The 101,585-nt window shown below is 38.5% G+C and overlaps 6 protein-coding genes across 7 annotated transcripts; 2 read left to right on the forward strand and 4 right to left on the reverse strand.

Annotated features, from left to right (window-relative positions):
- Positions 1 to 2,552: 2,552 nt before the first annotated feature.
- Positions 2,553 to 12,929, reverse strand: LOC117294033 (regulator of microtubule dynamics protein 3-like). Its single transcript, XM_033776549.1, has 8 exons — positions 12,553 to 12,929; positions 11,715 to 11,889; positions 9,794 to 9,905; positions 8,446 to 8,582; positions 7,468 to 7,545; positions 7,143 to 7,295; positions 6,072 to 6,152; positions 2,553 to 3,579 (listed from the first exon to the last, which is right to left on the reverse strand). Exons 1-8 carry the CDS (start codon positions 12,849 to 12,851, stop codon positions 3,529 to 3,531), a joined length of 1,086 nt encoding a protein of 361 aa, XP_033632440.1. The 5' UTR covers positions 12,852 to 12,929; the 3' UTR covers positions 2,553 to 3,528.
- Positions 12,930 to 13,071: 142 nt separating this feature from the next.
- Positions 13,072 to 19,263, forward strand: LOC117289112 (GTP cyclohydrolase 1 feedback regulatory protein-like). 2 transcript variants are annotated; one of them, XM_033770092.1, is made up of 3 exons: positions 13,072 to 13,276; positions 14,386 to 14,480; positions 18,989 to 19,263. In XM_033770092.1, the coding sequence occupies exons 1-3, from the start codon at positions 13,241 to 13,243 to the stop codon at positions 19,125 to 19,127; spliced, it is 270 nt and encodes an 89-aa protein (XP_033625983.1). In that variant the 5' UTR covers positions 13,072 to 13,240; the 3' UTR covers positions 19,128 to 19,263. The 2 variants fall into 2 exon arrangements, with proteins under 2 accessions (XP_033625983.1, XP_033625976.1); XM_033770085.1 differs by lacking the exon at positions 18,989 to 19,263 and adding an exon at positions 16,285 to 17,430.
- Positions 19,264 to 21,062: 1,799 nt separating this feature from the next.
- On the reverse strand, positions 21,063 to 39,468 carry LOC117289103 (dnaJ homolog subfamily C member 17-like). Its single transcript, XM_033770073.1, has 10 exons — positions 39,376 to 39,468; positions 37,055 to 37,124; positions 36,008 to 36,066; positions 30,743 to 30,830; positions 28,593 to 28,669; positions 27,840 to 27,939; positions 27,036 to 27,133; positions 25,732 to 25,812; positions 24,669 to 24,785; positions 21,063 to 23,893 (listed from the first exon to the last, which is right to left on the reverse strand). Exons 1-10 carry the CDS (start codon positions 39,451 to 39,453, stop codon positions 23,504 to 23,506), a joined length of 1,158 nt encoding a protein of 385 aa, XP_033625964.1. The 5' UTR covers positions 39,454 to 39,468; the 3' UTR covers positions 21,063 to 23,503.
- Positions 39,469 to 43,091: 3,623 nt separating this feature from the next.
- LOC117301782 (calcium-independent protein kinase C-like) lies at positions 43,092 to 49,177 on the reverse strand. The gene is made up of 7 exons (XM_033785819.1): positions 49,070 to 49,177; positions 48,278 to 48,409; positions 47,256 to 47,460; positions 46,954 to 46,985; positions 46,185 to 46,261; positions 44,295 to 44,403; positions 43,092 to 43,558 (listed from the first exon to the last, which is right to left on the reverse strand). Exons 2-7 carry the CDS (start codon positions 48,363 to 48,365, stop codon positions 43,476 to 43,478), a joined length of 594 nt encoding a protein of 197 aa, XP_033641710.1. The 5' UTR covers positions 48,366 to 48,409; positions 49,070 to 49,177; the 3' UTR covers positions 43,092 to 43,475.
- A 10,346-nt stretch (positions 49,178 to 59,523) lies between these two features.
- On the reverse strand, positions 59,524 to 77,514 carry LOC117301068 (L-asparaginase 1-like). The gene is made up of 12 exons (XM_033784952.1): positions 77,166 to 77,514; positions 75,230 to 75,353; positions 74,080 to 74,401; positions 72,184 to 72,310; positions 70,902 to 71,014; positions 69,634 to 69,819; positions 68,281 to 68,517; positions 65,841 to 65,936; positions 64,892 to 65,055; positions 62,384 to 62,470; positions 61,670 to 61,769; positions 59,524 to 59,986 (listed from the first exon to the last, which is right to left on the reverse strand). The coding sequence occupies exons 1-12, from the start codon at positions 77,365 to 77,367 to the stop codon at positions 59,828 to 59,830; spliced, it is 1,917 nt and encodes a 638-aa protein (XP_033640843.1). The 5' UTR covers positions 77,368 to 77,514; the 3' UTR covers positions 59,524 to 59,827.
- A 1,661-nt stretch (positions 77,515 to 79,175) lies between these two features.
- Positions 79,176 to 87,795, forward strand: LOC117300033. The gene is made up of 8 exons (XM_033783689.1): positions 79,176 to 79,306; positions 81,743 to 82,652; positions 83,161 to 83,471; positions 83,660 to 83,857; positions 84,866 to 84,924; positions 85,438 to 85,509; positions 85,922 to 86,044; positions 86,976 to 87,795. Exons 1-7 carry the CDS (start codon positions 79,282 to 79,284, stop codon positions 86,030 to 86,032), a joined length of 1,686 nt encoding a protein of 561 aa, XP_033639580.1. The 5' UTR covers positions 79,176 to 79,281; the 3' UTR covers positions 86,033 to 86,044; positions 86,976 to 87,795.
- The last annotated feature ends 13,790 nt before the right edge of the window (positions 87,796 to 101,585 follow it).

Genomic DNA, 101,585 nt, shown 5'->3' on the forward strand with positions numbered 1-101,585 from the left:
AAGAACTAGACGGAGATGAAAGAACTAGACGGAGATAAAAGAACTAGACGGAGATGAAAGAACTAGACGGAGATAAAAGAACTAGACGGAGATGAAAGAACTAGCAAAGATGAAAGAACTAGAAGGAGATGAAAGAACTAGCAAAGATGAAAGAACTAGAAGGAGATGAAAGAACTAGACGGAGATGAAAGAACTAGCAAAGATGAAAGAACTAGATGGAGATGAAAGAACTAGACGGAGATGAAAGAACTAGACGGAGATGAAAGAACTAGACGGAGATAAAAGAACTAGACGGAGATGAAAGAACTAGCAAAGATGAAAGAACTAGAAGGAGATGAAAGAACTAGCAAAGATGAAAGAACTAGCAAAGATGAAAGAACTAGAAGGAGATGAAAGAACTAGAAGGAGATGAAAGAACTAGAAGGAGATGAAAGAACTAGACGGAGATGAAAGAACTAGAAGGAGATGAAAGAACTAGCAAAGATGAAAGAACTAGACGGAGATGAAAGAACTAGACGGAGATGAAAGAACTAGACGGAGATGAAAGAACTAGACGGAGATGAAAGAACTAGAAGGAGATGAAAGAACTAGACGGAGATGAAAGAACTAGACGGAGATGAAAGAACTAGACGGAGATAAAAGAACTAGCAAAGATGAAAGAACTAGAAGGAGATGAAAGAACTAGATGGAGATGAAAGAACTAGAAGGAGATGAAAGAACTAGCAAAGATGAAAGAACTAGAAGGAGATGAAAGAACTAGCAAAGATGAAAGAACTAGAAGGAGATGAAAGAACTAGATGGAGATGAAAGAACTAGAAGGAGATGAAAGAACTAGAAGGAGATGAAAGAACTAGAAGGAGATGAAAGAACTAGCAAAGATGAAAGAACTAGAAGGAGATGAAAGAACTAGATGGAGATGAAAGAACTAGAAGGAGATGAAAGAACTAGCAAAGATGAAAGAACTAGACGGAGATGAAAGAACTAGCAAAGATGAAAGAACTAGCAAAGATGAAAGAACTAGAAGGAGATGAAAGAACTAGATGGAGATGAAAGAACTAGAAGGAGATGAAAGAACTAGAAGGAGATGAAAGAACTAGAAGGAGATGAAAGAACTAGCAAAGATGAAAGAACTAGCAAAGATGAAAGAACTAGAAGGAGATGAAAGAACTAGATGGAGATGAAAGAACTAGAAGGAGATGAAAGAACTAGAAGGAGATGAAAGAACTAGACAGAGATGAAAGAACTAGACGGAGATGAAAGAACTAGACAGAGATGAAAGAACTAGACGGAGATGGTTGCAGCTTAGGGTCCCAATACGATTAGAGTGATTAACAAAGGTTTCAAAGTAGCTTTGGGCTCCTTTTTCCAGTTGTAACTTATACCTGTTTCCATTACAGCAATGTGCAAAGTCTCAAACAAATTGTCAGTACACATTTCTGAATACAGAAAATACTGTTACTACCTAGAATGTAGTATGGGCTTGGTGGGCTTATCAATTTCAAATTCATAACAATTTATTTCAGTATGAAAAACTGAAATTTCACATGAATTACAATCATCGCTAGTGTTTACTCTTTGGTATTATCTCTTTTTATCATTACTGAAAGCAACAACATAATTTCATAGTACAAACAGAACACTTCACCCTTCAAAACCAAATTATTACAAAGCACCTGGCTTTGTAATTAGTAAAAAGTTAATCATCAATTATTTCATTGTATTGAAAATTGCATTTCCTAGATCTCAAACACTCTGAGAAAAAAAAAAAGGAATGTCGTTTTGGATTCCTTAATAAATCAAATTTTAATTTGAATTTAAAACAAAAGAAAGACAATGATTTGAGACCCTATGTGACTATGTAACATGTCACAATAAGCCAGTTGTGAGTCAGATTTTAAATACTTTCTTGTACAATGACTTGATTGGTCACAAGTGAACACTCATATTGGTTTCCCCACACAGACTATAAGACAATGTTGATACATCACAATAAGCCTTTTGGAGATATGGCGGACGCCATAGGAGTGTTGTTTGGTTTGGGTGTAAACACATTAACCCAAACCTTGAAGCATCGTTTCCGCCATATCAAAAAAAAGGCTTATGGAAGCATTGTTTCCGCCATATCTAAAAAAGGCTTATGGTGAAGGCAAAGCCTGGTACAATTGTGATTTATACATATTTAAAGCCATTGGACACTTTTGGTAAACAGTATTGTCCAAGGCCCTGTATCAAAACTTCTATATAAAATAACAAACCTGTGAAAATTTAGGCTCAATCGGTCATCGGAGTCGGGAGAAAATAATGGGAAAACCCACCCTTGTATCGGCACGTTTCGCAGTGTCATGACATGTGTTTAAAATAAATCCGTAATTCTCGATATCGAGAATTGATATTGTTTTACTGTTTTCTCAAAAAGTAAAGCATTTCATGGAATAATATTTCAAGAGAAGTCTTGCACCATTGCCTTCTGTAAACACTGTAAGTTATTTGTAAATCTGTGAACTTTTTGTTGTTGTTCTGTACCGAAAGGGTCCAATGGCTTTAAACAAAACTGTGGAAGGGTGCAACTTTGCAAAAGCTTGCCCCGAACCACTTGACATAGCAACTACATGTAGGCCTGGGTGCGAGTGTGCCTAGTGTTGAAAGAAAGTGTGACTTTTTATTGCAAAGTCCAGTCGCGAGTACCGCTTTATTTGTATCTAATGCACTTTTTCTCCTTCTTTCTTTTCAAGATTTCTTTTTTAATTTCTAGTCTTTATTTGTGCCTAGCGCACATTTAGTGGTTTGTCTGCTTTAAAATATTAGCTTTCCTTTGTACCTTTTTGACTTGAAGTACAAAATGTTGCCAACACTTCAGCCCTTAGCTGTCATGTGATGTTTTTAATGAATAAATCAACAATGAAAGAATTAGCTTTAAATCCTTCACTTGTTGCATGGTGATCATAATGGCTAAAGATATCAATTTTCACAGATTTACACATGAATTATTTGATGGTCATGGTGAAAAACTTCTCTCATGAAAATTTGCTTTAAAAAATGCTCTTGTGTTTGATAAATAATTAAAACAGTTGGTTTTGATCGAGGTATTGTGTTCACAACCTGATGTTTGATATTATTTTTAAAATGTAACAAAACAAAAAGCTATAATCTTGTGACTCCGAAGATCGATTGATCCACAGGTTTGTTATTGTATGCATATTTTGGGTCAAATGAAGTGCAACCTGTTCGTTAACAATAACCATTTGTGCCCACATGCTTTAACCACATCTCACCTTTGACCTGGTTGAATGTCCAGTTTCAAGTGACGATTAAAAAAAAAAAATAAAAAATAAAGGAGATATTTCTGCATGGCTATGACATCACTTCTAGTTCTTGCAGAGTCAAGAAGCCAATCCCAATCACTAATCAACACATCCATGACAAAGGCGTTTGGAATCTAAACAATCGTTTCGGACAAATTTACTAAGAATCAACTTCAAAATGGAAGAAACAACAGACCTGAAGGAAAGGCTTTCCATTGTCTCCTGTTTATGTATACTTCCTGAGGTACAGCTGAGCCTCTTCTTTTGATTTCAACTCCTGCAAAACAGATGAAGCAAGGAACTTTTCGGTAAACTTATTTCAGTACCAGTCAACTAAAACAGACAGTTTAAAATTAGATGCTGTGTTTTTGTTGTTGAGAAAGCAAAGGCCAAGTTTGAATTTTTAAAAGTAGCATCTTTTATTAAAATATCCAACTTTGTGACAATGGTAAAGAGCTGTTTTTAAAACCTGCAGGCCTACCAAAATTAGAGCTGGAAAAAAAGGAACATGTTGCCTTGAATCGGTTGAGTTGGTCTTTGAAAAAAGTTCCTTTTTTTATCTCTTACTTGTCTTCTTTCACAAAATTGTTTGGTTTCTTTATAAATAAGATATGATTTATCAATATCTTATTCATAAAATCTGTTCCACTGGACAATTTTTAAATTTACTTTAAGGCTAGTGACCCCTTCGATAACTTACCAGCTCGCCTTCTTTATTTTGAAACTTTTGGCCTTGGTGCCCTTTTATACTGGCCTTGGTGCCCTTCAAAATTTGGCTTGATCCAAGGCCAAAGTGGCCTTGCCCTAACAAAAATTCCAGGCCTGGTTATGGCATTGACAGCCGACCTAAAGAGCTAGAGCAGTTATGACAATGGTACTGGACCTAAAGAGCTAGAGCAGTTATGGCATTGGTACTAGACCTAAAGAGCTAGAGCAGTTATGACAATGGTACTAGACCTAAAGAGCTAGAGCAGTTATGACAATGGTACTAGACCTAAAGAGCTAGAGCAGTTATGACAATGGTACAAGACCTAAAGAGCTAGAGCAGATATGACAATGGTACTAGACCTAAAGAGCTAGAGCAGTTATGACAATGGTACTGGACCTAAAGAGCTAGAGCAGTTATGACAACGGTACTAGACCTAAAGAGCTAGAGCAGTTATGACAATGGTACTGGACCTAAAGAGCTAGAGCAGTTATGGCATTGGTACTAGACCTAAAGAGCTAGAGCAGTTATGGCAATGGTACTAGACCTAAAGAGCTAGAGCAGTTATGACAATGGTACTAGACCTAAAGAGCTAGAGCAGTTATGACAATGGTACTAGACCTAAAGAGCTAGAGCAGTTATGACAACGGTACTAGACCTAAAGAGCTAGAGCAGTTATGACAATGGTACTAGACCTTAAGAGCTAGAGCAGTTATGGCAATGGTACTAGACCTAAAGAGCTAGAGCAGTTAGTGCATTGGTACTAGACCTAAAGAGCTAGAGCAGTTATGACAATGGTACTAGACCTAAAGAGCTAGAGCAGTTATGGCAATGGTACTAGTCCTAAAAAGCTAGAGCAGTTATGACAATGGTACTAGACCTAAGAGCTAGAGCAGTTATGACAACGGTAATAGACCTAAAGAGCTAGAGCAGTTATGACAATGGTACTAGACCTTAAGAGCTAGAGCAATTATGGCAATGGTACTAGACCTAAAGAGCTAGAGCAGTTATGGCATTGGTACTAGACCTAAAGAGCTAGAGCAGTTATGACAATGGTACTAGACCTAAAGAGCTAGAGCAGTTATGACAATGGTACTAGACCTAAAGAGCTAGAGCAGTTATTACAATGGTACTAGCCTTAAAGAGCTAGAGCAGTTATGACAATGGTACTAGACCTAAAGAGCTAGAGCAGTTATGGCAATGGTACTAGACCTAAATAGCTAGAGCAGTTATGACAATGGTACTAGACCTAAAGAGCTAGAGCAGTTATGACAACGGTACTAGACCTAAAGAGCTAGAGCAGTTATGACAATGGTACTAGACCTTAAGAGCTAGAGCAGTTATGGCAATGGTACTAGACCTAAAGAGCTAGAGCAGTTAGTGCATTGGTACTAGACCTAAAGAGCTAGAGCAGTTATGACAATGGTACTAGACCTAAAGAGCTAGAGCAGTTATGGCAATGGTACTAGACCTAAAAAGCTAGAGCAGTTATGACAATGGTACTAGACCTAAGAGCTAGAGCAGTTATAACAACGGTACTCGACCTAAAGAGCTAGAGCAGTTATGACAATGGTACTAGACCTTAAGAGCTAGAGCAGTTATGGCAATGGTACTAGACCTAAAGAGCTAGAGCAGTTATGGCATTGGTACTAGACCTAAAGAGCTAGAGCAGTTATGACAATGGTACTAGACCTAAAGAGCTAGAGCAGTTATGACAATGGTACTAGCCCTAAAGAGCTAGAGCAGTTATGACAATGGTACTAGACCTAAAGAGCTAGAGTAGTTATGGCAATGGTACTAGACCTAAAAAGCTAGAGCAGTAATGACAATGGTACTAGACCTAAGAGCTAGAGCAGTTATGACAACGGTACTAGACCTAAAGAGCTAGAGCAGTTATGACAATGGTACTAGCCCTAAAGAGCTAGAGCAGTTATGACAATGGTACTAGACCTAAAGAGCTAGAGCAATTATGACAATGGTACTAGACCTAACGAGCTAGAGCAGTTATCACAATGGTACTAGACCTAAAGAGCTATAAAGCAGATTTGAAAATCAGTACTTACATCAGCCGAGCTCCCTGGAATGTTAAGCGTCTTCTGGAACCACTCCACTGCCTTCTTGGTGTCTCTCTTTTGGAGGTAACACTTAATGGTGAGACAAAATTAAATTCAATTGACTTTGTTAGCTCTAACAGATAATTGATTTTAGGCCTTCAAGTAAATGAAAGACACTAGACTTCTTCGGTAATTGTCATAGACCAGTCTTCTCACTTGGTGTATCTCAACATGTGCACAAAATAACAAACCTTTGAATAATTGAATTCATTTGGTCGCCAAAGCTGCGAGATAATAATGGAAGAAAAAACACTTGTCACACAAAGTTGTGTGCTTTCAGTTGCTTAAAATTGAGACCTGCAAATCAAATTCTGAGATCTCGAAAACCTATTCAAATATTTTAGTGAGAAATAACTTGTTTCTCAAAGACGAGAATAGTTTGTCAATAATTTGTATTTCTAGAAAACCAGTTTGCTCAAAAAAAAGAAAGAAAACAAAAAGAAGAGTTTTACTGTTGCCAGTGCGGTAATAATTTTCAGTCTAAAGAAAAAAGGAAAGCATCCTAGAGAGTTGAAAGGTCTCTCAGCAATGCATTATAATCTGTCTTTATAAGACCCTGGGAGTTATATGAAAGAAACAAGTCCTCAATAAAGGCATTAGGCACAATTCCAAGTAAAAAGTTAAAGGAACATTACAGAATTGGTTTTGCTAGCAAACAAGTTGCTGGCAGTGTACCCACTTTATGTAATCCATCATATACATAAACTGACAAACCTGAAGAAGTTCTAGAACGATCGGCCATCTGGGTCACGAGAGAATAGTGAAAAACTAAATATTTTGCATTGCATCGATGCCAAAACAAAAATGAATAAAACGCTCACTGAGCGATAAACTCCAAATGCAAAATATTATTATTTATTTCTCATAAAATATGAAACTTCAGACAGAAATATTTCAAGGGATGTTTTCTACTATCATCATTTGTCCTCCAAAACTGGTTGAAACAAAAGAAAGTTATAACTACAAAAAAAATTGATGAATCAAATTAAGTCCATTGTAGAACTTTGTTCCGCTACTCACCTTTCCAACGTAGAGTGCATTTGTACTGAAGAATTCTGGTTGCAGTTTTTCTGCTTTCAGGAAATTTTCCAGGGCTTCGTCTATCGTTCCAGATGGGGGCTCACCGTAGAGGGCCGAAGCAGCCTTGCGTAAAATCCAACTCAGCGTAGCAATCTGGTGTCAAACATTGTAAGAAAAATTTAAGAAAAATTGAAACGCTGTGACATCAAGATGTGAGAATTGCTAGAACAATTTTTTGATATTGATCAAAATAATATTAACATAAAGATAAAGCAACACCTAGGAAACTATTAGATGTTGTTTAATAACAGAAACCGAAATTTACCTCGTAGACGTATCTGCCGTAGTAGTTATAAAGATACGGGTCACTGGGCCGAAGTTCCAAGGCTTTCAACATATGCTCCTGTGTGAAAATAATGTTTACTATTGGTGATAATAATCAGGCATGCAACTGCCCGTTGAAAAAAAAAAAGGAAAATTTTCAAAGGCACAAGGCAATTGCGGAGCGAGGCAGCCGAAACGCCACGGGACATGATACCCACAATGGTAGCCTAGAAAATGTTGAGGTTTATTATGCTCTTAGGTGCATTTTTAGTATGTACTAGGCTTATTTTACATGATTGTAATTGTACACTGTTAAAAAAACGGAATTCCGCGGAAACGCGGAAGAGTTGCATGCCTGAATAATCCTAATTGGCACTTAATCACACCTGATGGCCCTCCCAGAGAGCGCTCAGTACTTTTCCTGCAAGGTATATGGAGCTACGCTTTGAAGTATGAGAACAATTCCTTTTGCAGCACCTTGTCATGGTTTACAAGGTGCTGTGACAGAATATGCTGCCAATCAAATCAGGAACACTGGAGCGAATCCCTTCTCTTTACGATAAGTACAGTGGGTTAATGAAATACATAACACAACACACAAGAACCATGTCTTTACTTCCCATCTGAAGGACGCAGATATAATGGTCAAGTGTCTAGCTTCAAGAAACAAGTGTCTTAACCACGACTCAATCTGCACCGTTTGATTTCCAAGTTAATGTGGCCCTCTACCAACTGAGCTTTTGGTAAAGAGCTATTTTGTCAAAACCTATGCTCAGGGTGCCAATAAGAAGTCCTGCAAAACTGTTAGCTGAAGTGTAGCCAGGGATCACGATACAACATGGGAATCAGCAGCCTGGGGATCACCTTAAGTGGGGTACAACTTTTTAATTTCAAATACCGAGTAAAATGGAACACTGAAAAGTGCTTTTATTAATCCGGTAATCTTGTTGTCACCACTAAGGAGTGAAACGAACATTACCTTGAAGCCATACCCTAGTTTAATCCTCTCTTGGTTTGAGACGTAGTCTGTTGCCAGTCCGATCAAGAGGCCGTACCACTTATGGGCATCGGCACTCTGATCCTCAATAGCGATAGCTTGAAATGCATAGTCTTTACCTAAAAGACAATTAGAAGTAGAGAAACAGCTTCAGCTAAAAGTGAAAATATCTTGATCAAAGTTTGCTTCTAGTGGTACCCCTGTTTGTGAAGTGGAGGGTTGGAAGAGCTATCCTATATAGGATTTGAGGCATTGCATGGTGAGGTATCAATATATATTTGGTTTGCGGTAACACCATGTGTGTATCTACTTGCCAGGTAGAGTTTGTTCTTAGAGAACTGTCTTGCTTTATTCTACTATCGCGGAGTAGATGTTCGGGGGTTCGGGAGACTTCTCAGTTCTGAAAAGAACTGTCCTGCTTTTTAACTATTACCCGGGGGGATGGTATAGAAATAGGCTGGGACTACTACTTTAGCTTATTGGATTGTGATAAACTGTACTGCCGGGGAGTCAGTTCGTAAAATTGGTCTCAACGTTTCGACTAGCTTGCTCTAGTCATCGTCAGGAGACTGAACTATCCTCCATCTACTAACGGATGAGCATCGGCCAAATAAAATAAAATAAAATGTATCCACCGAAGGACGTCTAAATGTAAATTATAATTAAGCTCGTCTGCAACAGATTTAATAAGTATGTGAGTGGCAATTCAAATGATACTACTAGCACAGCACAATCACCAAATTAATACAACACAAATCAAAAGGGCACACTCTAACTGGTGAATGTCAAAGGTCAAGACGGGTTGCCTACCACCACACACAAAAACAAGCTACCACCACACACAAATTTAAAAGGACAATGTCAATGAAATATCCCCCCTAAAAGTGCTACTTTTACCAAATAAAGTTACTTGTTAAAGGCAGTGGACACAACTGGTAACTAATCAAGATATTTATTAGCATACATGTAAAACCTAATTTGGTAACGTGTAATGGGGAGAGGTTGATTGTGAGAGGTTGATTGTGAGAAACGGCTCCCTCTGAAGTGACGAATTTGATTTTGAGACCTCAGATTTAGAAGTTGAGGTCTCAAAATCAAGCATCTGAAAGCACACAACGTTGTGTGACAATAATGTTTTTTCTTTCATTATTATCTCGCAACTTCGATGACGGATTGAGCTCAAATTTTCACAGTTTTTTTATTTTAAGCATATGTTGAGATTCAGCAAGTGAGAAGACTGGTCTCTTTGACAATTACCAATAGTGTCCAGTGTCTTTAAAAGCCACCGGGATGCTATATTATAACAACTGCATATTTATTATTATCTCACCCTCAAATACCAGCTTTTTCTTGGTGGCGTCATCTCCATTCTTAGTAGCAATATCTGAAGCCAGGAAGTGCGCTTTAGCAAGCCTCCACATGAAATGCACATTGCTTGAGTACTGTGAGATCAAAATGGAAAACAAAATCTGCCCATTAATAATTAAAAAAAACAAAAAAACAAAAAAACCAATGCACACAATCACTATCATAAAAACCTTCAGAATTTCAACCCTCATTCAACCCCATTAAAAGGTCTATGTACTATTTGTGGGACAAAAAACACAATTTTCACAGATTTACACTAAACTTACTCAGTTTGAAGATAATGATAGCAGAAAGCATCCCTGAAAACATTACTTGCTGAGGTGCTGTAGTTTTTGAGAAATGAGTAAAACAATGTCATGAAAATAATTTTCGTCTCACTGATCATGAGACGAACATTATTTTAGCATGTAAAAACGTATGTTGATGACATTGTTTTACTCATTTCCCAGAATCTGCAGCACCTCAGCATCTATATTTTAAGGTACGCTTTCTACCATCATTATCTTCAAACCCTGTAAGTTTAATGTAAATCTGTGGACATTGTGTTTTGTGTTACAAAAAGTACCCAAATCCTTGAAAAGAAAGAAACAAACCCTAAACAAAACCAACCCCATCAAAACAAAGACACAAACCATTAACAAAACCAACGAAGTGGTAGCAGCAGCTATGGCTAATGATGAGTTTCAAGAGCATCACTTCACACACACTTTTTGATTTTGTTTTGATGAAAGTCGCCAGACTCACAAGGCCTGAAGGCCACTTCAAGGTGTGGGCTACAATTATTTTTTTCCCAGAGGCTGTTGCCACTACTCCTAGGGCTGAAACAGGGTTGCCCCTTTTACAGTCCATACAGATGTAGGCTTGGGTATCATCAGTCTGAAGCCTGGCCAATAGAGCAGAAAGCACTACCTCCCCAATTTTACGTAGCAAGTGTCACGACCCCGGGTTCGAACCCACACTCTGCTGGTCACACACCAAAGCTTGAATCCGGTGTTCTTATAACCACTCGGCCATGACACACCACTTACCTTGCTTTACCTGCATATTATGTAGTGTACAGTCCATATGTGGGGGGGGGGGGGACACGACAGTCAGCAAAAACTAAAATAATCGTTTTGGGAGCTACACTAGAGTATGATTTTACCTCGATACAATAATCATGGCTATTGGTCACGTACCTTAGACCTAAGAACTATAACGTGCCAAGTGTAAAAACATTTCAACTGTACCAAATTGGATGCAATTGAAATGTTCAGGAAAAAAAGGTAAACAAAAATTGACCAAGGGTTTTTATGTTAATCCAAGCCCCACATTTGTGGCCAAGCTGAATCCTTGGCCATACGTCGGGACCCATTTTTTGTGAAGCTAACTAGTCTGCTTTTGCAGGTGCAGTCCCCTACGGGCGGGTTGGCACTTTAACCCAGATAAAAGCAAGTACATTTTAGAGCTTTGTGATCACATTAATTTGGTTTAAAATGGTTACTGCGCCTGCGAATAACAACTAATTAACTTCTCAAAAGATGGGTCCTAACGTGTGGCCAAGATAACACACGTCTGGCTTGTTCTGTATTCTGGTTGGCTGAAACACGGTCACGTGAGGTGAACTAATATTTCTTTTCTTATTTCACATTTAACACATTTAAGACCGAGGTGTGTTATAAAACACATATTGACTGGCATAATTCGGTAACTAGTACACGTCTATTCCCCTAGGCCTGTGAGTGACCAGAAGAGGGACGTATTTCCCTCGATCTTCTTCGGTCTTCTGGTCACTCAAAGTCCCTCAGCTCAGGGGAATAGACGTACACTAGTTACCTCTTTGCCAGTCAATATGTGTATAATAATCCCAGCTAGGTAAGGTTCTATCATAAAGCAATGTATACCTGTAACCTCTTTGCCAATAATTTCTCAAGGGCCGTTTCGTGTTCCTCTTCTGTACCCAGGAATAACTTGTCAATTTCCCTCAGGAATGCCAACAGCTCAAGGTCCGTTTCTCCTTCAAACTCTGTCGTCTCCTCTGCATCTTTGTAAAGTAGAGCGACGGGTGGAGTGGTAAACCTGAAGTAAAAAAGTAAAGGAATTAAATGGACGAAAATGAAGTATAAAAAAAGGCATTGGCCTGTTTTATTTTAAAGTACATGAGGCACAGTTGACCTTGGCTATTGACCCTAGCCTTGCAAGCAGCGAATGTGCCACGCCCACCATTTGGGAGTCAACTATAGTGATGCGATGGCAATAGCACACAGAGACATACATTGTAGACTTCGACTGAGAGAGGCAAGTTTGTGTGTGAGTGGCCGACTTTGTAGTTAGTTTTGCTGGGGGTGGGGGGGGGGGTGACTGGTTTCCATCAAACTAAAGTAGACTTAAGTTTAGTTTAGCTTTTAGGCCCAGCACCACTTCGCCTTTATTTTAAATATCAAACATGTTTAAACTTTAGGATAACTTTCCGCATGGCGCCACCACTCATTTCACTAATTTTTACAAAAAGGGATATATCAATCAGGTAAATTAGATACTATTACTATATTATTTTATTTCGAATGAAAAAGTGGTGGCGCCATACGGAAACTTTTCCAAACTTTATCTACAGTCTACACTACTTTAGTACATTTTAATACAGTTTTTATTAATATAAATATTAATATTATAATTTATTTTTTATTTTTAAAGCCCTGTTTTAAAATAACAAGTGCACAAGTTCCGAATTAAAAAGCTCACCCTTCATAAGCCTCTTCAAAGAAATCATCGTCTTCTTCTCCACTGCTTGCATGTATTGAGATAAACCCCGAGTTGACCCTCTTCAAGCTGGTAGCACCTCCCGACCCGACTGCTTCTCGAAACTCCCTCCATTCTTGCTGCAATCCCACAACGGACTCGGTCAACTTTTCCAATCTCAATTCTGTCGACGAAGCTGTTGGTCGACGCCATCGGCTGGACAGCACAGCGCCACAAACACCCACAAAAATTCCCACCCCCAAGGCAAAGAAATCCTTAACATGCAAGTTCTTAAACATCATAAAAAGCGTAAAATAAACATTTACAAAACACACGTTCACCCTCGGACCACGAACCACCAGCTGAACGATCCATCACGATCCAGCGATCCAGGCATAGGAGTAAATAGTCTGGCACTCTTCTTAGTGACCACTAAATTTATAATACGACAACACTGGCATTTAGACACTGGATATATTTTTCACCGCTGGCGGCGCCCTATCACTATTCACAAAAAACACTAGGAAACCCCTGGACGGACAACACCAACATCATCAGTGGAACTGAGCAGCTGGGTCCAGCTCTTTGATTGGAATTTCTATTTCTGCCTACTTCTAAGACACCGTTTCTAAGATCTCAACCGTTCTACCCATTTTCCGGCTATTCTACAGTACTACGGCTTGATGTCAAAATGCCCTACATATTTGTGAGCACGCAAATAAGACTCGTAAGTAAACCTCTTTTTGCAGCTGCTCAGTCAGTGCACTGCTTGCTTGCATACACCATCCATGGACATGGAGGTTCTACCTCCATGCTATACTAACTTTACTTTGGAAAAGTTTCCGTATGGCGCCACCACTTTTTCATTCGAAATAAAATAATTTAGTATCTAATTAACCTGATTGATATATCCCTTTTTGTAAAAATGAGTGAAAAAGTGGTGGCGCCATACGGAAAGTTATCCTTTACTTTTACTATAATAATAATAAGGGAATAAATGTGTGGTGAAGAGGTTTTCAACTAGATGTTTAAACCCGCCGAGGCCTGGTTCTTGATTTTACCGAGACGAAGTCGAGGTAAATAATCAAGAACCAGGCGATGAATTTAATTTAAACCACTAGATGAAAACCGATTCAACACACTTTGATTCCCATTCAGGAAAAGTTTCCGCATGGCGCCACCACTTTTTCATTCGATATGAAATAATATATCTTATTCGATATGAAATAATAAATCTTATTACCCTCAATGAGATATCCCTTTTTGTAAAAATAAGTGAAAAAGTGGTGGCGCCATACGGAAAGTTATCCCCCCATTCATAAGAATACCTTTTCGGTCAAAAAACATTGCTGTGCGCATCACGTGTATCGCGTGATGTGACACAACTGTTACAGCCAATGCTCTCAACCAATAGGTATGAAGAAACTGTCTTATAAGTGCAGGTGCAAGCTCGCGTGTCACGCCTATGTTTCAACACTTTTTACTGGTGAGAAAATAGAATTAGCTGTTGCAAACAACTAACCAACCAAATGGACCGAGGGTATAAATTAAAAAAATAGTTAATGGCCTGACGTTTCGACCCTAGCAGAGTCTTTCTCGAAGGCTAAATGACAACACAACAAACATGAACAGGTAAGGCTAAATGACAACACAACAAACATGAACAGGTAACTAACCTGTTCATGTTTGTTGTGTTGAAATAGCCTTGGAGAAAGGCTAAATGACAAAAATACCTCCATTGGAAAAACTTTTAATGTGATGGCAAGGAGCGAAAGGGTACACTTACTTGTTTTTTCACATCACATATTGAAAATAGTTTTTCTCTCTGATTCCCAGGAGTGTGGTCCTACAATATGTGGTGATGAGCATTCTGATCCAGAGCTAATGAACTACCTCGGAGCTAAACTCGTCAAGCAGATGGGAAATAATTTGTACGTAAAGTTCCATACACAACAGAAGTCCTTGGCACTTGCTGTAATAATTTTGTAGTTAGTCACAAGCATATGTCTGGAATTACACAGATGGCATGGCCTGGTATTGGCACTTGGTGCCCTGTTAATTGTTTCCCATAGACTTTCAGATTTCCTAATTGTCAAAATAATATGAAATTCCAGGCCTAGGCTTCCAGCAATTGCATTGTTTGGAATGCATTTAGCTCAAAAGGCTGTATTTAAAATATTCTTACCCAAACCCAACAAAGACAATGAAATAAATCCCTTATCCGCTTATTTAATTTCCCAAAGATTTATTGAGTCTCGTACACCTATCTCTTGCTCATTCATTTTCTGTTCACGGTTTAGACTGTCTCCTTTTTAATTTATTTTAATTTAACTTTTAACATTTCCTGTCAGCAAGTTCCTTTCTTTAACTGAACTTTCACCTCCGACCTTCTTGCCTACCTGCCTTACCTATCACAGCACACTAATCAAGTATTATTGTAAACATTCACCTCATGTCAGACATAAAGTGTAGAAGGCACACCAGCCAAGACTCTGAAATTATGACATTTTTATTGCAATTTGTGACAATTTTTTAAAAGAAAAATAGCTACGTTTACATCATCCCTTATTGACTTGAAACCGCAGGTGAAATAAGCTCTCTGAATAATTGTTCTAATAATTCATATTACGGAATGTCGGGATGCATTTTATACCTTCATTCTATAAACAAAACAGCCGTTCACACAAAATGGAAACTACTCACTGCAGTTATGGAAGGCACTGAACATTTACTTAAACAGGTAAATATACGAGACAAAAAGACTATTGTTTCTTTAGATGATTTCCTTTTTTTGAAATTTGTTGTTTGTAAATAACAATTTAAAACTTGGCAATCGTACTGAAAAGTGGCGCCATAAAAGAAGAATTAACTAAGTCAAAGTACTGTACATTTGGTTTATCGAACTGCTCGATTTCATCCTTTATAAAATTTAACAAATCTAAGTAATCTGTGAACATTTCATTTCAAAAGGTGCTAGTGTTTTTGAGATATCACTGAATATCTTGAGCAGCTACGTGTCTGTAATTGGAATAAACAATCTGAAAATCATTTCTGCAAGAAACTTTTCTTAAAATGCACATTTTTAAAATCCTTTTCTCTAAAGCCACATTTCTTAGGAGGAATCGTTCTCAAAATGTTATACATTATCAACAGCTGCACTGTTTTTTACCAGGTTCATTAATTTGTTTAGGAGTTAGCAAATGTATACCCTCACTTTTTACAGAAAACTCAGGCCTAATGAATAGTTTATATTTATTAGGCAGGTAGGCTGGTAGGTTGCTCAGAGGCAATTTTATGGAACTATTAAAAGCTTGGAATCCAAAATTTGAGCTTTAGCCTTGATAAGTTAATGAAAAAAACTGATGGCTTCATATAATTTTTTATTGAAGACCTGTACTTCCCTATTGCTATACAAATTTGTCAGGTAAGAATACATCCATGGTTTTAGTCAGGATTAAGTATAAGGGTGGTGTCAAAATTTGCAGGAAATTTCAAAACTGGGTGTCCAAATTAGTATCTGACAATACATTTTATGTAAATTACAGATGAAACAGGGTGTCCAAACTTGTAAAAGGGTGTCCAGTAGAGACACTCATGATTGGTGAATACACCCCTCAACAAATTCAAAAATTATGTATTATTTGAAGTGCAAGTTTCCAACAATGTCATTTCCGTATTTAATTTTTCTTTTCAAGAGTACTTACAGAAAAATTGTTTTTTACTTTGTCTTTTTAGCAAGGAGTATTGCACAGAGGAAATACCACGATTGGTCCTGAACAAACTAGAGAGGCGGGGCTACAGAGTGGTCAGCCAATCAGGGGCCGGTCAGACAATGATTTGGACCTTACGTAAGCCGGACACATCAGACAGTAACGCAATGAATGGACCAGGAAGTCTGGAAGAACAAATTTAGAAAATTATGCAGATTGTACTAGTACACCCAGGCCTGGAATTACACAAGAGGCCATGTACTCTGTTGCCCCATGTCTTGGCCTTGGTGCCCCCCTTGACAAGATTCCCATAGACTTCAAATGGAAAATTTGCAAAATGAAAATGGTCTTGCCCTATCAAAGATGAAATTCCAGCCTGTGCTTTGTCAATGGGAGAAAGACAGTTCAATTGAGTCTGCTGTTCAGGATTATGATTCAGTGACTTTTGCAGTTAATACATAAATGTGGGAAGTCCGTATTATTTGCATAAAATACCAGCAACAGAAAAAAGAGCAACTGAAGTCTTCAGCACATAGTTGTACAAAGGCCACCAACAAGGCTGAATAGGAAATTGTTCTTTTTGTGTGAGAAATTTCCCTTACTATTCCAATAAAATGGCCTCTATACATGGAATTGAAAAGGTCGTGGGTTTGAATCCCACCCGAGTAATATACCTGTGATTTTGTTCACAGAGCTTAGGAAAGTACTGAATATACAGTGCTAACATACATAGGTGTGTACGGGTAAAAACCAAAATTAATACAATGATGTTTATAGATACAAACAAGGGAACACAATTTAACACTGTTTGGCTTTGTGTCTGTGTTTATGTGTCGGTATAGAATTAGCATAATAGTCTGTGTGAATAAGTATCAATCTGTGTGTGTAGAATACTTCTTGAAGTCTGTTTTACAAAATGGTCTTCGCTTTCTGACAAATATCCAAAATGACACAATCATGATCTTGAGTTAAAATGCCTGAAAACTAAATAATGTGAAGTAATTTGTCTCCTGACAATGACCAGAGCTAACTAGTCGAAACATTGAGACCAATTTATGAACTCACTTCGCGGTGGTGCAGTTCATTACGATCCTTTAAGCTAAAGTTGCAAGGGTCGTGGGTTCGAATCCCACCCGAGTAACATGCCTGTGATAGTTTTTCACAGGACTCGGGGGGGGGGGGGGGGAAGTACTGAATCCCACCCGAGTAACATGCCTGTGATAGTTTTTCACAGGACTCGGGGGGGGGGGGGGGGGGGAAGTACTGAGTATACAGTGCTAACACACATCGGTGTATGGGTAAAAAAACAAAATTAATAAAGTAGTAGTCCTAGCCAATTTTCTATACCTTCCTCCCGGGTAGTAGTTAAAAAGCAGGACAGTTTTTTTTCAGAACTGAGAAGTCTCCCGAATTCGATAAATCTACTCCATGGTTACAGTAGAAAATAGAGAGAGAGTTTTTAAAGAACAAACTCTACCTGGCAATTAGATACACACATGGTGTTACCGCAAACCAAATAGTTTATCATTCCACAAAATCACTGAAAGTTCTTGAATTCTTTTAAACTGTACATAGATCATGCAGAATATAATTTTATTTGTACATGTGTTAGTTGGTGTTGGCAGGATTTGTTTGTAACTTTGACATTTGCAATTATACCCATGTCAATTATGAACAATGGGATTTTTGTCGGTGCAGTTTGTAGCACTAAGTGTATTTATAGTGTTTTAATGGTATTCAAAAATGTGTTTCTGCACTAGTAGTTTTCCAGTACTTTTATATAAGATGTATTTTCTAAAGAGTAACAATTTAATATTCAATAAATTAGTTCTGTGAGAATCAGAGTTTACAATGAGTTTCACTGACTGTTATTGCAGAATTGGTCTTACGTTTAGCAATCAGCATTGGTTGCTATAGACCTTTATCACGGTCTGGCCATCTTGATTTTACTCCATTCCAACTCATTGTAACCAAACTGAGGCTGGACCAAATAATAGTCTGGTGCCATTATGCACAATGAATATTAGCATTCATTACTGTTACTGGTAACATGGACCATGACCAAGATGGTGACAGCGTGATAAAGGTTTAAAGGGAGCCTATTGAGCAAATTTTTGTGCCTTCTGAAGTATAGTAGCAGAAACATTTGCAAAGGTGTAAGCGTATTTCACCGATTTGCAGCAAAATTAGGCGGCCATCTTGCACGTTCACCATGTATTTGTATTGTTACGTACATCTTTTTGTTGGTGTAGTAAGCACCGAAAGGTTAGCATGCCTGTTCGTGTGCTTGCTTGCGGTAAGCAGCACTATAAAATGGAAACTGTACTGTAAGTACAACATCAGCTGTTAAGCAGCTCTATGAAATTTGGCTTAGATGATATACCACTTGGTCCCCATTCAGAGGTTATACCTGTGGTTCCCAATCAGAAGATATACCAGCAGAGTGTGGGTTCGAGTCCCGGTCATGACACCTGTGTCCTTAAGCAAGACACTTAACCATTGCTTTGTCCTTCGGATGGGACGTAAAGCTGTAGGTCCTGTGTGTTGTTATAAAAACTGTCAACGCACGTGAAAGACCCCAGTACACACAGCAGAGAAGGGGATTGTCTCGTTTCCCTAGGTCATGTGACTATCTTCACTCATAATGGCTGCATTTTTTTTAGACAGGAAGAAGAAATGTACTTGCTTAACTTGGTCTACTTTTTGTTCATTTTCATTGTCACGAACAGCACAGAATGGAGAACAGAATATCTTCCAAGACTGGTTCTGGACTTGCTTGAGGAGAGGGGTTACAAGGTCATAGCCTCAACAGGAATGGGTCAAACTATGGTGTGGACGCTTCACATAAGCGCAGAAGAACCTTTTTGATACTTCAAAACAAGAGCTTTAGTTGCCTTAAACTTAAAAGTGCACAGATCGGTGCTAACATGATCGGCGGTGAGCGAACCTGTGGGGACCATATTGAACATGGTGGAATGTAAAAAAAAAATAATAAAATGCTTTAGCTAACAACAGCCAATCTCTCTCATACAAACATCTATGATTAGTGAACTGCAAAAATCAGTAAATTGTGCTTCAGTAACTAGCTTGTTACCGATTATTGTTTTAGCTTGCCAGGAATTATTCACAACCTTTTCATAGGCCTCTCTTAATATTCATGCATGATGTCATAATTCTTACCCAAAATGAGGCTATAGGCTCACGTCCGCCACCACAGTGGCTGCCCCTATAAGCTCGTTTTGGGTTAGAATTGTGACAAACACATGCTACAAGTCCTACAGTCTAGCCACTTTGACCACAGTGACACAGTCGCCAGAGCTGCCAACATTAGCATCTTGCAATCTGGGAGATATTGTACACCAATCAGGGAGACATTTAGAATGACATTCAATATAAAACTACAGGGAAAAGTTTTCATACTTGGGGAGATTGTCATTTTTTTTTTAATCAGAACATGGAAAGATTGGGGGTTTTTTTTCTGGGAACTTTCTGCAGTATCAGAGAGAGTTGGCAACTATGTGACGGCAATGCTGTGTTTTCCCATTGAATATCTTTGCAAACAATTTCAATTGTTTATTAATACCGTTGCCATTGGGTTTATATCTTGGTTTATCTTTTGAAGTTTGTTTGGAAATTCTTTCATTGAATTTTTTTTAAGCCCTATATTTCTTGTCACTTTTGTTTAAAATATTAATTTGAACTTTCGTTCAGTTTTATTTATCGGTGTTGATGTGATCATCACTCTGTTTAATTATTACAGATTTTCTTCTGGGTTTATCTTTTACTGTTTGCTCTTTGACTAAATGTGGCGGCCATTCTAACGAAAAAGAATGTTGACGCCTTTTTTCTAGGGACCATTTTAAAAGCTTACATGACTTGAAGAAGGGCTCCAAGGTCAAATTTTGTGACCTATAGAGGTTGTATGGGGGGAAAGGTCTCTTCTAAAATGGTGTTCATTACCCTGAAGTGTATTTTTTTTTTTTAAATCCCCAAAAGAGTTTGCTTCCTTGAACTGTGGCATCCCACAAGGCTCCGTTGGTGGGCCAATGTTATATATTTGAGCGAACTCTCAGGGATGTGATTGATCACCTTCACATTAGTTGTCATTGCTATGCTGATGATGTTCAAATCTATGTTTCTTTTGTTTCAAATCAACACTCAACAGAATGCTTCTAGTGCCATCCATAAACTAGAATTGAATAGTTGATGTCATACCGATGGATGGGCTCCCATTCACTCAAGTTAAACAACGTAAATCTGACAACGCAAATCTGAAATGATTTTTACTTGGTTCATAAATGTTTACATTGAAAAGGGTATCAAATAAAATGATATTTTAAACCATTTTTTAGTCAAGTTGGAGACTTGTAACTTTCTCCCTACTTTCATGAGGAAAAACTCTATTAGGACAATGAGCGCGACGGTATGCACATAATTTTTTCGAAGTGATGTCAAAGGTCACAAACATGTAGTTCAAAGCAATCTGACCCATGAGGTCACTAATAATCCAAATTTATGCAATATATGGCGAGTGCACACACCAAAGTGTAATGTTTTGGTTTAACTCAGAGGTCAGAGGGCACACCATTTATACCATAAAGCAACTCCATGTGTTGGACCATGAATCATCCAAAAAATGGAACCAACTCTAGGCTTTGTCTTGTCGTAAAATCGTAGGAACCTGATCACAATTCGTATTTTACATCAACAAAATGGAAGTCATTTGACTCTGTAAATATCTTCTTTTTTTTTTTAACTGCCACTTTTAGCAAATTTAAAGCCATTGGACCCTGGTATTGTCAAAAGGTCACGGGAGATAGACAAAGTCCGTTGTCAGCAGTAACAGACATGCGCAGCTGGAACTCCGAAGTGGCTTATTGCCATTAGAAACCAAGTTTAACAACATTTAATGACTGGACTTGGTTTAGTCTTTTTTTTATAGGCCCAAGGATAAGTGGCTTTAATTTTGAACTCTTCAGATACCTATACACTAAATTCACATAAAATATGTGTACTAAAGAAATTCATGCTCTGTTCACAGTAAGATGAGCACAGATTTGTTATTTAATATTACCCTGTCCGTATTAATGGCCTCAACGGGGAAATGTCAAACAGTTGTATTTTTCATCATCATTGTAGCCACTGCCGTTGCAGAAGTTTATTGGTTCGGACACGGCTTGTGACCAGGGTTCTCCCCAGGATATCAAAATTGCGTGGGTATTCTGGCCACAAATTATGGTAGTATGGCCAACGCAAGCTAAACTGAAACAAGGTCTTTGGATTTTGTTTACTTGGTGTTTATCTTGGTTTTAAATGCTCTTATGTGCATTTGTTTGTAAAGTCAAAATTTGTGCATGTCGGCATGCAATTCGAACAAAATATTTGCTTGATTGGTTGGTCAGTAATGGAGCAGGTTTTCAAATAAGTTTGTGGCAGCCCTATGGAAACATCTTGTGAATCGCTTTAGACATGAGAAAAGCTAGCGCAGAACAACTTTTGATCAGCGTACTCTTACCAAACTCTCAAGAGTAATGCTTAGCTAGTCAACCAGTGCTCAATTTCAGAGAGAGCTGCAACTCAACCTTTATCGCTAAGCAAAGTGTGATGTCATAGAACAAATCACCATGGCAATTATTGACAACTCATCATAATTCAAATCTTAGTGATTTGTGACATCAAGCTCAGAACTCCATAGTTATCCACAAACTTAACTTGTTTTTTCAACTTTTTGGGTGGTAAGTTTTGTTATCATTTTTAGTCCATTGAGTTTGTGCTCATTTTGTGTTAATTTTTCTACTCTAAATCGTTGAAATCTTCTGATATTTTTATTTTAAGAAGTTTCATAATAAATTTGATTATTTATTAATAAACAATGGTGCTCTTATTTGAATTTGTTGTTGTTTAAGCTTTAGGAAAGATGAAGTGAAATGAGGAAAGATTTAGGAAAATAATAAGAATAGTTTTTTATATACTGCTTCATACACCTGAAGGACGCCTCAAAGCACTTCCAACATTATTACCCATGGTCACTGGACCATTTAATTCATTCCTTAAACACTCTCAGCTCCCTGGGGAGTATACAGCCTAAGCTGTTAAATATGTAGCACACTAAGCTAAATCGATCACAAGAACCATCTCTGCCCTCACAGGTAGCCATTTAACCCCGAGTGGAGAAAAGCAATTATAGTTTCTTGCAAGTGTCTTGCTCAGGGACACAAGTGTCGCGACCGGAACTTGAACCCACACTATGCTGAACAGAAACACAAGAGCTTGAGTTTGGTTCTCATATCCGCTCGGCCACGACATCCCAAAGATGAATTGAATGAAGAAAAGTTGAATTGAATCAAGGAAAGGTTTAGGAAAGATGAATTGAATTGATGCAGCCATACCATTGGTGAACGCCACTTGAGCAGTGCAAACCTTTTCCCAGGCAATAGTGCCACCGTCCTTGGACAAGGCTAAGAATTGATAAGAAACTCCACTTTATGCCCTCCACGGCTGGTACTTCCTTAGTGAGACAAGATTACAAGCAAAAAGTTATCAGTATTGAAAATGAAGTGGCTGGAAAGGTTTTATCAAAAAGCCTAACATCTAAACTCATACATCAAGCCAGCTTCTTGTAGGAGTGCATGTTCCATAAACAAACACATCAAACATAATGAATACAAATCTCTTTCAATTCTTTTAGACTTTTTTTTATCTCCAAACAACATGGCCGTTCATCCAAGATAAAAATAAAAGCAATTAGGCATCGAGTACCAACTTCATATATGGCCGCAGCATTAGAAAACGGACACCAATCCTCAGAAATCTGTGAAACGATTAATGCTTGAATCCTTTCTCAGATTCAAATATTTTTGGGGTAACAAATTATCCAAACCTTTTTACTTCATGGGGAATCCTTTCACAAAACAGTTTATACTATTAATAGCTGCAGTGCTCACAAAGTAAGTTTTATAGTAATTAATTTAGGGAGTACTTGTCAATCTGTGACCCAACCTTGGGCCTGTATGCTTCGTTTTTGAAAGGGTAAGAGCACCAGGGCATTTTTCTCCTCTGTTAAGGGCACCTTATGAGGAAATTGTAAATTTTTACTGGAGCATTTCAAGGGCACCAAGGCCAAGACAATGACCAGGGGGCATGAAGGTAATCACCTTCAAAGCCTTCGTGGAGTACCAGGCCTGTAACCTTTAGAGCATAACCCACGCTTTAAGACACTATTTATTTCCCTCCCTATGGATTAGCTATGAGTCCTGAGCATCTTCTTTTGCCATCTGCTCTATAAGTCTCTGCCTTTCCTGGGCTTGCCTCATTCTCATCAACACTAAACTTTCATAGTCCTTCGCTTCACCTCCAGTTGATGAAGGTGTTTTAAAACTACCGTTGGATTGGCTCTTCTCCTTTCGTTCAGAGCTCATTGGAGAACAAACAGATGGTGACGATTCCTCAGAAAATGTTTTAGGAGTTGACTCTGAATCACAGGAGGTAGTGATGTTGCTCTCGGACCCATCTGGAGAAGTTCTTGCCTTGTCAGAGTTTGGTTTAACATTCGATGTCTTCTTTTGTTGCTGCGCATTTCTCATCTTCTCCAAGACTAAGGATTCAAAGTCTGATTCGGTGGCGCTTACAGATTGCTGAAAGAGAAAGATCAACAAAGGTTACTTTGGGCACATTCTAGGTGCGAAAGAACCGTCCCGAAACCACACGCACACAATCCAGTTACTCCAATAATCGGGAGATATTTAGAATTACATGTACATTCAACATAATAGGGACATTTTTTTCACAATCAGGGAGATTTAAAGGCACCGGACACTATTGGTAATTATTCAAATAATTGTTAGCATAAAAACTTACTTCTGGTAACAAGCAATGGAGAGCTGTTGATAGTATAACACACTGGGAGAAATGGCTCTCTCTGAAGTAACGTAGTTTTCGAGAAAGAAGGAATTTTCCACGTATTTGATTTCGAGACCTCAGAATTAGGTTTTGAGGTCTCGAAATCAAGCATCTGAAAGCACACAACTTCGTGTGACAAGGGTATTTTTTCTTCCATTATTATCTCACAACTTCAACGACCAATTGAGTTCAAATTTTCACAGGTTTGTTATTTAGTGCATTGAGATACACCAAGTGAGAAGACTGGTCTTTGACATTTACCAAAGGTGTCCAGTGTGTTTAAGTTAAGCATAGTTTCTGTTTTCATTTTGGTTTTTTTAATATTTACTGGAATATATATTTCCTAAAAGTAGAACATTTATATTGAGAATAAAGGATGTACATGGTTTAGCCTTTAACAGATATTTCATGCTATTTAATAACAATTCTGCAGATTTTTTCTGAACAAAAAAGTAGGAAATACGATAAAAATGGGAGGAACATCATGAATGGATTTAACAATGTCATTACCTGTGTTAACAAATCATCTGATCCTTGTGAAACTCTTGAGACAGTCGGCTGACCAGACAACCATGATAGCTGCAGTGGGTTACTGCTTAGCCCTATCTCATTCCTTACTGCAAGTTCCTACGAATGCACAAACAGTAATATTGAATTTATTTCAAAACAATGGCAAAGACCACAGTTTAAAACTGCGTGTATCAACAAAGTTGGTTTCCAAAAGTTAACAAGTGGATCAAATTGTACACACCCTACCCCGTTTGTAAGTTTGATATCACTGACTCACTGTAAGCTAAGTTAACTTTACACAAACTGGCACCACTGATTACCTAGACTTGTGAACAAGTCGTTAATGGTCTGCCGCGGTGAGATAGTTGAGTTGTGGCAGTGAGTCCTGAGAGCACTAAATCGCGGGGAGATTCGGAACGCTATCACCGCGACAGACATTTAACTACTGATTACCAGAAGCCCATGGGATTTGCATTGAGCTAATTTTTCCCTGACTTATACGAGAAAAGTTTAACAATTGGACTTGGCTTTTACATATGATCTTCAAAGAGTGTGGTCTTCTCGTAACTCATAGTTTCTGACATAAGAAATGAATTTCCTGGGGCTGTATACTTCCTAGGGAGCTTAGAAAGATTAACAATGAATGTTTTGGCCAAGTGACCAAGGCTCCAATTCACAGCACATTGATACGTTATTGTAAGAACTAGTAGTAATTACAAATATTATTATAGTAAACAGATTTATAGAAAAAAAATAACAACACACAAACAAATGGCAGCTTCGGTGTAAAAAAAACACAAAATGTGGGCATGCAGAACGAGTGTGATGCAATGAAGTACCAACAAGATAATGTTGAAGAAAACAAAAATGTCAAAAATGATGCAGCTGATATGATGTACTGTCTGTCTTCCAAATGATATACTTTTTTAAGGAATTTGAAATGTATTATGCTGCTTTTATCCACAAACATTGATCCATGAGATGACATTTTGTGTATTTGGAGGCACTTGAGGCAATATTTGGGTAGTATATCTTCTGGCCAACTGTAAAAGAATACACTTACTGCTGCTTTAGACGTTCCAAATTCTACAACGGCACTTCCATTCTTTCTGCTTGACACAAGGAGGTTGGCTATTGGGCCGTACTGAAAGGGAAAAATAAGAGGGAAACTTAGTGGAGATTGTGTCTTGCCAGTGGACAAACCTTGGTGGACTTTTGTTATTTATTTATTAATTAACTTATTTATTTAATTATTGATCAAACCAACAGCGAACGAACCACCGATTACAGGAAAGGATAATACAAAAAAATATCCATATCGCCTTTAAAATATGTATGTACTTAGTTAACAATAAAAATAGAAACATATTTGGAAAGAAAATTAAAGCAAACATTACAAATTAAAAAAGAAAATACAATTGGGAAAAGAAACAAATAAGCATATGTACTATCAAGACTGTAAAAATAAACTGTAAATATATACTAAAAGCATACATTAAATAATAAATCAACATTAAAAAAAACAAAGATAAATAAAGTTTAAAATTTCAAATAAAACTAAATTAACAAAACTGAAAGTGAAAATAACCAAGGCTATAAAGAAATAACAAACTGATTAACAATAAATAAAGTACAAAATATTAAATGGGCCAACTAAATGGGCACAATTTACGAACTGTGTATTATTACGCATCAGTGACAGACAAACCAGGTTCATTATCCAAATGCAAGAAAGACATTGTAATAATCTTTCAATGGAGGTCTTTTGAGACACAAGGTGGCAGCAGACTTACCAGGTAAACCTATTGTTCTCAGTAATGTGTGCATGCTCAGAACTATACCACGCAAACAATATAAATTTACGGTACCTAGTAAGTCTGCAGAACCTAGGGTTCCAAAGTCTCCTATTGGTAATGTTTTCACTTTTTCTGCACTTGTTTTCACTTGTTAAACCTTTAGCTCAGCTAATACAATAATATTTTGATGATTTTTGATAAATGTTTCAGCAAAACTAGACATTGTTTTTAATAGAACTCCTGCATGCAGTGTGTACTGATCATGTGGAGAAACACTTCCCTATAAGCAAATTACCTGTCTCTCTAAGCAAATTGCCTTTGAACACTTTTCCAACACATTTTCAAAAAGTTTAACTAACATTGTCCCATCCCTTAATTTAAAAAAGATTAACTTTTTGAGCTTATTGACTTTAACTTGTCATTTCGTAAAATAAACAACAAACAACAATCGCCAACTTTTAAGTTGTCAGATGAAGATTTTTTGCTCCCTCTGAAACAATTGGAGAAAGTTTTTACTAATGTTATATTTTGTAAACAAACGAACTCTGTCTCACACTGAACATCAACCTACCTTTTGGAAAGCTTTGTATAAGATGTCATAACTATAACCACCATTGGTCTCACCAGTTTTCTTGCTCTTCCATTTGATTTTAAGTCTTGGAGGATCATCTATTCAGACAGAAATATATGACAGAATGCTTATCTCTACAGGAACAAAACTCATTAATTGAAAACACAGTACAGTTAAGAAGGCTGATGTATTTGTAAGAAGTACTACAAAAAGAAACTTCTTCTTAATAAAGTTAACAGTAACTAGGAGCTTTATGAACTTTTACTTAAATTGCCATGTCTCAATATTAATAAAATTGTTAAGTTATAGATGGTTAGTTTTCTTTTAAATTTAATTTCTTGACTTGTCAGGTTATGAATAATTATTAAATTAAATTATTCAATAAATAAACTACATATTGAATATTGCTTATTTATCTATTTTCAAAACTCATGATTGTAAGTTATTATTTATATGTGTTCTTTTTGTAGAGGCCAGACCCTGTACAAGCCTAGGCTGTTATTAAGTTCTATAATTAGTTTTCCAGTACATTGTACATGTACAAATTGTATGGAAAATAAACCTGAAACCTGAAACCTGAAACCTAAATCCTCAATCCTTGAATCCAAGTCATCACAAAAGATCCCGCGTCAGACTCGAGTCTGAGTTTACTCAAGTCGGACTTAAGTCTGGGAGGGATTTGAACCAAGCTATGCTGCTGTATATCCAGGGATCATACCCAAATTATGATACATTTTGTTCCTCATAACATTTGAAGCTACAAGATGGACGCATTTTGGCAAGAGCATGGAAGCTGCTTTTTACCTCCATCCTGTGTTTGACTGTTCCCAGTCCTGAGTTGCTCCTTGAGTAGCCTCTGCTCCTCAGCCAGGACCCTAGAACCCTCTTCTTGTAACTTCTTGATCTGAAAAATAAAATAAAAGAGCCAGTTTTGTCTTAAAAATAATATGAATATTTACAATGCGCCGAACAATGTTTCAAACAGTATACTTGGTCTTTAGTATACTCAGTCATCAGTAGAACCATGTTGCACCCGGAAGTTTACAATGGGAGACTTTCTGGGACGATAGAGGGCAGCAGACTTACCGGGTAAATCCATTGTTCTCAGAATTATGCGCATGTTCAGAACTACGTAAACAATGGAAATTTACCCGGTATGTCTGCTGCCGCCTAGCGTTGGAAAGTCTCCTATTATTTCAAGTTTAATTTAATTCTCATTGAAATGTCCAATGTGGATATGCTCCTCTTTGTCTTCCAAATAGATATGAAAAGGCAGAGGCTGGCAAGATGACAGCAGACAAAGCCTCGAATGAACACACGGCATCCTCGGCAGTTGTGGTGGTGCCCTGTGCTTTTGCTGTGGTGCCCTCTGCAAAGTGCTGATACGAATGTTCCTTTTCCAACCAAAAGTGCCTCTTAAGGTAAAGCCTCAAGGGTAAGCGATCCAAGTGTAAAAGGGCCGTCAGGTTTTTTCTTCTTCCTGGAGTTGCCACCAGGGAATAGAATAGTGTGAAAAGGCTAGAGGTTATACATTAGGTTGCATTTTAACTGACTTACCACTCGTGCCAACTTCTGTGCTGCATCACTCTGGCTTACTGTTTCATCTCTGTATGCTGCTTCTCTAGCCTCAAGATCTGTCGAAAGAAGTACATGGCTTGAATCACATCATCTTGAAATTGACACCAATAATAACAACAATAAAGTCATTTTGATATTTTATTTTGCTGGTTGATATAGTTGTTACGTATCTGTTGTATATTGTCTTGTTATAATACTAACCTATGCTTAGTCCTATGTATCATTATAAGTTGCATCCCTCTGTATCCACTTCAGGTCACATAGAGTCTAATCTGTCATTAGTAAAATATCTGGACATACCTACTACAATCTTTGGCTTAACTGGTTTTGCCCCCATTCCCAAGTCTCCTCTTACTGTTCAATAGACCGATCCATTAAGCTCTGCCCCATTGCGTATTGACCAATCACAACGCAACGAAGGTCCGACAAATAAGGTCCGACATGTATGCGCGTATCTTGGCGCGCGCGGCAGAGTTGTGCAGAAAGGCATTGGAGAGCCCCACGTGTTCTTGCTCACACCTGCGTTGTGGGCGGAGCGGAGTCTACTGGATCGGTCTATTGTTAACGTTATTTTGATCCTCTGTTGGAATTAAATTTATGTGGCCCCTTATGTAAAATACCCCAAAGCACCTCACATTAAAAACTATAAAACCATGTCAATATATTATTTTAAAATTTACTTTATATTACAGATAGCAGCCAAGTAATTAAACACAAAATAAACTAAAACGCAAGAAGAAACTATATATAAAATGCCAAAACAAAGCATTGAAAAGGATGAATTTTCAAATAAAAGTAGAATTGCAAATGTTTACAATTGCTGAAATACAAGAAGTACACAAAAATAACCAAAACACAGACCAGAGACCAAACCGACAGACAATATCACCAAGTAAAAACTTTTAACAGATAATTTAAAACACTAGCATTTTAACAATGATATTTCATAACAATGTATTATTTCAGATTGTAATTGAACAAAATCACAGATTACAAACACTTCATATTCATAAATGTATATGGGTGAAAACCAAACAGAGCATTCTTTATGGGTAAAAACTAAAATATATTCTTTATCCCTGATGCAAATTTAACATCTATTAAATCGTTTGTAGTACCTGCTGCTAAAACATAGGATTCGAACTGCCTCTAGCCATCGGGCGATCTTGGTGGCCTAGTTTGTATGACACCGCTCTAGAGTTGCAAAGGTCGTGGGTTCGAATCCCAACTGAGTAATATGCCTGTGATTTTTTTTACAGAACTCTGGTAAGTACTGTGTATACAGTGCTTACACACATTGGTGTAACTGTACTATGGGTAATACCAAAAATATTAATATTCTTTATCCCCGATGCAAATTTAACTCTAATAAAACTTCATAAGCAAATTTAACACATTTAGTAAGGCAAGATTTTCAAAAAAGTTATAAATAGAAAGAAACTTATTTTGAGTAAAGGAAATAATGTGAGTAATGTGGTGGTATCAGTCAGAATATGAAAGGTCGTTACTGACAAAAGGGATTGATCCAATGCTATAAAGGCATGAATCAAGTTGAAATATAAACAGCATTAAAATAAAAACATAGAATTGTAAAATGTGTCAATATCCTGCAACGGAGTCAACACAACGCATACACACATACATTGTGTCTAAAGCTTGAATAAAATAATGAACAATAATACCACAAATAAATCAATTACATTGTTCAAAAGCATTTCTCATGATGAAAACTGATCATTCTGACAAGTCCTCAAAACATTATTGGAAGGAAAGTCCACACATTTTTTTTTGCAAAGATAACTTCTTAAAAAAAATTGCTTAAAAAAAAATTACATTTCCCAAGGGCTTTTGATTATCGTTGGAGCCCATTTGTGAGAACTGGGCTTGACTCACAGTGGAGATACATCACACTTACGAACGGGAACTTGAGAGAAGACTCAATGAAAATTGAATAGAATGTTAGCATGGGATGGTACCCAAGCCTATATGGACTGTAAAGGGGGTAACCCTGTTTCAGCCTCAGGAGTGGGTGGCAACTGCCCGTGGAAAAATAGTTGAGTTGTAGCCTACAACTTGAAGTGGCCTTCAGGCCTTGTGTGTCTAATGACTTGCAAATACTGTTTACTGACCTTCTTTGACTTTCCTTCGTTTACTCTCGAGAGCCCGGTTTCTCAACTCAGTTGCCTTCTTTGCCTTTAAAACTTTGTCATAGGCAGCCTGTGGAAAATGAGAAAAAAAACATGAGTTATTAAAATTAAGCCAAAAAATCAGGTCATTGAAGATAATCCTGAAACATTAACTCACTTTTATTCTGCCATTTCACAAAGAGCAATAATAATAATAATAATAATAATAATAATAATAATAATAATAAGTTAATAATAATAACAATAATAATAATAATAATAATAATAATAATAATAATAATAATAATAATAATAATAATAATAATAATAATAATAATAATAATAATAATAATAATAATAATAATAATAATAATAATAATAATAATAATAATAATAATAATAATAATAATAATAATAATAATAATAATAATAATAATAATAATAATAATAATAATATAATAATAATAATAATAATAATAATAATAATAATAATAATAATAATAATAATAATAATAATAATAATAATAATAATAATAATAATAATAATAATAATAATAATAATAATAATAATAATAATAATAATAATAATAATAATAATAATAATAATAATAATAATAATAATAATAATAATGACGACGAGACAAGGAACACTGCTTCAGATCGGCTCTCGATTCTATAGAAGATAAATATTGTTTCCCGCTGTTTGTTTTGCACCAAAAGTTAACTCCTTGTTGGTACTACTTGGTAGACACCGCAGGGTAAGTTTGAAGGCAACTAGTTAACACCTTGTTGCTATTTTGGGTGGAAAAAGGTTGGATTTTTTTCGTATTCGGAAAACTTTCTACAACGTAGACCGCACCGTGTGCATTGAATCAGTGAATGGACGCGCGCATCATCCGCGTCCTTTGGAACATCTTGATTACAACCAGTGTTAAGTCTTCGTAGGGTTGGATATTCTACAGCGTTGCTGTATGTAATTCTCCCTGAAACTATAAACTTTCTCACAATTTTGTGATGTTAATAATGAGTGCTATGGAGCATCAATTCAACGGTGAAAGAGTGACAAACTCCCAGAGAGGAAGTCCTTCACCCGATCTGGTTGGTATGCCTGAGCAGGTGCTACCAGATCGTATCCAAACTGCTCACAACGGGATTCGTGGTGGAACCAGGAGAAAATGGAGTAAGAACGATAACAAAATTGCGATGGACTGCTATATTAAGAGTGAACCGGACAAGAGAGGATACAGAAGGAGAATGATAAGCCTATGGCAAGATCAAGGAATGTTTGAGATTAGTGAGCAGCGTCTTGCAGACCAGATAAGTACTATCAAACGGAACCAGTGGTTAACCAATGTGGAAATTGAGGAGATGAGGAGGATAGTACAAGCTGAAAGTGATGGAACAGATATTGTTAACCACCAAATACCGGAGGAGGCGGCTGCTGCTAGCTCACAGAGTGAAGATGAGGTGAACCAGCCAGGGTTGCGAAATGGTCAGGATGATGATGGCATCGACGATGAGGAGGGCGTAGAGTTCACGGAGGAGGAAGTGCAGATTAAGGCTAGGCTTCAAGAGGTGATGGAAGCGGCGAAGGGGTCAAACGGGTGGAGTATTCCAGCTTTGCGCCGGGTCCCAAGGAAAAGGCTGACAGAAATGTCAGCCGTGGTAAGTAAAGTCCTTGGGTCGGTAAGTACGGATAATTTATCGGAAACTAACCGTCTTATTTTTGCAGGGGCAGTTGTAGTAGGGGAAAAGTTAGGGGTAGAGGTGTCTCAACAAGGGAACAGTACACCATGGTGGAAACGTCGGCTGGAGGGTCAAATTAAAGATTTGCGAAGAGATCTCAGTAGAATAGAACAAATGAATAAGGGTTTATTGAATAGTTCAGACTTAAGGAATACAATTATGACAAAGTACAACGTCAAACGTAAGGGTGTGAGTGTTGTAATAGAGGAGATTAAGCAAAGGGTTAAGGCTAAGGCTGCAAAAGTGAAGAGGTATGACGACAGGGTTAGACAATTTCACCAGAATAGATTATTTAACACCAATCAGCGTCAGTTGTTTAAGGAATTGGATGGGAAGGCTGACAGCACGCAAGCGGTTCCGAGACCAACAGAGGCAAAAACTTTCTGGGGTGGTATTTGGGACAAACCAGTGAAACACAACCGACAAGCGGAATGGCTAACAGATGTGAAAGATGAATTGAGAGGGGTACAACAGCAAGAAGGGTTCCAGATTGACGTGGACAAGGTTAAGAGACAGATAAAGAAGGTGCCAAATTGGAAAGCCCCGGGTATGGACCATGTGCATGGGTACTGGTTGAAGAACTTCCGTAGTTTGCATGAGCGAATGGCCCTACAATTGCAAGACTGTCTAGTACAGGGTAAGGTCCCATCTTGGATGACTGAGGCAAAAACAGTGCTGATCATGAAGGATGTCAAGAAAGGTAACATTGCCAGTAATTATAGACCAATCACGTGCTTACCTGTGATGTATAAACTCTTGACCAGTATGATTGCAGAAGACCTATATCGCCATATGGATGACCAGCAGTTGTTTCCGGAGGAGCAGAAAGGCTGTAAGAAGCGGTCCAGAGGTACGAAGGATCAACTTATCATCGATAAGGCTGTACTGAAGGACTGCAGGAGCAGAAAGACTAATTTGGCAATGGCGTGGATTGACTACAAGAAGGCGTATGACATGGTATCGCACACATGGATAATGGAATGTCTGGATATGGTTGGAGTGGCTGATGCAGTAAAACGTCTTTTAGGTGAGAGCATGAAGACGTGGCGAACAAATCTGACAGCCAACGATGATAATCTGGGCAAGGTATGCATAAGAAGAGGTATTTTCCAAGGTGACTCTCTGTCTCCGCTGCTGTTTGTTCTTGCGATGATGCCCCTGTCGATGATTCTAAGGAAGGTGAGTGCAGGTTATGTAATGAAGAAGGACGGATGTAAGATCAACCATCTGCTTTTTATGGACGATTTGAAGTTGTTTGCGAAGAATGAGGCCGAGATCGACTCTTTGGTGCAGACCGTCAGGATTTTCAGTGATGACATTGGGATGCAGTTCGGTCTGGAGAAATGTGCTTCAATGACCATGAAGAGGGGGAAGAGGGTACATTCCGATGGCATTGCTCTGCCAGATGGTGCACAGTTGAGGGCTTTGGGTGAGGAGGAGAGTTATCGGTATCTTGGTGTACTTGAATCGGACCATGTCCTTCACAAGGAATCAAAGGTAAGGCTGAAGGCAGAATACATCAGGCGTGTAAAGAAATGTTTGAAGTCTAAACTAAACGGGGGGAACATGATTAAGGCGATTAACACATGGGCCGTGTCTTTGATGAGGTACAGTGCGGGTATTGTCGAGTGGACTAAGGAAGATCTAGATGTCACTGACAGGAGGACAATAAAACTAATGACCATGCATGGCATGCTACACCCGCGGTCAAATGTTAGTAGACTCTATCTTCCGAGGTCAGAGGGCGGAAGGGGGTTGCTTAGCGTGGCGGACAGTGTTAACATCGAGTGCAGAAGCTTGCATTGTCATGTCAGGAGGACCGAGGAGAGCTTGTTGAAAGTTGCACAAAGGTACACGAGGGCAGACGAAGTTGGGCCGAAAGAGTACAAGAGGGAAAGGAAGGAGGAAAGACATCAAGATTGGAGGAACAAACCACTTCATGGCCGGTTCTTGAGGTGTACTGAGGAAGTGGCCAGCAGCAAGTCATGGAATTGGTTAAAGAGTGGAGAACTAAAGAAGGAAACAGAGGGCTTGATTACTGCGGCGCAAGACCAGTCTCTAAGGACAAATGTAATGAAGGCAAGGATAGAGAAAGCAAACGTCTCTCCTATGTGTAGAATGTGCAACAAAGCAGAGGAGACTGTATTTCATATTGTTAGCGAATGCAGTAAGATGGCCCAGACGGAGTACAAAGGAAGACATGACAAGCTGGCCAAGGTGATTCACTGGGATCTGTGTAAGAAGTATGGTGTCAAAGTACTTGCGAAATGGTACGACCATGTTCCGGAGAAAGTTGTAGAGAACGACCAGGTCAAGATCCTATGGGACTTTAACATTCAGACCGATCATGTTATACAACATAGGCGTCCGGATGTTGTGCTATTAGATAAGACGAAGAAGATGTGTCATCTCATTGACATAGCGGTGCCAGGTGATATAAGGGTAGCTTCGAAGGAGATGGAAAAGATCGAGAAGTACCAGGACCTGGCCAGGGAACTTCGTAAGATTTGGCAGGTAAAGGTAAAAGTAGTCCCCGTGGTGGTTGGAGCACTTGGCACCATTCCCAAAGCACTGGGGAAACATCTAGATGAAATAGGGACAAATGTGTGGGTAGATCTATTACAGAAGGCAGCGCTTTTGGGAACAGCGAGGATCCTGAGAAAGACCCTTGAGATCTAAGGCTACGGGACGTAGCCCGGCTCGAGGAGTTACCGGCACAAAGGAAAATGAGATCTTTCTTTTGCATGCTGTGATAAAATGAAATAATAATAATAATAATAATAATTTGGAGGGCTAATCATCCTTACTCGCAGCTATGAGCTGAATTGCGAAGGACGCGCCTACAACGTGTTCGAGAAGCAGGCATGCAAGGGTGCATTTAGCTGCCAGCCACATCAACCCATTATGACCACGGAGCACAGCCAAGATCGAAAGTGTTTGATTTTTCCCGAGGGAGGAAAACCGGATGGTCTGGGAAAACCCTCGGCGCACAGCAGAGAACCAACGCACAACTTAACTCACATATGGCCCTGGCCTTGAATCGAACCGGGGTCACCTTGGTGAGAGGCGAGCGCTTTACGCACAAGCCAACCATGCCACCAATATAACAATACATGTAATTGCCATTAAGATTATAGTTATAGGGAAAAATGAAACAAAAAATATGTTGCACAGAACTACATGAAGGCATACATGCTAAATAATGGCAACTAAAGCACTGGTCCTGAATGAAGATGACTGACATAAGGTTTGGATACAACAAGAAACATGTGAAGAATAGATGAGAGAGTAGGGTAGATTGGGAAAGGACGGGAAACGGGGTGGGAGAGGGAAGAGCAGGGAACTAGGGACAGAGACCATCTATTTCAAGCTGGCCAGGATTAGCAAAAGAGTACTTAAACCCAGAACAAAATAAACCGCTCTTGGCCCCACATTAATATGCCATCCCTTCCATCAACTGATACAGAAAGAAGTTATGTGCAATTTTTAAATGAAGTAACAGTTCTGTAAAAGGAAACTTACTCTTGCTTCAGAATCTGTGAGGATTTGTAGAGCATTAGAGAGCTCCTCCCACTGCTTGGCTGTTGAGAGAATTGAGAAAACATTAAGCGATCAATGTGAGGTTTAGATGCCTTTGAAACACTTCGGAAAAAGTGTGTCAAATTTGTACATATTTTTGGACATTAGAGCACTAAAATTCCTTTTGACAATAAATACACACTATGTGCAATTTATGATTGAATTGAAACATGAGGTGCTCCGACTCAAAACAGGGATTCCGTGCAACGTCCATGTCTTGAAATAATGCCAAAGAACAAAGGTTTATCAAAAATGGTTTTAGACAGTTTTAACCTTAAGTTCCAGTGATCCCTTGTTCCCCTCCCTTCCAAGGTCAATGTGAACAATATTATTCATGGTTTATTTATTAAAACACTGCAATACAGCGGCTAAAAAGCCGAAATGCACAGTTTACAAAATAGTCATTAAAAGCATTACTATTATATTAAAACAAAATATATAAAAAAAATATACATTTATATTAGGTTACGAAAGAATATATTTAGGACTCAGGGACTGTTTTCAGCTAGAAATGTTTGCATAGCAAAATATTTAGACTGAACTTATTTTGTACACACTGAATGCTAATATTAAAGACACTGGACACTATTGGTAATTGTCAAAGACCAGTCTTCTCACTTGTTGTATCTCAACATACATGTATGCATAAAATAACAAACCTGTGAAAATTTGAGCTGAATCGGTCGTCGAAGTTGCGAGATAATAATGAAAGAAAAAACACCCTATCACAAAAAGTTGTGTGCTTGCCTTTCAGATGCTTGATTTTAGACAGTCCTAAAAATCTAAATCTGAGGTCTCAAAATCAAATTCATGGAAAATAACTTCTTTCTCGAAAACTAAGTCACTTCAGAGGGAGCTGTTTCCAGTGTCTTGCTTGATGATCTTTGAGTACCAACTAATACACTTCGCATTGCATTTTGCTCTGCATGCTTTACAAGGGAAATCATTGGGCCCAACTAGTTTTATATTCACAGATTTGTTTAACTTTACCTGCTGCAGGGTTGTCTGGATTTTTGTCCGGATGGCACGTTAGAGCTTTCTTCCTGTAAGCTTTCTTGATCTGTTGTGGAAAAATGTTTGGATAGAGGTGATGAAACAGATCCTTATTTCACTTATGAAAACAGCTGGTATCACATGACATGTACATTAGTTCATACCTGTGTTATAATTCAAAGTGCATGAGATTCAAAATGAAAAGTTGAATGGGAGCAATATTTCAAGATGGCCTTTTTTTTAATGTTGTGAAGCCAATTAAAAACAACTTGCTTGAGGGCAATTTTTGAACTGAAGTTGAAAAACTTGCTTGAGGGCAATTTTTGTACTGAAGTTTGCCTACACAAATAAAAATTGCGCAGCTGGAACTAGAAAGTGACACGAACCACTAAACAATTCCCTGTCTTTTTTTATTATCATCGCGTCTGTCTTTGGGGAGCTTTGCAAGGTATATTTATGGTTTTGTTTGCCCTCAGAATATTCTAAATTAGACTGATTTGAGAGCCTGATTAAAAATCTTGCCCAATTGTGACCTAGGGTAGGGGGTTGTTGACTTCCAACTTGAGGTATTTTGAATGACATAGCCTACAATTTTGCAGAGAGGACTCAAAGTAAAACTACTACTAGAAGGTGAATCTTTGAAGATTGATGCTCGGACATTTAGAAAACAATAGTATAGTAGTACCGCTGTAGGGGGGGGGGGTGTTTTAGATTGGAGGGAGAATAAATCAACAGGCCTCTGGACTTACTTTCCAAATTAATATCAATCTGAGCAGACAATGAAAGTTTGTTCAAGAGTCCTGGATAATGTCCAGGACATGATGATGGGGAAACCCTGTTTTTAAATATTCTCAAAGTCTTTGAGCAAAAGAAATGCTCCAGCCCGACACAAGTAAAAATCCAGCATAATGCTACTAAAGGGATAACTTTCCGTATGGTCCACCACTTTTTCAGGATATTTTGACATTGTCATTGTGGTAAATTAGATACTAGGCCTACTATATATTTCATATCCAATGAAAAAGTGGTGGCGCCATACGGACACTTTTCCTTCTAACTAACAGTAGAGTCTAACCCGTATTTCCGTTATTCGTGTAATAGCACGAATTTGCGCCGTTGCCAGATTTTATTTTCTGTGCATAGCTAGAAGTTCCTGCCATGGCAAGAATTGAAAACTTTGGCAGCTAATGCGACCAAAACGCCTTACCCGCGGGACTTGTAACGTGTCTAAAAATAATCTACGCACAAGACTCTCTAAGTTGCCAAAAAAAAAATATTTCTATTGACAGGTGCTAATTTTATTATTTACAGTCGTAGTTTCGCTGATATTTTCAAAGGAAAATAAATTGCTAAATAAATCAATTTTGGGAACATAAGTTTGAAGTCATGATATTCAGTTAACTTTTTTTTTTTTACTTTTTAATGACTTGGCAAATAATTTATTTCTAACCTAGGCTAGGACTCTAGGAGTGTCTCCATATGTTGATTTCATTGACGCAGTGCTGTAACATCATGGCAGACGCTGACTGAGAAGAATGGTGCGTACAATTCTGACAATTCTACGAAAAATGACAATGCACTGAATAACGGAAATATGGGTTAGACTCTGTACTGACTATTGAATTTAACTTATCCTTTTAATTTAAACTATCTCGACATCAGGTAAAAACTGCCTTCATATCATACTTCTAAGTAAGTTCTATCACTCAGTTTAATTTCTAATACTAAATATAACACTTCACACACGGCAAGCACGATCCGACAAAGGTTTAAAATTAAAGTTAGACCCAGTGACTGGGGCGCTAGATTCCATTTTTCGAAAAAAGGAATCTAGCGCCTTAGCTTAGTCACTGGGTCTAGGTTGAAGTAATGAAGTCTTCACTAATATTATAATAGCCCCACATGTGTGGCCAAGGCTGCTGCCTTGGCCACAGAAGTGGGGCTAATAATAATATATATTGTAAGTGAAGACACGGTCTGTATTTACCTTGGTTATATTAAATAACAAACATACATTGCGCGGTGTTCAAAGTTAGCGCCCGAGCTACTTCTGCGCAAATTTTCAAATCATGCAAGGATCAGGAAACAAGCAACGTAAGAAAATGCCAGCTTGCGCGAACTTCAAAAGAGACCATCTCCAAAGATTGCGCCCACCACACATCGATCCAGTGGACCGAGTGGATGATCCACTCGGTCCTCTCCAGTCCGAGATTCGAACCGGAGTCCACAGAGTCGGGAGGTGAATGGCAGGGAAGAAACCACTGAGCCAATACAATGCTGATTCTTCTGCAGCCATTGTAATATATAAATTTACTTACCTCGACTGGAGTAGCCTCTAGAAGGACACCGAGTATTTCATACAGATCTGTTTCACTTGCTGGATTGGGGGGCGCCATGTTTTATTTCCAATATGGAAGGGCGCCCTCTAGTGCTAATAAAAAACAACCAGCGAGATAAAGTGGTTCGGCCCTTCTCTCAACACCGCAACCGCAAGATTTGAGCAGAGCCCTCGGCCCAATTTCATAGAGCTGCTTAAGCACAAAATTTTGCTTAAGCAAATAAATCATTGCTTAGTAAAATCATATTACCGGCCAAGAATCCACTCAATTCGTATGCTAAGTAAACAACAGCTAAATACCAGTCACAAGCAATGTTATTGCATGAAATTTTGGCCAACATGTGTAAAATAAGCGAGCTATTTTCGTGCTTAAGCCAATTGGTTCTATGAAATTGGCCCCTCAGCTAGTATCAGAGTAGGCTTCGTTGATCTGAAAACGTTCGTTTCCACAAGGCGTAGACTAGATTTTGAAAAGGGCAAAATGTTTAAATTGGATTGGAAAACAAAACAAACACGTGTTACACAAACTTGCAAATTTTGCTGAGGAACTTTCGTCCAATTATCCGAGGGAAATAGATCCGCCCCTTCATGTTATAGTTTATATGCAACTAAACTCTTTAGTTAGTTTTTATACTAATTTTGGTTTTACACCGATGTGCGTTAGCGCTGTACTCGGATTACTTACGCGACAAAATGTGAACAAATCACAGGCATGTTCCCCATGAGTATGTGCTATGATATTTTAACATCTTTCAACTGTTCAGAGAGTTGTTCTTTTGCTTTTGTGGTGTGAAAAAAACATGGAGGTGAAGCTTTGAGAGAGGATTTTTACTAATCAAGGCTATACCCAATACCTCTGTGTTTAAAATACCAAACCCAATTGCGATTATTCTCATAATTTGATTGGGTCTAGTGTTAAACATCTCGGCATATCAATATTGATAAACTATGGATAAACCTAAAAGTGATTGGGCTTTACGGACCCACGAGTTCAAGAAACGCAACAAAGAACCACCAACTGAAGAATCTGCAGCCGATATCACGAAACTTTACGCAACGTTATGTTCAGTGCGCCAAACGTTGAGCAATAGGCCTATTGGACCGTTACGCAGTTGCGTAAAGTTTTGTTGACCCCCGTGGAGAACTCTTCACAACAAGACCCTGTATGGATATGCCTCAATCAACACAGTTGATACAGAGTGGACTATGGCACTATTTTATTTGGGTGTTGTCTGCATTCGGAACCAAACAGTATAACATTTTCTTATGTTTACCACACTCCAAAGTAAGGGAACTGCTGACTTGGATTTCAAACACACTGCCAGTCAGTCTGGTTTCCCGCCAATCCGGATCCATCTGGTTTATAGGAAGCTTATGTCATGGATATTGAAGACCTATAGGCTACAATTTCACAATCGATCACAATCATTCGGATGATCATCACACAAGACGTCTAATACAAAAATACCAGTTGTCTGACATGTTCTTTGTTCATCTTTCCAAAAATACAATATTTATTCATTTTTACAATCTTATAGGCTACATGTAACGAACATAACGTTTTTCTTTTAACAACACGAATAAAGTCCAGTTAAAATGAAAGAATATTGAACGCAGCGGAAATACAATATTAAAGCCAGCTTTAAAAAAATTTTTACTTATAAATGAACATCAACCAATAAAAATTCATTAGATGTCCTTACAAAGTGACCAGCAACAATTTTGACAACCTGTTGTATAAAATAAAAATAAAAATATTTGCGTTTAACTTTGATTGCCTAATGGCTAAACCACTAAACCAACAAAATGACTATATAATTGAAAAACAGACAAAATACAACAATCTCTTTTGAATTCACAGGTGACTTTTTGTAGATTCATAATCATGAGTCAAATAAATATTAACCACACGCCGGATTTTGTCTTCTTCTTATATGGGACGAGTTATAAACAAGTTTGTAAAGAATCGTCGACACCATTATAATTAGTGGTTTTGATTTCATATTGCTGGTTTCATATTCATTAGTAAGCCTATAATTAAGTACAGTTCATTCAAATCGGGATACAATAACAAGTTTCGATTAAAGGAAGTGGACACTAATGGTATACTCAAAATAACTGTTAGCATAAAAACTTACTTGGAAGCAGTTGATAGTATAACCCATTGTGAGATACAGCTCCCTCTTAAGTGACGTAGTTTTCGAGAAAATGTAATTTTCCACTAAAATATTTTAACTTGAATTAATTCGAAACCTCAGATTTTGAGGTCCCGAAATTAAGCATCTGAATGCACACAACTTCATGTGACAAGGGTGTTTTTCTTCCATTATTATCTCGCAGCTTCGACGACCAATTGAGTTCAAACTTTCACAGGTTTGTGATTTTATGCATAATAATATGTTATACACCAAGAGAAGACTGGTGTTTGACAATTACCAATAGTGTCCAGTGTCTTTAAACGAAATAAAAAATATAACAAATAAATTAATTTTGGTATATAAACCTAAAATGAGTAATTTTTAGATGACCTTCTGGTTTAAATTCAATTGGTGTTTATTTTTTTTATTGCAGCAACTGTAGTTGAATCTACCATGGATAGTACCTATCATACCAATACATGTAAGCAAACATGTGAAGGCTGTTGTAATACCCGTCCCGTTTTTCTGATTGTCAAACTGTAACATGCATTTCTCAAATTTACTTTTATTTGGGTTAAACTCATGTGGATCAAAAATTGTATACCTTTACAAAGAACAATAATCTATGACGGCACGTGTACTTACAAAGCAAATGTATACGAACTTGATTAATATTCAAATAGCAAGTGACTATTATGTAGAAAATTTCGCCGTATTACATTTCCAATTTACGAGGCACAGTAATTCACATTCAGAGTTAAAATAAAACAATAAAAACAAACAAGTAAACAATCAATCAACATATACGAAAAACACTAACAGCAGCAGCAAGTAAACAAGCACGAAATGATTAATACTAAACGAACTAATCTACACGAAAGCTTACAAGCAAGATCTTTAAAGTCACCTGGAAGTGGTATTTTTTCAAAATAAAGCTTTTGTCACTAATACATGTGTTTTGATGAGGAATGTAAATAAACAGTTAACTAAGGTTTTAAAAAATCAGTTCTTATGTTGTTTACAAATTTAAGAGTAGACCCCGACCCGAGAGGGCGCTGTTCGTGACGTCAATCGAGGAAGACTTTGCCTGTAATGCGTAGAGTAAACAAAATTGCAAAGTACATGTACGGACCAAGTCGTGAGTTTGTACGTTTCAAAAAAAAAAAAATTGCAGGCAAAGTCTGCCTCGATTGACGTCACAAAAGGGGTAGGCGGAGTCAGCCCCCCAAACAACTTTATATATTTTCAAAACATATAAATCGTGACAAACAATTACTAACAAAATTGTTTTATTGTTCGTAAGCATATACTCTTATGTTTGAAAGAAGAAAAAATTATATTTCCAGGTGACTTTAATGGTCCAATTTCATTGAGTCAAAGGTTTCTTCAAACTCAGAAATATAAGACACGTCCAAGCATAACTTTTAAGTCTTCGTATTTATCCAGCGATATCAGAAAGTTTGGTAACTCGATTCATAATTGTCTGTCCAATGTGTGAGCTGAGTATACGAAAATCCCTACAATGAAACGAGAATTGACCATAATTATACTTTTTTTTTTCTTCACACGGCCCCTTTTTCTTGGTTAACATGCCCGTTTTCGCAACCAAGGCTTCAACAATTGCAGCTCCAGCCTAAGCACCGTCCTGTGTCCACTGAAAGTGTACGTTTCCAAAATTATTGATGGAGTCCAAGCCAAAGCCTGAAGCCAAAACCGTAGTTTTGAAAAGGGCACTAAAAAGTTTAGCCATTTCTTGAAGTATAAAAAATGATTTTTTAAGGATGTGATCTCGTAATTCGAAACAAATTTGGGGCTCTAACTATTCTCTTGTAGTAATAGTGTCCTAGCCCATGTAAACAAAAACATGTCTATGTCCAAGTAAATTACGTCGTACCGCAAACCTTGACGTCATCTCGACCGGCAAACTTGACGTTTCGTTTCTTTAAGAAGAAGCTGGAGTGACGTGGGTGATGCAGTTCAGGGCAATGTTTTTGCCACATCGTTTGTGGAAGTTCATCTTGCAGTCTGCAATAAACAAAACAAATATGCTATGTCAAAATAAAGACAGTAGGCCTACCTTCTTATTTAATTGTCTTCAGACGATTTCAGTTTTATGCTCCCATTTAAAGATAAAAAATGCGACATGAAATGAAACTTCTGCACATCAGGTTAGTTCTGTTGTATACATTTACCTACAATATGATTAAAACAATCGAATGGTTAACAACAACAACATGGCTTACTTTGCCTTTAAAGGAACACGTTGCCTTGGATCGGTCGAGTTGAAAAGCGTTTGTAACCGTTTGCTATAAAATGCATATGGGTAGAAAGATGTTGTAAAAGTAGAATACAATGATCCACACAAACATGCCTCGAAATTGCACGGTTTTCCTTTTATATACCTCGTCGACTAACACGGTCGGCCATTTATGAGAGTCAAATTTTTGACCCCCATAAATTGCCGACCGTGTTTGTGTGGATCATTGTATTCTACTTTTAAAACACCTTTCCATTTTATAACAAACGGTTATAAACGCTTTGTATAGACCAACTCGTCCGATCCAAGGCAATGTGTTCCTTTAAATGAAAAGTTGCCCGCGCACAATCTATGCTTAGGTTATACAGCCAATTATATAATCTCAACATGTGACCGGTCTTGCTTACTTTGTGCTTATGAGAAAGTTGCCGAGCAATTTGCCGATTGGTGGTCTAGCCGTTGCCGCAGCTAAATCAGCTTACTTGGATGTTGTCATATACCTACCTTGACATTTTAATCCTTGGTGGATAAATCCATAAAGTAGAGATCCGCAATGACGACAGAAAGTTGGCCTGAAGTAATTGTTCACCTTCAGCTTGTGCGGCTGCTTCTCCTGTAAATTAATGTAGAAAAATAAGTTAGATTGTGTAGGCCAAATAATAATAAACATGTCCACAGATTTACATTAAACTTACACGGTTTGAATACAATGATGGTAGAAAGCTTCTCTTAAAATATTATTTGCTGATATAAGGTGCTGCATTTTTTTTTTGAAATGAGTAAAACAACGTCACAAAAATAATTTTCGTTTCAGGAAACGAAAACTATTTTAGCATGTAACACGTGCTCACTGGTATTTAAATACCAATTTAGTTATATACGAAAACTGTAAAATTTACCATTAGACAAAGTTCAAATCGAAATTTCAATTTTATTTTTCATCAATACCAAATAAAACTAGAGGCTGGGAATGTTTTTACTCAATCACCATGCAATTCTAAAAAATACACTTTTAAACCAACATTTCAAAAACAAATGTTGGACGATAAAATATTGTTTTATTGAAAAATATTGTAAAATTTATTCTGAATATTTGCATCAGACATGAATTTCGGAAGTCAACCAGTAATCATTTATGTTTTAGCTCAGTTACGGGTGTTCGGCAAAGGTTCAAGCGCTAAACTTCTTTTTATGTCTGCATGCTGATTCGTGAATTTCTTTGTATATGCCTATAATTCCATTTAAACAGAAAACCCCAGGACATCTGAAAACAACGGCACATTTTCACAACAGTGTGTTATTATAAGTCTACGGGCTATTTGCAAACTGCAACAATAAAAATTAATTTCAACATCCGTGTGTGAATACACGGGTGAAGTTCAATTCTGAAGGTCTACATGTTTACCACTCATCCCGTCACACTTTTTGTTTGACTATAAATGCCCCCAGCAAAGGGTCAGACAATGTACATTTTAGACTTGATAAGAATCGACCAGCCAATGGATTAAACCATAGAGCTGTCCTTACTCTATGATTAAACTATCAAATCGAACAAAAGATAAAAAAAAAAAAAAAACAAGGTTACGCGTATCATTTTTATTCGTATTTGTTTGCTTTAATATTGATAAGTGGGATGAGTCAGTGACAAAAACTTGTTGTTTTTCCTCCACATTAATCTGTCGTTGCTGTTGTACCGGAAACTGATAGTTGGTTTGACGAAATGACTAATGCTAGGTGGATATTTTGAAATATTTGGCATTAAAGTTGTTTTTGCGCACTTTCAAAATCAAAATATTATTTGCAAGTATGGCCTATTCTTCACGAGAAGGCCTATACTCGTGAAAAAGAAAAACAAACCACAAAACACAAAAACCAAAACACAAAATGCCAATGTGAAGTGAAATAGAGTATTAAAGCTCTACTCAAAATACCAGCAACAGAAAAATCATCTTATTACTGCTGGAATTCTATAAAAAAAATTAATGTGGAACTTTGAATACAAAACCATTGGCCTGCTTTGCCGATTATTATATTCATTGACAGGAGAAACGAAAGGAAAACAATAGCTTCGACTGAGTTTCACACTGTTCTCTAAATAACTCTCGAAGTTAATATTGTTCTCTTCATGATAACATAATACTCTCCTGTCAAAGAATAATACAGGCCATGTTTCCGTTTCAGGGTTCGATTTAATAAAGTCTGCAAGCAAAAACTTGCTAAGCACAGAAAACATGTTATATACCATGCAGCCAACATTCCATAAAGTTAACATTGTTGCAGTTTGTGTCAAACTTGCTTGGTAAAGAAATTTGCTAAGCAGATTTGCTGCTTAACAGCTTTATGAAAGTGGGCCCTAGTTATGATCGGGTATTTAGGCTCTATTTTTTGTCTCACCTCTTCTTCGGCATCGGCGATAGGGCATGGCGGAATGATCTGATTGTGACATCGCTTGTGAACCACCACGCGGCACACTATATTTAGATATGACGACATAAAATTCTAGAAATAAACACCTCTGTCACTTCCTTTCTTTATTGAAGGCCAAGGTCACACGAACTTTAACCTAATCCATTCAATTCAATTCTGGTAAACATAAATTATACATGACATGTCAAAATAATATTGTATAGCCGATTCCTTAAAGGTACAGGATTGGTAATAGCAAAAACATCATTGTTTAATTTTAATCTAAGCTCATATGAAGTTCATAACAATTATAGGTTGCTATATAGAACCATTTCTGTGAATCATATCACTCTGAAATGAGTTCATCAAATTCGAGAAAACCGAATCTGAAAATCTGAAAAACCCAGAACAGCTGATTGCGGTTGTTTCAAGCCAAATTAAGGACGTGTTTAAACATACTAAACATTTTCCATTGTTTTTAACTATTTATTTTTCTCCTGACTAACGAAATAGATTTCCACAGGCTTGTTATTATTCATCATTGTCGATCACACAAAACATGAACATGTCTGCGACTATATTGGTTGTCAACTCTACCAATCATGTACCTTACCTTCAAATTTAAAACACAAACACCATAATGGATGGGCATAGATAACAATTCAAACAACAATACAGATGAAGGACATGCAGGCGCAGAGGTTTGTTTTGGGAATAATTTGGGACGAATGTTTTTCTCTATCAAGGCATGACTTACCTTTACATTGGTATCCTTGGGACCAAATACCCCTGGAAAGAAAAATAAACCAACAAGTAATATTGTTACTGTCCTTTATAACAATATCTGTGATGATTTTGAAATTTCAAAAAGTCGAATATTAATTTGCACCATCAAATAAAAAATAAAATGTTAAGGAAAAAACGGAACTTCACTCCAAACTTTCATCTACATTACAAAAAAGAAATCAAAGGAATAGGCCAAGTTCTCACGGTAGTGTGAGTTTCCACAGCCAAACGTTTTCTTAGTTATTTCTCTTATACCAGGATGACAAAACGTACCAGATGAATTTGTTGCAGTGTGAGCAAAAATGCGGTTGTTTGAAGGAAGTTGATCGGAACTCATGGCCGTTGTTGGTGTGGACGGTACGCCGTCCTTTTTTGCCTTTGGTCGGTGTATCTGGCGCGGACACACACGCTGGTTCTTCCTCCGTCCCAGCATTCACTTCTTCTACATTTACTTCTTCTACTTCAGTTACTGCTGGTTCTGATTGAAAATCAAAGTGCATGTTGTTTCTGTTTTTGTTGTTGCCTTTTAATTAAAAGCTTTTTTAATACATTACAACGGAATTATAAGAGATGGTAAAAAATTTCGATTTTAAAGTTGAACTTCATGTTTTTTTTAGAAACTAAATTTAAAGCTGCATTGAATCGGCCTATCTTTGAGAGGGCAAGGCCATTTTCATTTTGTGGAGGGCACTTCCATTGGGAAATTTTAAAGTTAGTGCGGGGATAATTTGGAGGGGCATCACAGACAAGACCAGAACCAACATAGGCCATGACATTGCCTTTAAAGGTATAAGTTCACGATCTTGGATCAGCTATCAATAAACCCATTAAGGATGCAACTATCACATACAACCTCTGGGTAATGCAAACAACTTGCCTTGAAATATGTCGGGTCATTTTAAACAAAAATCAAGTGCCGATTTACGTTCATGTTTTGTGAGGGATTTCGTGAACGACAGTGATGCTTTAAACCGACAAGGGGGGGGGGGGGGGGCGCACGAACGAACATGTGACATGTTCGTTTATTTGGGCCTTAAATTACACAAGACCTAAATCTGTATCGAATCATCCTGAAAGCAATTACTTATACAAGTTTTTTAACCTGCCCGAAACATGGTTTCAGAAGATACCTATATCTTATAAAACTTAAAAGTTCACAAACGTAAACAGTTTTTAAAAAATTCTAAAACGTATCCGTTTAAAACTTCCCCTGCACTTGAGTGGCCCCAACTGCACAGCTCATTTATTTTACGGACAGACAGAGAATTAAGACCAGTGAGGTGAACACAACGTACCTACAACAATTACTGGTGTTTCCTCCTTGACCGTCTCCTCCTGGACCATCTCCTCTGTCGGCTGGGTCTCTTTGATCGGCTCACCCATGCTGTCGGTTTACTTTTGGTCGACGGAGAATTTCGTCAATAAAGCTGAAAAAGGGGAAAAACCGAGGGGGATATATAGAGCAACAGGCACAGGGCACCTTTGGTGTGTCAAAGGCCAGTATTATCACTTGGTGTATCCCAACATGAATGCATCAAATAGCAAACCTGTGTAAATTTGAACTCAATATTGGTCATCGAATTTATAAGAGAATAATGGAAGAAAAACACCCTTGTTGCATTACTTTGTGTACTTTCAGATGCATATAAATAAAAAGACTTCAGCTGATGTCTTTAAAAAAAACTTGAGTGCAAATACCTCTTTCTCAAAAAACACGTTACTTCATAGAAGGAGCCGTTTCTCACAAAGTTTTATACCATCAACAGCTCTCAATTGCTCGTTACCGAGGCAGTATTTTTTAAGCTTACAATTATTTTGAGTAATTTATACCATTAGTGCCAATCACAGTGCCTCTAAGTTTCATTTGAAGTTTCATTTGAAGATCAATGCCTTTAAAAGGTAAGTCCGGCCATAATGTCCGATTGAAAAATGATCAAAATAACAGAGTCCCTCCTCAGACTTAGTAAGACTTGACTTCTGAGGATATTCCAATTTTGTCTCATAGTTCTTTTAATGTCAAAGTTGAATGTTGAAGAAAAAAATCCTGACAAATTCTACGCAACAGGTTGCACTCCAAGAAGACTTACCTATACCGTGGGAAAATCACTTATCCGGGCTCTCGGACGGGCCGTGGACACAGACTGGAGTTGAAACGAGTCGATCACGAACAACCCGTCCTGTCACCGACGTATCGGGTTTTATCACGGTCTTTGGTCCTTCATAGAAAGCTTCCATTATGCAAAGTGCACAAGCCTTGAACATGGCAACGAACTTTTTTTAAAGGAGAAGTATCAACCACTACAAATACACGAGGTATACTTTGACAGGTCAATATACCGTACCCTTGGGTTTTTTAAATAAACGATTACAAATTAGATTTTAAAAACAATCTGGCGGTGAGGAAAACAGTTTTGAAAAATCTGGCGGTGAGGAAAACAGTTTTGAGCTTTTGATTTCAGCTCAAAAATGTTCAAATGGATGTAACTTTAAGACACAAATCATGACTAACGGACGTTGTTATGTGTTTAAAGTTTTCAACTTTCTCTTTATAGATAGCACACAGGAAACACTGTTGTTTATATAGCATAAAGCGTTATGAAATTCATCCATTTTTGCTCATGAAACTTTCCTCTGAATGAATCGTATTTGATAAAACTGTCTGAAACCTTCAAAAGAAACACAACAGCTGATGTTGTTCAACCAAAACAACTTTTGTGTTAACATGCATAAAATATTGTGCATGTTTTTAGACTATTTCCTCCAGACTCACACAATAGGTTAAAGACAGTGTACACTATTGGTAATTGTCAAAGATCAGTCTTCTCACTTGGTATATCTCAACATATGCATAAAATAACAAACCTGTGAAAATTTGAGCTCGATCGGTCGTCGGAGTTGCAAAATAACTATGAAAGGAAAAACACCCTTGTCACACGAAGTTGTGTGCGTTTAGATGGTTGATTTCGAGACCTCATCAAATTCGTTGAAAATTACTACTTTCTCCAAAACTAGGTCACTTCAGAGGGAGCTGTTTCTCACAATGTTTTAAACCACCAACCTCTCCCCATTTCTCGTTGCAAAGTAAGGTTTTGTGCCAATAATTATTTTGAGTAATTACCAATAGTGTCCACTGCCTTTAAAGCCAAAATTGGCACAGTTTTGTGTTATTTCATGTATTGGTCGATTTCACAAATTATGGAACACGTCTGCGACCTTTTCGTCAGCTCAACAATCCACTTTACCTTTAAGGTCACAGAGAGCTTGAAAAGTACCGAGTACATTGTGTATATACCGAAACTCAATCACAATGACCGCTGTAGGGGTTTCCCTAATAACGCCACAATCCCAGTATCTGCACAATTGGCGGATACTCTGCTCAATAGTGCCATTTCTACTTTCAGTTTGCGTACTTCCATTTCTACTTTGCGTATTTCTACTTTCAGTTTGCTGTTTTGTTGTGTTTCTTTCATGTATACGGGTTTTATGACCGTCTGTAAATTGTAAGTTCAGAACCAGACCTGCAAGTAGGCCTACCCAGTATTAGCACGCTGCGGTAGTTGTTTATATAATCAGGGATCGAGTGCCTGAAGTACAGATGTATCGTGCCAAACCTCACAGGCACTCGAGAAGCTTCATTATATCATTGAGGAATAAATTTATTCGTCCATTTGGTTCTTTATAAGCCTCCATAAACAACAAACAAAGTAAACAATCTGGTCCTCTTGCTAATTATGGGACGGTATGGCGTCCAAAATGGCCGACAATGACAGTAATGAGTAAGATCGTCCCAAACTATGGTGGGAAAATAATCAGTGGGATTTGGTGTGTTTGTCTTTTATCATTATATAAATATTTTGTTGCTTTTTTTTCATTTAAAAACAAAATCAAATTCAGTGTTCGAATTGGTCGTGTAAAATTATACTATACTCCTGGAACGAAATTCCCGCTCCCTTGCTCCGGAACTTTGTAAGTCATTATTATTTCTCAACGCAACCTTAGCTCAGTTGGAGCCATCAAGCCATATAGCCCAGAGAGTGAATGCGATATTTGACAATTCATATTTGTGTATAGCTTGCTTTACCACTTATTATAGCTACATGGTCAAAAGAAAACCAAAAGGTCAACGAATGATTCGAGCGGTTAAAGCCATTGGAATTCGGAACAGAAAACAAACAAAAAGTTCATAGATTTCACAAATAACTTACATGGTTACAGAAGGTAATGGTGAAAGACTTCTCTTGAAATATTATTCCGTGAAATGTTTTACTTTTTGAGAAAACATTAAAACAATATAAATTCTCGATATCGAGAATTATGGCATGACACGGCGAAACGTGCGGAAACAAGGGTGGGTTTTCCCGTTATTTTCTCCCGACTCCGATGACCGATTGAGCCTAAATTTTCACAGGTTTGTTATTTTATATATAAGTTGTGATACGCGAAGTGTGGACCTTGGACAATACTGTTTACCGAAAGTGTCCAACGGCTTTAAAAGTCGCCCACAGATGCAGAGGTATACTCTTCAGGACCACTTGGAGGGAACCCGCTTGCAGAAATAATTTTTTGAATGATGTAATTTTCTTATGTTATTGGTGATTGCCTTGAGCTGAATGCCTGAAATTGCTTCATGCAACACGGCCTGAACATCATCATTCAATTCAATTTATTTTTTATTGGTCCTACCTGGGAGGATAATATATTTGTTTACATGACAGACAATCATAATCATAATCAACTTTATCATCACATCATCTCCATCGTAAAAAAAAGAAACAAAGAATCGACCGTTAGGCGTTACAAAATATCGACAAAAAATTTAACAGATTGTATGGCGCTATAATCGTTAATGGTGGCGCCTCCATATACAAAATTGGGCAATAATTTTTATGTTTTGTAAAAAGGTGGTGCATTTACGTGGTTTCTTTTTCTTTAACAAAATTTGCCGAGCCAAGGTGTTCGTCAACACGAGAGAGCCAAATTAGCCAATAATTCAGTTGCTTTGCAGTGTAGCCCTCGAATCAATGGACCTAAAACATTTTTGTCAACTTGAACCCTGTCTCGGATACATTTTTGATGACACCACGTGGAAGGTACATCCGGCACCTGGCATAGCCTATAATAAAGCTGCAGTTTGTGTAAAGAAAATAAATAGTTTAAGTGTATTATTTAAATAGTTAAATTTGCATCGGGGATAAAGAATAAATCGTTTGCAGTACCCGCTGCTAAACATAGGATTCAAACTGCCTCTAGCCACCGGGCAATCTCGGTGGTCTAGTTGGTATGACACTGCTCTAGAATTGCAAAGGTCGTGGGTTCGAATCCCACCCGATTAATATGCCTTTTTTCACAGGACTCGGGAAAGTACTGAGTACACAGTGCTACACACATCGGTGTATATGGGTAAAAAAAAAAAATTAAGTGTGTTAATAGTAATAGTCATCTTCTTATAATAAATCATGCACTCACATCCGTCACTCATCAGTGACGCTCATGGCGCCTCGGTATAAACTGCTATTCGCACAGCCAGTACCCTGCCGGTATTAAAAGACCGATTAAGTAGTCGTCGCTACACCCTTTTATTCCCTTAATAAAACAGGATCACTGTGAAATGTTGAAATTATGTTCCATTTTCCGCGTAATTTTTAATCTGTGCTCTGACCGTGTCATCGGGAAGAAGTTTCCCGTCTGAATGCAATTACTTGTAACCAAATCGTTGATAAGTAAAGTACTCGAAAGCCATCTATAATATCGTCTATGGCTTAATCAACAAGAAGTGTGATGGAATACGCAAGCAACCATACGAGCATGGCCGTGATTATATTGCGTATGATTCCCCTGGGATGGTTGCTGATGCCGCTCTGAAGATCTTATACGCGTCTTAGAGAGGATATGGAGTGATGCAGACGGGTAACGAGAGAAGGATGACGCACTTAAAGGAGCAACATATCTATTTTTCTTATGTGGGAGATGTTTGTATTCGTTTATTGTGATTTAACATTTTGCCAAGTTTACTTGGGAAGTGGCCAACTGGCGTTGACCTGAGTGACAATATTGTCTTGAAAAGCAGGACAGTTCTTTTCAGAACTGAGAAGTCTCCCCAATTCCGAAAATCTACTCCGCGGTAGAAGAATATATGGAGCAAGACAAGTTCTCAGAAGAACATAATCTACCTGGTACACACATGGTGTTACCGAAAACCAAATATATATTAATACCTCACGCAATGCCTCAAATCCCGGTCTTGAATATTAATACCAACTATTTGAAAATACAAACCACATTTTCAACCACATTTTGTAAAATACCCTTCTTTTTAGACCCTTGTCGTGCGCAGTTAACAACTTTTCGGGTTCAACGTTAGGCCAAGTATGATTTAAGCATGATAGCAATTACTTGCAGTAATTTCTAACTATCTTGTCATTTTACGCATCACATCACACCCATGACCTCACGGCGCCTCTTATTTTTGGGCCGTCTGCCTTCTGTCTGTCCATGGGACTGTCTGTCTGTTCGCCATGGTTTGGACATTGAGCGCCATGCAACAATCAGGCAATCCAGGCAACGTTAATACGATATAAACTGCAAAGTAAACGGAACACTGATAGATCCAAGTCTGTTCAATTTAACACTTAATTACACTATAAATGGATGGACGAATTAGGAATTTTCAAATCCTGAAAAACTGTTAGGTCATTAAAATCCTGGTATATCAGCACGCTTCACCGGGTGGACGTTTATATAGTGCGTTTAATCATCTTTAAACTTTACGTCGATGGACGAGGGAAAACAGCAGTCAAGTATTGCTTGCTTCACCGAAAACCCCTGTTGTTGTTGGATTTATAAAACTAATTACCACAAAATGCATTTATTTCCGAACGAAAACAATAGTGTGGGCTGTGCAAACAATGCTTCAATACCAGCCTTTTGTGCTTATTTTTACCATGGAGATATCCTTTTTATAGCTCCATGTTTGTACTTGGAAGTTGGTATTTTGCATATAATAATCAAACCTTCCAACATCCTGATTTGATGAAGCAACTTTTTCCCTCCATGTTTGAAGTAGATTTACTAGTGTCATGCATGTATACCTTTTCAAAGACAATCTTACGCTGTGTTCTTCCAACTGGGGTCATTGCTCCGTTATGGACAAAGCATTACCATAGGCCTAGCGATCATGCAACCAAAAAAGAAAACACCTTTTGGTGACATTCTTATTTTGATTTTTGTCTTCTTTTCCCGCAGGTGTTTTTTGCTGATAGGAAACAGAATCCCCGGGAAACAATCGATGTTGACCAGTGTTACGGCCAAATCCACCATATCTCTTTCTTCTTCTTTCTTTACAAGGGGAGCTTTCTCTGTAATCAACGAAAGAAGAAGAGACCCCTGCATGTTCTCGGTGGACAGTCTTCATATCCCTTTACGGGGCCGGTGCAACATTACACCCAATACTCCGGTCCACTATCGCTCCTTGGATCGTTGCCGAGCGGGAATTATTTTCCGTCTGTAAGGTTAAAAATAGCTGGTGGCTTTAACCATTGGTCTATAAAATAGCGCAGACTTTCGTTGGCGTGTCCAATAATCTTTTCGTGAGATTGAAATTGAAGAAAAGTAAATTAGTCACTGGATCTATATGGTTTTTAAAATATGCATGTGAGTGAGGGTGAATCTTACTAGGGAGTAGTCAATATATCACCTATCAATCAAAGATATTCCTTCTTGCCACCTGTAGAAACCTAAAAGTTGATAGTGCATTCATACATCAAAGAAGGTGTATAAAAACTTTTATTTTACTGGTTCAAATTATGAGGTTTAGGCATAAAAGCATTGCCAAGTTATGTCAAAGGGCTAAATTTCACCAGATTGAATAATACATGAGTTGATGAGCTGCCAGTTATTCTACTGCAATTATAAGACCATGTTTTATAATGGTTTGAATTGAGACATCACACTGTGTTTAAAGGAACACGTTGCCTTGGATCGGACGAGTTGGTTTTGTATTCTACTTTTACAACATCTTTTTATGACAAACGGTTACAAATGCTTTTCAAAGACCAACTCGACCGATCCAAGGCAAGCTTGAAATAGGCATTACATTCCAACATCTGGGAGGGGGGGGGGGGGAACATCACCCCTCAGATTCACTAGATTGCACCAGAGAGCATCTACGGGCTAAAAAAATTCCCGGGGCCGTAAATGTTATGTCCCCCCGCTTTTCAAGACGGATTTGACGCCCCTGGAGGTGATGATCGGATGGAAAAAAACAAACAAGTTCCAACTTATTTCAAAATAATAATCTATTGGCAGTGTTGTAATAATAATATCGAAGTCTTATATTTTTATAGCGCACGTATCTACCAAACAAGGGTACTCAAGGCGCTGAGTATATACAAACTTTCAGGAGGATAGGTTATTGCAGTGATGAACTCTGAGACCCAATATGTAGCACCTTATAAGGGTTTACAAGGTGCATCGGCGCATTAAGCAGCCACAGCCAGGAACACATTTTAGAGAATACTGGTGAAGTCCAAAGACTACCAATGTAGTCTTTGGTTTATCATTTGTCAAGTAGAAAACTGCAATTTGTTTTACTAACGAGTGTGTGTACTGTTACAATTTTGTCCGAAATTTGCCAAACTAGATGAATTAAAAGTGAATATAATGACAATTTAACACTGTGACTGTGATTGCGAATTTAAAAAAGAAGTTTAATTTAATAAGTCGCATTGGAAAAGTGTCTTCCAGGGAAAGCTATCAACAGAAAAGAAGATGCTACTTTATATTTTCTTTTATTACTACTCCAGCATTACCATCACAGCACCCATAGTCTCAATACCTTTTATCAACATTTTTTAAATAACATTAATCAATACTGTTTTAAAATTATGGAATTAAATTTGAAAAAAAGGGTCATAAGAATGACCAACTGATTGTCATTCTACTATTGAAAACTTAATTATTGTTTGCAAAATAACATGATATTGCTATTAATCAACTGCGGCAATGCATTAATAATTATAAACCACGAAAGCAACGAAAAACAAAACAAAACTTAGAAAACCAGCGCATCAATAAACCGACGGGTACAAATAACAAATTCCATTTGTACTTTGAATACGAACTGAAATCGCCGATTACATTATTTTCAACTGCACAATATTGTTGGTATTTATACACATATTTCTGTTATCTTAAAAAATATGAGAAATCACGAATTTCACAATGGGTTAGGTTACGGGTTAACGACTTGGAACTTGTACACACACAAGCACTGCATGGTCGAAAGTGTGTGATGTGACAAAGCCCAACATAAAGATAGCATCTTAATTTTTGGCTTCGGCTACAGCTGTTGATGAAGGTGTTACTATAGGGATTGAACGTCTTAATTAATTTCAACCTAAGATGACGCAGCAATAGTCTCGCCGTAGATATGTCGACCAATAGTTAGACACAACCACGTTAGCCCGGTCATTTTCAAGACCAAGGGCTTCTCTTATGTAATACAAGTTGGCGAGTGCACACAAACTAAATCGATTAAGTCTTCGTTAAAACCATGGAGCAATCAAGATGTATAGTATAGTATCCAACTGAGTTCATGGCTCTACCACACACTCACTAGGCTAACTGAGTACATTTTAAAACAGGCTTTTGGGTTGACCAAATAGAAATTTACAAGAGCGGAACTTGACTCTGCGACCTCCAGACTAACATTGGGTGCGCTCGTTTAGCTTCCCTGGGTCTACCCCGCGGTGCTCACTCGGGTGAGCCCCTGACTAGAGCTAAACGAACGATCACTCACCGCTCTCGTAGTGACGTCATGCACCTGGGGCCAGCCCCAAGTGACCCACTCCACAAGCAGGGCACTGGGGGCTGACCCGGGTGAGCCCCTGGAATGACGTCAAAGCTATTCGAACGCACCAGGGGAAGACCGGGGTCGACCCAGGGAAGCTAAACGAACGCACCCGTATAAAGCGCCGGTGTGATGGCAGGAGATTCTGTCCCCACGGAGAGATTCGGTCCTCCACGTAATGGCAAACTGTGTGCAAATTTCTTCTGATAACGCCCTCTTTTGAATCCTCCTCCTCAGTCCATATTAATTTCCCATTTAAGGACCGAATCCCCGGCAGAATAAAATTCCCTGGGACACCGGTGTCCCTGGGTAATCGGTTTGCCAGAGATTCTAGCCCCCATATGGAAAATTAACGTGGGCTGAAGGAGGATGTTTTAAAAGAGGGCGCCGTCAGAAGTAGTTTTTTTCCGTAGAATCATCCTGCCACACCGACACAATAATCTAAAAAGGTGACAGGTGACAAGTTCTGCTCTTTAATTTTTTCTTCGGTCAAACCTGGTGTGTTCCTGGTAAATCGGTTTGCCAGAAATTATGTCCCCCATATGGAAAATTAACGTGAGCTGAAGGATGATGTTTCAAAAGAGGGCGCCGTCAGAAGTAGTTTTTTCCGTAGTTCGCCATAATGGGATGGGGATAACCTATGGGGAACAGTCCTGCCACACCGGCACAATAACCTAAAAAGGTGTCAGGTAACAAGTTCTGCTCTTTAATTTTTCGTCGGTCAACCCAAAGTTTCATAATATGTGACAATATATAATAATAGTATTTCATAACTTACACTTATGCACTTGTAAACACTACATATTAAAAATAAAATATAAAATAAAATATAATAATAGTATCTACAGAAAGACCAATAATTAATTGTATAGTGTTATCTCAGCTGCGAAAGAACTACAGGGAAATGTAATGTTATGAAATGAACCCTGAATAGTGCAGAACAAACTTTTAAGCAAGACAATCAAAACTATGAAAAGAAAACAAACATGGCGTATATTTTACTGACACATTTGCAAGAAGGCATGTCATATGTTTCTCAGTAATTGTCAAAGACTAGCCCTCTCACTTGCTGTATCTCAACATAGGCATAAAATAACAAACCTGTGTAAATTTTAGCTCAATTGGTCGTCGAATTTGCGAGAAAATAATGAAAGAAAAAACACCGTTGTCACACAAATTTGTGTTCTTTCAGATGCTTGATTTCGAGACCTCAAAATCTAATTCTGAGGTCTTGAAATTAAATTTGTGGAAAATTACTTCTTTCTTGAAAACTAAGTTACTTCAGAGGGAGCTATTTCTCACAATGTATTATACTATCAACAGCTCTCCATTACTCGTTACCAAGTAAGTTTTTATGCTAACAATTATTTTGAGTAATTACCAATAGTGTCCCACTGACTTTAGAGATTGTGATAAAAATTGAAATCTTCTTGAAATGAATCTTTTTCAAATATTAAATTTCAGAAGCAAAAAGTCAAGGTGAATGAATGTACATGTAACATATTGTGAGTAAATTGCTTCCAAACATTTTCTTTTAAACGAGAAATCGCCAAACATCACTATCTGTCTTTTTCACACACGCTTTCCCCACACTTACTTGAAATATAATTATTATTCAAATCTGGAACAACTAGCTTACAAAATTACAATAAGTATTGCTTCAATTTTTAAAAACCCTGGTTCAACCCAAGCCCTACCCTTAGACAGAAAAACAAGTCTTCTGATGGAGTTGACTGAAGTTAGCTTCATGAAAAAAACCCAGATTTCTCATTTCAATCTTAATAATTGGAGTTCACACATGTATTAAAGGTGACAACTCGTAAACTAAGCACATTTCAGACTATTGGTCAGATGACTATACATTTTTATAATAAAATAAAGCACACTTCAAACGGATAGCACAGAACTATAGTAAGTAAAAATTCTGATTTACATTGGTGGTAAATAAAGATTCTTATGAGGGTTTCTTTGCACAGGTAGATAAAGCTGATCAAAGTATCAACACAAACTTTCATATTTCAAGCTCTGCTTATAAATGCTTAGCAGCAAAAGGTTGCCAGCAAAAGTACCATGACATTCACAGTGTAGCAAATAGTGCCCTGCTTTTAATTGGATTGGCAAATAAATTATCTTTACAACATTTGTTTTCACTGATGTGTGCTAAGCACTGTTTACTCAGTAACTCCCCGAGTCATGTAAAATCCACAGGTGAATTAACTCGGGTGGGATCTGAAACCAATGACCTTTGCCCTTCTAGAGCAGATGTCTTGCCACTAGGAGACTAAGCTTACCTAGGCCTAATTTCATAAAGCTGTTGAGCAGAAAATACTGCTTGACACATTTCATTGCTAAGTAAACATTTAGTGGGAAACCAGTCACAACAATGCAAACTTAAAGGCAGTGGACACTATTGGTAATTACTCAAAATAATTATTGGCATAAAACCTTTCTTGGTGACGAGTAATGGGGAGAGGTTGATGGTATAAAACACTGTGAGAAACGGCTCCCTCTGAAGTGTCATAGTTTTCGAGAAAGAAATAATTTTCCACAAATTTGATTTCGAGACCTCAAGTTTAGGTCAACCATCTAAACGCACACAACTTAGTGTGACAAGGGTTATTTTTCTTTATTATTATCTCGCAACTTCGATGACCGATTGAGTTCACACTTTCACATGATTGTTATTTTATGCATATTTTCAGATACACCAACTGTGAAGGCTAGTCTTTGACAATCACCAGTAGTGTCCACTGCCTTTAATGTTATTTCCGAACCCTTTTCTATTAGGCAATATTCTGTGCTAAGCAAGTTTTTATGCTAACAGTCTTTATGAATTTGGGCCCTGGAAGCTAAAGGCAGTTCAAATCCTATATTTCACCATCAATTAAAATCGTTGCAGCATCCACTATTAGAATAAAGGATCAAAACAGCCTGTAGTTACTGGAAACATGTGTTGTTTCACATGGCTTTGGGAATCAATTAAGAGTTTAAAATTCTGCTAACTAATCACTACACCTTCAAGAAGCTTCACAACATCTTCTACACCTTGCTCTTTTGCGATGCACAGTGCTGTTGCATTGTGTGAGTCTTTGACGGAGGTATCTGCTCCGGCTTCAAGCAGGAATCTGATGCTGGCTTCACTTCCCTTCCTCACAGCCTGAGGTAAAAAGAGGGGAGAAAAAATGCATTAATTTAGGGCATCCATTTTTAAAATGGGCATTCCATCCAAACAATGTTTAGTTTTGATTGGCAATGTTCGTTTACTATCGTAGTTTCCGATATCGCAACACCTGCTATTGGAGAAGATTTAGCTTGTGTCCTCACACGAACATCTGGCGGTTTCAAAAAGGGAATAAATATGTGCTTGTGCCAGTTTTAAACACTATGTTTAATCCAGGTGCACTCTGGATGCGATAATTACCCGAGCCGGAGGCGAGGGCAATCATCAGAATGGATAAACTGTCGTAATAGGTATTTATGAATAAAGATTTATAGACTGTCCCTCTGAGCCAGACTACCAGGCAGTCAATGTTGCGCCCTATACCGGTGACTAGAACAAAAACGAACTCACCAATCGAGCCTAAGCAATCTTAAAGTCCTTCAAACCTTTTCCAAGGTTTGTTTGGTTTTTACTATTTCTAAAACTAATACTATTTTGTTTTTCCCCAAACAGTGGATAAATATGTCTTCTTTATCGCAAACCACCAAATATTTTACAGAAATACTCTACATTAACTCATATATAAGTAAAATGGGACAGCTACAGAGCTAAACATTTACAAATAAAAATATTAAATAAATGTATAATTTTTTTTATTAATATTATTATTATTAATATTATTAGTGTCATTATTTATTTGGCAATGACAACACCAAACAAACTTACATGAAAAGGCAATAAAATTGATAAATAAAGATGGTAGAAATAAACAGTGCTTATATAGCGCTATTCCAAAACAGGCATGATCAAAGCACTACATTAAAGAAATAAACAGTGCTTATATAGCGCTATTCCAAAACAGGCATGATCAAAGCACTACATTAAAGAAATAAACAGTGCTTATATAGCGCTATTCCAAAACAGGCATGATCAAAGCACTACATTAAAGAAATAAACAGTGCTTATATAGCGCTATTCCAAAACAGGCATGATCAAAGCACTACATTAAAGAAATAAACAGTGCTTATATAGCGCTATTCCAAAACAGGCATGATCAAAGCACTACATTAAAGAAATAAACAGTGCTTATATAGCGCTATTCCAAAACAGGCATGATCAAAGCACTACATTAAAAAATATATACACAAACATTGTAATAACAAGAGCAAAGCGTAGAAAGTACATCAATGTATACAGCAAATGGTGACAAACACTAAGAAAACAGATTTAAAAGAAGATGAACAATATCAGAGGGCACTGATTACGAAATGAACTTTTAAACTAGAAACATCAAATTATTACAAGCGTACCCCCCCCCCCAAAAAGTATTTCACCTTGATATAGTAAACCAGTCTGGTCCAAACGTCCCCCCCCCCCCTTCCAAAAAAACAAAACAAAACAAAAATGCTTTTTTAGCAAATTGTTAACACTTGAACAAAGTTTCACACTCGCGCCTGGAAAAGTAGTTGATTTTTTCAAAAAATGTGTGACCTTTTAACAAAAATTGTAGCTTCGGTCTATCTACAAAAACAGTAGCATTCGATTGGTAAGTTCAGTTTCATGATCAAGAACGTAGCGGATCAAAAAATTACACCAGGCAAAGAGATAGAAAATCCATTGGTGCTAGGGGCCAAGGATACAAAGTAGATTGGCCTTATTTATGGGGCTATAGTTTCTTACCACATGTAATGGAGTGTTACCGCAGTAGTCGGTTGAATTGATGTCCACTCCAGCAATATGGAAAGCTTCCAATGTAGCACTGTCGTCCAACGCTGCTGCGCTGTGTGGAGACAAATGTAATATGGACGTTAACACTTTCAACAAACATAGAGTCCTTTCTTTTTAAATTCTCGTTTTTTTCAAAGAGCATAATGGTCTCGTCTTGTAATGTTTTCTGAACTGTGCAATTCAGGGCCCAATTTCATGGCTCCAAATTCTAATCACAATTCTCCGCTTGCTGTGCAAGTGCTAAATTTATGCACAAGCTGTGCGAGCAAAAAATGCCCAGTAACGTGCAGTATGCATGTACAAAAGCAAAAATTCCTTGTAAAAAAGTGAAACACGCTAGACATAAGCATGGAATTCCTTGCTTCCGCAGAGCCATAAAACTGGGCCCAGGAGATTGGCGATAATCCATTGAGACTGACAACATCTTAGACCAAGACTAGAACAACCAAAATATGGAATACACTTTTCATTTTTAGATTAAGGCTATAAATACCAATCAAACAAAATATTGTAAAGGTGAACAAAAAATCAGCAATCAGTAAAATAGTAACATCATAATGATTCTAGTAAGAACTTTAGGTGATACTTCATTAGCAACACTACAGGAATTCTCGGGAACCTAGTAGTATTAAAATCAGAAAGAATGTTTCCATATCTTTGACTTACTGGCAGAGGATTGTTCCTGTTTCGTTTGCACAGGAGTGCATGAGATGACCCCCAGTCTTCTTAATCAGCTTGATGACTTCAATGTTTCTGCACAAATCAAACATTAACTGAAAAACATTAGCACTAAGCTTGAAGATTTATGTACATTGTTTTCCACATCGCTTTAAAAATCTGGGTCCAATTGGGTAAAGCTGCCCAAGTACAAAATGAAGGAAACCACAACAAGGCTAGATCTGCTTACTGGCTAGGCATGAATACTAATACAACTACTGAAAATATAATGTATAACAATTGGGCCAATAACATTCCTTTAAACAGGGGTTAAAGGATAATCTCAATCTTTTAGCGATTACCTTTTTTGGCCAAATAGACATCGTCGATACCGGTTTATAACCATTTGACACTTAAAGTCACCTGGAAACAGATTTTTTTTCCTTTCAAACATAAGAGTATATGCTTACGAACAATAAAACAATTTTTTTAGTAATTGTTTGTCACGATTTATATGTTTAAAAAATATATAAAGTTGTTTGGGGGGGCGGCCTCCGCCTACCCCTTTTGTGACGTCAATCGAGGCAGACTTTGCCTGCAATGCGTATAGTAAATACACATGCAAAGTACATGTACGTCCAAGTCTCGAGTTGGTACGTTTCAAAAAGTGTTTCTCTGCATTCAGCAGCAATACACCTGGTCATTTTTTGAAACGTAAAAACTCACGATTTGGTCCGTACATGTACTTTGCAATTGTGTTTACTCTACGCACTACAGGCAAAGTCTGCCTCGATTGACGTCACGAACAGCGCCCTCTCAGGTCGGGGTCTACTCTTAAATTTGTAAAAAACATAAGAACTGATTTTGTAAAACCTTAGTTAACTGTTTATTCAGATTCCACTCATCAAAACACATATATTAGTGACAAAAGCTTTATTTTGAAAAGTGACTTTAAAATTTGCATTTAGTCATAAATAATTTAGTAGAAAATGCACCTCTCCGCACAGCTTTTTCAGCTGAAAGTCAAAACTGCTTATCTATGATAATGATATGCAAAGACCCTTGACGTCATTGGCTTAATTTCCCAATAGGGGTTTGTGCACAGTTCTCCAGCTTTGGCCAATTAAGGGCGCTCTTTTTGATATCAAATAGCCGCAGATGACGTCACAAGTTCTTTGTCATGCGAGTTTGTTTGACCTCACATTTTTTCAGAATTTTGGCTTGGAGTGTTTTGGAGAAAAAAACATATTTACCATGTTTTAACGTGAGGAAATAGACTTGTTACATTTTTTTTCTGTTTCCTATGGTTAGAAAAATTGTTAGAAAAATGTAATAATTATATATTTCAGAGCATTCTGTAGCCCCTCTTTAAAGGCAATGGACACTATTTGTAATTACTCAAAACCAATTATTAGCATAAAACCTTTCTTGGTGACAAGTAGTAGGGAGAGGTTGATGGTATAAAACATTGTGAGAAACGGCACCCTCTGAAGTGCCATAGTTTTCGAGAAAGAAGTAATTTTCCACGAATTTGATTTCGAGACCTCAGATTTAGAACTTGAGGTCTCAAAATCAACCATCTGAACGCACACACCTTTGTGTGACAAGGGTGTTTTTTTCTTTCATTCATATCTCGCAGCTCCGACGACCAATCGAGCTCAAATTTTCACAGGTTTGTTATTTTATGCATATGTTGAGATACACCAACTGTGAAGGCTAGTCTTGGACAATTACCAACAGTGTCCACTGCCTTTAAGCTTTCTCAGCTCCCTAGGGAGTATACAGCCCCAAGCTGCTGTGGCGCTCTAAAGGCTTTTTTTTCATACAAAATATCAACCTCTACCCTCGCAGATACCCATTTATTCCCCTGGGTGAAGAGAAGCAAATATAGTAAAGTATTTTGCTCAAGGACACAAGTGTCACAACCGGGATTCAAACCCACACTCTGCTGAACAGAATCACCAGGGCTTGAGTTTGGTGCTCTTAACCCTTCGGCCATGACACTCTACAGAGTGTACTCTATAGAGTAGACATTCATCAGTGGGGCATACTATACTTTCAGATATATTTAGAGATACTCCATAGAGTAGACATTCATCAGTGGGGCATACTATACTTTCAGATATATTTAGAGATACTCCATAGAGTAGACATTCATCAGTGGGGCAGACTATACTTTCAGATATATTTAGAGATACTCCATAGAGTAGACATTCATCAGTGGGGCATACTATACTTTCAGATATATTTAGAGATACTCCATAGAGTAGACATTCATCAGTGGGGCATACTATACTTTCAGATATATTTAGAGATACTCCATAGAGTAGACATTCATCAGTGGGGCATACTATACTTTCAGATATATTTAGAGATACTCCATAGAGTAGACATTCATCAGTGGGGCATACTATACTCACAGCTCAGATATATTTAGAGATACTTGTGGGATAAAAATAAATGAAACAACAGTGTTTTCATTACTGGCAAGAACTACACAGCTAGAGAAATATTTACTTGCATCGAATACTCTCAAAGAATGGCGTATTTCCAAAAGAGTCCTTCTGATGAACTGAGCAGCCGTTTTCCAGTAAGTACTGGACAACTTCAATATTCTTGGTGGAAGCTGCTTGGTGTAATGGTGTCCGACCGTCATAATCAGCCAGAGTGAAATCACCACCCTATACAGAGGTATAAATCAAGGGAGTTCTTATTCATTTCTGGTACCTCCCTGAAGAAACCAAGGAATTCCTCAAAAGTTAACTTTAAGGAACACGTTGCCTTGGATCGGTCGAGTTGGTCTTTGAAAAGCGTTTGTAACCATTTGTTATAAAATGCATATGATTAGAAAGATGTTTTAAAAGTAGAATACAGTAATCCACACACATTTGCCTCGAAATTACGTAGTTTTCCTTTTGCTTTGCGAACTAACACGGTCGGCCATTATAGGCCGACTGTGTTTGTCGACGAGGTAAAAGGAAAACCAAGAAATTTCGAGGGATACTTGTGTGGATCATTATATTCTACTTTAAAAATTTCTTTCTAATCATATGCATTTTAAAACAAACGGTTACAAACGCTTTTCAAAGACCAACTCGACCGATCCAAGGCAACGTGTTCCTTTAAACACTGTATCTTGAAAGCTTCAGGAAACCCCTTTACACAAAGTTGCTTGTGAGGAGCCAGAAATGCCAAGGTAAACCAATTGTTCTGGGTTACTTTATGGCCACTACCTTTTCTAGTTCATGAGATCAATGGTTTTGCAATTTATCAGGAGGGCAAAGGGTGATCAATTTGTTGTTTTTGTACTTGCCCTAAAAGAATTAAATAAATAAATGGGTGGAGAAAGAACATAATCTACACAGCAAAGTAGATGCACACATGGCGTTTAATACCGCAAACAAATATACATTGATACCTCACCATGTAAACTCCCCATATTTTATGGATGACTACTCATACTTACACAACTCTTGAAGTGTTGGAGTGATGCAAGATCCCCATTCTTTGCAGCAGCACACATCATAGGAACAAACAGAGCATCTTGTACCGCCTTAATTTCCTGCAAGATCAATAACAGTCGGTGTTTTATCTTTTCGTAAAAAAACTTAAGAAGATATTGATTGATTTACACACCGCTTAATATATCTTGTTTATTTTAATACACAAAATTGTTCAATAATTATTTATCTTGCCCAGTCTCACTCATGTATAATGTCCATGTCCCTTTTGTTTGTGTGTGTACTTCTTTTGTCTTTGTCTTTAGGTAAGGGGAACAAAAAGCATTTGCTTCTTCCTTTTCCTACATGTTAATGTCAAATTATTATCTATTTTTATTGTTCATTAACTGAATCAAGTTTTCCTTAGTACATTATATGTTTTCTGAACAATATTATCACAATGTATTGATTGATGTTGACGTGAAATAAATGTATCTGAAATGAAATGAAATAACCAATTTCAGACCCTTTAAACATTATTTGGATTAGTTCGAGAACAAAGCTTCAACCAATAATGCATGCTTAGTATAAATAATTTGTGGCGTGTTGTGGCCGAGCGGTCTAAATCACCGGGCCCAAGCTCTGGTGTTGTCAGCAGCAGAGTTTCAGGTTTCAGGTTTCAGGTTTCAGGTTTATTTCCATACCATTTGTACATGTACAATATAAGGGGCAAATAATTATAGAACTTAATAACAGTATGTGGAGGTCGCAGACAGGAAGCCTAGGCTTGTTAGGGGTTGTATACCCAGGTATGACACTTGTGCCCTTGAGAAAGGCACTTAACATTAATTGCTTCCCAAAACGTTTGACAGGTAGTTTACTCTGCTCTACCAGCCTAGACTTGATGACAAGTCGTTAGGCGCTGCTTATTTGTCTGCTGTTCATGCAACAGTCACAGTGGGATTATACACATGCAACAATCGTGGGTAGCGCGTGGGATTTCCACTGACTTACACACACATACTGGGATCGAGGGTGAGTGTACCGTCCCCGTAGCTACGCCGCGCTGTAACTACACACCGCGCTTAACAATTACCGTCCTGACTTCAAGACTATACCAGCCAGGCTCCTAGTGGATGATAACCATGCCTACACCCTTACAGACTGTGAAGGGGGTAATCTTGTTTCAGCCCCAGGAGTACAGTGTAGGTAGTAACATGCCCCTGGTTAAGTGTAGCCCTCAATTTGAAGTGGCTGTCTGTAGCCTTGTGATGTTGGGCAAAAACAAAGACTAAAACAAAGACTTAATGCATGAATGCGGCAAAAGCATTGGCTAAAAACTACAAATAAAAGAAGACACAACATTTGGAGAAAAAAAACTGAATTCAAAACAGTCATATTAATGATATAGAAGAGTTTGCGGTAACACCATGTAATAATCTCTAAATGAGTTGAGGTGGTTCTGAAAAGAACCGTTGGTTTAACTCGACGTTTCGATCAGTATGCTCTGATCGTCTTCTGAGCTGAAGTACTAGAAACAATTCCCTTGACAGTGAAATCCAAAAAGATCTGACAAAATAAGTTGTGAAATTATGCTAAGCTCACAAATTAGCGTCATAGAGTAGATTAAAATTTTTGCTGCAGGTATCTGAAGGTAAAGGAGTCATAACCTTCAAAATTGTCACCCATGCCTACAAAATCCTTCATACCCAATCTCCATTATATCTGGTTGAACTTGTACATTCCCACAACACTAACACTACTAATGCATACAGGTACCGACTCCGCTCATCAGCTGATCAGACCCGGCTTTCTGTTCCTAGAACTAGATGGAAGGCTGGGGATAGCTCATTCGTCTATGGAATGAGCTTCCCGCCGGTCTGCGAGAGAGTCGATCTCGTTGCCTGTTTTCAAAAAGCCTCCTAAAGACATTTCTGTTCCCCAACCAATCCTAGTTCATTTGTTTTTCTTTTTGTCCTAGTCTCATGTAAAACGCTCCGTTCTCAGTAGAGCGCGACATAAATGCTTCGTATTATTATTAATATTATTATTTATACCTTAGTTGTATTAACCCTGAGGGTGTCAACGACCGCCCGGACCAGTTTACTGTCTTTCAGAGTCAGACTCTGACTGTTCTCCACGGTGGTCTTAATCTCTCCTCGTAGGTTTCTGCCCAGCAGCTCAAGCTGCTGCGCCTGGGACAACTCCTTCTTGCCGAGGATGTAGCACAGCTTAGTCAAAGCAGCTTTGGGCGATGCAGTTTGTACCTTAGTCATCCTGGCATGTTCCTGCGTCCAGAGTCGATCTCGTTGCCTGTTTTCAAAAAGCCTCCTAAAGACATTTCTGTTCCCCAACCAATCCTAGTTCATTTGTTTTTCTTTTTGTCCTAGTCTCATGTAAAACGCTCCGTTCTCAGTAGAGCGCGACATAAATGCTTCGTATTATTATTAATATTATTATTTATACCTTAGTTGTATTAACCCTGAGGGTGTCAACGACCGCCCGGATCAGTTTACTGTCTTTCAGAGTCAGACTCTGACTGTTCTCCACGGTGGTCTTAATCTCTCCTCGTAGGTTTCTGCCCAGCAGCTCAAGCTGCTGCGCCTGGGACAACTCCTTCTTGCCGAGGATGTAGCACAGCTTAGTCAAAGCAGCTTCTGGTGTGATGTCACAACCAGGGACCACGCCAGCGTCCAGTAGAGCCTGATCCAGAAAGTCAAGGAAAACCTTGATTAATGCATTCATCATGTCAGTTTTAAGGCCGTTGTCCAGTCTGTTCTGGGTTGGCCGATCATAGGATATCTTCATATTTTCACCAGCATGATTGTGAACCACAACTGCCGAGACAAATTAACTGTTGACCCATATTGCACAACTCGAAACGCACCTCTGCACAAAACGTGTCTAGTATTTCCACCATTTTGAGAGTCAAATGCTTTGTGTACATTTTGAATCCCCAAATGGCAGACAGGATAAACACATGTAAGTTTGGAAAGGTTTGCGGTAACACCATGTAATGCAGGGCTGTATGCTTCGTTTTTGAAAGGGCAAGGGCACCAAGGCATTTTCTCTTTGGCAAAGGGCACCCTATGAGGAAATTGTAAATTTCTACTGGAGCATTTCAAGGGCACCAAGGCAATGACAAGGGGCAACGGAGGCAATTGCCTCCGTTGCCTCCGTGAAGTATCAGGCCTGGTATTGACTATCTCTAAATGACTTTGGGTGGTTCTAAAAAGAACCGTTGGTTTAACTCGACGCTTCAATCAGTATGCTCTGATCATCATTTAACTCTTTTTTTTTTTCTTTTTTTTTTTCTTCTCCAGAAGATGACCAGAGCATACTGATCAAAACGTTGAGTTGAAACCAACAAATCTTTTCAGAACCGTCCACCCCAACTCCTTTCCATATTGATTTCCATCATGCAAAGTTTCAAATCCTACTCACATGTACGTTGTGCACAGGGTAAATTTACTCCGCATTGCTGGAGCGGAAAGTAATTATAATTTGCTATAACCTGGAAGTTGTTTAAAGCAAATTTGGAAAACATTCCGCTTCATGTTTTTGAGCCACATAAATTATTCTTAAAGGTTCCGTGGGTTTCTGTAAGGTAAATATAGCTACACACACAGGGAAGTTGTAGGAAGCTTACCATTCCTGTGCGATACGTAGCAGACACGGAGCCTTTTGCACATCAAGTACAACTTATGATTAGCACTCATTTGTGTTTGAGCAGGCCGCATAAATTATTCTTAAAGGTTCCGTGGGTTTCTGTCAGGTAAATATAGCTACACACACAGAGGGAAGTTGTAGAAAACTTACCATTCCTGTGCGATACGTAGCAGACACGGAGCCTTTTGCACACTGAGTACAATTAATGATCAGTACCCCTCTTTGGGTTGCTTCCTTGATTGCTTGGATGAGATCTACCCTTTCATCTGGGCCATTTCCCACCCCGTAGGTCTGCATTACAACTCCTTTTAATGGCGGGCTCAGGAAGGCCTCAACCTGGGAGAAGGTGGAGAAGGTAATGAATGACCAAGTAGGAAAAACCAGGCATGATAATTAGTTAATGGTCTATGGGAAAAGGTAGAAAATCTTATTGAGTAAAATGGCTAACTTTACACGTACAAATGGTACAGCCTTTCACATATTTTTCTGGCTATTTAACAACGATTTTTCTGATGAAAAAAAAATGGAAATCAGATCAAATAAGGACAAAAATCTGAAAAACAGAACAGGCAAACAAAATATAATGAGCCTTTCAGTAAATGTACTACCATTCTGATTCTAAATTGTCCACAGAATTTTGTTTTTTATTGATAAATAGCACCAGAGACACAACTTTTCAATGTCGTTACTCATGAGTAGATAATGAACAGTGCTGAACCATTTGAAGGTTCGCTTTGTTTCATAATTTGTTACTCCTGCCAAGAACAAAGCTTCTAAAACTTGTTTTAAATAGATACTACATTTGTTAAAGAACATTGTTTGGGTTTTACCCATACACCAATGTATGTTTAAGCACTGCATACTGTGGCCTAGCGATAGCGGTTAACAGCACAGGACTCAAGCTCTGGTGTTTCTGATTAGCAGATGTTTGTAATGATGTCAACTTGACACTCAGATAATAATGAACTTTCTTGGATACAGTTAAGTCTGGTACTGTGGAATTAGTGGTGATTTTTATTCAACTCAATTAAGTTCAATAGATTATTTCCACATAGTTTACACATGCAGGCATCATCCAAAAAGCCGAGGCTTAACAATATCAATTCTCGATAATGAGAATTACGGATTTATTTTAAACACATGTCATGACCCGGCGAAACGTGCGAAAACAAGGGTGGGTTTTCCCGTTGTTTTCTCCCGACTCCGGTGACCGATTGAGCCTAAATTTTCACAGGTTTGTTATTTTATATAGAAGTTGTGATACACGAAGTGTGAGCCTTGGACAATACTGTTTACCGAAAGTGTCCAATGGCTTTAATACATCAAAGATGGGGGTCGATGACGCGTATTGCAATGCATCTATACAAAACAAAACACGATAAACAGTTAACTGTAGAATAAAAGAATAATTAATTTACCGTTTCCTTTGTGATACCCGGGAAGAGCCTGAGGAGACCCACTTGGCTCTCCATGCTGGAGTGAACGTTAAGACTCTCCAAGGTGTTTGGACGGAAGATGTTTCCCCATTCAACTGAGCAAAGAGAACACAATATTAGCATCATGCAACTAGTAAAACAAAGAAGGAGTGGAGAGAAATAGATTAACCAGAGAACACTTTTGTGGAAATTGAAATTTCTTAAAATTGATCCCTGAAATAGACCAATCCATTAAAGACCTGGTTGAACGAAAATGTCAAATCGTGAACTTTGCAGAATTCCATTTAAAATATTTTCAATGAATAAGGAAATCGAGTCATATGATTATAAATAGATTTTGATTGTGTAAAAAAACAATCATTTCGAATACCCTTATCCAGCGCTTTTCTGAGAGATTTGCGAAAACCCCCATTACGTAATCAATCTCAAAACTTCATAGTTGGGAGCTCCAATTTGTAAAGCCGCTTTGTTGCAGCGTGGAGGTATAACAAAGCAAACTCCCACAAATGAAGTCAGCGGCATTGTCCTTTGACGCGCGCTCTCAACGGCAGAAGGTTGGGGCAGAACCTTTAGGTTGGGGCCAGATTTTTTAATCGATAATTACAAACAATTCAGATTTGTACACATATCAAAATTACATTAAAATGGTCAACAAGTGCATTATAAACAAGTTAAAATACCATTTCCTTTAAAAACATTCCGCTCAGGTAGCTGTTTAATCCCTGCCCCATTATGTATTGACCAATCACAACCCATTGCACAACCAAAAGTCTGACAAATTCAGGTCCCACATGTGTGCGCGTATGCTTGGCGCGTGCGGCAGAGTTGTGCAGAATGGCATTGGAGAGGCTCACGTGTTCTTGCTCACACGTGCGCCATGGGCGGAGCCTAATGGATCGGTCTATATTATGACATGTTTAATAGGTATGGGTAATTTGTTTCATAGTTGTCATCTTGACACTGAGAAACATAACAAACTTTCTTGGGGTGGATTTCACATAGTTAAAACTCGTATTATCTCAAGTGAGGACGACTTAAATGTCCTAAAGTTAGTTTTAAGTTAGGACTAGTGCTACATCTTTGTGAAATCGACCCAACCAGTAAGTATATTATGCAGAGTTTATGTGAGTTAACTGAACTCATTAAATAAACTTCTAGTAGTATTTATTCAAATAATACACAAAGGTCACCTTTCATCAACGATACTTGATTGTTGTTTTCTTTGTTAACAAACAAAATAACAAACACATAATTCACTACTTACCTACTATATTGACTGCCATTGAGACCAGTGGTGGGAAGTTTAGCGAATCAAAGCAGTGGAAACTTTCACATGACACTTTGGCACTGCGATTGCCTCGATAGAGTTTATCATTGAAGTATAAAGTCACCTAAAAAAAGAAATACGTTAAAATATTCAGACTGATCCAAACAAATTTGTAACAAACTAGACACGTAGTGTTTAGCAAGATAAGCACGCGAAACACAATTCATAGCTATTAGTAACAGTACGTAATCTATTTCTAAGCGCGCACGCAGGTACACACAACCCACGCGCATCAAACAGATTCTTCACAAAGTTTTTGAAAGTGTCTATAATTGTATTTTTTTAACATTTAATAAGAAGAAAAAAAGGGCACTTATGAATGGGAATAAAAGAACAGTGACTCGTTCTTAAACGTCCGTTTAAAACTTTGCAGGGTCGTTGCCCTATGACCCCAGCGTTCGTGGCCAAGCAGTCACTGTTCACTGGGCTGAAGCTCGAGTGATGTCAGAGTGGGTTTGGGTCCCAGTGAAAAATGTCCTTTTAAAGCACGACATTGATTGATCTGCCATTCAAATGGGATGTAAAGCCAAAGGTTCCGCAGATTGTGTCCGCGTATTGTGTAACAGCCTGCGTATTGTGTTACATTTGCCATAGAACCCAAATACATTATTTATTAACACCTGCACACCAAATATATTGGTACCTCACCATACAAAGCCTCAAATCGCATTAAAACCCAATTACACTTATTGTGAAGAGAAGAGGCTCACCCAGTTGTTTCTGGTATGGTTTGTTAGCTGCACATTGCCTTGCATGCCTTTACAAGACGCCGTACAATTTGGTCTCTTAATTCAAAATAACCCTGTGCACTCATCTTAGTGTAGAGTGCTCTGGGACACCAGCCTTTGGTATAACGTTTCCAGTTAAACAAGTAGGAGTTGAAACTTTGCATGGTCATAGGAGTATATTCAGGTGCGGTTTGAGGTTTATGTGTAATCTCTTTTTAACCCTTCCATGTGTTGACAAAAAACGTCATCTCCCTGCATGAGACCCACTGTAGTTTTGCTGCGCTCAGGAAAATCTTAATAAGTCTGGGTAAATTCCCAACACCTTTCAGAGGGTAAAGGTTTAAATTGGCCAAAAAAAAACATATAAATATATATATATTTGCTAATAATCTCGGATTTAATCTATTTTATAAAAAAAAAATTGAAAAAAAAAAAAATGTCTGTCCTCAGATTTTAGTTTTATTCTCGCTAATAAAAGCCAAAAAGGTACAGTAAGGGTTGGTTGGAGTAAACAACTGCTATGCACAGCAACGGACACTCTAAAGGTTTTGCTAAAATAGCATTGAAATAATTTCCTTCCAAAACACACCACCAAAAAGTCCCATCATGGCTCTACAGCTTTGTACACAATGGGACAGCCCTGACCACCAGGTGTGCAATCAACCACTACATGACCACTGGATTAGCATGGCCACTCAACTTTGGCAGTTTGTTTTATGAAGGTATGAAGTTGGATTGCACAGAAGCCCGAGTTTTTTAAATTAGTATTAGTAAAGTTATGCACAAAAATGCAAATAAGGGCAGTGAAACACAGTGGCACTGTCTCAGGGGAGGGTTAAATAGTGTTGGTTTGGAGAACCATTGGTTGACAGATTACACCAAAATTACTTGAACATGTCAGGCCTGGAATTTAACTCAGGACACAGAGGGCATGGCTTCCGTTACCCCTTGTCTATGGCCCTGTCGCCCCTTCAAAAGTTTCCCATGGATTTTCCAATGGAAGTGCCCTTTGCAAAATGAAAGTGGCCTTGCTCTTTCACAGACGAAATTCCAGGCCTGACATGATGTAGACAGTACGTCACCTGAAATTGTCTACAAGTCTCACCTCAGGAATGACATAATGCCCTGCAATGTAGATGGCTCCGAGCATGTTGTCTCTGCCATCGCTACGAAGCTCCGGCAGTGGAACCTGAGCGCCGGTGAGTATGACCGGCTTACCAAGGTTCTCCAGCATGAATGACAGGGCTGACGAGGTATACGCCATGGTGTCCGTACCATGGAGGATAACAAATCCATCATACATCCTGTAGTATCTGCCGATGTCCTCGGCCATCTCGACCCAATCTGAAATGTTCAGGTTGCTGGAGTCTTTCAGAATGCTGTACTCGTGGATATCGTAGATCACACGATGGCGCCCTTTTGACAAGCTGTAGTGTAAATATTTGGGAACACATTTTAATACTGAATATTTCAAAGAATGGTTTACTATGTTTTTGTCAACTTGCCTAATGGTCGGTGTTGTATTTTGTTTGAAGTTGTCATTGTTTCTCCAGACAAAGGGTTTGCCCAGAACCCATGTGAGACCGCTTGGTAATGGTCAAGTACCAAAATTTTGTTGCAGTGTTTTTTTATTTAGCTGAACAGCTGAATACTTGCATGGCTGAATGCAATTTTATATGGGGGACTGGGTCCGGTCCTAGTATATAAGCCACTAAGCTTGGGCGATATCGATTTATTTTATTCACGATATATCGCCGACAATATATCGCGATATTCGATATAATCGCGATTAATTAAATTTTACATAATCAGTCTTTAAACTCCCAGTGAAAGTTGTGGAAGAGACAGTCATAGCATTAGAGAGGTGTTCTAATGACCTATTCTTCTGGTTTTACTCCAAACCTATGGGTTGCAAGATGTCTCAGCTAGGAAATACATCGCGATATTGCGATACTTAGTCAATATCACGATATATCGCGATATATCGATATTTCGATTAAAACCAAATTGATCCGATATCGAAAAGCGTTTCCAAATTAGTATCGCGATATTCGATAATATCGTGGTATCACCCAAGCTTATAAGCCACTGCTGATTTTTGTTTTATTACAGAATAAAAAGTGGAATTTCCAACTCCAAATAAATCAAGCAAAATAAAAAGTACAAACAATGTTATAGTCTCTTCTTCCAACCTTAGCAGAGCCTTAGGAAAAGAGGTGAGCAGAAAAGAGTGCTCAGCAATAAAAAGTACTTACGGCAAAGCAAAAGGTTTTTCTGCCATTTCTGGAGTTTGTTCCAGTTGACATGCATACTCTTCATCATGCAGCATGGTTAGGGAGCGCACAAGTTTATGCATGTAACCTGGTTTGGACACATAAACTACACAACGAAAAAGAAAAAATCATACAATTTTCAGCTTTATTTATTTCACTGTCATAAATCAAGCAAAGCCAAACATAATTGGTGTGAATCCCATACACCCAAAATCAGAGTGATATGCTCCTAGGTCTCAGGGAAAGTACTAAGTGTGTGGTGAAATCAGTGTAACTGTATAATCCTTATTCCTGATGCAAAATGCACTCTTTATCTCATGTTAAAGAAATGTTAACAAAAGTTTATACACACCCACGTGATGCGCTCTCCACCAATAGGAATAGCAAAACTATCTGAGGTATTTTATGAATAATGCTTTATTCAGGCATATCAGTGATCGAACAAATAAAACACTTTTTTTTTGTTTTAAAATACACAAGAAATCTAAAAATATAAAAAAAGTAAAATGATACACAAATACGCCAACAGCGTTTGATGCCCCTACTTGAAGAGAGAGACATTAACAAGTTAAAAAAGGTGCAACGGAGGGCAACCAAAATTGTTCCATCTTTAAAGTCACCTGGAAATAGATTTTTTTTTTTTCAAACATAAGAGTATATGCTTACGAACAATAAAACAATTTTTTTAGTAATTGTTTGTCACGATTTATATTTTTAAAAAATATATAAAGTTGTTTGGGGGGCTGACTCCGCCTACCCCTTTTGTGACATCAATCGAGGCAGACTTTGCCTGCAATGCGTATAGTAAACACACGTGCAAAGTACATGTACGTCCAAGTCGTGAGTTGGTACGTTTCAAAAAGAGTTTTTCTTCATTCAGCAGCAATACACCTGGTCGGCAATGCCGGAAAACCAAAAAAATCTTTTTTTGAAACGTACAAACTCACGACTTGGTCCGTACATGTACTTTGCAATTGTGTTTACTCTACGCATTACAGGCAAAGTCTGCCTCGATTGACGTCACGAACAGCGCCCTCTCGGGTCGGGGTCTACTCTTAAATTTGTAAATAACATAAGAACTGATTTTTTAAAACCTTAGTTAACTGTTTATTCACATTCCACTCATCAAAACACATATATTAGTGACAAAAGCTTTATTTTGAAAAATACCACTTCCAGGTGACTTTAAGGGATTTGCCATATGAAACAAGGCTGCTACTCCTCGATCTCCCAACGCTTGCCTACAGAAGATTGCGGGGTTCCAGGATGTCCATCCAGATAAGCTATTTGACATGTCAAGAAATGTAAAGGGTCTAAGGGGCCATGATCTGAAGATAAACAAGGAACGTAGTACAACTAGAATTCGTCAGAACAACTTCACACAGAGAGTCTGTAATGTTTGGAACAAACTACCAGCTGCAGTTGTTCATTCTCATTCAACTATTACATCTTCAAAAATGGCATTGATGAGTACCTCACCAAAAACATTGACATGTACAGTTTTGCAGGATGTTCACCACAGGATATATGGAAATATTAAGTTCATTCATGTCTGCTCTCACATTTGACTTTGCTACTTCCATTGCATTCAGTACTTTTGCAGTAAGTTTTGTGTGAATATCATATGTTATGCAGAGCCCGAATCTACAGGTAAACAGGTAAACAGATAAATATTCCAAATATTTTATTTTAATAATACACAAATATATAAATAGGAAGAACCAAAACAAATATTACGATTATACAATACAATACAATACAATAATACAATGGGTTTTTATTTATAGCGCCACTTTAATTTTCATTTAGACCTACAACAATTTAGAGGTTACAAATTGAAATTATTTGTACCAAGGATGAACCTTCATGTTTGTACAGAGTATACTCTTCTTTATTTTTTTAAAGACATTCTACTCACCACCATTTTCTTTATACATGCCAATTGTTCCCCCTGCGTACAATACGAGTACTCGGGACTCAGTCTCTTCCACCACGCCGTCAATTTGGTTGCTGGCCGACCTCCGGGGCTTCGGCCTGACTGGCGCGCGAATGGGACCGCCGGCTCCGTCGTTGGACGTCCCCATCGCAAGTCTTCTCACGTTCAAATTGGCCCCATTCATGATTTGATTTGTGCTTCCCAATCAACGACTGGAAGTGGAATTAGTTTCTCACATTAGTTAGTAATATTTGAGTTGTATTCGTAATGTAACACAGGCAGGCGTGGATGCTGAAGAAGAATGATGGCAATGATGATGCCGCTGTTTTTCGCTAAGAGAACATGGTACATGTCTTAGCTAACCCTTGACCTTCCATTACAGAAAAAGAGGTGCGTCACAAAATACGCCATGTGATTGGTCAACGTCCATTTCGCTGGTGGTTGTGTGTGGGTGTGGGGCGGGAGGGGGGGGGTGTAAAGGAGAACCGTAGGAGGTCCTGATTTCGAGGTGTCCCTAAAATCGTGGCAAATCTTTTACCTCTCTGTGCGCGATGTAAACAGTCCATAGATAGATATTGTGTGGTTTTATTTGCCAAGCAAAGAGTCTCCTCTCCCTTGACCAAAACTTAGGAACATGTAAGGCTCCACTGGTTATTTGCTCTCGTAAATGCAAAAAGTTTGGTATTTTAGGCATTTCTACAAGGTACAAAAATATGTCATAATGTTGAGGCCATATACAAATATTTGCCCACCGAAAACGTTTCATCAAACACTATTTCAATTCACAATTCACGATGATCAAATCATGTGACTGAATATTTTGCTGAGCATTTTGGAAAAAAAATACCGAGGCTTAAAGAAGCCATGTGCCTTATATCATTTTCTAATATTTTTTGAGATTTTTATTTTGTAACCCTCATATCAATACTATTATTAATATTAAAATTTAAACATCAGCTTGTTGATTCAATTATCACTGTTTATTTATACGCTTTATTATAAATATTAAGAACAAAAATATTTAAAAAATAAATAAAAATCAGATTTGGAAGCCAGTAATTATTCACACTTTTTATATTTTTTATATTTTTGTATTTTTTGCAAGTTTCCATGGTAATTTAAAAAATTTATTATACAAAAAAATTTGAATAAAATGAAGGCAACTGCTGGCTATACAGTCATACACAGAGTCTCAAAGAACACTTGTAGTCACTACAGATGTTTCTTCCATGTATGGCTTCACCGGGAAACCATACTTTCTCATTTGCCGTGAAAACTGGAAAAACTCAAAACAAATGGGGCCAGTTGAAGTCATCGAATATCGGTGTGTGGTTTGAACATTTCAATGTTCATCAAGTTTTAATACATGTTTGCATACTTAATATTAACAAATGAAGATAATTAGGGCATCGGTTGATATATGGCATCATTATTTTTTTTTCAAATTCAAAGAAAAAGGCATAATAGCGTGAAAACTGGTAAGCAGAGGATATAAGAGAGAGAGAAGGGGGGGGGTGCGTCCTCCCCCAACACTTAAGAAGCATGCAGTATCCGAAATTATATGCACCGCCCAGCTGACCAAAAGCATAGGCATAGCATGAGGCATAGTCTGATTCTATGTAATTTCATACGTTTTGCATTTATGTGTAAATTAATGTTTATTCGTTGTTTAAATTGAATAGCTTTATATCACCCCTCCCTTTAAGCTTGGATAGACAGGCCTTTGGGTCACAGTGTTTTAGTACACTTTTGTCTATCCTGGCCGGCTTAAATTGGTGATGGTGTTTTTTGGTTCCTGTTTTTGTCTGATTCTGTTGTTTTGTCATATTCTTGTTTTCTAATAATATGTCTGGAGATGTTCTTTGTTTTTTGTGTTGTTGTTGCAAATTATTGCAAACTTTTTGAAGAAGACAAAATTGATTGCGTCGAAAATAGGGTGAAAATAGAGGGCGTCCTAACCAACAGGCCGAAAAGAGAAAGAACCTTGTTTGCTGTGTGTGCGTGTGTGATGTGGTGAATTGTGTGCACGCAAAATGCACCATGACCAACTCGTTCGTTTCTGAAAAAGCGTCCATCCATATTGGAGTAAAATAACGAAATGGAGGGTGAAACCGAAAAACTTTGTAAGTTAAATCTCATTATTATGTCGATTAAACATGTGTTACAACCACACATACGACTGGGTAAGGATGTGAGCATCATTTGAAGACTAAAAATACACTAAGTAAGATAAGTCGACCTAAATTCTGACGGGCTTACAACGTTGTTCTGTGCCAAGTCGACCTTCATGATTTTATACTGGCTGCTTCGTTCCGTGCATGTTGTGCTTGTTGAAGTTTATTTTGAATAGTGGATATTTTACCGGTGATAATGCCATAATTAATAATGCCATGGATATCCCATGGATGATTCATTACCTGCTGATTCCTTTAATTTAGTTATATTATATAAAATATAGTTTCATTTCAATTCAAGACTAATTAACAATAATAATAAATAATTAAGCAATTTCATTTTGGAAGGTGGTAGTACAGTACTCCTAGTCCTAGCTAGAACTAGTTCTCTGGTCGCCCCCTCGGACATATTAAAGGACACATAGAGCCTAATTTTGGCGAGATTAAAATTAAAATAAAGAGAGATTTCTGATTCCAAAATTCATTGAACAATGATTGAAAACCATCATCGTTTAACGCAGAAGAGATATAAACGTACCTATGAGGTTACGGGAGACGATAGCCGGACCAAACCGAAATAGTTCTAGGAGTAGTAGTATCGCAGCGTCATACGTTATCGACCATCATAATATGTTTTCGGTATCCAATTTTGATTCCCGTTCACCGCGAAATTGTGCAAGCTGCACCAGTGACAGAAGCTATGCAGTTTATTCACGGTCTGTATTTTCATCAGGCTTAATCATGCTGAGAATAAAGTTTCCTGTCGTTGGTTATGCTCAAACATTTATAAAGTGATTGATTTTTGGTACTAATCACTAGTGCATTATTATGCCAACATTCAAATGAGTCAAAGAAACATCATCCAACCTCGAAAGTTCAAAACAAAATTACTATCTGCTAGATTGAGTTTCATTCTGCTTTAGTCACTAGATGGATCACGTGAGGTGGTTACTATTTGGGATTCTATGGTGTGCAAATGTGGGGAAAATATTAAAATATTTTAAGTGAAAATGACAACAATTTTTTTTATTTATATACTGCATATAACTGTTATAAATTCCGATAAGCGTAATAAATATTAAGTCTACATTAAAGAGAAAATATCATTAGATTGGTTTCTTATCTCCTGAAACAAGACATTACTGGTCTGAAATGGGGGAAAACGGATTGTTATGAAGTGTAATAATAATAATAATAATAATAACCGTATTTATAACGCGCCTTTTGCCAAAGGATACAAAGCGCCAGGTATTATTACTGCAAGGAGTGGGGTGAATTTTTGAGATATAAGACCTAATCCTTAAGCGCCATGTAATGGTTTACAAGGTGCTGTGGCGCAATATGCTGCCAATCCAGCCAGGAACACCGGGGCGAACCCCTTCTCTTTTTCGATAAGTGCACTGGGTTCTTTTACATGCGTTTTACACAATACATGGGACCAACGGCTTTACGTCCCATCCGAAGGACGAAGCAATGGTTATGTGTCTTGCTTAAGGACACAAGTGTCACGGCTGGGGAATCGAACCCACACTCTGCTGATCAGAAACACCAGAGTTTGAATTCGGTGCTCTTAACCGCTCGGCCACGACACTCCCATGTGAGTGCATCAAGAGGGGGGGGGGGGGTGTTTTACTTTCATGCCTTATGATATCTCTGGATTCTAATATAGTAGCCATAATGCCTTAGGACAAAAATGTAATTAAATTTGTTAAGTAGCAATTGAATAATATTTTTGATTTATTTTGCACGCCATACTAGCTTCTAAATATTCAATACAATACCAACCAATGAAAGGTGTGAAAACATGACGTTGCTTCAATGTCGTGCATACATAAGCACTGTTAATGGCGGACTGTCTCTCGCAACGTAAAACCAAACTTTAAAAATTTCAACACATCATGAAGTGAAAGTTTTGTTGTTAAAAAATTGGATAGATGATTTGAAAAAAAATATTTAGTTTTTGATTGTGAACAATTTTCCTGTTATCCTACAGGTGAAGTGACGTAGTTTGCGAGAAAGAAGTAATTTTCCACAAATTTGATTTTGAGACCTCAGATTTAGAATTGAGTTCTCGAAATCAAGCATCTGATGGGCACACAACTTCGTGTGATCATGGTGGGACCATGGTGTTTTTTCTTTCATTAATATCTCGCATCTTTGACGACCGATCGAGCTCAAATTTTCACATGTTTGTTATTTTATGCATATATTGAGATACACCAAGAGAGAAGACTGGTCTTTGACAATTATCAATAGTGTCCATTGTCTTTAAACGAAATAAAAAATATAACAAATAAATTAATTTTGGTATATAAACCTAAAATGAGTAATTTTTAGATGACCTTCTGGTTTAAATTCAATTGGTGTTTATTTTTTTTATTGCAGCAACTGTAGTTGAATCTACCATGGATAGTACCTATCATACCAATACAACCTCTCCTGTACCAGGAATCCCGGATGCTCCTGTACCAGGAATCCCAGATGCTGCAACCGACTCCTTCGCTGTTGAACAGTTAGTTCTATCTTCAGTAAAAAAGAAAGACTCACCCACAGTTGAGATACTACCTACTAGTACACCCACAGCTGAACTGACGGTTACAATTGAATCGATAGAAACGTCCACGGTTGAGCTAGGGTCTACAAACACACAAACCACTGCTGAGCTTAAAGACATGCCCAAAGATGGGGTAACGGACACGGCTATAGTTGAGCTTACAGACACACCAGCGGATGAGTTCATAGATATAAGCAGCACACCAGTAGCTGGTCTAGTAGACAGAACAGTAGAGGAGCAGATAGAAACATCCATAGTTGAGGTAATACATATAGACACACCAACCACGGTAGAGCAGAAACAAACACCGATTGTTGAGCAGAAAGACACAATCACAGTTGAGCTGATGGACACAACTGACGAAGCAGCAGTGGAACAGATAGACAAATCCACAGATGCAATAAACACACCATCCACAATAGAGCAGAAACATGAACACGAACCCACAGTTGAACATCTAGGCACTACGTCCAGTATTGAGATCGTTGAAATTGGTCACGAGACGACACTGTTCGACACTGTGGAGACCATCGTAAGAGAGGAAGGTCAAACTGTGGAAGACAACACTGACCTCATCCCACAGGAGTCTAAGACCGATGTGGGAGATCAAGAAGTCGCTGACCAAGAGACCTTTATTGTTATTGTCGGGTCGTCTCAGCGCCAGCAACCCAAGCTTGTCGACTCCAGAGGATACTCTTACACTAAGCACACCAATAACAAGGACGGCACTATCACATGGAGGTGAGCAGGAATAATATTCTTTATATAATAAATGGAGCAAGTATTAACAGCCAGTAAATGTAAACACCCAACAGAATTGAAACATTAAATTTTTATTGAAGATTAAATTATTATGCAGAGAGGTATACTTCTGTCATCCTGTCCTGAGTTACTGGCCTTCCACAGCAAATTACTGCCCTTGGGCCTGTGGTCCAGCAGTGTATTAGAGTAATTCCCTTGGAGTTCACTGGCCCAACACTAAAATCACTGGCTTTGGGCTTGTGGTCAAGTGAACTGTAAGTTTGTAGCTGGTTTATAGCAGATAGTTGCTCAACATTTTTTCTGATGCGGGTGCAAAATAAGAGTTTTAGAAAAAATGATTGATGTGCCATTGTTAACCCCATCAAGGAACAAGCACACAAACAGTACAAACAAACTTTTTAAAAGTTTCTTCTTTAAAGCACAAATTCCAAGGTCTTGTTTATTTAATCATCAGTTGAGAAATTGTTGTTTTGTAAACTCTCCCCAGATGTTCCGTTCGGAACACCCGCATGTTTTGTGGGACAACAGTAAAGCAGTTTGGTGACAAGTTTGTGCAGGGGAGTCGGGACCACTGCCACCCTGGTCTTCCAGGGGAACATATCTCGGCACAGATCAGGTCACAGGTCAAACAGAAGGCCCAAGCCCGGGTATTTCAACCTGCCCGCCAAATCGTTGATGAAGTACTGATCTGCAACGTTGATAATATCCCTTATGCGTCGCTACCCAATCCACGCAACCTGACCCGGTTAGCCAATCGGTCTCGAAAAAGACAGAAGGATGAACAGTCAGATACCAAACGTAAGTGAGAGTGCAGTTCAAGAAAGCTTTATTTTTCTTTTCATTATGATCTTGCAACTTTGGCGACCAACTAAGCTCAAATTTTTACTGGTTTGTTATTTTGTGCACATGTTGAGATACACCAAGTGAGAAAACTGGTCTTTGACAATTACCAATTATGTCCAATGTTATTAATGTTGTTCCTGCAGGAGGGAGGTCTAACAAGCGTCACGGGCATAAACGCCACAGAAATAGATCCAGCAGCAGTAGCAGTTCGTCATCGCGGAGTCGAGGTAGGAGTAGACGTCGAAAGAAGCACAAACGACATCGATCTTACACCAGTTCATCCTCTTCCTCATTTTCCTCCTCAAGTGATTCATCGGAATCAGACAGCTCATCAAGCAGAGGTAAAAAAATCACGAGCTTATTATTCTGGTGGGATTCGATCCCCTGACTTTTGCAACTCTAGAGCAGAGGTAACTTATATATCTTGGTCTAATTGTTTGAAAATGTTAATTTTATTTTACCCATGTACACCGGTGTGTGTTAGCACGGTAAACTCGGTACTTTCCAGAGCTCTGTGACAAAAATCACAGGCCTATTACTCGTGAGGGATTACACCAACGACCTTTGCAATTCTAGAGCAGTATCTTGCTAACTAGACCACCGATATTGCCCGGAAGCTAAAGGCAGTTCGAATCCTGTATTTAGCAGCAGGTACCGCATGGATGTAATAGATGGAGAAATCTTTTTTGAAAATGCTCATTATGTCTAAAAGCATGTTAGTTTATTTTTGAGTGTGTGAATGTAACTTCATTCGAACATTAAGCTGGTTGTGAATTGTGATTCATTAAAGACAGAGGACACTAATGACTATTGGTAATTGTCAAAGACTAGCCTTCACAGCTGGTGTATCTCAACATATGCTTAAAATAACAAACCTGTTAAAACTTGAGCTCAATCGGTCGTTGAAGTTGCGAGATGATAATGAAAGAAAAAACACCCTTGTCACACCAAGTTGTGTGCTTTCAGATGCTTGATTTCAAGACCTCAAATTCTAAATCTGAGGTCTCTAAATCAAATTCGTTGAAAATTACTTCTTTCTCGAAAACTACATTACTTCAGAGGGAGCCATTTCTCACAATGTTTTATACTGTTAACCTCTCCCTATTTATGAAAGGTTTTATGCTAATAATTATATTGAGTAATTACCAATTGTGTCCACTGCCTTGAATACATCATAAAGACACATTTATAATAATACATGTTTGAAATCTGGGCCACTCAAAGTTTCTTGGAGGAAGGCTACTTTACAAAAAGCTGCAAGGCCTGCACACGTAAGCAATTGTACTTTGTTCAACCGAAAAAGTAGTTTCAGGAGGTTTTCTCAACATGTATTAAACTTCTTTTCATAGAGAGAAAAAGACACAAGAAGAAAAAAAGAAAGGCATCCACATCAAAGAGAAGACACAAGGTAATAATAAAATAATTTTAAGTATAATAAAACACCCCCGGCATTTCCAACATTCGTCCAAGAAGCATCTCTTATTTCGGGGTTAACAAAAGCTTGAAATAAGGAAACTTAAAGAAAAGTGGAGATACAAAGGGAATAATTCTATACTGAAAACATTCACAAAGGTAGTATCAAACTGTGTTTTAGTTGTAACAAGATGTAACAGCAATAGTGTCATCTTTCCAGGTGAAAAAAAATGAGCAAGAAATAAGAAGGTAAATTGAAGAGCCAAAGGGCAAAATTCTGTGCTGAGAGAAACTGAATAGACAGTCATCTGTATTTGTTTTTTTGTTTTTCTATCAAGATAGGACAAAACACAAAGTATCTTTAAACCATCAGTTATCAGAGTTTGTTGGTTTTTTGGGGGGTGGGAAAGTTCTGGCTGATGATACAGCACATAAATCTGTTAAGTAAGTCTTGTGTCAAACAACTCATTAACTACTGCTATCGTTTATGCTTAATTTCACCTTAAAGAAACACAAGAGGAAGTCGAGCAAAAGGAAGAGTAACAGTGAGAAGATGTCAGGTCTTAGCCAACTTTCAAAGGTAAACATAAGACAGGCGTGTAATTTCTCACAGTCTTTGCTGATTCCAGGATTTTCTGAAAGTTTTCTTGAGCCTTTAAGTTTTCTTGAAAGAAGTGAAGCTATCATTAGGGAGAGATAGATAGTCCACATTGTGTCAAAACCATTGTAGTTTTTAGATGTAGTATGTCTAGTGGTGAACTTAGTAATAGAATAAGGGCCCAAAAGCAATTTTGGGGACATTTTAAAATTGTTGTCACTTGTGCATCCCTGAAGTCTTTCAAAGCTTAACCAGTGCTTGTAATGAACATTTTGTACTAACCTGACTCTTAAACTCTCAAGAAATTTCGTTGGTGTGTAAATACAGCGGTGCCCTGAGCATGTGCAAGCTAACAATTTCCCCAAAACTTTTACTTGTACATGATTGCTTGCAGTACTTGAAAGAACATCAGACTTTGAAAGTAGCGAAGAAAACCAAGAATGCTGCGAAGAAAAAAAAGGAAGCTGAAGATTCGAGTCAAGTCAAGCAGGAGATGAGAAAATAACTTGACTGCTATGTAAGTAGCATTTATGTAACCTGTTTCCCCCAAAGAGGAGGGAAAGTTTGATAATAGTTATGGTCATATAAACCTAAGGTCAAAGTTGAATTTTTGGTATGATCTGATGTAGTACGGCCAGTAGGTGATGAGATTGTGCCTTTGATGATACAAGCTTGGAATCTGGTGCACAGTCGGTGTGTGTCATGGGAACGATGTATTGCTATTGGGCCATTGCAGATTTCTCCTTTGAAAAAAATATGGATTGTACGGCAAGTAATGGCCACCATTTTGAAAAATCTGAAAATTATGACAACTTTGTATGGCAGTTTCAGTTTATATGGCTTCTGACTGACACCCCCTGAACAAATTAATAGGAAAACCGCAAGCCTGCCATCTAAAGGCTTGATCGTTCAGTTGGTATAGCGCTGGTATGTTGATAGGAAGGTTACAGTATTCAAATTCCTTGTTTGTCAATTTGTCTTTCTTCACCCCAATAAATGAATGAAAATTTACCCAGCCAATTTTGTCCTTTTTTGTTTATTACTTGATTTAAAGGCAGTGGACACTATTGGTAATTACTCAAAATAATTATTAGCATAAAACCTTACTCGGTAACGAGTAATTGGGAGAGGTTGATAGTATAAAACATTGTGAGAAATGGCTCCCTCTGAAGTAATGTATTGAGACCTCAGAATTAGATTTTGAGGTCTCGAAATCAAGCATCATAAAGCACACAACTTCGTGTGACAAGGGTGTTTTTTCTTCCATCATTATCTCGCAACTTTGACGACCAATTGAGCTCAGATGTTCACAGGTTTGTTATTTAATGCCTATGTTGAGATACACCAAGTGAGAAGACTGGCCTTTGACAATTACCAATAGTGTCCAGTGTCTTTAAAAGAGACTCTGCATGATAGACAAGTTATACTTTGTTTTTTTTTTTATAAAGGAAAGTTGATTTGAAGAACATCTGGAGATCAAGAGATTACAAGAAGTAGAGGAACCTTGAAGCTGCACTTGATTTAATAATGCAAAGAATTTTGTAGATATGTGACAAGGTCTAATTGTTAAACAGCCCTTGCTGGTTCAGAGAACATTTTCTGGGTCTCTTTTGTCCCCCTTTTTCGGTAGTTGTACCATCATGTTTGTTTTTTTTAATTTTGGTTTTTACCCTGACATCGATTTGTGTTAACACTGTATACTTTCCGAACTTCTGTGAAAAAAATCATAGGCATATTACTCGGGTGGGATTGGAACCACCTTGCAACTCTAGAGTAGTATCTTACCAACAAGACCACCTAGTTTGCCCGTTTTTTTTTACACCAGAGTAATGCCTGTTATTTTGTTCAAAGAACTCGTGGAAAGCACTGCATACACAGTACTAACACACATCAGTGTTAGGGTAAAATCCAAATTAATTTTTTGTATCCCTGATACAAATTTAACATCTTTTTTTTATTTTTTATTAATTGGTTTATTGTTAAAAACACATTGCAGCCACAGGCTGAATTACATGCAATTTACAAAGTAGAAAAATACAATATTAAAACTCGGGCAGTCTGAGATAAAATTTTACAAGCAAGCACACTTAGACTCACGATCCTTAAAAGAAGATAATGGAGAAAAAAACTAAATAGATTTGGGTGAACCTCCAAAATATTGATTGGTTGATACAATACTAGACCTATTTAAACAATAATGTTTGTTTGTGATATACTTAAAGGCAGTGGACACTATTGGTAATTGCTCAAAATATTTATTAGCATGAAACCTTTCTTGGTGACGAGTAATGGGGAGAGGTTGATGGTATAAAACATTGTGAGAAACGGCTCCCTCTGAAGTGCCATAGTTTTTGAGAAAGAAGTAATTTTCCACGAATTTGATTTCAAGACCTCGGATTTAGAACTTGAGGTCTCGAAATCAACCATCTAAACGCACACAACTTCGTGTGACAAGGGTTATTTTTCTTTCATTATTACCTCGCAACTTCGATGACCGATTGAGCTCAAATTTTCACAGGTTTGTTATTTTATGCATATGTTGAGATACACCAACTGTGAAGGCTAGTCTTTGACAATTACCAATAGTGTCCACTGCCTTTAATGTATAGCCATCAAGCTAAATCAATCACAAGAACTTCCTCTGCACTCAACCGTTTACTTGTTGGTGTAGATAAGCAATAGCAGTGTTTTGCAAAGGACATGTGTGTCATGACTGGGATTCGAACCCACACCCAGATAACAAAACTTAGGCATCAGAAATTGAGTCCGATGTGCTAGACCATTGGCTGGGGATTTAAACAAAAATGTATTGTGGAAATATTTAACTGGATGGAGCAGTAAATGTTGCAGTGGTTTTAGGGTCCATATTAAGCTGACTGATATATCTTTTGATGAATTAAGATACTCCTTTTAAATTCTTAATTTAATGATTTTGTGGGTTTTTTAATGAATATTTAGGGTAAAAAAAATATATTTTATGTTTAATTTTCCACAACTTTGAAAGCAAGAATCTTTGTATTAAAACATGCAAATATACGATATAAAAGGAACCAAGCATCAGCCCAATAAAAATATATTTGTTTTCTGTGAGTTTGTTGTTTTCTCAAGAAGTAGAAACTGCATTTGTTTGGAGAACAACCTTAAGAGGGACTTAAATTGTATCTTTCTTTTAGATATGTTTGCTGTTAAATCAGCATGACTTTTACAAAAAACAAACAATGTCCCTACCGTTAATTCTCTCAAACACCTTTTTTTTCCTTTTCTGTTTTTAGATGATATTGCTTTTGTTTGTTTAAAGTGTATAATAAAAATTCAATGTAAGTTAACTTTACTAAAAAATGTTGTGTTTGTGTAACCTTTCTTTTGCCGCATTCCAAAAGAGATCTTTCTCGTTGTGCAGCCATCAATCAATCAACCAATCAATCAATCAATCAATCAATCATACAATCATACAATCAATCAATCAGAAAACATTTTGTAGCGCCAAAATAGACAGAAATTGTTTAAAGGCGCCAAAGACAAGTTACATGAAATCAATTACAATATACTTGTTGAGAAAACAACATTTGAGCAGCTAGTGGGAGTATCCGTGATTTGGAAAAGTGTTCCATTCTTTTGGTCTATCTACGAAATGAATGAAACTCGGACCGATGTTTGAAGAGAAAAGTAGTGTTCTCTTTGGAAATAAGTAAATTCAAGACATTAGTTGGGTTCATATGATCACTCCACATGGGAAGGGGGAGGAGGTAATAAGTTGCCATCTGAAGGTACAATGATCATACCTGGGGCAGATTTCACAAAAAGCTAAGATTTATTTAACTGCAAATCAATCGCAGTTTCAAAGTAAAGTGTGATGTTACAATACAAATCACTATACTGACAAGTTATACCCCTGGGTGAAGAGAAGCAAATTATAGTAAAGTATCTTGCTCAAGGACACAAGTGTCACGACCGATGACACTTGTGATGAATTTTATTGACGGATTGCACTAAGCGTCATCGTCCGCCATGTTTGATAAAACGTGCACGCGTGCGAGGCTCATCATTGGCTAAGAGCTGTGCGTAGCACGTACACGTGTGCACTTTTGCTTATTAGTTATTGTTTATAAATCAAATATGGCGGATGATGACTCTTATGGGCGGCCAAAAGGGCCAAAAGCTAAATAAAATAAAAACTAACTATATTTTTTAAAACTAACATAAAAAACGAAAATTAAAGAACAATTACAATTAATTAAAGATAAACAATAATACCAATAATAAGCAAACGAAATTTATGTGTAAATCGTAAATACAGAGCACAAAAAGTTTAAAATGAACAAAATAACAATAAAATAAAAAACAGCATATTGTTAATTTAGATTATAAAGGGAAAAGATGAACAATTAGTCAAAACTTGAAATAATATGAAAAAATATTAATCCACTAGAAAAAAATATTACACTAAATATAAAAAAAGGTTATAATAAAAACATGTTTGTCCCTTTAAAAATAAATACACGAAATGTTTTTAAATTAACAGTAAAAGAAAACTATCAAAAAAAATGCATTAGAAAAAAAAAGACACTAAATTAAAAAAAATCACTAATAATAAAAGAAATGTTTGTCCCTTAAAATTAATTACACGAAATGTTTTTAAATTAACAAGAAAAAAAACTATCCAAAAAAATCATCCTTAAGAAAAAAAATTCACTACGCCAATATAGTAATATGTGGGGACTCTCAAATGATTACAAACGGCCAAACACTAGACTTATAACGAGAGGAACAACTTTAATGTGACGACAAAACGTACACGGTGAAAGAAGATGGCGTAGCCAATGTTTACAATATAACTGGACGCATGAGGGCGCTATACCATAACTGGCGCGACTACTTCTTTTTCTTCTATTCTATGGAAAAACAATACATAAGTACAAGGCCGAGCATCTACATGTACTGTACATGCAGAAAAAAAGGCAATGTGACCTGTGGGAAGCAAACAAGTTACAGTCATTGTTCAAAAACGCTGTCTCGCGTACAATGAGTTAGTGATCAGCTGTCAAAGAACGAGGGAAAAAAATGAAGAGCAAAAAACTGAGGCTGTCATAGGGGTGGACTACCCTCGAGCCTAAAAGCATGGGGATTATTCTGCCCCGTAAAACAAAAGCAAAAACACTATAACGAAGTGAGGTTCGGGAACTAATAGTCCAGAACAAAGTCTTTCAGGTGTTTTGGTAGGCTGCGCTGACGACTGGAGCGCCTATGAGTAGGTACAGTGGAACAGGGCTGGGCTGGTGTGGGTGGCTCTTCATCAGTGACGGGAGTGGGTGTCTCGCTTGAACCCATAGCGCTGTGAGGTGTGAACTCCTCGGTGATTGGGACAATGTCGGAGGAATCATCAGCAGGTGTGGATAGTTCCGTGGGGATGTGTGGTGGATCTGGGGGTCGTGGTGCTGGTTGCAGATAGATGTCATCATCTTCATGCGCAGTGTCATCCGGTGGGGGAGGCATTCTGTGCATGCTGGTGTGTTCCCAGTGTGATGGAACCCTGTAGCATTCGGATTTCTTGACTCGGTACGATGCAGATCTTAGTTGGGAGCCCCGGAACTTGCGAATGTTGCACCATGCACCTTCGACGGATGAGACGAGGTATCGGTCTCTTGCTCGGGTTTTGTCACGGTCAGAGTACAGGTACACAAGGTCACCAACCTCAAGCTGTGGCGTTGGCGCAGCGGGTCTCAGGGGAGCTTTAGACCGTTCGCTGTAGGGGTGGTTTGTTGTGCGAAGCTGGTGTTGTGACTGGATCATCTGCAGGTCGGAGAACGGGATTTGTTGATTTGTGAATTGATCGCGTTGATGCCACATTTCACGGGCAGAGAGCCCACGAGTGCGGATGCGGGAATTCAGGTTAGCGGTGGCGAGAGAGAGGGCCAATGGTGTAGTGGTTCCTCCCATTGGGTCCAGACGTAGAAGTTCTTCCCCCAATTCACGAACTGCCTTCTCTGCGACTGGATTCTTATTGGGGTTTTTGATCCGGCCAACTTCAATGCTCATGTGGTGTTGTTTGAGGAAGTCATCGCGGACAAGGCGTGTGAACCCGGGAGCTGGGTCGGTGCGAATTACTGCAGGAGGGCCGTCCAATGGCCGAAGCTCAATGCAAAGGCGAATCAGTGCATCACGGAGCGTATCGTGACGTTCGCTGTCCACATGACATGATGCAGTAAACGAAGTAGTATTTTCGCGCACGACGAGGATAAGTTGGCGGTTGCGTTTGATGACGTCGGCGGAAAACGAGACACCGATTGTCTCTGGGGGATCTCCCATGGATTGTTCAATCACAGTATGCGGTGTGGTGCGTAGGGATGCACAGTGATGACAGCTGGTGGTCACCTGTTCAATGGCTTTGTCCATGTCAAGGGCATAGAAGTACCGGTTTGTGACAGTGTGAAGTTGGTGGCGAGTAGGATGGCTTAACTGAATGTGAAGTGCCGTGAGGAGCCCATTTAGTACTTGACGAGGGACGATGATGCACTCACGTGTTGGAGACAGGGGTTGGTCACGGCGGACTATCAACAAGCCGTCCTTGGCTACAGAGGCGACGTGGAGATAGCGCTTAACGTCTTTGATGTTGGTAAGTTTCTTAGAGGGGCGGGTTCCCTGGACGAGGTGGGCATGGGTGCGTCGTAGGTCTGCGCATTCGGACTGGACTTCTGCCCACGCTGCCCTACTGGTGAAGGGGAGTTTAGTGTTACCAGAGATCACGTCCTCGGCAGATATGCGAAGGACCACAGAATCTTCCTCATGCTTCACAAAGGCGCAAATCTGGCAGGTGGAGTCGTGGCAGGTGGGAGCATTGCGGCTGGCAAAATCAGAAGGAATGTTGGCTGATCCGGCGAGGTGTCGGACTGACGCTTGATATCGGCTGACTGTGGAGAGGAATGTTGAAACACGGGGGCTCGCTGAAAATTCGCCACGGCATAGCTTTTCAAACGCTTGCACACATGGTTTGCTGTCCGTGAGTATGCATGCGTGGTGTTTCGACTGAATGATGAGGGGGCTGAAGTGTTTGGTCGATGCGGAGATGGAGAGAGCTTCAACCTCACATGGTAACCACGTAGGCTGGCGACCTCGCAATTTGGCGCTGAAGAAGCCGGCCAGGAGAGGTTTGTCATTGCGAGTGACGTAGAGTGTTGAGCCGATGCTGTGCTTTTTGACTGAGCCATCAGTCACAATCCATAGCTGATCGTCTGGGCGTGGGAGAGTGATTGTTTTGGCAGAGGTCAATGCACTTTGGGCTTTGCGGAATGCAGCTCGTAAATCATCTGACCAGGTAAGTTTGTCTTTAGTTTGTCGTCCGGCTGCGGCATCGTCCAATGGAGACATTAGGCTGGAGCATTCTGGAACTACTCGTGACAACACTTTGAAGGCGCCGATGAATGACCTCAATCCGCCAACTTTGTCGGGTATGGTGCAAGTTGAGAGGGTAGCTATCCGATGAGGACTGGCTTGGATTGTGCCATTGGACCAGATCCAGCCCAAAATTGTAGTGCTCTTTGGGCAGACTACTGTCTTTGATGCAGAAAGGCGTAAGCGGCTTTTGTACATGGCATGTAGAACTGATCTCCAGTTGTTGAGTAGCTCGTCGAGGGTGTTGCCGCCGCAGTAGAGGTCGTCGGCAAGCTTTGCAACTATACCTTTTTCGAGGTGGTCCCCGAGGATGCGGCACATGAGCTCTTCCAAGGCTGTCTCGGAGCCAGGCATACCCATCGCAGATCTGGTATATACACGAACACCACGGAATGGTGTTGCGACACCACAGTATTTCATCGACTGGCGAGATAACGGAATCTGGTAAAACGCACTGGTGAGGTCGGTGGCGATGAGGTATTTCCACTGTGCGATTTTGCGCAAGGTGGAATCTACATCCGGCATGAGGGAGGGCTGAGGCTTGCTGTATCTGCCGACATCGGCAAACGCGGTAACAAGTCGGAAGCCCCCATTTGGCTTTTTGATAAGGAATGAGGGATTGAGATATTCAACATTGACTCCCATGTCTTCTGGGCGGGCAAAGACTCCCTGCTTCTCAAGCTCGTCAAATTTGTGTTGCAGTTCGCGAAGCTTGTCTTGGGCATACTGTGGCAGGCGGCCTTTGCGTTGGGGGGGTTGAACTGGGCCCATGTTAACAACGGCTTCAAAGGGGCCTGCCGCACCGTTGTAGCCAGGAAATGTTGGGTCGAAAACCTCATCGTATTCTTCATGTAGGCCGCGAAATCTGGACTGCATGTCTGAATTCAACATGTTGTTGGGATCAAGTGTGATTGAGGCAGAGTGCGTTATGTGGCGTGCTGAGGGGCATGGAGTTTTTGGGGCACCCGTCGTGTCCTGTTCATGACTGTCCGCGTGAAGATTGTCTGACAGGGGTAGGAACACTGGACTAACCTGGCAGAATTGTTCCTTGCGCTTGAGGACCAGGGGCTCGTCTGTGAGATTTGGGATGCGAACTCGCCCTGCCACACTTTGGATAAGGGCAGGTGGAGGCCAAAGGTTGGCATGACTGGTGTCTCTGGCATGGGTGTAAGTGCGCGGTTCCAATGCCAACATTGTGTCATTGAGGCTGTTGGGAGGGAGCTCCAGTTCGATGAATTCTCCCGGCCACACGGTCGTGGTGTGGGATGGGGCACGTAAGACGTCGGCTCGTCGTACTGTGTGGCGACCTTTGGGTTCCTTGGTAGATCCATATGTGTATGTAGTGCCATCGCCGAGTATGACCTGACGTTTTGCAGGGCGGATTGCAATGTCATTTGTCTCCATGAAGGGGGTCCCTGCGAGAATTTCAACGTCAAGGTTTTCGACGACTAATCCCTCAAAGCGAAATTCGCTCCCATCTCGCGTCAGCGTGAAGTCGGTTTCCCCGATGACTACCAGGGGTGAGCATCCATCGGCCTGATGGGCAGACTGTGAGCTTTTGCGTATTTTGGAATTTAGTCTCTTCGCTGTGTTCTCACGAATCATGTTACCTGTTGCCCCACTATCAATGGTAACACGGACAGTGTGGTGGTCATGGAACGTGTCGATGTATGGGGATTGTCGGACCTGAACACGTAGTGTTGTCGATGACTCTGAAGAAAGCTGGTTGTCAATACGCTCGTCAACCAGGGCGCAAGCCAGCTCTGTGGGTTCGTCATCTGACTCATTGAGAATATTAGCGACTTGGCGTGCTCTTGCGATGTACTTGCGGTCTGGGTCAGGTAAGTGGGGGCATTCACTGAGGAAATGGCGATAGTCATTGCGTCCCACTTGTTTGCAGAGGGGACAAGTTTTCGTGGCTCTGGCAGGCTTGGGGCGAAATGGAGTTTGGCTATGAGGTGTCGTTGAGGGCGTCGTCTGGCGAGGCCACTGTGGTTTGGATGTTGAGGTGCGCATGGACCGTGTACTGTCGGAGGTGTGTAGCTCTTCCAACAATGACTCCAGGGCTTGTGATATTTCTGGCTTAATTGAAGCTAGGGTGCGGGAGCGTAGCTCGGTGCCATAGCGTTGCTTGACGAGGCGGGGGAGGCCACTATGGATAAGTCGAAGCCATGTAAGCACGATGTAGTTTTCAAGTGAAGGAGATAGCTCTTCATCTTCATTGATAACTTGGCCATGGTGGGATATGCCACTGTCCCGACGAAGGAGATTATCCTCGACAAAGGCCGTTAAGCGTTGGTAAAGGTCTTCCGGACGTTCATCAGCATTGAGATGTACGGATGCAAAGTCTAGTATGTGTCCCCCAGTGGACTGGAATCCGAAATGTAGTCGGATCGCTTGCCAAATGTTTGTGATGGATGTGGAATTCTTAACTATAGTGCTTCTGGAGATGACTGGGCAGTAGTTAGCTATTTGGCCTAACATGAGCTCGAGCATGGACATCTTTTGTTGAGCGGTCCGGCGTTTGGCAGCTGGGACCTGGTCATCATCATCAATAAATCCACGGAGGGGAGATGCCTTAGTCTTTTTGTCCCATGTGAAGTTGTCAATGAGAAAGGGGGCAAAGTTTGGGTCAAGCGAGAGAGTATATTGCAGGTTGTGCTTCCAGTTTTCGAAGGAGTTTACTGTCTCATTCTTACTTAGGGACCACTGTTTTGGCGCACGATGTGTGGTGGCCATGTTTGGAGGGTGTAGTAGTCACTCTCGCTACGGGACAAATCAAAGTCAGTGTTATGCACAGCTGTAGTATCAGCTGGTTAGCCGCTCACCTGCTTGTGAAGGATGCAAACGATCGGGAGTCCGGAAATGGTACTCAAACTCGACGGTTTCCTGTGACGACCAGTCCTGTTATGAGCTTGAAATTGCGTGGAAATGTTTCCGACGCTGCCACCACGCCAATATAGTAATATGTGGGGACTCTCAAATGATTACAAACGGCCAAACACTAGACTTATAACGAGAGGAACAACTTTAATGTGACGACAAAACGTACACGGTGAAAGAAGATGGCGTAGCCAATGTTTACAATATAACTGGACGCATGAGGGCGCTATACCATAACTGGCGCTAAATAAAAAATAAAGTTAATTATAAAAATTGTTTGCCCTGAAAAATAATTATACGAAATGTTTTTAAATAAAAAATTAAAAAATTATCCTTAAAAAAAATTACACCTCATATATTTTTTTAATTCTTACCTAAAAAAATCCACCAAGGTAAACAAAAATTGCACAAGCTACGTTAAAAAAACCGAAACAAACATTGAGGGCGTCAAACTAAAGGCAAATTGTGTAAAGGACAAACTTTGTAAAGGACAAATTTTGTAAAGGACAAATTTTGTAAAGGACAAAATATTTCAGAATCAACGAACAAAAGTTTTGACGAACTGACCATAAATGAACATAGAGGGCGCGGATGATGGCGAGTCGCGAATTTTTCTCTTTTATTTTAGTGGGTTTTTTTATAGGCCAAGATTTTCCCATTCGCTGCAAAAAGCGAATTTTTCATCATACATCTGGTCTCAGATGCTGGCCATGCATTTGCAAGACGACTTAAAACTAAAAAGTTAAAAACTATTGGTGTACGTGTATAAGACCATATTGAGCAATGCCATAAGCAGCTGAAAGCTGGCCTACTGCGACTGGTGGCTTACGATCAGGGATAACATGAAAATAAAATAAAGTCAGTGATACAATTTGCTCTGAAAACCAAATGAAGAGAAATTGTGGACTTATGACTGGTGCCCGACTAAATTTGTTGATAGTGAAGAAATTTTGTTAGCAGTATTTTGCTAACAAATGAAGGTGGGCCTTGTTAGTATTCACAGTAAAAGATTTTTTAATCTTGGGGGAAGGGAATCTTGAGGGATTCAAAAGTGTCCATAGACCTTTTTTAGATCGTTTTTTGAAACGTAAGTGATGCTGCAAACCTTGAATCGTGAGCCTATCGACTCGGATTGAAAGCGTACCTGTTGATATTGTAGCGTAACTTGGAACCTAAATGTGTCTTGGAATGTAAAGCGTAGCTGCGTGCTTGGAACGTAACCATATCTTTTGGAACGTAAGCATATCTTGGAACGTAAGCGTAGCTGTCTTGGAAAGTAAACATAGCTGCATATGGAATGTAAGCGTAGCTTGACTCGGGCTATGTACACCGTTTTTATATTATAGCGTAACTTGAAACCTAAGCGTATCTGAGTAGCTGCGTAGCTTGGAACAACCATTGTTATAAGGTTGGAGACTTTTTGTTAAGTTGAAACACATGAGCAACTGTAGATCTGGGCCCACTTTCATGGCTCTGCTTACCGCCGAATTCTGCACTTACGATCTCGATTCCCCGCTTACTTGCAAGCTCCGAATTTCTGCGCTAGCCTTGTAAGCATAGAATGCCTAGTAACGTGGAGTACGCATGCGTAGAAGCAAAAATTCGCCGCTAACCTGTGAAATAGGCTTGCCGTAAGCACAGAATTCCCTGCTTCCGCAAGCGCCGATTCTGTGCTTACAGAAAGCAGAGCCATGAAATTGGGTCCTGGTTGTGTGACATACAATGGGCTTATACTTGAGCATAATATTAAAAGCATGAGTGTAGACTTGTACAAGTCCTTCGTAAGTATTATCACAGCACCATAGGAACGTAGTCGTAACCATATCTTTTTGAACAACTCATGGGAAATTGCGGATTTTGATTGCTTAGTCGAGTCGCGCCTTCTGCTTTTCAACCCACTTGGTTTATAGTGCGACTAAAGCTACGTACTATGAAAGTGTCGCGATGAAATTCCCCTTGGTTAACTCATGGTTATAACCACTTCTGTCACTCATGATTACAAGACTACAAAACACAAGACATCAGTGACACAATCTTTCAATCCTTTCAGCACGAGTTTTACTTAATTGCACCTTCATAGACCCTAAATGCTCAACGTGAAGTGCACATGGGCACAAACCAAAAGCCCCGCTAACCTGTGAAAATGCTTGACAAAATCAAATAATTTTGTATTTTCCAAAGCGTTGATTCTTTGCTTACGGTGAGCAGCTGCTAACGCGTAGAGTACGAATGGGCACGTGCCGAAATTCCCCACTATCTTGTTAACATGCTTGAATGACATTAGCGCAGAAGAGACCCTTCCCATGAAATATGTAAACTGCACGTAGCGCGTGCGCACTAACGTTTTGATTGGCAAAATGAGGGGAACATCGCGCTGTTTTGTACACGGTTAATGGGTGCGTGACGGAGACGCGATTGCGCATCTGCTTATAGTGCACAACTCTATGGCGTTTGCCAACCAACAGGGTCTGTACGCATGCGTGAATGTAATTAGCATATTTCATGGGAAGGGTCCATCATAGATATAGAATTAAAATAACTAGATCGGCCGCGCGTACATATGCGCCATTGCCTGTGTAGAAAAAGTTTTTGTTCGCTATGGACGCGGTAAAAATTTCACGTTCGAAAGGCGACGCGCAAAAATGAACACGGGAGATAGGCCTTGACGCGCTAAATGTCAAGTTGCTGACGGCAAAAAGTCACGTGCTGACGGCAACGCACAGAAAATGTACACGGGAGATAGGCAATGGCGGCCCCCATGCCAGAACACGCGTATGTACGCGCGGCCGATCTAGTTATTCTATTCTATATCTATGGGGTCCATTCCCTGCTTCCACAAGCGTCGATACGCACAGTAAACAGAGCCATGAAATTGGGGGCTCCAGTGCAGGCTGGGCTGTGTGTATGTAGTAGGGGTAGAAAATGCATTGTGTTATTATTCAAGTTAGTTAATTCCAGGTTCTAGTTAATTGCTTTTCCTGTTTACATTGTCCCTTCAGCTGTTTTATTGCACCCCTGTACATGTACGTTGTTATTTCTTAGAAGTCTTTTGTTACATGTTGGTAAACAGTTTCTTAATCCTTTGGTAGTGTAGTCACCCATCCAGTGCATTGTATATAATTATAATCAGATAGCAGCCTGGCAGCGAAAGAGGAACACTGCACACTTATGTGTGCCTCATCACAAGTTTTAACTTCTACGATTAATTTGCCATCTTCAAGTATTTTCTGCTGTTTTGGACTCGGTAAGCATATACTTTCATTTGTTATTGTATAAATATTTTGACAATTGTAATATTCCTGTGATTCTTTGCAAGTTCATTTTCTAAAGTTATATTTTTTGGAGATTCTGTCTTGGAAGTTACTTTTCTTTAACCTTGGATTGCATTTTTAAAGACCATATATTTCTTCCTAATTGATAGAACTGTATTTTAATCATATGTATTTCTTGTTGTTTTATTTACACAGGTATCCTAATGCCATTTTGATTTTAATTTGTAACTTTTCTTTGACACTGTGTTTTAGTTTTAATCGGGTTTAATTGTGTTTTGTATTTTAGTTTTGGTTTTTGAGTCTCAGTTTAATATCTTGGTTTAGGTTTGACAGGTTTAATTTAAGGTTTATAAGGAAGAAAGTTTAGATCCTGAGTTTGGTCTAGAGGTTTTTATTGTTTAATACTGCTTTTGTTGATTGATTTATAGTCAATAAAGTTATTTTTTTATTATTTTGTTGAGAAACCTACACTTTGAGTCACTGTTTCTATTTTTTTGCATCTCCTCGCGTCTTAGCCCTATCCGATCTTGGTTTTTCTCATTTGTTCAAGCGAGTGCCCCCATAGTTAGCATTTTTATTTAGCTTTATTCATTCTTTTTCTAAGTGTACCCATTTTCCGGGTTACATGTACTTTAAAAAAAAAACATTCCTGGGGAATTCCCGAATTTACAAGAGCTTTTCTCACACACATGATCAGCCTTGAAAGCACAGGTTTTTATCAATGATCGTACGATCTTTGGTTTTTATTGCACCACCATACATGGACTGTACATGAATATGTACACCTACCAATGTAAAATAAAAGTTTTTATTTTATTTTAATTATGGCTCCATGAAATCACATGTTTCAACCCATAGAGCTATTCTAATAACATGATAAAAGCTTTAATAATAGGGGAACACTGGCCCGGCGAGTACGATGAATGATGCTGTCTTGCAGCCAATGGGAAAATCTTGGACAAAGTCATTGGGAAAAGAAATTCGCGACTTGCCACAATGTGCGCCCTCTATGTTCATTAATGGTCAGTTCATAAAAATTTGTGTTCGTTGATTCTGAAATTTGTCCTTTACAAAATTTGTCCTTTACAAAAAATTTGTCCTTTACACAATTTGTCTTTAGTTTGACGCCCTCAATGTTTGTTTCGTTTTTTTTACGTTGGTGGTTTTTAGGTAAGAATTAAAAAAATATATAAAGAGTAGTTTTTTTTAAGGATAATTAATTTTGTATTTTTTATTTAAAAACATTTCGTGTAATTATTTTTCAGGGCAAACAATTTTTATAATTAACTTTTTTTTTTATTTAGTGAATTTTTTTTCTTATTGATTATTTTTTTGGATAGGTTTTTTTCTTGTTAATTTAAAAACATTTCGTGTAATTATTTTTAAGGGACAAACATTTCTTTTATTATTAATGATTTTTTGTAATTTAGTGTCATTTTTTTCTAATGGATTATTTTTTTTGATAGTTTTCTTTTACTGTTAATTTAAAAACATTTCGTGTATTTATTTTTAAAGGGACAAACATGTTTTTATTTTAACCTTTTTTTATATTTAGTGTAATATTTTTTTCTAGTGGATTAATAGTTTTTCATTTTATTTCAAGTTTTGACTAATTGCTCATCTTGTCCCTTAATCTAAATTAACAATATAATGCTGTTTTTGATTTTATATTTATTTTATTCATTTTAAACTTTTGGCGCTCTGTATTTACGATCAACACATAAATTTCGTTTGTTTATTATTGGTATTATTGGTATTATTGTTTATCTTTAATTAACTGTAATTGTTCTTAAATTTTCGTTTTTTATGTAAGTTTTAAAAAATATAGTTAGTTTTTATTTTATTTAGCTTTTGGCCCTTTTGGCCGCCCATAGACTCTTAGTGCAATCCGTCTATTACTTTGTGAAATCGGCCCTAGTATCAATACATGTTCCTCATGCATGAGGTGATATTAAACTTAAGCCCAACGTTAGCAAGGTCGCAAGCCACGGATCGCAGCCTTCGAGAAACTAGATATAAAAAGCTTTCAAATTCAATTGATTTTGATTTGTGTACATGTGTAAATGAACGAGGCCCTGGGGTCACTTTTTGTAGAAGTCACGCTTCTCGTCTCTTTTGACAGATTACCTACCTTTACGGGGCAGGTATATTGTGGACAATGAGACAACTAGACTTGTGGACAAGTCGTTAAATCGGCCCCACGCGCTGAGATAGTGCTCTCGCGAGATCACTGCTCTCGCGCGAACTGATGACTCCCCGGTTTTTTGTCGAAATCGGGGAGCCATCAGTTCGCGCGAGAGCAGTGATCTCGGGGGAGCACTATCTCAGCGCGTGGGCCGATTTAACGACTTGTCCACAAGTCTATTAGACAACAAACAAGAGTAGCAAATACCAGTATTCTCACTTGGTGTATCACAACATATTATGCATATTTCTAACAAACCTGTGAATTTTTTTACTCAATTAATTGGTCATTAAAGTTGCAGCACAAATGTGTGTGCTTAAAGATGACTA

This window comes from Asterias rubens, chromosome 1 (genome assembly GCF_902459465.1).
Source record: "Asterias rubens chromosome 1, eAstRub1.3, whole genome shotgun sequence".
Lineage (NCBI taxonomy): Eukaryota > Metazoa > Echinodermata > Asteroidea > Forcipulatida > Asteriidae > Asterias > Asterias rubens.

Bases quoted from the DNA above. Each gene is read 5' to 3' on its own strand.
- LOC117294033 (XM_033776549.1), bottom strand. From the start codon at position 12,851: ATGATGTTTAAGAACTTGCATGTTAAGGATTTCTTTGCCTTGGGGGTG. The intron at 8,583-9,793 runs GTGAGATAATAA...ATTGTCTTTTAG, and splicing joins GAAAAAGCTGGTATTTGAGG to GTAAAGACTATGCATTTCAA. The intron at 3,580-6,071 runs GTAAGTACTGAT...TCTGTTTTGCAG, and splicing joins TTCCAGGGAGCTCGGCTGAT to GAGTTGAAATCAAAAGAAGA.
- LOC117289112 (XM_033770085.1), top strand. From the start codon at position 13,241: ATGCCCTACATATTTGTGAGCACGCAAATAAGACTC. The intron at 13,277-14,385 runs GTAAGTAAACCT...TCTGATTCCCAG, and splicing joins TGAGCACGCAAATAAGACTC to GAGTGTGGTCCTACAATATG. The intron at 14,481-16,284 runs GTACGTAAAGTT...TTGTCTTTTTAG, and splicing joins AAGCAGATGGGAAATAATTT to CAAGGAGTATTGCACAGAGG.
- LOC117289103 (XM_033770073.1), bottom strand. From the start codon at position 39,453: ATGGCGCCCCCCAATCCAGCAAGTGAAACAGATCTGTATGAAATACTC. The intron at 28,670-30,742 runs GTCAGTAAACAG...TTCTTTCGACAG, and splicing joins ACGAAGGAAAGTCAAAGAAG to ATCTTGAGGCTAGAGAAGCA. The intron at 27,940-28,592 runs GTAAGTCAGTTA...TTTATTTTTCAG, and splicing joins CACAGAAGTTGGCACGAGTG to ATCAAGAAGTTACAAGAAGA.
- LOC117301782 (XM_033785819.1), bottom strand. From the start codon at position 48,365: ATGGGTGAGCCGATCAAAGAGACCCAGCCGACAGAGGAGATGGTCCAG. The intron at 47,461-48,277 runs GTACGTTGTGTT...ATTTTCAATCAG, and splicing joins AACACCAGTAATTGTTGTAG to AACCAGCAGTAACTGAAGTA. The intron at 44,404-46,184 runs GTGAGACAAAAA...ATTAATTTACAG, and splicing joins TCGCCGATGCCGAAGAAGAG to GAGAAGCAGCCGCACAAGCT.
- LOC117301068 (XM_033784952.1), bottom strand. From the start codon at position 77,367: ATGAATGGGGCCAATTTGAACGTGAGAAGACTTGCGATGGGGACGTCC. The intron at 75,354-77,165 runs GTGAGTAGAATG...TTCGTTGTGTAG, and splicing joins CATGTATAAAGAAAATGGTG to TTTATGTGTCCAAACCAGGT. The intron at 65,056-65,840 runs GTAAGTATGAGT...ACCTCTGTATAG, and splicing joins TCCAACACTTCAAGAGTTGT to GGTGGTGATTTCACTCTGGC.
- LOC117300033 (XM_033783689.1), top strand. From the start codon at position 79,282: ATGGAGGGTGAAACCGAAAAACTTT. The intron at 83,858-84,865 runs GTAAAAAAATCA...TTCTTTTCATAG, and splicing joins AGACAGCTCATCAAGCAGAG to AGAGAAAAAGACACAAGAAG. The intron at 85,510-85,921 runs GTAAACATAAGA...GATTGCTTGCAG, and splicing joins GTCTTAGCCAACTTTCAAAG to TACTTGAAAGAACATCAGAC.